The 135,219-nt window shown below is 38.7% G+C and overlaps 3 protein-coding genes and 1 long non-coding RNA gene across 6 annotated transcripts; 2 read left to right on the forward strand and 2 right to left on the reverse strand.

Annotated features, from left to right (window-relative positions):
- Window positions 1–11,124: 11,124 nt before the first annotated feature.
- On the reverse strand, window positions 11,125–64,295 carry igdcc4 (immunoglobulin superfamily, DCC subclass, member 4). Its single transcript, XM_026172734.2, has 20 exons — window positions 63,978–64,295; window positions 38,463–38,777; window positions 33,082–33,223; window positions 31,654–31,787; window positions 25,125–25,259; window positions 24,155–24,307; window positions 22,380–22,790; window positions 22,131–22,295; window positions 21,297–21,434; window positions 20,555–20,731; window positions 19,225–19,437; window positions 18,860–18,958; window positions 18,516–18,702; window positions 17,277–17,404; window positions 14,662–14,832; window positions 14,400–14,528; window positions 13,164–13,266; window positions 12,868–13,048; window positions 12,512–12,640; window positions 11,125–11,777 (listed from the first exon to the last, which is right to left on the reverse strand). Exons 1-20 carry the CDS (start codon window positions 64,042–64,044, stop codon window positions 11,259–11,261), a joined length of 3,696 nt encoding a protein of 1,231 aa, XP_026028519.2. The 5' UTR covers window positions 64,045–64,295; the 3' UTR covers window positions 11,125–11,258.
- Window positions 19,232–24,388, forward strand: LOC113025222 (uncharacterized). The gene is made up of 3 exons (XR_003272770.2): window positions 19,232–19,365; window positions 20,582–20,651; window positions 24,264–24,388. It is a non-coding gene; the product is annotated as an uncharacterized LOC113025222 (long non-coding RNA).
- Window positions 64,296–74,120: 9,825 nt separating the features above from the next.
- On the forward strand, window positions 74,121–81,668 carry LOC113025233 (secretory carrier-associated membrane protein 5-like). 3 transcript variants are annotated; one of them, XM_080299944.1, is made up of 7 exons: window positions 74,121–74,318; window positions 74,737–74,799; window positions 74,897–75,016; window positions 77,078–77,174; window positions 78,127–78,228; window positions 80,029–80,146; window positions 80,509–81,668. In XM_080299944.1, exons 2-7 carry the CDS (start codon window positions 74,793–74,795, stop codon window positions 80,686–80,688), a joined length of 624 nt encoding a protein of 207 aa, XP_080156070.1. In that variant the 5' UTR covers window positions 74,121–74,318; window positions 74,737–74,792; the 3' UTR covers window positions 80,689–81,668. The 3 variants fall into 3 exon arrangements, with proteins under 3 accessions (XP_080156070.1, XP_026028553.1, XP_026028560.1); XM_026172768.2 differs by having other exon boundaries at window positions 74,124–74,318; window positions 77,018–77,174; XM_026172775.2 differs by lacking the exon at window positions 74,737–74,799 and having other exon boundaries at window positions 74,124–74,318; window positions 77,018–77,174.
- Window positions 81,669–96,163: 14,495 nt separating this feature from the next.
- loxl1 (lysyl oxidase-like 1) lies at window positions 96,164–113,414 on the reverse strand. The gene is made up of 7 exons (XM_026172788.2): window positions 111,857–113,414; window positions 107,477–107,585; window positions 106,076–106,213; window positions 101,629–101,785; window positions 101,169–101,264; window positions 100,646–100,761; window positions 96,164–98,680 (listed from the first exon to the last, which is right to left on the reverse strand). The coding sequence occupies exons 1-7, from the start codon at window positions 112,944–112,946 to the stop codon at window positions 98,674–98,676; spliced, it is 1,713 nt and encodes a 570-aa protein (XP_026028573.1). The 5' UTR covers window positions 112,947–113,414; the 3' UTR covers window positions 96,164–98,673.
- Window positions 113,415–135,219: the final 21,805 nt, after the last annotated feature.

Genomic DNA, 135,219 nt, shown 5'->3' on the forward strand with positions numbered 1-135,219 from the left:
GGTCCAGCTGGGGGCAGCCAACAGTGAATGGATAGTGGCACATAGAACGCAAAAACAGAAGAACCTGGGGCAAAACAGTCCATACCTATTACTGATAGCTCACCACGTCTTCTTTGGTTATAACATGCCCTGTGGAGTTACCTTTGACAGCTACTTTATAGTGTCTTTTAAAGCTTACTGCAAAGTGTACAGGACTGACTATCATTTCAGATATATGTAGTCCAAATAATCTATGTTGCTCTCGTCCTCTTATATTCACCCCTCCCTGACTTCATTCCAAAATCTTCCACTTCATCGTTCTTCATTCTCTTTCTCCTCATCCTCTGTTTAGTTAGGGGAATATTTGATTGGCAGGTGATATCCTCTCAGGATGGCTCACATTGAGAAAATGTCCTGTCTGCAAGTAGTGTTAATTCTTATGTACAGCTTCAGTGCTGGATGATTACAATAATATGTTACTGAAATCACATTACCTTTTTGTGTAACACAGTATACCACTCCCTAATTCCCTAATTCCATTATATTTATATTTACTTGTGTGACAAAGGTTTTTCTTATTTTTATGTTATTATTATTTATTATTGGAATAAAAGTGTGTTAGTGGTATTTTTATTGCACAAAATTGAGAGAAATTATGATGAAAAAGTGCAAAGTGCATCGAGGACAGAATCAACTATTCTCTGCTGCAAACGCAGTGTTGGCTCTTTGCAAGAATTTGCAGAGATCATGCTAACACAAAACTTATGGAAATCTCTTTAAAACAGAGTAAGTGCAAATCAAAAACAAAGCAACCAAAGGTTGATCTTCAGCAGTATGCAGTGATGAGCAGTGAGACTCGTAGATCTGTAACCTCTCTGTATCATTTTCTGCAGTGAAATTGATGTGAAATACTCCTTGGGCTGGTTTGCAGCTTTGTGGTCAGCTTTATGTTTTTACTTAAATACTAGAAGAAAGATCTTACATGTATCCTCATCCACAGGAAGAAATAACTATTTAGTATACACCGCAACATATGTAATCCTATGCACAATGTGGGATTTATTTCAAGACTCCTGTTGCCTCCAGTCTATTTATTGGTGAATGCCAAGAAAGACAGCAGACATAGAGTGACATTCAGCTGAAGTCATGGGGCCATATCTTTGGAGGATGAATTGATTCATGTTGTTTACAGAAAATTCTGACCCTAAATGTTCCAGATGAACTCGAGACTCATCAGATCAGAAATATTTTTGACAAAAAGTTGAGCATTCAGAGTTGTCTTCCTACCAGCTTGAAGCAGTCTGGTCATTCTCCTCTCTTCTGATCTATGGCATCGTCAAGACATTTTTTCCAAAGAAATGCCACTAACTGCATCTTTTTGCTTTTTCAGACCATTCTCCGCTTGATGGTTGTGCAAGAAAATCCCAGTTGGTCCGCAGTTTCTAAAATACCCAGACCACCTCATCTGACACTAACCATGCCCAACTATGCCACATTCAAATTCACTTAAAGCACCTTTTTTTCCCCTCACTATGATGCTTTGTTTGAACTTCAGTAGGTCATCTTGAACATGTCTACATGCTTAAATGTACTGAGTTGCTACTGTGTGATTAAATAGTTGTGTTAACAAGCAGGTGAAGAAGTGTACCTACAAAGAGTCCAGTGAGTGCCTGTACTGACTAGATGCTACTGGTAGTTATTCAATTGACAGAGCTATTAACAACACAATAAAAACAGCTGATTTGTTATCATAGCTGAAATGACATGTAATAAATAAATAAACATTTGGTATTTGTTTCTTATAAAAAGGTATTTTGTAGTTTGTGTTATGGTCTTAGTGTCTGAAGCTGTTTTTCTTGTATTCCCAGTGTCTGCAAACAAAAAGATTACTTTGCAAATGCTTGCTAACCCAGGATGCCTTCTGTTGTATACTTTGAACTGGCAGAGCCCACACAATTTAGAGGTGAACTGAGCTGGAGTGGTGCTGAAATACAGTGTAGTAGTCTTGTAGTAGAACAGTAGCAGGGGCAAGAAGAGGCAGAATGAATGGGCTGATTCAAGAACTTCACACAGGTATTTCCCCACAGGCACTGAGCTTTACCTCGTTAGTAAAGCCCTCACCTGACTCTCTGCGCCCCACTTGCCTGACTCGCTGATGATATGAGGTATGCTGAAGTAGCCTGGAGACTATGCCACTGCTGGAGGACAGAAACACAATATGCTGCATTGATAAGTACAACATAGAATGAAAATGCATCCACGTATGTTTGCCTATTCACAGGGCAGTGTGATCTATTGTGTTCATATGTGTCTCTATGTTTAATTGAACCTTCCCACCTTTCAGACCTCTGCAAAGGAACCCAGCCCTCTGATTAGCAGTGATGAGTGGCTGGAGAGATAGTGAGACCAGACCCCTCTGTCACTAAGTGAAGGCTTTTATCTAACCCTTCAGGGGATTCTGCCACGTGATGTTGCCTCAGTGCTCCTGTCTTAACTCTCGTGCCCTCATCTCACCCTATTATCTCTATCACCTCCATCTTTGCCTTTTTATTGTTTAACTCTTTCTCTGCTGTGCACACACACACAAACACACTCTCATTATCCATCCACACAGATAGATGTGCAAATGTAGAGACACAGAGTTCCTCCACCTTTGGTTATTTAAATATCTACCTTTTTGTACAGTATCCAAAACCAGTTTTTCTTCTTTTCCTTTTCTTCTTCTCCATGTATAAAGATAAAATCAAACAGTAGGAACGCACAATAATGTTTGCATTATATATAGCATATATAAATAGCCAAACCAGGTATGAAGTCACAGCAGCATATGTGCTCAGGAAGCAGTCCATGGTGATGGGAGTGGCACACACTTTACTGCTTTTCAAGAACTATCAGGAATGACCACACTGCCCTCCAGTGGCTAATCTAAAAATTGCAACTTTAAATCAGAACAATACGAATTCCTGAGTCTCTGATGGGGTGGGGCAATTGATCTGGTTCTAATCTGGCTTAAATTTATTAACAATATTATTTTATGAGACCAATTGTCACTTTGTAAACTATAGATTCAGGGAAATGTTTTTTTTTATATATATATATACTGGGTTTTTCTTTAATTAGGCTCAGGCAATAGCGAGATCCTTGTATTTTTCAGCGCTGTTACTCATGTACAGATGGATAACAGTGCTGCACTATGCCATCAAATAAGTTTCCAAATGACTGACAGGTGCGTGCCATTTTATCGCATTAATTTGTTCTACCATAGTCAGCTCTGTTTCTCCGGTAATTCAATTTTGTTCAGAGCCTAATTTTCACTAGAAATAGTTATCACCCACCTTAATATTACAGTGAATAATAAATGCATCCTACTATTAAAGTAAGTTAAGTGATGCTTGTATGAGCCAATGTCTCTCCAGATATACCCTTTTGCCCAAATGTCTGCCTAAAAAATAGATGAAAAAAGGAGGTGGCAGCCTGTACGACAAACTCAGTGATATGAAGTCTAAAAACAAATGGGTGACAATAGTTACATTTTATATTGTAAATATTACAATAGATAATGCCATTTGTTGTTTTACTTGATCTAAGTGGAGCATTTAATACAATAGGTCATAAGCTGGTTTTGGTTGATGACACTTCTCTATGTACTGAGAGTGAATACCTTAAAATTCACTCTCAGTATAAAAATCACTCTGGGTGGAAAGAAAACATCCCACACTTGATGGTGACTTCCTAAATTCAGTCCACACTTGTATAGTTTTAAGCATTCCAGGATCCATGTGTGAGGTATTGAGCTATAGGCTGTCTTGTTGTCAATCCAGGTGGTGGGACTACCTTAGTCTACCAGTAGCTGGTGTGTTTCCCCAGTGGCATTTTTGACTGTTCATTTGTGGGATGGACTGAGCTTTGTACCTGTTCATCTTAGCCGCTATGATGCCTAACAGGACCTTCCATGTGGTGCCAAGGGAGATGATTGGTTGGATGGGACTTGTCCCTTCTGGGGATCGTTGTGGATCAGGACTACCCAGCCTTCAATTAGCCAAGAAGGCAAGCCGACAGAGGCAGTGTGATGCTACAGGCCATGTTCTCCTGGGAAAACATCCATGTGGATCTTCCTTGGACATATACCGGTTCATGGAATCGGTATTCTCTGATGGCTGACTTGGCCTCCAAATTGACTAGATCTCAGTCAATCCAATCGAGCATCTGTGGGAAACAAACAGTATTTGTTTTTCTGACTCTGTAATTATATTTTTTGATTATTGTTGTTCATAGTTTTGGTTTTCTTTAGTTCTTAGTGATTGTAGTCTTTCCTCCCTTAGTAGTTATCTTAGCCTGTGTTTAGTCTCTGTCTACTCTATGCTTTTACTGTATCCCATGTTTCATGTCTAGTCACCCTTGTCGCTATGTTCCCTATGTCTCCCCAGTTACTGTGCTAAGCTTGGGTGTCCTGAGTCTGAGTTTCGGTCTGTGTGTTTCCTGTTTTATTTTGATGGTCCTCGTCCTACATCAGTGTATCTAGTTTTGCTTTCCCTCGTCTCATTATTTCTGATTAGTCCCAGCTGTGTTTCCTCCTGGTCCCCATCCCCTCGTGATCCTACCTGTGTATCTTAGTCCTCAGTCTTTCCCCTGTCGTTTCGTACCCTCTCCGTGTTGTGTTTTGTCCCCTTAGTGTTCTAGATTCATTCTAGTTCATGTTTCTTAGTTTCTTGAGTCTAGTTTAATTCTAGTTTCCATGTTCAAGGTTTTGGTTTGTTTTTGTGAGTTTATTTTGTGGAAAGTTCTCACAGCAATAAAGGCTGTTGCTTTAAGTTAATCCTTCAGTCTCTGAGTCCTGTGTTTGAGTCCTACATTCTGCCTGCCACAGCACACAACATGACAGACACATGTCTATAAGTTTAACTCCATTTTAATGTGTTACATTATGTTAATTTTACATTTTTCATTAAAATTTGGAATCGCATTGTCTTACATGTCTTAGTTTAATTGAAGATCCTTAAAACTGCATACTATGCATTTAAATACTAAGCTAAATCCAAAAGGTTTCTTGATAGATTAGCATAAAGAATTACAGGTGGGCCACCTGCTTCATGTCAAGATTTTTTTAAAAATCCACTCTATTACGGCACCTCATAATTATTGAATGTTAAAACTCTTTAGGGGACTTTTAAAAAAAAAGGAAAAAAAAGGATATGTCCTGTCAGCTAAACAAATTGGCAGTAGCAGTAGCTTTGAAAGTGTTGCTTTCAGATTTCTTTTGCTGTTATAAGTGTACTACTGTACCTAGTATAAAAAAAGTAGATGTTTTTTTAATGCATTTGTTCTGAACAGACATTTTAGTATTGTTAATTAGCTACATCCTTATTCACATAGTCATCTGCTGAGCTTATTTTTTACATCTCTCAAACATTAGGAGATAGGATAAATTTTAACCTCTGAGTGTAACACATGCTCACATGCTGCGAGCTCCCCTAATTTCTTAAAAGTCATTTTACAGAATGCAAATGCCAGAAATAGAAATCAGACAGAGTAAAATTGACTGACAAAAGTTATAGGAAAAAAAATCCTTATGCAATTTGGCATAGACACAGAATCACACTGAGTGTTGTTTATATATGTATTTTTTTAAATGTTTATTTACAGAAGAGAAGTCCTCACAGTTGCTGTGAGTTTCGACATTTTCACATATGGTAACACAGCGGAAATATTTCTACAAACCACAAGTAATACCTATTCTGTGACTGATTCCTTTGAAATAGCAATGCATCTATCACATGGCCAGCATCACCATGACTAACACTGAGTAATCCATCTCTTGTTTTACACACTAAGAAAATTGCACTTCTAGAAATGTAAAGATGACAGACCAGATTTGCTCGTGGCCAAAGATGAAATGCTAATCTATTAAGTGCTCCTACAATTTGCTTCTACATTAGCATATGCGATTAATGACATTTTGCTCGACACGCAATGATTACAAAGGTGTCTGAGTAGCTGCAGAGCATCGCTGGTGGCACATGACTATAGTCTGTGCATACATAATAAAAGAGGCAGAACTGGGTGGGTAAACACAAAACTAGAGATAATGTACCACAAAAAAAGTACAACATTGTGACATCACTGGACAAAGCAGCTCACCACAAAGCACCAGAACGTACAAAGAAAAGCTAGAGATAGAAATGCACTGAGTGATTTGTACAAAACAACGTATCATCTGTGCATAAGATTTTCCTTGATTTAATTCCCAAAAAGACAAAATGAGGCTTTGTTTGACAACACATGACACGTATCTGAATTGAATATGCAGGCATGATCCTTTTATGCAAAGATGGGAGACCTGAGTTGAGAAGAGACTTTTATTTCTATAGAAATCTGTCTGCACTGAGAGGTATAACCTGCCTCAGGAGGGGTTCTCTTTAGCCCTTCTCCCTAGGAAAAAAAATACTTTAGTTTACAGTTTAGCAGATTTAGTCATTTTTTTTCCTTTTTTATGATTTTTGCCTTTAAACTTTTAGAAAATCTTGGTAATTACTCATATTGCCAAATAATAAACAACATTTGAATGGTTTCCTTTAATCCCTCCTCTCATGTGTTGAACTCCTCAGTGCAGGACTAGACAATCCAAGTCACTATAATGAGTAAAAACTCACACTGAGGTAAAATGAATCACAAGTCCCATCCTCTGTGAAAACACTTGGCTAACAAAACAACAGTATTCTTACCTTTAATGTTCTACTTGTTTACAAAATGTGCAGTATCAAGAGACTGATCAGAATCAAATGAAGTTACCAACATGAGGTATAGTGTTTTAATTAACCCTTACAAAAAGAAGACGAAATCAACATAATTATCAAAGTAATTATCTTCTCTACAAAATGAGAGAATGAGTCAATTTTTCTTTAGAAATGTGATTGTTCTAGCCAACAAAAAGGTGTACAAAGAAACCAAGGTTTTATACATATACTCAAAAGAGTGGCTAATAGTGTTAACAGAGCTCCTATTAGGAGAGTATACATCATTTATGCTGCAGGCAGGGTTATGCTAATCGCCATTTCATATCCTCTGTCACCTCCACACACCATAATAATTCACTACTGCATCAAGACTTAATACATAGGTGAAACAACCAGATAGAAGTGAAATATCAGTTGGGGGGGGGGGGGGGGGGGGGGGGGCATTAAACTATGTCTACCTAAGATTTTGGCAACTGCAACGTCATGAAATTAAATTCCTTCATGGTGGATCTGATGGTGTCTTTACTTGATTAACTCCCAAGCACAAACTAACTAATTTTCAATTGTTTTAAATTGTCCATGACAAAAAATGGTGCATTGGTATAGAGAATATACCATCTCTATGGCTACACTTTATGTGCAGTGACAATAGAGTCTGAAAGAACAGCACCTACATTCAGTGCAGTGTTTTGAAAATGAAAATGATAGTTGTGAGCTTCATTAAATCTTTGCTCATAAGATTTTTTTTTGTCATTGTACGTTTTCACTGTGATTTTCTAACATTGCCTTGATTCAGTGATTTCCATCCAAACACAAAGCTTATCCAAACAGAAGTTGCACATTATGAGTGAATTAGTACTTCTTTTCTGAGCATGGCTCATCATGGCTGACTTGGACTGAGAGAGGTATGCTGAAGATATCAAACTGGAATGCTTTTGAGAATGTTTCTGCCAGTATTCAGGACATACATGCCTTTTAAGGATACCTACTTAGAGTAGGCGCTAAGTAGAGATCAGTAACAGTGAATTTCGCGTGTAAAATAAAATTTAAAAAAAGTTGGTGCTTTGCTTTAACTTTTATAAAAGGCAAATCTTAAAGCACGAGTCAGAAAGCTGTGGCTGCATTGTTCACTAAACCTTTAAATTGTATATCATAGCAGGTATGCTACTTTACTAGCAAAAGGAAACCTGCTTGGAAATCACTGTTTGGAAAATGGTCACATGTAAAACATGCTTACCAGTTTAGACTTGTGTGCACAATAGTGCAGCAGCAATTTTTTACCATGTGAGCATTTGGTTGATTTGCCTTCTATGGACCACTTAAGTGGGTTAGACAAACCTTAAACTGAGTGCCAGACCTTTTTAATGTGGCATTTTGAAGATGTGTAATAATAATTTCTGTAACTGGCAGTGAATCATCCAGATGCAACAAATATCACTTTCTTTCTTAATTAATTTCCAATCAATGTTTCACACAGGGTTTCCACACATTCATTTCTGTCTGTAAATGACTGCTATTGTATGTGAAAAATAAATAAATAAATGGCAGTCATACTTTGATGTTGGGTAGATAAAGGTCAAGGCAAAAAAATTTTTTGAGAAATTTTGGCAAGGAAAGCATTTTTAGCAGGAACACTGAACACACTGAGCTTTTTTCATTAATGTCAACAAACAACAATTTACATTTCTGCTGCTGAAGTATTTGAGCTCCTTTATCACTGCTAGAAAAACAACCTGAGAGAAGATGAGACATCATAAACAGGGCTTGACTCAATGCTAAGATTATATTTTGAGATAGATGACATTATTATTACTGCTCACAAGCTCTGCGGACCTGCTATTGTTTTAGAGTTGAATCTACAGAAAAAAAAAAGAAAGAAAAAAAAAAGAAAAGTCCCCCCAGAACAGTATTATCATTTTAAAAACTCTCTTTTTGAAGTGAAGCACCTGATAAAGCCTTTTGAAAATGTAAGTTGTAAAAGGTATGCAAAGACTTGAGCCATCTGTAGCTATGAATTACTTTGTCTGATGAGTAATGAGTGTCGCACGTCCTTGTCATCATGCACTAAGTATCCAGGCCAGAACTCTTATTATACATTAGTGACCTGAAGCAGGCAAGAAAAAAACCCAATTTGATAGCCTGCTTCAAGTATTTTCACAATTTTACCTTATATTTAGGGCAACTTAAATTCAAAAAAGTCATAATCCAACATTTTGTTTATCATTAGAACCCAATAAAAACCCTAACATTGGATTGAATGACCGGATTACAGAAACTGGTAGAACGTTCCTGTATTTGGTTCTACTTTGACTGGAAGTATAGTTCTGAAACCACATGCCACTGGGTGGATGAGTTTCAGATGCATCACATCAAAGCCATAGGGTTATGTATTTTTTTTTTCAGTAGAGCAATGTTGCAGGAAAGGGTAACTTTACACTGACAGACACAATCTATTTGAAATCTGAGAGGAAGCTGCAACGCACTAAAGAGACATAATTTCCAGTTTGAAATAACACATACAGTCACTGCAGGACGATTATTCCTTCAAATATTAAATGCTGTAAAATCAGACAAGTTAAGAATAAGATCTCAAAAGGTGCTAGTTACATAAAACTACTTAAATCACACTGGAAACCGTCCTGAAAATAAATGAGGTAGTGCTGTTGATAAGAAGTAGGGATGCACCAGTCTCTACCCTCCTTGAACCGATGCTGAATCACTGCTTGTAATATGAACGTTTTAATTTTGAAAATGACTGATTGAATATAAAAGGAACAATTTCAAAGATAAAAAAAACCCATTAAAAAATGGATCCCATATAGTGCTGAACAAATTTATTAGATGACCTGTCATAAAAACAAGAAAACAGAAATATTTTAGAAGTCTGTTAAATACACATTGAAAACTAAATATATAATTTTTGTATTTTTATACCCAAATGTCGACCAGCTCACTGAACATCTCTGAGAAATCAGAAATTTATAAAGCATATTATAACATCCAACCACTAAAACTATTTTTTTGTGTTCATGAAGGCTAGATAACTGTAATTTGGCTTTACTATTCTTCAGCTTGTTTTTTTTGTATAATAGTAAATTTGAAAATTCATTGCTAACAACAATATTTATAATTTAACATAAGAAATATGATTTCAATTAGAGATTGTACATACTGTCCGTTACAGAAAAAAAAGATTTGGGTAGGTATCAGTACTGTTAGTCAGGTTCAGCAATGGCATAAACCACACTTTTGGCTGACTAATAAATTTGTTAAGCACTGTATATTTTTTCCTTCCTTTCTAGCTGATCTTGTTGATGTCTGTCAAAATCAATGCAAAGAGTTGTGGACATTTTGAGTCAGGCAGAATCAAGTCAAATACACTATATACTTTGAATTGTGGCAAGTATTTCATATTAAAAATACATTTACAGAGGGGAAAAAAGTATCTTGACACAATGGCACAGTATCTTGACAATAGTAGGGACAATGGTGCATCCCCATTTAGGAGCTAAAGAAAGGAGAGTGGACTACAGATGTACAGTTGTAACACCTCCTCTAGTACTCCCATCAACACAAACCAATACCAAAATAAACATCTAAATACTATAATTCCATAAATGACATATAAAAACCAAAAGAAAACATGTTTTACTTTTCAATTGTCCCTGGATTACAAAATCACACCACAGGGATATATGGCATTTTGGAAAAGAATACTTCACGTTCCACATCTGTATACTTCATATGTTTCCAATTGACATTTTTTGTACTTGGACTCAATGTAATATTTAGAAATATACAGAGGTTATAAATGCACCTAGAATAATTAGGCACCTAAGACCCCCACATTCCAGTCATGAAATGTATCTAAATGTGTGTTTACACATGACTGTTTGAATTTTACATGCAATATCGAGGAATTAGCGAGGTTTTTAGCTTTCTGTGTGTTTGTATGTGTGTGTATGTGTGTGTGTGTGTGGCTGTGGACCCTGAGACAGCAGGTGGCTGGAGAGAGGCACAGGTGTTCTGCACTTGCAGAGTGTGAAGATACTCTTTAAGGCTTATTCCTAAGTGCCACACTAAAGTAGCATCCACACTACCAAACCCAGGGAGACCCTGTGCTTCCAATCCATTCATCAGTGATGATAACCTGTCCAAGCACTCACTCACGGAAAATTCCTGGCCTTTTCTCATTCCTGAGTGGAACAGAGCCATTTACGACACAGTGAGAAATACCTTCTCCAATTCATGTCCGTCTGCTTGGTTAAATCTTTTTCCTTCCTATGGATAGGAAAGACCCAGAGGAAACTGTGGTTGCAATGATAGAGAATGCATACCCATATACAGTACTCTACCACTAAAAATATACCGTATATGTTTACTCTATATACACAAGTATGAAACAATGGATTCAAAGTACCTATAAAACTTTGCAAGGAAGAGAAAGAAAGCTAATAATGAGGTGCATAAAAATAATCCTTGGGTTTTTTTTTCCTGGGTACATAAAAGAAAATCCATATGGGGTTGATGCCCTGCATGCAGAGGCTATGGGCACAGATAACTGTGTGCTGCTGAGGTAGAGTGGACAAGTCCGGTGCTGACAAAGGGGGAAGGGGACAGGCCAGGAGAGATGGCTTTCCCTGCTGCAGATGGACAGTGTCTAGAGTCCCCATTTTCCAGACGCTCTGACCTCAGCACAATCTTAGGAGAATGGAAACCATTGGTTAGACCCATTTCCTGATGTGGTGCTGTGTCTGCAGTCAGCTGGTGTCCTGTATCTTCAATTTCCCCATTGTAAGTAGCCACCAGCTTTACTGAGGGAAGATTTGAGGAGCTTTGGGATAGTGACAGTTTTTCTAGATGTTCCTCTTCTTCTTGCGAACTCGGCTGGCTCAAAGAGGAATACTTTTCCTCTGACAATGAGGGTCCCAAGGTGGTGTTAGAATCTGTGTTTTGATAGCCCTCCTCTTCTTTCTCCCTCCCTGTGTCCAAAAGCTCAGAATGAACAATGACTTCTGCCTCAACCTGGTTACTGCACATGGATGTACTCAAATTATCTTCTTCCTGCAATGAAACAGTGTCACTGTTACATGAGATTTTCTTTTTATTAGTTTATCACCCCGAACAAATGAATTCTCTGACAGTTCTTCATTTGTTCATTTACCCACAATGCCTGTGCTAATGTAGGATGTTACTTTTCTTAGCATACCCAGCTAACTAGCTTCATCAGCTAAAAACAAAGTACTTAACTAACTACATTTAATAAACAAATTATTAATGTTGGAATTAACTAGCGCTGAGATTAAATGCAAAAAATATGCTTTTTTCCCCTCTTTTTTTATAGCTCAAAGAGGTGAATATGCTGCCCTGGTGATGTGCAACTTGGGACATAGTCTTTGAAAACAATATTTTACTTTATAAAAACAACATTATCTACTGTTTAAAGCCATCCAATGCACATTAAAGTCCTCATTTAGAGACTGGATGCATTAAAAAGTCAATTGTCGCAGCTAAATTTAGCTTAATTAGCCTGATGTTTATGATAGCATCTGGCAGTGAAAATAATGATTTCAGGTGGTAAAATCAATCACCAGTTACAAATTTTGTTAACCTCATTCTGAAATGTATTATTCGTTGATTTAAAAGTTTAATAGGGTGTAAGCATGAAAGATTTAGCAACATGTGATGTGCGGCTGGGTTTACTAAACTGTAAATTAGAAATACAGTTGGAGAAAGTCTTTGAGAGAACAGTTGTTGCCTTATATACAATGTAAGTCATATTTTGTTCAATAAATTACCATGCCATTATCAGTGATTAGCATGTTGAGAGCTCCATTCACGAGTGTTGGAGAATCTTCTATTAGGGTGTCTTTGTATCTTGTGATTCTGTTGGCCCAGTTATGGCTTACAGAGCCGTTCCAGGCAGCCTATAAAATGAACAACATAGTTGAAACACCAGAATCAGTATTTTCCCTCAACAAAATGTGAGAGTTATAAAGAAAAAAAATGAAAAAAGGGGAAAGTTTCTATATATACAACACATAGAGAGAAAATATCCAATGCCCATCTAAAAATAAACTTTCCCCTTGAAGATGTAGACCTTGGGTTCAGGTGCAAGGGCATCACCTTCCCCATTCAATGGATTATCACTTGCCATCAGACTCTGCTCTTCTGGGGCCTCTGCTGGCGGTTGACCAGACTCTTGGCTACCTGCTGGCATCAATGTCTCCAACTCATAGCTGTTGCTGCACTCTGGTATGTTGGAGGGAATGGGGCAGCCTCCTCTCTTATACTGAGATATCACAGCTGTAGAGTCCAGAACCCCAGATAGCTCCCTATTTAGAGCAAACATTAACACACAGATACATTCTATTTTACGTGTCCTTTTGTTCATAAGCAGTAAAACAAGTAAGCCACTGTATGAGTGCTAAAACTCTAGAGTAATCATACCTGGATTTGCTGTTACGAAAGCTGAAACACATGCAAAGGAGGATGCATATCAGTCCTAGGCACACACCCACTATAATGCCTGTCACTGCATGGATGTCCAGCTCTGTTAAAAATTGAGATAACATGGAAATAGAAAAAAAATCTATTAGTATAAACAACAGGGCTTTTTTGCTCTTCCAGATATACTGACTATAACTTTTGATATTTGATCTGCTACCTGAGATTCATGAATTGTACAAAAATACTATTATTTGTAAAACTTGTGCAGGTCTGTTATATAAGGCCTGCTAAAATGCACTGATTTCTTCAGGTAAGTCAAGCTTATAGCAGCAAAGCGATGGGCAACATTTAAGAGCAGACCTTCATTAAAATGAATTTATGCTGCGTGTTTTTGGCACTTTAGATTAGAAGAGGAGAGGAAACAGATGGCAGGAGTTCTCTTTCCCAGCCGACTAGCTACCTGAGTCCCACTTCCACTGCTATTTGCAAACACTATTAAAGCCCATATGAACAAAAAAAACTGTTACTCTACCTTTCTTTATTAGGACAATTGCCTGAAAAGAAAAAAACAAAACAAAAAAGCATTTTGCTGCTTCTAGCACTGATAAAAATATTCCAGATACCATGTCCTCAGCATAACTCCTAACTCGTGCTTTAATCCTTAATAGTTCTTGGGGAAGTTAATGGCTCTGTGTTTAAAGAAAAGCAGGGCATTTAATAATTACGAAAGCTAAAACGCTGACTGATGGAATTAAAAAGTATGTAGTGAGACTGCAAGCCTAATCACAAATTGACATGAGAGTAAAGAAAGTACATTCATAGCAAATTCTGTTATGTACACAAAGCAGTAATTGAAAATTAACCCTGGGGTCACTGATGAAGCCACCCTTTGATATCTGACATTTTAATATATTTAAGATGCAGACTAGGAGAAGAGAAATAACAAGCTTATGGAAAGCTAGTCTTTCTCTGCCAGCTGAGACAAATTACTTATTTTAATTAGAAGGACTATGTGCATATACAGGAAGTGTGAGACTATCATTAAGAGTGTATGTGTGCTTGTAACACAGCGAGAAAGATTAGAAAACAAAACAGAGGAAACCGGTAACTTCTGCTTTCCCACAGGACTATATAAAACGACATTAAATCTTTTACAGTACCATGAAAATAATGCATTTTCATGGTTTGCAAAACTGCAGTTTTATATAACCCATATAACCTCTGCTTGACACATACCTTGATGGCTTGTGTGAACTTCCTTTATAGGTGAGTAAGGCCCTGGCCCCACCTCAGTAGATGCCCCCACCTTAAAAAAATATCTAGTGCCACTGGCCAATCCCTGGACCTCTACACTGGTAATACTCCCTGTGAGAGAGAAAACAAATCTTAAAAAAGGCAAAATAATGTGTTCTCTCATAGAGAGAGCAAATATTACTGTAAATATAAAAATAAAATATACATTTAATGCTGTTTATGTGTCATGAAAAGAAACACCCACCATCCTGGGAGACGTTCTTCCATAAATGCTCTGGCTCACTGAGGTTGCCACTGTACAAAATCCAGTAGCTGATGATGATACCATTAGGCTCCAGTGGAGGGTGCCAGCTCACCAGCACCGACGAGGAGTCCAGCGTAGTCAGCTGCAGCTCCTCGGGAGGTGTGGAAGGCCCTGGAGGGGAAGGGAGGGTCAGGTCAGTAATTAGAGCCCAGAAATGAGGCCTCACAGCTGGAGAATGTATATTGTCATTGTGGGGGATTTGATATTTGTGTGACAACCATCGGTGTCCTCATGTCCCTACCACCTGGGTACAGGAGAGAGGGACGTGCAGGGCAATAGGAGAAAGGACAAGGGGCCCAGGTGATCACACACAGTAGTGGAGAGCATGATGGGGTTACTGGTGTCAATGTTATTATTAAAAGTGGCCCACTCAGCACTTATCACTCACATCTGGGAGAGAAGTTGTTGGCCAGAGTGAGAGCTACTACTACACTTGGGTGTTTTATTAGAGCTGTCAGTCATTATCACCGCCTGCTTATTTCTATGTTTGCAAACCACTAGCCAGCCAACATGCTGATTTTTACATGAATGAGCACACACTCACTTGCATCCACAAGCGCACACCTTCATACCCATAAGCTGCACCATCTGAGGATGAACTGCATACAATTACCTTGCTAGCTGGAGAAGAACATTGACACAATTTAATAAAACTGGCATAATAATCATAAGTTAATCCAACAAAAAGCTCAACTTTTATAAAGGGGTGTGTTGGTACAGTCATATGAAAAAAGTGCACTATTTTTCAGTTCTGTGTTTTTGTTTATCAGGACACAGAAAAAAAACCATCTGGTCCTTAGCAGGTTCTAAAATTATTTAAACATGACCTGAAAGATGAACGACAACACGTAACATAATACACCAAGGCAATATCATCATTATGCTATAATGATCGGAGCATATATGCATGCATGTTTGTATATTCCCCATCTCCTCCAAGATAGGTGGATCAGTCTTGATGAAACTTTGCATAAGCCTTCCCTAGGACATGTTATATACAAATATTTTAAACAAATCCTGCAATCGTACGTATTTGTACATTTGAAGGCTCAATTAAACACTAAATGAAATGTCATAATATATAATATTATGGCACAATATAACATATCGGCATCAAACAATAATGATCGTAGGGTATGTATGTTTGTTTGTATAGGTTTGCTAGCAGAAGCAGTGTGTGAGGTGCACCCTTGCTGCTAATCAAACACACTTGATTAGCAGCACCTGGTTGCTACTGATGATCAGTCAGCAAGTGTAAGTATAAAAGCAGGGGTTTTAGTAGTTTCCTACTAAGATAGTGCCTTTTGGAATATGTTTAAATCAAAAGGTTAAATCTTGCACATTTTCATTATGTTATTTTCTTTAGATGCAATTTTTTAATTATTATTATTTAGAGGTAATTCTGAATATTTCTTGACTTTTGCTGCTGTAGCAAACAGTAAATAATGTCCAAAAAGGGTAAAAGAAAAATATGAACAGATTTCTGTTTATGCACAGCAAATAATGCACACCATTATATCTATAGAACACCAAACCGAGCATATCTTTACAAAACCTTTGTCAAATGTTAGGCCGTCTGCCAGCTAAAACCTGGCTGAAAAGGGACATCACAGGTCAATCTGCAAATCTACAACAGGATTGCAAAAACATAAGGTGCAGCAAGTTTCTGTTAAAGTCATGACCTCTATCAGATTGAAATGCTGTGGCAAGACCTTAAGCCGTGCATAAATATATTCTCACAAACCTTAAAGAACTGAAGCAACAGTGTAAAGAAGAGTGGGCCAAAATTCCTCCGCAACAATGTGAGAGACTGATTAGTTTAAACAGTAAATAATTACTTCAAGTTACTTGAATTTATTGTTGCTAAAGGTGGTTTTAAACGTTACTGAACCATGGAGTGTACTTAGTTTATCATACACTGCTTCTGCATTTTGGCTGACATCATGTAGTATGTCATGTGTTGTTCATCTGAGGTTGTGTTTAAATCATTTTAAAGGGCTAGATTTTTGTTTTAAATTCTGCTCTCATGTGTAAAACCTTAGAAATGAATGAGAGTGAACTTCGTCTGCCACCTGTTAAAGGGTAGGAAGGAGATTTTATAACTCTATTTTGAGATGAATTTATTACGGAGGGCTTAAAATATACACAATTCCTTTTTTTTATTTGCCCACTTAAAAGAAAGAAAGAAATATTGTAGTTTCCTTGTCATGTACTCTCTATTTCTGCAGGAAACAGGGTCCCACACATTGATATGCATTTAAAAGCACATTTTCTCTTTTGGCTCAGAGTAGTTCTTCATGAGATGTTATGGTTAAGTGACTTACTCAAGTGGACCGCAAACAATATGAAAGAAAGGATTTTTCATTTCTCTGCTTCACATACATGAAAGAAGACCTGATGGCTGGAGGATTCACTTGAAGTGCATATTTAATATGAGTTCTTGAACCAAATATGTGTCAAGAACCATCTACAGTAGATTTAGTGCTTGTTTTTTTTTCATCAACAGCATACAGAAAACCAACTCTGAAATATCCAGGTTGAAGCTGAAAACTTACGGTCAGTGAGAGTGGACTCTTCCACAGTGCCGCTAAAGGGTCCTACCACATTTGCTCCATTAGACTGCACTGCCAGCTCATAGCGAGTGAAGGGTTTCAGTGCCCCAAGCAAAATCTCTTGTGCAGAGCTGGAATATACAAAGATGAGAGTCCTGAATGGGTAGTAGTATAGGTTATGTCGAAATCACATGGAAAAACGCACATGTGCCGTCTTAAATGACAGTGGTCTTCTGCTACAACAGCAGAAGACCACACCAGGTGTCACTCCTGCCTAAGAAGAGGAAACTGAGGATATAATTTGCACAGTCTCACCAAAATTGGACAATAGAAGATTGGACATCTATTGTCTGGTGTGATGAGTTTTTATTTCTGCTGCAACAGAAGATGGTAGGGTCAAAATCTGAAGTAAACAAAAAGATAGTTTGACAATGTCGATAGTTCAGCCTGGCGGAGGCATAATGGCTTCAATCTCATAGTCTACCCGAGTATTGTTGCAGATACTGTTTGTCAATTATTGACCTCAGTGTGCTCATCTTTCGATGGCTACTTCCAGCAGGATAACGTGCCATGCCACAAAGCTCAAATCATTCTGGTCCTGAACATAAGCTCGCTGTACTCAAATGGCCTTCATAGTTACCAACAGACAACCTTTGATATGTGATAGAATGAGAGAGTCTCATCTCACATGTGCACCTGACAAATCTGCAGCAACGATGTGCTGCTATCATGTCAATATAGACGAAAACTTGTAGAAATACATCTAAGAACTTTTAGAATTAAATGTCATATTATTTTTAATATGACATTTAATTATATACTCTGAAGACTGATAATGAAAATACACTGTCTGCTAGTGAATAGAAAACAGTTTCTTTTAAGAAATGAATCCAAGCTGCTCTTAGAAAAGAAAGCAAGCAAACAGGTGTTTTTAAAGCGGTTTTCAAGGGGAGAGGGTTAATCAGTTCAAATACCAAGAGTGTACAAAAAAACACAGGGATCTGTAATTCTTAGGGCCAATTTCATTCTAACAATATTACATCTCTTGAGGTTATACGTTATTTCTAAAGATGTTTATCTGAGTATTAGAGTTCTTATTAAAGTCCTTTTTATAGTTACTAAGACCACTTTTAAATAGGCTTAGTCAAAGTGACTTTATCAGGATTTGCGCCATTCAGGTGCAATATGGCTTACATATTGCAAACATCATTGAATTTCACATGTGTAGCCTGGTATTCTGACCTGGTGTAATAGGAAACCATGGATGCGTTGGTGGTTCCTGCTGGGCTGCAGCGCACTGTGTAGTCGATGATGTGTACATTGTTGAACCGCGGTTTCTCCCATCGCAGCCAGATGGAAGTAGAGCTGTTGGCTGTGGCTTGGATATTGCTCGGGGGCAATGGAGGTGGTGGCCCAGGCGTTGTTGGTGCTTTAACATGGAAGTGAGCTTTACTTTCTTTGATTCTTGGAAAGTGTAATTTTTGTTTTCTTTTTCATCACACCATAGAGGTGATGAAGGTCAAGACATAAATGTGTTGCATTCATTCATTTATTTGTGCATGTACAGATTCAAAAAGAAGGCTTACGTGCATGAGGCTTTTCTGTCTTTCCCTTCCACACTGCAGCTGCTCCATCTGTCTGTTTATTGAATGCCCATAGCCTCACCTCAAACTGTCGGTCAGGGCCTGATACCAATATACAGGAACAGAAGGAGACACAATGATATTCCTATTATGCACAACTAGAGATCTCTAAGGATGGTGCATGCTAACAACAATGGGCATTTGTGGTGGTACCTGTAGCCAAATGCTCTAACGTGAATGATATTTTTCAAAGAAATGTTGAATTTGTTTTTTGTTTTTTACTTTTCATTTTACTTTTCTGCCAAGGACAGGGGTAAATAAAAAACCCAGCAGTCATCTGCCTTGAATCAAACATTCCAAAAACGTACCCAGCCCAGTGAGGAGATGATATCTAGCCTTCTTACGGAGCCTGATGGTGTGTGTCTGTGTCGTCCTTTCCCCATTGGCCGTCTCTTCAGCCTCGACTTCTCGACAGGACAGCTTGTAACCAGAGACCAACGTGTGATTGGGTGAGGGCTGCCATGTGACATTAAGTGTGTTCACACTGGCTCTAACTTTCAGCTCATTAGGAGCAAAGATCACTTGAAAAAATGAAAAATGAAAAAAAAAAGGAATTAATTCCAGATACATGTATTATTTAAATGAACCATCAGACTTTCATGACAGCTATAATTTCATAAGATGCTTATAGTGCTGCTACCTGATATCCCATGAGTACAGTAGGCAGTTCATCTATTCTGTGTTTTATAGTATAGTGTGAAGTTATGTGAGTTCCAAAACCAGGAGAAAGGAGAGTGAAGGGTGTGCCCATGCATGGATCTAATTACTTAGAGTTGTTAATGTTGTGAGACATGTTACAGAGGGATTTTTCAGTCCAATATTATTTTTCAGGCATCTAATATTATCTATCTGGGACTGTTGTTGATGGCTTATTGGTGCGGCTCTCCAACACAGGCCCAGTTTCTTATTTAGCTCCATTGGAAAATTAATTTCCCATCATTGATCTAGATTATTTAGGTGTGATTTACTTGATTTTGGAGCTATTGTCTGTATTGAGATGTCTGTCCTCTCTCTATTATGATGGAATTAAATGGCTCAGCTTGAAAAATTCAGCAGCCTCGGTTCTTTCATGAAATGATGACCAAACTAAAAAAAAAACTAAAAAAACCCAAAAAACATCCTTGTTGTGAGCAATTTTGTGCAAGAATGGTTTTGTGGTGAACTAAACCTGCCAATGATGTCAGAATGTGCAGAATTAAGCTTGCATCTATCTGTGATGAGAGGCTTGTGACAGTATGACAGGATATAAATATTTAATGGCATCGTCCTTTGCAAAGCTTCAGTGTTAGCTAACACATTGGTAGGTGAGCTAGCACACTAGATATAACTTATATTGTATTTGAAGATGGTGTTAAAAGTAGTTAATATGAAGATATCCTGGCAGTTTGCCCTGAAAATCAACCCATCATTTTGTACTGATAGTGAGCCAGTTCAAATTGCACCAGAACAATCTGGATAAAGAGTTCTACTGGTAAGAGAAGAAATTCAAGATGAACTGTGCCTTCAAGAAGAAAGATGCAGTTTATTGCCTTACTTTAGGGAAGTTTATTTCAGTTTATTTTAATCATGTAGAAAATATTTAACATTTCACTTTAAACTATGTTTGTTAAGCAAACTATTATCTAATGTCTTTCTTACCCATGCTGTCATCGCTATCAATGGGAGGTGTCTTGTGCTGAACCCACTCGGAAGGAACCCCAAAGCCAATGGCAGTTCCAGCAGCTATTCTCAGTAGGTAAGTCTGGCTGGGTTGCAGCCCTCTCAGTGTAAAATGTGTCTCATTCCCCCCCACCTCCATGGAAAACACAGAGTCCGCTGTGGGAACACATACCAATGATGTGAGCCATGAATAGAGCACCACTATTATAGGATTTTTAAGACTGATAAAGATATTTGATGATTAAAAAATATTCTTCTATGAGCAGACTGTTAGACATATAAAATGTAAATGTTCTCTTTATGTTCTATGGAATGTGGGCTCTATTTTTCATAAATATGATTAACATTACTCCTATTAAGTTGTTTTAATAATTATTTGAACTATTCTGCATTTAATAACTTACACACTAAAAATAATTTACATTAATAACATACAAAGAATAAGAGATGCGTCAAAGGTTTTCGCATTTTGTTTTGGCAACTTGCACTGTCATTCAAGAACTGAGTAAATGCAACCTAAAGAAACTTTAATGTATAAATCAATGGAAAATGAAAAGTATTGAGAAACAAAAAGGTATTATATTAAAAGTCATTAAAGTGGCAAACAAGAAAGCAACAGAAATGTAAGAACATTAACCAAAGTGCTATTGGGCAACAGGTGCGACGAGTCAGCTGCTAGTATTTCTTGTTTTCTCTGTGCAGCTTATGTTAGGACACTTACGCTGATCTAAAATGCTGTACTCAATGCGGTAGTGGGTAACAACTCCACGACTCTGCTCTGAGGACAACGGATGCCACTTCACCTTGACGTCTGTGCGGGAAGTGCTAGCTATATACAGCTGAGGAGGGGCACTTGGCACTTCAAGAAGGAAAAAAAGAATCAAGTGAGATTTCTGACACATATAAGAAACCTATGCTATAGATGTGCATGGTTACTGGACAGAAGAAAAACACAAGTTGTCCAATTCATATTTTGTCAAACTTTAAGCATCACAAGATTTTTTTTAATGTTTAATTAAATGTGTACTGCATTTATGTGGCAATGGTATGGAAATTTGAATTGCACTTTGAATAACAGTTGAAAGGAAAATGCTCAATTGAGTTTACATACTACATCTTTTTCAGTGATACCACTAATAGTCAATCAATCAATCAATCAATCAAAATTTATTTATATAGCACATTTTTAAGACCAAAGTACACCAAAGTGCTTTCCAGTAAAATCGCAGTACAAATAAAATCACAATAAAATATAAATTACAAATATATAAAATATAAGATAATTACATAATCTAAATACAGAGCCAGATGTAAATTACCCTAATTCGCCTTAAATGCCAGATCAAACAAATACGTTTTTAAACGTGATTTAAAAGACTGAATGGAATCTGACGCGTGCAACAATAGTAATGACTCATGAGCGCTTAAATGTCCTGAGTAGTTGCAAGGTTGACAAGCTTATAATATATCTTCTTTGAGTGACTGAAGCAACTCAGGCTGTTCTTACTATACCTTTGCAGCTCTATTTTATCTGTATATCAGTGTGATTACTCACCATCCTCCAGCATCTCTACAGTGATAGGCAGAGACGGGCTGCTAGCACCCATGGGAGAGTAAGCCACCACAAATAATGTGTAGGTAGTATGGGGCAGAAGCTCTCTGAAGAGATATTCAGTGGTGTCATTGTTCATTGCAAATTCATATTCCCCGTTATCAGAGCCTGAAAGTTGAAAACGTTCAAATCAAATGTAAGCATGCTTGCCATGTGGCCTCACATACACAGATTTGTGACACAAAGACAGACCTGCAGTGCTGTGGCAGTGCACCGAGTAGCCAATGATTTGATCTGAGTTGTACTCAGGTTTCTCCCAGCTGAGCAGGGCAGTTGTGCTGGAGTATGGTGTAGCAGAAAGGTGGCGAGGAGGGCTGGGCAGACCTTCCCTCACAATGACCGTCAGCCTGGCAGTCGCACAGGCTGTGCCAAGCCAGTTCTCTGCTATGCACTGGTAGTAGCCTGCATCTTCCAGAGCCAGCTGGTTAATTAGCAGGACTCCGGGGCTTTGGGTCTTTACTCGTCTGAATGACTTTATAGGCTGGCCATTCTTCAACCAGTGCAACACTGGAGGAGGTTCTCCAGAGCTGTTACACAAAAACCTGGCTGTGTTTCCCCGGGAGAGGGACACTGTCTCTGGGCCCTGAAGAATCACTGGGGGGGCTGGAGAATTAGAAGAAAAAGTCTGAGGTCATTCCATGTCAGTTCATGAAGTGGCTACCATCTGAACACCTCAGCTTTGCCTGAAAAAATTGAAAGATACACTTCGTAACCCTTTTAATCCCACCGGCGACAATTGTTGCCGTTTTAACCCCCCTATTACAATTGCACATATTGTGTGTAGTGCATGTAAAGTGCATGTAAAATGCATGCACTTATTTTGCAAGGAAAAATTTGGGATTAAGTGGGTTAATAGGAACTATGGAACATTTCAGGTCCCTACTGTCAAGTATTTCAACAGATGTAGGTAGGCTTGTAGGCATTTTTATAGCCTTGTTTCCTTAAGAGGCTTTCTCTAAAAATGCTCATTTGGATTTGGTACATGTTGTCATACTTGAGGAAAAGCATACTTTAATGAAAATTCATAGAGCCAGAGTACCAGATCTTCACCATGAAAAAACTGGAGGGACCTAGCGCTTGTACTTTTTTCATGATAATGAGATTTTAATGTGGACCCTTAGAAAAAGAAGAGAAAACATCTAATAAAACATTTTTGAGAAAACTAATAACAGTAGGTGCATGGAATTTGCAAGAAGTGCATCTTTCAGTTTTATTATAGACATGTTTTTTAAAGTAACATGAAGCTATCACAACTCTAAGTTTTAGCCTACACCTCCCAATATGCAATGCAGAAGTCTTTTTGCCTCCTTTACTTGCATTGTGAATGACATGTCTTACAAAACAGTATACTGCTAATCCTACTACTACTACAACTACTATTAGTAATAATAATAATAATATTAATAATAACTACTTAATTATTGTCAAAAAATGAGAAGAAGCATGAACCAGAGAGTGAAGAACTTCCTGTACCAAAAATCAAACCGAATGTCAGTTTATAGATATTCACCAGCAAGTGAGAAGGCCAGACACATTTATGTTAAATGTTTCAAGCCAAAGTTAAAATTGCTAAGTAAAACACATTTTCAATTTAAAATCAAAATGAGCTTGCTAGTTTTGGTTTTTGGTTTTTAATAGTCCATCTTTAATATAATATATTAATTCATCTAATTTAACAGACACCAGCTAGGCATGCCCATCTTTTTAAAAGAGCTCTTTGACATTAACATTAGCAGTTAGACGAACAATTCCATAACGGAGAGTGTTATATTTATTGAAGATTTAAGAGACTGTGGTTTATGTATGATTCCTTATTTTCTTTCTCCTCCTCCTGATTAATGAACAGAGGTCTATGTGAAAGCCAGTGCTCCTTCAGAAATGCCTTAAATTGAGAACCAACCTTTTGACATTGGTGTCTCCATGAAAAAGCTTTAATCTTAATATAGAGAACATAACACAACTCCTACCGGGTACTTGCAGCTCAGCAGCAGCAATGACAAACTCTCTGGTCCTGGGCTTGTTGGCTCGGCAGACATAAACACCAGCATGGTGACGCCTTGTGTCTCTAATCACCAGGTTTGTTGCAAGGACGACCACATCAGTAGACATGGGCTTTCCGTCTGATCAAAGAAGAAAGCAAGAGAGAACAAAGGAGATCGTGCTGATGGGAGAAAAAGGACACTGGCCTTGAGAAAAATTTAGCTCATTTCGCAGGCTTTCAGTTGCCTGAGAAACAGCACAAAAGACAGAGATGTTGCTTTGAGCATGGAGGGATTTGACCTGTAATCACAAAAACTGACCAACAGGTGGCTCTGTGACTTTTCAGTCTGGGATCACTGAGCTCTCTGCATTGGCACACTCCTAGGCTCTGTGTGAAATCATTCCCTATTCACTATATAGACCCTTATTTACTTTGTCCGCCATTTTGAGGAGGATTTATGGCCACCAACTAAAAAATACGAGGTGAAAAAGAAATGGTCAGTATTTAAGCTCCAATGGCCACGTTGCAAATGATAACCAGAATGACCAATGCATATATAGTCTTCTAAGAATTGATTCTAACAATGATTCTTTGCAAATTCAAATGTTGCTGAGTCACAGGATGTGAAAGGATTTTTTCCCCATTAACATTTCATGTGTGTGTATGGGTGGGTGTGGACAAATGGTGGAGGTGCGAATGAATTGATGTGACAAATCACCTTATGTAAAGCATGACTCAATGCAGGATAAAGCAGTTGACAAGAGACAGCTAATATCAACTTTACACCTGCAGCTACTGCAAATCTGATCCTCACTTGCTGATGTTTGTTCTTTGCGTGTGTTTGGCAGATAAACGGCGAGTGAGGCACTGATAATGACAGACAGATGCAGTAGAGTACAAAAACAATAGGCTAAGAGGCACAGAGAGAAAAGTGTAAGATAATTTGCCAGTATTACCTTGTCTGCTCCAGGACACCAGTGGTTTCGGCTGGCCTTGAGCCATACACTCCATCACGGCAGGATGTCCAAGCACAACTGAAGCATTCTGAGGTGGTGCCACAATCACAACTCTGTTCAGGGCTTCGGTCGAGCCTATGTCAGCGAAAGAAATGTAAGCTTTGGCAGTCTGGACCAGTAAATATCACATTAGACAGTGGTGAACCCATTGATCCTGATCTCGCTCTTCAGGGTTGCTGCCAAGATTTACAGCTCTGTTAGCAATTCAAATACACACTTTTTAAACCAAGTAGCTGTCACAGCAGTTTTGCATCAGTCAGATTTGCATATATACAAATAAAATCATTATCAAGTATTTAGAAAAATTGTGTTCTGTATTTCATTTAAATCCTACCCTGCCTTCAGGCTAAACTGCAGAGAGGTTTGAAGCTGTATTCAGAGAAATTCATACAGCTTGCATTGAAACGTCTTGATGCATTCTCAATCATCCAGGTAAGTAAATCTCCAAAGGTTGATTCTGTTCATCTGGATGTTTCTCCCACTGAAAATGCTACGTCCAGATGAACAGAATCAACCTTTAGAGGCTTGCATTGAAACATTTGAGTCCTCCAGACTCATTAAAATGGTGGATGTAGACATGACCAGAAAGTGTTTGACATTAAGCATTTGGTAGGATGGACACTGGAATGTTATTATTTACATGGAGCAATGTGAACCTTCACTAACAGATTTTGGACATACACCAGAAATCAAGCCTACACAGAATGCTTGACTGAGGGGAGAACATAAGTGATGCTTCTACAAACCAATTTCTGAAAAGGTTGGGCGCAAATCTCATAAACCCGCATTTAATTCCCAAAAGCACATAAAAACATATTGAATGATAAAACAGAGGCAGTTTCTTACTTTATGAAATATATTTGAATAGCTCATTTGCTTTGCAACAGATCGGTAATGCAATTGGGTATAAAAAGAACATCTTGGGAGAGGAAAATTCTCCCAGAACTAAAGATGGCAGACATTCAGCAATCTGCGAAAATCTTTCTATGAATTATGGAACAATTTCAGAATTATGGTTCTCAGGGTAAAATTCTTAAGACTCATGCCTTATTATTTACAGCATATAATATCATCATAAAAAGAATCTGATGAAATATCTAGGACGAGGCAAAAAAGGAATACTGGTTGCCCATGATCTTCGGGCCCTGAGGGGGCATTCCATTAAAAACAGACATGGTTCTGTTATGGCCTCACACCCACATGTTCTAAACTAGAGGAGAGTGACAATCCAGCATCTTATCAATGCTCTGTTCAGAAGCCTGCATGTCTGCTGGCATGATGGTGCATCACTGCCAAAGGAACTGGAAGTTTGCACATGTAGAAAGGCACCATCTGTGCTGAAAGGTGTGGTTTTTATAGCAACATAATCAGACAATAATAAACCACATTCCTCTCCCAGAAGTCCAGTAACTGGTCTCCTCAGTTACCAGATGTTTATGGGCTGTGGTTAAAAGAAGAGGAGATGCTACACAATGATAAAGATGACCCTCTCCCAACTTTTTTGACATGTGTTGCTCTCTTTAAATTCAAAATGAGATTGAAAAAAAAAAAGAAAAAAAAATTATATATATATTTTTTTTTCTTAAATGGTACATACTCTCAGTTTAAGCATTTAATGTGTTTTCTACATTATTATGTGAATAAAATATGGCTTTATAAAATTTGTAAATCATTGCATTCTGTTCTTTTATTTACATTTTATACAACACCCAAACTTGTTAGGAATTGGGTTTGTAAACGATAAAGAGACTTACTATCCAAAGAAAAAGGAGAACACACAGTAAATGGGTCAGGCAATAGGATGGTTAAACTCACAGACCTAAGATATACCCATCTTCACCTTAACAGACCTTTACGTTATTATTCAAAGTGTATTGTCTATGGGTTGAAGAGACACAAATTGCTTCAATGTTTTTGCTAAGGTACATCTGATGTGAGTTGGCCTTTCCACTCACTCACTCACTCACTCACTCACTCACTCACTCACTCATCAGCTGCTCATAATGGTAATGTTCAGAACAGATGCCTGCCATTCTGCAAACACATTATAAATTAATAATCAGGACTACAAGGTTATGCCTTGGTTATGCTTAAAGCTTAAGTGGGTCATATTGCTTTTGTAAGGACTGCACTGGATGGTGTACCTTCATATAGGGCCTGTGTGGGTGCGGTAAAAAAAATAATAAAATAAAGACTGTAAAGAAAATAGAGGAAACTAGAAATTGTTGGTTTAAAGCAGCTAAATGTCCTCTATCCTCTATGTGAATTAAGTATATGAAGTGATGACCTCAATATCAAGCTGTAAAAACTCCATTATGGGTGTTGAACTGTTCTATTCATAGATGTGAAAACAAATTAAGTGATGGCATTAGACCTGACATCTGTTTCATGTAATGAATTGCAATAAGGACTTAAGTAGTCCCCTCCTGCGACAGAAGGCCACAGGAGTAAAGTATCTATGCATCTATGTCATTTTAAATGTGAGCATTCATTCATTTCTACAGCAAATTTTCAAAATGATCCCTACCTACTCAGTAAGGAGAGAAAATTGATTCTGTTCATCTGGACATATCATCTTCAGTTGGTGAAATGTTTCATCACTCATCACAGTGACTTCTTGACTCACTTTTAAGCTGTCTGCAAGTTTCTGTTACCTTATTAACAGTACATTTGACCAAAACTAGCACCACTGACTACGTTTTAGTCAATGGTGCCGTGCCTGACCTTCAGTGGTGCTAGTTTCAGTCATTATGCAAATGTAATAATTTAAAGGTTGGGGAAGCCTGCAGTCAGATGAGACAGAAGAAGTCACTTGGATGAATGAAAAAATCTTTCAAGGACTAAAAACGTTACCTCCAGATGAACAGAATCAACATTATGGGGTAGCCTTCTGACAGTTTTTGCTGTGGAGCATACAAACTTCCCAACAGATTAGCAGTGATTTAAGTTTAAACTTTGTTGTAATTATTCAATAACTTCCAATATGTTTTATCAGATAGGGAGAATGAGCCTTGATCAGCGACTGACATTATGAACAAAACATAGTGCCAGACACTTGGGAGACCAAGACCAATGCCAGGAGCCATATAGAAGTATATTATAGTCTGCAAACGATCACAGCATGAAAGCTTCTTTTTACTGTATATACTGGAAAAAATGTATTGTGAAGGTCAGGCAAGGCAAATGCATGCAATTTCATACACAACATAAGCTTAAAGTGCTTGACATTATACACAAAAGCTTAGTCTTAGACATCAGTTCAGAACAACCATTTTGCTTTGACCCACTGAAGATTAGTTACTGAAAATAATGAAGATAAAGTCAAAAAAACAAAAAAACAAAAAACAAGAATTATAAAACAGTCCCAAGAATAATAAAACAGCATTTATCTTCACATTTAAACATGCTTTTTGATTAGACTGTGCCAGTGCAGTAATGTTCTTTTCAACAAACATCACAGTGTTTTTTTTCCCCAGACTTCCTTGATTAGAGTTGTATAATTCAACAGAATTATACCAGACGCTGTGTTGGAGCGACAGGGTTGTTTTGAACGTCACTTGGAGTTAAGTTGAAAGAGGCATACGGAGCTACTACTGTACATGTCAGATGGATGAGCAGAGGTCAGTTTTTGGCAATGATTTAGCCAAGAACTGAGCTCTTGCCTTAAATCCAAGAATTCTTAATCTTTCAACACATGCGTAATATGCACTTCTAGGCAGATACTAGTTGCTTTCGAATATAGCGTTCCTGCAAGATCTTATTGCCCTACTCAGTGAGTTCAAGTTAGAGTGGCAGGGTGAGGATAAATATGTAATCAGCATGATCAGCTCAGTAAACAAATCTGAAAGCAAGCTACAATTGATTTCAAGTGGGCTGCAGTGCTGTTGCCTGTGTAGCTTTAATATCAGGACAAAATACATAATATGAAGAGTCAAGTTAAGAACATTTTACCTGAATCTAAGAAGTAATTTACTGACTATGCACCCAGCCTAGTTGGTTTGAAGACAGTTATTTGCCTTTTCAGAGTGGTGCAGGTTCTGATGTTGCATTACCTGCAAAGCAGTATCACCCTTCTAACTGGGTAATTCTGCTGAGAATGAGATTCTCACACTGCAAAATAACACTCGGGTCAGCTGGTATTAATGGAAAGTTCTAGAATCTACTTCAAGAGAAAAAGTATTCCAACCTTAGAAGATGTGCCTTGAATTTGAAATCGGTTTTGATCAACACATTTGTGTAAATATGCTGTATCTTCCAAGAAGATCATCAACTCATGCAGTTTCACAATGATGGAAGAGCACCTATCCAGACTACAAGTGAGTAGTTGCCTCCTCTCAGTTCCGGGGATTCAAGTAAGACAGAGAAATATATTTACATTCCATTTAGAGAACTTAGAGAACAAGCATTTAAGAAAACATTAATGGTAAATGGCCTGTATTTGAATAGCGCTTTACTTGTCCCTAAGGACCCCAAAGCACAACCAGTCATCCACCCATTCACACACTGGTGATGGCAAGCTACATTGTAGCCACAGCCACCCTGGGGCGCACTGACCACTCCACTCAAAAAATGACCTCAATTATTTCAGAACTACAGCCATTTTATACAATTTTATGCAATTATCCATTTTCAGAGGCTCAAAATAGCTTCGTTGTAAACCGAAAAGATTTTTTTTAAAAGCTTTTCCAGTCAACGACCACCTGAAGATTACGACACATGAACATCACCAAATACTGTGTTTCTTCACTTGAGATGGTCTGCTTGGCCTTTACTGGAGCCACCTTCAGTTACTGCTTATTTGTGGGTCTTTCTGCATTAAGTCTCATATTTAATGACGGAGAAACCCCTGAGTTGCTTTGGCATTATGCTTTGGGTCATTATCCATTGTGAAGCACTGTTCTATCAGTTTGGCTTAATCTGAGCAGAGAGTATAGCCCTGTGCACTTCAGAATTCATCCTACTTCTTCCTTCAGCAGTCACATCATTAATAAACACTAATGACCCAATTCCACTGGCAGCCATGCATCCCCATGCTATAGCATTACCTACCACATATTTGGCAGATCCTGCGGTATGCTTCGGATCATTGGCTGCTCCTTTCCTTCTGCATACTTTTCCTTTCCCATCATTCTGGCACAGGTTATTTTTTTTCTGTCCAACCATAGTTTTGACTCTTTAAGATGTTTTTTTATGGCAAAGTCTAATCTGGCCATTATGTGCTTGAGTGTAATCAGTAGTTTGCACCTTGTTGTGAATCCAGTTTCATATCAACTCATTGTGAAACTGAGTTCTTGTCTGAAAGACCAGAACTGGGCTTTGCATTCCTCCAGATCATTGATTCGGCCTCTCTAAAGTTTTTAGAATCTTTCTGATAGGTTGATTTTGTTTGTTTTTACAATAGCGTTCCTCACTTGCACATCTCTCTGGACCTCATATTAGAATTACTGCTTCATTTCTCATGAAATAACAAAGTAACAGGCTACACCTGGCCATGAAATTGCTTGTCCGCATTAATTTTGAGCCTCTGAAAATGGAGGACTCTCTGCAATCAAATAATGATTATGACTCAAGTGAAGCTGTTCTTGTCAAACATATTATAGACTTAACTGTATCTGTGCTGCTTTCAAATTTACTGTGTGCATGTTAAACATGTTGGTAGGCAATCAGTATTGGTTAGGGCTCTCTGATTGGATTGACATATCTTGGCAGATTGGTAATTTTAAAAGTAGATCATGGTTCGAAAATAGGTTGGAAACATCGTGTAAAAAATTAATGCACAGAGCTATATGATGTGCAGTCTCTATTCACTGACATTAGTTGGTTTACTGTATATGTATAGTATCAGCTGTTCCTAGATTTAAAGTGACCACAGTCCTGAAATAATCAGAGTAAAAATATCATTTAGAAATGTATTTTCAACACCAACAGATGCACTGTACTTTCTTGTAATGCATTCCATTACAGTGTAAAGCTGCTGCCATAGAAAGTGCATCACTCGGATGTGTGACCTTCACTCTACAGATTGATGTTGGTGCAGTTTGAAACTAGAAGGCTGTTTGCTAATTCATCTGCTGAAGGTGACAAGTTTCTCTGTGATCACCTTGAGACATCAGCATGATGTACCATTATGATTTCTGAGCCTGTCATGTCAGAAGCCAATCATGTCCCAATATGCATATCCATTTCACACAAGCGTAAGCTGAAGACTTTAAATACATCAAATTGACTTTTGGGCAGAAAAAAGAAATGTAAAAAAATAATTATAATTAATATAATAATTCAAAATGTGCTTTAAAACTCACTACAGCTATAAACTCACATGACATGAAAACTTCTCAAGTGTCATTTTGTTAGCTGTAAATATATCCAATGAATTTTAAGCCAAAACTCATAAGAATGGAAAGATAGGAGTTCTCAGTGGTACCTGCCTGTCAATCCAAACACTATAAAGGACTGCAACAGGCCTTACCTGTGGTGACAGAGAGTCTGGCTTCATGACTGATGTCCTTCCCGGCAGAATTGGATGCAACACAGCGGTAGACACCCTCATCATCCTTGGTCACCTCCAGAATCTGGAGCACCCCATTAGGAAGGGAAATGAATCTGTTGCACACAATAAAAATAGAGACAGAGATGACAGAGAAAGAAGGATTTAGAAGGAATAGCAGAGAGAATGAAAGATAAGGTTATACAGTATAAATGGCTTAGTGCCCCATAGGATGAAGCATTCAGGTGATCAGCTTTGTAGGTTGCTGCTCCTGAGTCCCCATAAGACACCATCTTTGTTCAGGAGAAAGTACCTTTGTGTACAACCACTTTAGAGATGAGTCAGACAACACAAAATAACTGCAATTCTAGAACTTTGGGATGTAAGCTTTTCATAGTATCACAAAATACCCCAAATGAAGGCTGTTTTAATGGCTACACTGTAATATGTGTAACATGTGTTTTGCATACAGAATCTCTCTGCACTGTTAATACTTCCCATATTTTATATCATTGCCTCTCCCTCCCCTACAGAGGTCATTACTTCAGACAGGCAAACCAGACCAGTGGAACCCAGGCAATATAAAGCCATCACACCACCTCTTATAGCTGTTATCATAGGCTATTAATCTGACCATAATGTGACCAGCGGTAGTCTGTTCATGAAGGATAAAAGAGCAGGCGAGTGTAAAGGAGATAAGAAGAGGAGACAAGGAGAATAATAAGAGGTACCAGAAAACAAAGGATCCAAAAAGAAAGCGGTAATAAGAGAAAGCATCATTTATAATGAGAAAATTTGGATAGATAAATAACATTAAACACACATATTATGAAAGAGAAAAGCTAGTGATGCTTGAACCATTTTTTGGTTGATTTTAGTTTAACGACATTATTAGAGCCTGAGGTGGAAGAGCCATGTCCCACCAATAAGACCTTATGAGGAGCAAGCTGGTTGTGGGTCAAGCAAGGCTACAGCAGCCATTAACACTTTGCCTGACGTAATAAGGCTGGAAACAAATTCCAGGGTCAGGAGAAATGTCGATATTGTTAAGTGATCCATTAAATGGGAATATATGTGTGAGAAAACTGGGAGAGAGACTGTTCAAGGATGTGGCTATCATGATGTGGCTGTTCCTTTATGATTACCATACCATTCTGCATTTCCATTAAAAACTGAAGCAGCTACATTCAGGGACAAACAAAATTCGCATTCTTGTTTTGAACAAAAGACTGACATGTCTTTAGTAACTAGCAGCAACATCCAAACTCAAAGAATTCAAATGGAGGGCAACATCCAAACACTCTTGTACACAGTTATAGTGAGTAAATCAATATGAAATCATATACAAAATGCAGATCATTGGGAATATTTAACATACAATAAAAAGCCAAAGCAGAACTCCATAGTTACCTTGTTCCCTCAGGAATCGCTACTTCATCTTTTTCCCAGGTAATAACAGGGGTTGGTATTCCTTCAATTTGGCATTCAAAGCGGGCAGCCCCTCCTGTGGGCACTTTTTGTGGAGATGGCTCCAGACGGAACTTCGACAGACCTGCAGGTACAGTAATGATATAGTTCAGAGGGTTATTGATCAAAGCGTCTGCCCACACCTGGTATTACATCTGGCCATGGTCCACAATTTCTCCAGCATATCTTCAGCATACCTAGTGCACTTATCCATGGCTGCAAAACCAGTGCAAGGGATCTACACACTCGATAGCTCACACTTGATAGCTCAAGTCGTAACTTAATACAAACAGTACTAACCTCATCATTTATTCTACTTACAGCTTTGTTCAGACAACCCAGTGAATGTGAATTGTACGTGAATGTCACTTCTGCAGTCTGTATTTAAGACTTCCAGTGTTTGTATTACACCCATTGTAGGGCTTTCAGTGGTGCTGTTTTAATTTTTGTAATTTGATTAAAGACTTGTTGAGGCCGTTTAAATGCCCTTGAATATCCTGATTAGGAGAAATTTAGGGACTTAATCAGGCTTGGCTCTATTTGTCTGTCCAGGTCGACTCTTGGCAGGACTCCAGTTTTCAGTCTTTATACAATCACAGACACGGGAATGCTTCCCTCTGAATGTAAAGCTGAGCACCAGGGGGCAGCAGTGAGTACCGTCTGAGGGCCTCTAACCTCTGACCCCAACAGGCTGTTGGAAGAGAGAACAAAACAGACTGGCTGTCCCAGCCTCTTAGTTTGTAGCCCTGACTGAGAAGTAGGGGAGTGGGGGTGGATCAAAGGAAAGTGCAGAGAAAGAAGTCGGGGAAGGCAACTCTAAGAGGAGAAAAGTAAGAAACAAAGAAATAAGCACAAGGGACAATAAAAATGCCCAAAACATAAAATGGCTAGAAAATCCAGTGTGTAATTACATTAACCACATAATAGGCTGTAAAAATTTACTGTAATATCATAATAATATCATATGTGTTTCTTTGAATGTTAAATAAGCAGAGGCATCTAATCAGCCAGTCTTTCTGGTTTACATAAAACACTTTCTCCTTGTGGAACTAATTGCCAAACTGGATTTGCACAGCCTCAAAACATGTAAACATCACCCAAAAGTGTCACAAACATAAATGTGTGAATGTGTGAAACAGCAGCTATTAATAAAGTTTTCTGAAATATTCTGAAGATAGACGTCCTACATTTATCCCCTCCACTGTGTATTTAAAAATAGAATTTCTGCTACTTATCACATGAAAGGCAAATGCCAGGCCATCTAATAAATATTAAGAAATTAAATTCAAACCCCAAAATTTCGACATGACAGGTCTATTGTTGTGTTCAGTAGATTCATTAAATTATCTAGGAATAACAAAGGTCTTCGTACAAACCCAAATTAAACTATTTAGTAGACTAGATGGATTTTAGCATTGTAACCTTTCCAGTATCAGTTGAGAAACATAAGTTAACATAAGTCTGCTAACTAAATGTAGAGAAATGACCAAAATCACTAAGCTTAAACCATAGCCATAGCTGCAGCCAATCACATGGTAGGCTCAAGATTTGTAAACTCACACCATCCTGATTTTTTGTACAAGATTTTCTCCAAACCACTGTAAGCTGAGGAGGAGACACTGGACAGGCTATCCAAAATCACCCTAGGCCCTATCACTCCAACTGTTAGTCATGTCAACAAACTGTCCATCTGTGTTTTCCCACTGTGCTGAGGGAACAAAGTTTCTCAATGAGTACACACAGGCTGACAGAGATGCTTGGTCATAGTAGCAAAATGGATTTGATTCATTTCAGAAAATCTCACACTGACTGTTGCGTAGCAAGTCATGGAAGAGCCGTTGATGATTAACCTCTGCCACTTCCAGCCATTACAGCATGATTCTCTCATGTAAACACACACAACCTGTAACACTGCCAGACAGCCTGATAGGATGACACGCTCAATGAGCGTGCGTGGGTGTGTGTACATTTGTAAATTTAAGTGCCGGTGTGCCCTGCTACTTGTTCTCTAATGCCTGCACACGGACAGCTTATGATTACATTTCTGAAGCACTGTATGCAGCCATGTTCACAAGTGTATGTGTGCACAGGAGGGTTTCTGCAGAGCGGTGAACAACAGCTGATAAGCGAATGTGCATTAGCCATTCAACATTAATGCAAGGGGGGGGGAGACGAGTGTTTAGAGACGACACTTTACTCATGCTGGGATCGAACAATGGCGACTTGCTGGGCTTCTACGTCCATTGTGTCAGAGTATATTCATATTAGCCTTTTTTCCCCAGAGCTCCATGAGTGTCCTGACACCTGTGATGAAATTCCAAGGCAGATCCATCCAGTTATATACAGATCACAGAGTCAGATGCTGCGGAGTTAACACTGAAAGGACTTGTCCTGACACACTGGGAAATTTTTCATTGTAACGTTCCCAGCTAAAGGTGGTATACCAAATCATAGGGTCGAAATATGACCAATTGTTTCCTAGCAACAAAGTCTTTCTATATAAGTAACATTTTCAGGCAAATCCTTGGGCATTGCTCTATGTAAACTTTAACCCCTCAATGTGCGTGGTAAAAATAGAGAAAAAAAATCTCACATTTCTTTGCTCTCTCACTCTCATTTATCTCATCTCAGTACTTGGCTTTTTTTTTTTTGTCACTGCTGCTGGTGATTTTACCCCAACTCTGTCTTTGTCCATCCCTCTATCCCTGCCCTACCCTTTGGCCCCAGAGCTATCAGATTGCAGTATTTTCCTCCTCCCCTTGTGAAACCAGATAATTCAACCTGTGACCTGTGTGCTTCCCAACTTTAAATCTGATTACCACAACTCAACAAGCATGCCACCCTTCCTGCTTCAACAGATATTTGCAATAGCTGCTGTAAAACATGTGCATTTCTGTCTGTTTTAACAAATAGGCAGAAATGTCCTTCAACCTCTCTGATAAATGAAGAAGTCTGTGTATTTGTACGTGTGAGTATTCTTTGTCCGTTGCAACAGCTGTCCATCTGATCCACTTCAGACTTGGTGGGTGCATTGAGGGACAATAGTAAGTGCTGTGTTGTGTTTGAAGTCGTTTGGGGCTTTCCTGTTCTGCAACATCATCTATGAAATGGCCATAGATAGGTCACCTGACATGTGATCTCAGAGATGAGATGATGTCAGACTTCTCTTTGACGCTTTTGAAGTTTAGATAGCATTATTTGCTCCAAAGAAAACTCAAATGACGGTGTTATCTACTTTTGCTGATTCTAACATGCCTTTGAAAGCAGGTACTGCACTAGTAGTGACAAAAGGAAGCCCTTTACAGTATTTCTGCAATGACTTTCATTAAGTAGAAGCCTTTCAATGTAGAGTTCTTGTTGTAATGCTAGATGTCTTTGAACTAGTATTTCTTATCGAGCTTTGAAAAGCTATTCTCCACATTCTCTTTCACTGCTCATATTGGCATGGGGTGTCTGCATTAATACCGAGTCGACTTATGATAAGACACCTTTTAAAATCATGCAATTACAGGCAGGAAAAATACTAAATACGAAAAACATTCATAGACATTATCCACAACTGAAGCCTGCAACAAGACATAAAATTGTGTGTGTTTTTTTTCCTTGTTAAGACATCAACTGTTTTTTGAAATGGGTTGCAGAAGCTAGAGTTAGAAAATATTGACATTCCCCGCAGAAGTCTCATAATAAGAAAGGTTAATTGCTCAAATTAAGACAAAAAGCAGCTTTTTTAACCATCATCATAATTTACCTGTGAATGGATTTGAAAAATGTGATTTGCACTCAGTATGCTGCCTCTGTCATTTAAAGAAGACAGAATTAGAGGCTGATTTGTATGTGACATTGATTTGTATGTACAGAGAAGGAAATCTCTTTTACTGTGTCTGCCTTAACAACACACATCATATATTTCGGCAGGAACGCCGAAGCAGCTGGTTTTCTTAATGTTTTTTCACAGATGCAGTCTCAGCTACAGTCAGTTTTTCAGTGTCATTCCTACCAATGTAGGCCCGTACTGTAAGATCTAAGAATATCCACTCAATGTTAGTGCTGAGGCATTTCGGCTTCATCCTCCTTCCCAGTGGTCACATCTATCTCATAGCCTCTCGCAAGTAATTTAATAAAGACACCACACACCTATACACACATGCGTGCAAACTGAAGGTCATTCTTAATGGTCTCAGAAGCCTTTCCTTTCACCATCATCACAAACTCTCTTCAGCCTTGTCTGCCTTCCCACCATTCATCCAACATACCCCCTCCCTTCCCTTTAGTCCTCATTGTCTGTCAAACAAGAGATCCTTATAAATAGGCATGTGACAGCTGACAAAAGAAGGGGCATCCACAGAGGATACTGTCTCATTTTATACAAAGCTAATGGCTAAATAAAGACTACCACTTAGGAGAGTGAGAGAAAGAGGCCTCTTTGGAGGGGCGATTAAAAACTACAGCCTGTACTCTCATTTTTCATACCCCCATATTTCTCTTCTTCCTTTTTTTATTTCCATCCTTTCCCCCTCATTTACTCTGTTGCAGAGTATACCTCATCCCAAGACACTTGTTACTTCCTATCTGAGGCCGAAGAGAAGCAAGTCAATGCCCATCCATGCAAAAGAAATTCCCTTGATAAAACAGAAAAATTCAGTTGCTATTCTTCAATATACATGTGTATCCATGTATTCTACAGCAAGCAGATGCATAAAGGATACCAATATTCTTATTTTGTTTTATTGAATATACTGCAGCATTAAACATGTTGACCATTCAAACACTCGCAGACAAACAACAACACTTGTGTAATCATTTCACCATTTCTCAGGTATAGTCAGAAGTGGTCAGACATGTGCATGCCTTTGTGAGACTGTGCTGTCACATAATTAGGATGATTTTGAAGCTACAATAGGTCATGTTGGTTTAGAATAAAGACTGGAAACAGATGTCACTACAATTCACTAATTAATACTCAGGAAGGAAGTAAATCTTGGCATAAATGAGCAAAATTTCACAAGAGTCTTTTTTTAGCACGCTGCAGTGTGTCATTAAATCAGTCTGAGAAGAAACTCGACTTCTGCATCTTTGCTTGTCTCTGATTTCAGTCTTTAGAATATCTAGGATGTGACAGACACTATGGCTAATATATTTTTAAATCAAAATAGTCTTACTGGTAAGAAAAAGTAAACTATTAACAAACTTTCTACAAAATGTACAGACACAGAGATCACAATTCTCTCACAATGTACCAAATGAAAATTCTGAGTCTTCAGCAAACTTAACTATCTTAACTAACTTGACCATAGCCCTTAAAAGTAACCAGGGATACCTACTTGCTAGGAGCACATTCACAGTCCGGCTCATCAGCGCTCCAAGGCTGCTGCCAGTCACACAGCTGTAAGCCCCCGCCACACCATGGGGAGACTGGCCATCCCTAGACGTTGGCATCAGGAGAACGGATCCATTGACCAAATACTGAAGGTAGTCATTCCCCTCTGGAAGTAGTGGCTGTCCATCCTTTAGCCAGGAGACATTGAAGGGTGTATCACTGGCCCCCAGATTGCAGTCCAGCAAGAGGGGCAAACCTGGTTCCAACACTACATGGCTGGGTCCAGCGCCGCAGCTCAGCTCCACGGAAACCAGCTTTTCTATGCAGAACAAAGGAAGACAAGGTTGTTAACTTTGCTCTGTACTTTTAGTAAACCTCAATGTGTTTTTATTCTAATAAATAAATGGCATTCTTGTATTTTTATTGCTCTGTGAACATCATCACAGCTATGCTATGAACAACATTAACTATACTCACTGATCTGATTAGTTTTACTTTCTAAAAAGGCAAAGTCGTTTTATAGCGTAGTCCCTCACCATAACTTCAAAAGAGTTGATAGCACTGGCAGCACAGATGGAGTAGGGTAGTGCATACCAGAAGTAGGGTGTTTTGGGGACAGAGAGAAGCCCAGAGGAGGAGGGGGAGAAACTCTGCAAATGAAATGGGCGCATAGGGCATGAAGGGATTTGTATGTCAGCAGCAGGACATTAAAGTCAGTGAGAGAGGGGAAGTCCTGGAGTGAGAGGTCAGAGTGAGCAGCTGAATGCTGTATAAACTGTAGTCAAAGGAATGTTAAATGATGATTAATTTTCCATGCAAAACAAATTGTCATGAAACAATGATTTAATGTGAAACACTACATACTTATCAGAGAAAAGCTTCAGATAACGGTGAAAGTAAATAAATATTCTCATAGAACATTTTTCCCCCTCCATTGTGCATCAGCATGGTTTACTTTATGGCCTTTCTTTATTGCCTCACCCCACCACCTCCAGCACCATCCACTCACCCAACACACCCCCTCATTATAGAGAAAGGAGGGGAGAGGGTAGGCACAAAAACCTGTCCTTTGAAATACTTGTATAAATAACAAGATCAAGACAAAAAAAAAAACAGAAAAGCTATCTAAGGAGAAAAAGAATTAAAGAGACGAAGGTCAAGAGATCTGGAGATGGAAGATTCAAGGAATATCAGCTTTTGCAAGAAATTATAGCACATAATTATCATTTATGAGGTAGACGGAGTGCATTAGAAACATACAGAGAAAACCAAAAAATGCAAGGGTCAATAATGCTGAAACACATTGCTTCCGTGAAGAAGTAGCAAGATGACATTTATGTCTTCAGTAGAGCAATACTGCACAGCATTTAGTGGAGCAAGTGAAACTTCCATAGTAGTATAAGTATCCAAAATGGTCACATTTAAACATGTTTTGTTCTTTTTTTTTAATTGCTTGTTTTTAATAATTGAAAAGAAAAGAGAACATACATATTCACAAACCAACCACAAAAAAGCCTAATAAAATTAAACAGCATTCATCATCTTACTACAGGAGCACCTGTCAGGCTGTATTGGAAGTCAATGAGTTGGAAGCAGGAAAAATGGACAAGCAGAAGGATCTGAGAGATTTCGATAAGGACTAGATTGTGATGGCTAGGTCACTAAGTTGACTGTTGCATACTAGTTTACTAGGGCAGCAGTAGTTGTTGATCATTAAAAATGTGACAGACATTTTAAGTTTAACGATTTTATTGCTGCATGTAATTACATTTTTCATGTCAAGCCATTGTTCCATCCCTACAGTCAATATCACATAACCCCATGAAGGAAGATGTATATACAGCTCAGAGACAAAGGGACCAAACGCCACAAGTGCATACAGGTCTTTGTCTGGGTGTTAGGTAAAATGTTGGCAAATTAAACATTTTTCCATTTAAAAAAAATAAAGACTTAAGAGTCAGTAACTGACAAATATGACAAATTTGCGAGATGTCATATTTTGAACAATATCAATATATAAAATGAAGAATAAATAAATAAATATCGAAACATCAATTTTGAATCATGGCTATAAATAATTTAATATCCAATGGGTTGCTTGATGAAGTGTCTCCATGACATGATGGTGCTCACCCGTCCTCACTTAGTCTTTTTATCATTGGAAGAGTGTTGTCTGCATGTCTATTTTCTAAACTTTCTAGACTGTAAGCATTTTTATAGTGGTTTTTATGGTTATTTCAGTAACTTGATCGATAATCAGCAGACACTCAGTCACTTGGGAAGAGTAAAAAAAAAGTTGCCTGACTGTTAAAGTACACAACATTCCCAAAAATGCATAAATAAAACAAAAGTAGCATGCGCACTCTAAACATCAACAAATGTGTGCACTGTGAACACAGTGCCTTAGGCAATGTTAATGCAAAGTTGGATCAAGACTGATCCACTTCTCTATCAGAAGGTGGGGACCATACAAACATAAATACATATACTGTGATCATTACAGTACGATGGCTACTTTTATTTGAGTCATTCTCTTTTGAATGGCAAATGGTAAATGAACTGGTTCTTATATAGTGCTTTCCTACTCTATCTCAGCACTCAAAGCATTTTGCTCAACTTGCCGCGTTCACTGATTTACACCTATTCACACAAGCATTTTTTCTAAGCTCTGTCTATGTAAGTGGTTTCAAACTAGCAAATGAATATATAAATGAATGCTATAAATAAATATTTATGTTTACATTTTTATCCAGACACATGACTTAATGTATGTCTTGATGTAATTTCATATAATTTAAACATCTTCTCTGCAGATCTTATTACCACGCTTTGTGAATTCATCTTAAAAGACTCTCTCTCCCTCACTCACACACAGTCAGGTTTCTTTCAGCTTGTCTTTCTCTGCTGTTGGATTAATTAAGTTAATGGGAGATGGAATTTTTCTTTGATTAAATGAGGCCTGACCCCCCACAGACACTTCCTGATGAAGAGGCTGGGTAATGCTGAGAAAGGTTGTTGCACAGCACTCTGATACACACACATCTGCCATTGAGACGACATTAACATGCATGCACAACCATGCACCCAAAACACATGCAGGAACCACATGCAAACAACTCAAAAAGATCAACATATTGTTGTGTGTCGTGCACTCACATGTGTGCAAGTCAGCATGCACAGTCACAGATCACCTCCGTGGCCCCTTGCTTTCCCTATCCCATTTCAACTAATTAGGTCTCATTAAGTCATTAAAATGTTAGCAACCATTTCCCAGCTCACCGCCAATGGTTTCACTTGGTGCAAGGTGAGGATGTTTCAGATATAGATGTTCAGATATTATCCCACTGGTCCCTAAAAAATGGATTTGAGGTATGATGAGGAATATGCAAGAAAGAAAGGAAATTCATTTTAAAAATGTTTAGCTATCTTTAACATTTTAAAACATTTTGTATCATAAAATTATTTCAATAGCTGCCTAATCTCAAAAGGTAGCTGTAGCAATTGCATAACAAAGAATTAGCATGACCTACTATCCTTTAAAGAAGTAGGCACAGTAAACAGTTATTCTATATTTCAAAAAAATGATATTTCATATGGGAATAAAACAACACAGTTGCACTAGAAACCTCATCATGTCCTAGATATGTGCCCATGTGTCATAAGCACAGACAAACTAACATGTATTTGCCCCACAACACACTCACACATGTATGCGCTTCTGCTCAGTAACTCAGTAACTGTGTGTGTCTCATGAGGACACAATGTAGTGAGGAGGGGGGGGGGATCTGTGAAGTGGCCATTCTGCCATTTTACTGTACAAGTGGGAGCTGTTGGAAAGAACAGGGTGCACTCTGGGATATAGTAGCGGCTGTGCAGTCTCGCTGAGCTGTAGTGAATGGATTGTGATGGCAACAAGCCAAGATGTTCATAGCTAAATGGAGAGAGGACAACAGTTTGAGAGGGAATGAAACTGAGACAGATAAATGAGACAAACACGGTGAAAAGAAATAGTGATGCAAACTATTGGCCATAAATGGCCATAAAAAACTTTCCTTTTTTCTAAAGCATATAGTTAGGGCTGGACCAGGTGACCCTGAATCCTCCCTTTGTTATGCTGCAATAGATGTAGGCTGCCGGGGGATTCCCATGATGCATTGAGTTTTGCCTTTCCAGTCACCTTTCTCACTCACTATGTATTAATAGACCTCTCTGCATTGAATCATATCTGTTATTAACCTCTGTCTCTCTTCCACAGCATGTCTTTATCCTGTCTTCCTTCTCTCACCCCAACCGGTCGCAGCAGATGGCCGCCCCTCCCTGAGCCTGGTTCTGCCGGAGGTTTCTTCCTGTTAAAAGGGAGTTTTTCCTTCCCACTGTCGCCAAAGTGCTTGCTCATAGGGGGTCATATGATTGTTGGGTTTTTCTCTGTATCTATGAAGCGCCTTGAGGCGACTTTTGTTGTGATTTGGCGCTATATAAATAAAATTGAATTGAAATTGAATTGAAAAAATGATACACTGCCCTTTTGACACCACGCCTGAATTTTGTATGCCTTTTTAATTGCAACAGCAAGATACTGTAATTTGGATAATGTGACATAAAGTGTCACTACGATAAACAGAGAAATTGCTAGGCTAAAGGCTGATTTGTAATCCTGTTAAGAATCAGATGCACAAAGAAGAAAGAAGAGAAACGAGAGACACACTGACAAAGACTATCATTCAGTGAGAGAAAAGAAATAAAAGGCAGAGGAAATGGAGACGTTAGAAGGGCAGTCCACAGTATTTATCCCATTGGCCCATTTCTGTTAATGGATCACCTATTCACAAAATGTTTGGAAGAACAGAAGGAGAAAGCATGAAAGCAACAGGGGGAGGAGAGTGACCCAACACTCCGAATATTTCACTCAGCCCAGCTCACTGTCAACAGAGACTGGACACCCAATGACCCTGAGGCCGCAGCTCAGGTTTCCACAGCTTCTAAATTCAAGCTACACAATACCCAAGGCTGTTCAGGAACTCAGAGATACCAACAAAGAGACTGGAATGAAAATGAACAAAATAATGCTGCGTGTATAATGCTGTCCATATCCAAACACCTGTTATATTACACTTGTCTTTATGGAATAGTAACAAACCCTAAGCTCTATGTACAGGTCTTTGCTTTGGTGTTAAGCCAATAAACAATAACTGTCAGGAAAATTATAATTACATGATTATTAAATAAATAAATAAATATGCATTGTAACATTAATTTATTCATTCTTTTACTTGTAAGATGTGATCACGCTTAATGTAAACAGATTTTCTGATTTTGTCCAGTCATCCATTCATTTTCTTTTGCTTATCTGGGGCTGCGTATCAGGGGCAGGAGCCTATGCAAGGATTCCCAGGCTTCTCTCTCCCCAACCGCCTCCTCCAGCTTCTACAGCGGAACACAGAGGCAATCCCAGGCCAGTGAGAGATATAATCTCTCCAGCGTGTCCTCGGTTTTCATCTGGAGGGACATCTCCAAAAACACCTCACATAGGAGGCATCTTTGCCAGATGCCCAAACTGGCTCATTTCCATGTGGGGGAGTAGTGGCTCTATGCTGAGCCCTTCTCACTTGGCTGAACTCCTCACCCTATGTCTAAAGGCCAGACAGCCTTTGGAGAAAGCCCATTTCCACCACTTGTATCTGCAAGTGGTGACATCTAGGGATGTAGATGAATGAATGAAATAAACAACAGATGAACTAGAGGCGTACCTCAAAAACAGGAATGGTTTTATATATGGAGGCCACTGACATTTTCCCCTCCTCATTCTTTCTGGGGTTTTTTTGTTTTGTTTTGTTTTTTAACCTAGGGTGCAAAGAAAATGATAAAATCAAAAGAATTCAGTGACATCATGAAAAAATTCCAAGTGAGATTCCTGACATAAAATCTTTGAAGGGACTTCAACACATTTGGGGATCTAAGAACTCATAAACTTAAACCTTAAAGTCACACGGACTAAAAGTCTTTAGTAACCATAGATAGTAACCGTAACCAGCTTTAGAATGAAGTCATTGATCATGTGTCCATATGGACTGAGACACTTGCTGGAGTGCATTTCCAGAGTAGCACTCCTTTCACAATCTGCCGAAATTACTGAAATTATAAAACAGTATTGGTTGGAGCTACTTAGTTTTGCAAAGTCTTTCCCTGAAACTAACCCCGAAAATTTTTTGTTCCACTTCCAACGTGCAACTTCCAAAGCCTTTTTTAATTTTTAATCAGATCGATCAGTATTTTCCCATACTTATGTGCCTGACATTTTAGAATCTGGTATAAAAATCTTCTTAAGATTGCATCTTTCAGTGAACATCTGAATATTTTAAATATCTGCATTTACTGTTTTCAGACACATTCTCAGCCCAATAATACCTTATTTCAATATAATGGAAAATGAAAAAGTAAAGCTTCTTCTTCATCATCAATCAAACACAACAAAAAATGTTATTTCAATGTTGGTTTTAAAAATAAGTCTAACGTGAAGTTATCAGGAATAAAGACAATATTAGGGCATCACTTAAAATAATAAAACTTTACTATTGATTTTTATTTGGGTAAATTGTCTGGTGTACTAACGTTATATTTTCTCAAATGGTCTTCTTACAGAGACCAATTTTTTCAGAGGCAAGACGTGGATGACAGAGACAAATGATGTGCTTCCAGCACAGGTTCCATCCGAGGCAGGGAGCTTTAAAGAAGATGCTTTCCCATTTGGCGCCTTCCACTGAAGAAAAAGTGGTCAGAAAAAGTCAAAAGAAATGTGTCTGTGAAGGTTCTCAGTCATCCAGGTCATCGTAGTCAAAGGAGCTTGCAAAGAAAAGCGTCTGGACTTCTTTAAGTTGCTTGAAGACGTTTCACCTCTCATCCGAGAAGCTTCTTCAGTTCTAAGGTCAAATGGCGGAGAGTCCCAGATTTAAACCCAGTGGGAGTATTCCCCCAAAGAGGGACAAAAGGACCCCCTGATGATCCTCTACCTAATCACATGAGCCAAGGTGTGAAAACGGGTGTGGGTCCCAATCAGCCAGGGTTTCGGGTGAGCTTATTGTGAAACCTGGCCCCACCTTATCATGCGATTTCCCGAGGTCAGATGGCCCAGGATGTGAGTGGGCGTTAAGGCGTCTGGGGAGGGAACTCAAAACCGGATTATAGATGGCAGAGAGTTGGTGTCGTAAACCCCCGCCTCTGTTCAACGATGGTCGCTCACAGTGGACATAGATGGTTTCTTTCACTCCTCTTTCAAACCATCTGTCCTCTCTGTCCATAATGTGAACATTGGCATCCTCGAAAGAGTGAACTTGCAGATGGACTGCTGAGTCTTGTCCTGTGGAGGTGGCTCTTCTATGTTGTGCCATGCGCTTGAAAAGTGGCTGTTTGGTCTCTCCGATGTAGAGGTCTGGGCATTCCATGCTGCACTGTACAGCATACACCACATTGTTAAGTCTGTATTTTGGAATTTTGTCTTTCCGGTGAACCAGTTTTTGTCTGAGTGTGTTGCTGGGTCTGAAGTAAACTGGGATGTCGTGCTTGGAGAAAACTCTCCGGAGTTTCTCTAATACACCGGCTACATAGGGGATGACAATGTTGTTGCGTCTGTCTTTCTTATCCTCCCTCGCTGGTGTCTGATCTTCTTTTCTGTGCATCTTTGCTGACTTTATGAATGCCCAATTAGGATAACCGCATGTTTTAAGTGCTTCCTTTACATGTGTGTGTTCCTTCTTTTTCCCTTCAGGCTTAGAGGGAACATGTTCTGCCCGGTGGTGTAGGGTCCTGATTACCCCAAGTTTGTGTTCCAGAGGGTGATGGGAGTCAAAGAGGTGGTACTGGTCCGTGTGTGTGGGCTTACGGTAAACTTCAATGTTGAGTTTGCCATTCTCTTCAATGTGCACGGCGCAGTCCAGGAAAGGCAAACAGTTTGTGTCTTTGTGTCTTCCCTGGTGAACTAGATGTTTTTATCCACAGCGTTAATGTGTGCAGTGAAGGATTCCACTTCTTGTGTCTTGATTTTGACCCAGGTGTCGTCTACATATCTCTACCAGTGGCTGGGTACTCTCCCTTTAAAAGAGCCAAGAGCCCTCCTTTCCACTTCCTCCATGTAAAGGTTGGCTACAATAGGTGACACGGGGGAGCCCATGGCACAGCCATGTTTTTGTCTGTAGAAGCCTTCGTTGTATTTGAAATATGTAGTGGTGAGGCAGAGGTCTAACAGTGTGCAGATCTGTTCGGGTGTGAAGTTGGTCCTGTCTTCTAAGGAGCTGTCTTCTTGTAGTTGTTTTCTGACAGTCTCCACTGCCTCCGTGGTGGGTATGCAAGTGAAGAGAGAGACTACATCAAAGGACACCATGGTTTCATCTGGGTCCAGGGTAAGTTTCTGTACCTTGTCGGTGAAGTCGGTGGAGTTCTTGATGTGAAATGTGTCAATAAAAGAAACATCAGCGGAAGGATATCCTCCCATGCATCCAACACCACCTCCCAGTGATGCAAGACTGGGAAGGCCATCCAAACACACAGGGTGTCTGCAGTGAGGGCTCAGCAATGCAGTAATGTGACAACTAATGAAGTCAAGAAAATACCAGAAATCCGTCAGCCGATACCACCACCAAACAAAGAAACTGGAGATATATGCATTTTTTTTTCTCTGCCCGTTCTGTTGGTTTTTGTCTTTTGCCCTTCTCCCCCGTCCCTCTTCTCAGCTGTTTCTCTTTCCCTCTTTCTTTCTCCCCTTCTTTCCCCCAGTCAAGTCTGTCCCGTATTCAGTAAGTGAAAATAAAATAAACAATAAAAGGTGAATCAAATGGACCATTACGGCAAGGCTGGGATGGTCAGTTTGGTAAAGTAAATCCGTTGGGCATCTTTCTTTGCCTTTAGACAACAATTCTGATGGCAAAAGAGCCAAACGGGACAGGCAAAAAAAAAAAAAAGAAAAAAAAAAAAGAAAAAAAAAAAAAGAAACTGGAGAAAGGCAGAAAGGGGAGTATTACCTGTTAACACTGAAAAAAAGCAGACATAAAAAGGTTCTATAGAAAGACAGAGTAAAAGTTAAACCAATACAACAACAAACTGCTCAGGGTACAGCCTTGAGCAGGTCAGTTTTTGGAGCACCAGATATACCTGCTGAAAACCTATACCAACATTTTTCACATCTTCAGTAACAGGACTCAGTGCATTAAATCTGACGGTCTATGTTCTGACTTTGTTACAGTGCACAACGGAGTGCCACAGGGTTCTGTATTAGGTCCCCTTCTATTTATCATTTACGTAAACAATCTTAGTCTACATGTGCCAGATGCAAACTTGCACTTCTATGCTGATGATGCAGTTATTTATAGCTGTGGTTCAACTCTTGTCCAAGCCATTGACTCCTTGCAGAAATCCTTTTTTGCTGTCCAGCACTCATTACTTCAGCATAAACTTGTTCTCAACGCAGACAAAACAAAGCTCATGTTGTTTTCCAAATCAAGGAGACGAGCCCAAACAATCCCATCAGTAACCACTCTTGAAGGTAATAAAATAGAGTTGGTTCACACCTATAAATATCTGGGAATCCTAATTGATGACTCGCTTACCTTCAAACCACATGTAGAGAATCTTGTGAAAAACCTGAAGTTAAAACTGAGATTTTATTTTCAAAATAAGTTGTGTTTCTCTTTTAATACAAAGAAGCGGCTTGTTGCTGCAACATTCTTGCCTGTGCTGGATTATGGTGATATTCTATATATGAATGCTTCTGCTCAATGTCTTTGAATGGTTGATTCTGTGTATCATGCTTCTCTGAGGTTCATCACTAACCGTAAATTTCAGACTCACTACTGTGAGTTATACTCTCAGGTAGGATGGCCTACTTTGGTAAGTCGGAGGAACTCTCATTTATACAGTTTTATAATATAAGGCGATACTTGGGTTGCTGCCTTCCTATCTATGTTCCCTGCTTGTAATGAAACATGCTGGTCGGTATTCTCTTTGTCCGCATGGTTACTTGTTGCTTTCTGTTCCATTTGCCTGAACTGAACTTGGTAAAAGAGCTTTTGTCCATTTAGCACCCTCGGCTTGGAACAAACTGCAGAAGGAATGGAAAATGACTGAATTTATTTCATTAAGTGCTTTTAAATCTAAACTATGAATCCTTGAGGCCAAGTCCATAACATGCAACTGTTTCAATTAGATTGATTGTCATTTTAACTGATTTATTTATTTATTTATTTATTTTTTATTTGAATTTTATTGAATTTTATTTTATTTTATTTGTATTCTTTCACTTATTGTTGCATGTGTGTTGTTGTTGCCTGTGTTTGAGTAATTTCTGTAACTGTGAGACACCTGCTGCTGCCTATCTTGGCCAGGTCTCCCTTGAAAAAGAGGTTTTTAATCTCAATGGGATTTTCCTGGTTAAATAAAGGTTAATAAATAAATAATCCCGTCCATAGCATAAGATATAGACATTTGCGCGTTAAATCCTCAGAACTAAGGCCCTACTGTTCCAGCTGTTATCGTCACTAGCATCAAGGGCTCTGCTAAAAAAAAGTTTTAGAAGATTAAAATGCAACTAAGCTCTGCAGTTTCTTGGGAAATACAGTTTATTGTGGTAAGATTATTGGTACTGCCATTATCTGCTGTATTGTATAGTGCAGTTTGGGGTTTAAAATTTGCCTTTCTTAAAAACATGCTTTGTGTCTTTGTAATGTTATGTAATGTAATATTAGCTGACGTCCATCCATGGATGTGCATGAGAAAGAGGCAGACAGGAGCAGCTAGGATTTAGCTTAAATACTTGAAATTATGTTGATTCATCTTAATTTTCCTGTAAACTGTAGTTTGATCTTAGCTAGAATTACTTAGCTTACTTTAATTCTGAAACTGTGTAGAAGTCCATTTCAGGCACTGCCTAACCATTTGTCTCAGACGGAGAGAAACTGAAATTTGTGGCATTTATTAAGAATACTTTCATTGCGTTAGTTGCTCTCAGAAAACCCTTGTTGGTATTTTTATAGAGCCGTTGTGTTTCAGTTAAACGCACCAGACACGACTGAACTGAAAACAAGGGCAAACTTTACATCAGAAGATGTGCGGCTCTGTGACTTTCTTTCACACATTAGTCTGACTTAGAATTATTGTTTTAAAACACCAGTCACACAAACAAAACAATGCACTGAGGCAGCAACATGTTGTTGTTTTCAGTGGAGTCTGGTGGCTTTGATCAAAAGAATTGCTTCAGTTTCTCTTCACAAAATCTGTTCAACAGCAGACCTGAAAACAATTGAAATACACCCTACAGTTAAACATGATTTTGTTAGCCAAAATATATTTTACTGCTGGTCATTCACAGTAGTACACTTAGGACAGTGTTACCAAGTTGTTATGATGCTCTGCTAAGCAATATCACAGGACAAATTGTGCAGGGAGGGAGCTGGACTACGGTTTCTAACTGAAAGAGACAGAGAGAGCAGATTCAAGCAAATCAAATGATAATATTCAAATGAATCAGATCATCAACTGTCACTGGTTTGCACCTGTGTCAGGGGAGCAGCAGTTAAAGTTTCCATGGTGATGGCATTCAGTGTGTGCACTGTAACCGACTGTCTCGAAAATGGGCTTGGCACTCACAAAATGCCTTATAAAATCCAAACTGTCTATTGTATCCACCTGCTTTAAAGCTGCTCTATTTAGCTGTGATTTTAAAAAAAATGTGCTCAGGTGTGCTATGAAAAAAATAGATTGTTTCTTCTTTTCTCCAAAAGTTATTGCTCAAATTATTACGTAAGTATATGGAAAACTTAAATTGCCCTCCTCCTACTCAAATCTTCTATATCCCAAAATTTGCATCTATTGGCTTCCAGAGAAACCACGTCTGAAAGAAAACAATTTTTTCCAATGATTTGTGGGTAAAATTATTGTCATAGAGTATAAATTTTCACCTCACCGACAGGTTAAAGAGAATTTTTCCATTAGAATTTTTCTGCTTCTGCCATTCTGTTTATTAATTAGTCCACAAATAGCTCTCTCATCCACTTGAATGGAGAGGGATTTATTTTTTTGGCAACAATTTGAAAATAATTTACATGTGTCTGAAAAAGTAAGTCATCCCACCCCCGAGCTAATCAGTTTGGTGCAAGAATTATGTCTCTGTGTCAAGCAATGTGGGAGGATAATAATAATATTAATAATGTCTTATATATATTTGTATATTCCCTGTCTCCTCCAAGATGAGTGCACCATCTTGATGAAACTTTGTATAAACATTGCCTATGGCACTGTGATGGTCAACATCTAAACTCTGTATGCAAATATTTTATCCAAACTCCATAATCATAAATATTTCTTCATTTGAAATTTCAGTTGAGCACAGAGTGGAATGTCACATTACAAGGTGTGTCACAACATAATGAATTGTAGCCTCACACTATAATGTTTCTATGGTTGTATGTTCCCTGTTTCCCACGTGTAGCATGGGGGTTTTCTAGTATTAACAAAGAATTTAACCAACACCAGAAAAGTTGCAGAAAAGGCATTCATGATTTAAAAGTCACAAAAATGAAAGAAATCTCTTCAAATGTACTTTCAAAGTATGACTGGAGAACTTGTTGAACACCACATTCCCAGCTGTCACTATGCATGTTATTAATGTGTGCTTTTTGGGCACCATGCAGTTGAAATGTTAGTGGATTGTGGTTATATAGCAAAATTGCCTGACTTTTGCAGAAGTGTGACAGTTAATGTTGATTTGTGACAAACTCCCTTTTTGTCAGACTACAAAACAAACTGTACCTTGAGCCTCAGGAGCTATGAGTTGCAGAAAACATGGAATCTGCAGTTCGTTGAGCAAAGAGATCTTACAGATTTTTATGCTCTGGCTGTCTACATTCTAGTAGGAAGAAAGCTGGAAACCTTGAGGCACCCCATGTGCCTCCCCTCTTAGATAACACAAGGTTAAAGTTGTTGTGCTGTGCTGCAGAATATATTTCAAGTTGCAAAATTCCTCATGCCTGTACTTCTCATGCCACTTACACTTTTGTGGTGAATACCCCAACAGAGCAAAAGTTTATTTTAAGAGATTACGACACTCACAAACTGGTTCTACATTCAAGTATCCCCAGTACATTTCAGGAATTTAAAAGATATTTTGAATTTCAGGAGTGTTTGAAGGATAAATTTGTGGAGTTTTTCACTTGGAGCTCCATTAAAGAAGTACAAGACAAACCCACACTAAAAGTTCTGATAACCACTTATGAGGACTTCAAGAAGAAAAATAATGACATGTTCATTTGTGTGCTCATGTGGTTCACAAGAAACCATTGGTGGTTAAAAGCTGTTGTCTTCTTTAAAAAAAAAAACCGTTGGAATTATTTAAAATAGTAAATGACCGCCTAAAATTGTAAAAAAAAAAAAACAATAACAATTTTTAAAAAAATCCTTGTATGTTATTGTAGCACTTACAATTTTTAATTTCCATTAATTTCCACTTTTAAAAGACTGGCATTTTGTTGTTGTTTTATCCCTGCCTTTAATGTGCTTTGAGATCAAGAGATCAGCAAGGTCAAATTTTTTTTTGACATTTTTATTTTTACTCAGAAAACGACTAATAAAATTTGTTCTTTACATTTTTAGGGCAATGCTTATTTATAAATCACTTAAAGGTTTCAGGATTCAGAATCCTTTCACTGCAATGTCTCTCTCTTACATCACTGCTACAACCTAACCTAGCAATGATACATAACCTCTGAATAATCTGTAATTATTATCTTTCAGTGTTCTGTCACACACACACACACACACACACAGAGAGAGAGAGAGAGAGAGTTTCACAATACCAAAAAACCCACAGCAAGCCAAGTCAACAAAATATAATTTCACTGTGTTATTTAATTCATGACGTCAAAGCCGTGATGATGGGAAGCAATAAAAAATCCAGCATATAAAGAATAAGATACAAAGAATGAGAGTATATGAAACCCACAATTTCAAAATGAAATGAAGGACTAAATTAGTGCCCATAAAGGCGCATGTTAGGAAGTCACTCACTGCTTTCTCACTGAAGATCAGTCACTGTCATCTCAGAGTCCTGTTGCCTAGGTAACTCTCTAAAGTACTTGCCACACTCTTATATGTCAGTCAGCGGCGTCTTTGGCTCTCATTGGTAGTTGCTTCAGTTGCCTGCCTCGAAGTTGAGAGAAGTTTTACCCACTTTTCTTCACCAGACGTTATTTTAGCTTTGAGAGTAAAGTGACACAGAGCAGCTAAATAGGATTTAAGACACGTTTGTGAAGACAGACAACCACAGCACAAAAAACAACGATAGCCACTTTTCTTTGTACCAAACCAGTAGATAATTGATACGATTGGTTAGTGATGTTTATATATAATGTGCAACTGGGTAGTACTTGTGTTGGAAACCCAATACATGGTAATGATTTGTAGGACTTTACTGTGCACTGAATAATAAATACAGGCTGAGTGCACTGGGAACCTGGTGTAATAACAATAACACTGAGCAGGCTTCAGTGAGTAGAACTAAGTATGTGTGTTTGTGTGGTAAGCCTGGATGGCTGAACCCAAACCTCAAACCAAGCTGGTTTTCCTTTATACTAGTGTTTAGTTTCAGTGGTACCTTATTTTGCCAATTCAATTAACTTCCATCAATAGATACGAGGTACAAACAATACCCCCACCACTTGCTTTGTTTCTGGCGAAAAAATATCCAGCATATGAAGAAATCAATATTTTGAAGCCGCAGCTTGAGAGATCATCTGAGCGGAGAAGCAGCCAGTGATAAACCCTGCAGGGAGACAGACATTCTCAGGTTTCAGTGTGCAAGTAGAAATGCTTGTGTAATAGCAAAAACAGAAAATCTCACTGACAGATGCACTTTAGTGCTGTCTAAATATTTAGGCTTTTATTTTGGTATAGTGTAATTCGAAAAAACTGCTTTGGCTATATTAGGTTTGTACTGTGAGAACAGACTGCATCTGGATCATGGTATACAATCCATTGTCGTTGAGACCGCTGATCTGCTTGTTTCTCGAATTGAAACTATTTATTAGGTAAGCAATTGTACGTATAGAGGGCTCAGTATTTCACTGAACCCATAGTGAGGTCACGAGTCATTCAGCAATGTGAACAGCTGCCGTGTCAAGTGTTAACTGTTCCAGCTGTGTTTCCTCCCAAGACGATACACTAAAGTTCTTCTCACACCCAATCATGGGCACAGATACATGGTCACTTCACTGTTGAAAAGCAGATACAGTGAATTAAAGAATTAAGACAAGCAGACACACAAATCTAACTCAGTAAAGTATATTCTGATGCTCCATAGGGAACTCTGGATTTCTGCTCAGTTTGAATTGTATAATTATTTAACTCAGAGCCAACTATCTAAGTGGAAGACACGTTAAATGGCCTCGGGGCCAATTCAAACCCAGGTTTCTTCATTACTTTAATTGCATATGTGCCACCTGTTAAACCAAGTGAGCTAAACCAGCACCTGGAAGTTGGTATGTTATGTAATGACTAATGAGTTTCTATTCAGTTAATAAGATTAGTTGTTTGTGCTAAAAAACAAACACCAAGCAATGTCCTTCAGAACGTCCTAATCAAAATAGAGACTTTCTTAGTGCTTTTCTCCAATTTTATTTAAAAAAAACCCACATTAAATATAATCAGAAACTTAAAAGCTGATGAGATTTTGTGATTTTTGTTTAAAAAAAATCACAAAACCATCATTTGGCTAAGTAATTAATCACCTAATCATTTCAACTCTAAATGGTTTCAAAACTTCTAAGTTAACACCTCTTTCTCTATTTGTCAACTTCTTTGCACCTCATGCGGTAACTGAGGAGCACTGAAATTTTTATAAAGTGATGAGCTATGAAGCTTAACATGTATACTTTTTAAAAATAGTTTGCTGTGCACATATTCTCACAACCAGTGTAACGACAATTGAAAGGGAAAAGAGACGAACATGGGAGCAGAACAGAGAATAAAGGATAAAGAATGAGAGAGGGGGCGTATCGGTGCAGTCCCTCATGCCTCCTGCTCTATGTACAGTGCTCATTCATCCCATTCTGGCTTCCTCCAATCACAAAGCAGCTTTCTTGCATGTGGGGCCTCCCAGCAGCGTGGGGCCTCCACATGGCTATGTCAAGTGCCAGACCCTTTTGCATGAGTCAACAAAGCAAGCAATAAAACCAACATGGGAGTAACACGGGAGATCCAAGTCGGGATCTATTTATTCACACAGCAGACAGTAAACTTACAGGAGAGGACTTCATGGTAACATCCGTGGTGATGGTATGAAAACAGACTAAATGCAGACAGGAGATGATACACCTGCAAGGTAGTTAAAAAAAAACACAACCACGAAAAAACTAACTCTTTCTTTGATGCTTCTTTTTCAAGTGAAGCACATGTTACATTAAAATGCTCATGCACAAGGATCAGGGTTGAGCATCTCACACTATGTCATGATGATGAATGAGACTGTTATGTGGCGCTACCTGGTACACGCACTGAAGAAGGACAGACTGCACTGAGCAAGCGTCACGGATTACGCTCGCACCAGGATTCTCAGTAATGACATCTCCGTCACAGAAGAGATGTGCTGTGATCTTTAAATAATATAGTGCATTTGAATGAGAACTAAAGGGTGTGAATACTCAGTATGAATTCACAAATGACTGTTCAAGAGATTCCTAAATGTATGCTCTCTATTGTGTGATGGCAGAATATATTATTGAGTAATCTAGGAACTAAAGTTCAGCCCTGCTTTGAATTTCTAGTGGAGCTTTTCCCACCGTGGTAGGCACTCAGTATCACTATAACTCTACAGATAAACCAGCATCTTCCCACCTACATGGCCACCTTTAGTGTAACTCCTCCACTCTCATGTGACCAAGCATACAGCCGGGAGGAATGGAAGGAATGTGAATGCAGGTTGGTTAATCAAGTGAGCACAACGCGACCACTGACACTGTCATAAAAATGAGCACAGGAATAAAAAGAAGCTTGCCAGTGTGATAAGTAGAACTACGATCTAGTGGTCATCATTTAGTGTGGCTAAAGGTTCAAGTTTGCACAACACCTTAAGTCACTTACTTTGACCTGAGTAGCTCGTATTCCATTATGTATATCAATTACACTATGAGGTAAACCTCAGTGACCTAGTAAGCTAACAGGATAAAATTACCAGTTCTATATAGCATTGCAGTAAAGTCTCTATAATAACAGGTAGTAGTGTTGCTGGACAACAAATCAGAAAGAGCCTGATTTACTTAGATTTGATTTCCATATGTAACGGAGGTAAAACTCACTGGAAAAGCTTATATAAGAGAAAATTACTTTGAGCTCTTCACAATATATGTTTTACTGTAAGTTGTGAATTTTTTTACATGACTAAATATAATAAAACAAATACTGTATGTTCTACTTCAGATGATGAAAGAAAATATTCTATAACCTAAATGGTTACTATCTAAAATTAGGTTTAACCATATTGTAACGTAAGCCAGAAATGGAAAAAGACAGAGAAACTATGGACACTTAAAGTAAAATCATATAATTTCATCTCACACGTTGATGTCTGTTGCAGGCTCAAGATAGAGAAAGCAAATATTATTTGATCTATAAACTGTTCTTTTATAATACACATATGTATTCTTGGTGAAATTAACACCTCATTAGTTTACAAGGTCTTGTTATTAGATGTTTTAAGAGGTCACGCTATTCATAACTGAGCAAAAGCAAAAACAAAATACATTCTCACAATAACAACCCAACCCAAAAGAGCAAATCATTTGAATGCATAGCAGACAAAATCAAGCTCAAGGCTTCCTCTCCTTTCATGCAAAGATTTCTGTGCTTAAGATTGCTTTTCTGGCAGCATGAATAGGCACACACAGGGCAGCACAAATAAAAAAAATCAACATATTCACTACACAAATATACCCAGCTGAAACCCAGCCCAGGGCATCTTTAAATAATATGCATCCTAATTTAGCATCTGCTCTCTGGGGACGGGATCAGGATGCACACACAAATCGCAGCTGACACACCCACGCTTACACACAAGTGAGCGAAGCAGGCACACCGGGTGCACTTTATGTACCTTTAGCAAACACACACACGCGCAGATACTTAATTTAACGCTAATGTATAATTAGGTAGTCTCAGCAAGCACTGCTGTCCAACATGCTTAGATTTGTACCTCTCAAGAGAACTGCATACATATATTCACAGAAATATTGAAAGAGAAAACCAGAACATTTGTCCTTAAAAGTACTATTTTACATAATTTACAATTAAATCAGAAATTGCAACTTCATGCAATTACATGAAGGCACAACAGTGATGTTTTAAGAAAGATTGTATATACAAGATTGTGTATGCACAGACATTTATAATAATGTTAAAGCTGTTCCACCCATAGCAGTAACAGTGCAGCAAATTGCTAAAGTCCTTCTCCAGATGGCTTGCATCCATCTCCAAAACCAGTGCTTAATATTTTGTAGGTGCCATTATACTGCAGGTTTAACAACTGTCTCTAAGGTGTCCTTACAACAAAACAGAGGTGAATGCACTCTATACATTAAAGATGATGCTAGAGTTTAGGAGAGGCATAGGTGAACATCCCTAGGAGACCTAAAAGTGCAGGTCAGCATCGACTCCATCATAAAACAACCTTGCAGGAAATAAATCATGGGTTTCTTAAAGTTTTATGTTTTTTTGAAGTACGTACGTTAAATCATCCACTTCAGCTAAAGTTGTGATAGAAGTTGGATACAAAAAAACTCCAGATTCAACTCAAAAGTGCGACAAATAGTGCAGTGATAAATAAAAAATGACCTAGAACTGAAGAAAGACCTAGAGATCCTGTGTTTGTGTGTGTCTGACAGCCAAATCTTTGTGAGCTGCTCAACCTAACAGCAAACTCAGGATAATCTTTTAAAGAAATAATGAAACTGTCTCCTTTTTTTAATCTGAGTTGGCAAAAATTTTGTGTGTTGTTTCATGATACCCGGACTGTCATGAAAAATGTCATTCAACTTCATCACAGTCAGTGATGCAACATCTGTGACGGTGATGACTTCCCTGTGCAGGAAATGGAACTTTGTGATTGGAGTTATAATGTGAATTTTATATCTAAAAAAAACCCCCAATCTGTACTCTGCAAACTTCATAACAGACTTCTTACTGTGAGTCAGTGCCAAGCTGAAAATCTCTCCCCTTTGTGTAACTTTACATCACCATGACATTTAAGCTAGACAATGGACTTTGCACCACAGTACCCTGTTGCAGTGTGTGAAATAAACTGTTGACTTAAAAAAAAAATCCCTCCCACCACTATTCTTAGCACCGCAAACTCATTTAAGCAATAAGAGTTTTGCAGTAAAATTTCTATCATGAAAATATTAACTTTGTAACAAGCTGCTGAGATGACTCTGTCTGACCTGAGCATATTGGTGGAAAAAATCTGTTATTTGTTTTGGGGGGTTTTGAAACTGTGAAACTGACAATTCAAATGATTCCTAGAGAAATAAATCCATCCTCTGTTTCAGCATACGAGGTTCTTCTAAAGATTGCTCATTCAGGTAGTCTACAGAGATTTTTGAACTAAGCCAAAAATAAGACATCTACAATGAGGAAGTGCTGGTGGGCTGGCTTGGAGCCTTCAAAGGTATGCCAAGAGCATATCAGAGATGTTTGCTTATTTGTACAGTTTTTCTTACACGACTCCTTACACGGTTGTTTTGGGGGCTCCTTTATGAGCACTAGTAAGGTCAACATTACTACTGTAGCTTTCTATATAAGGTAACATTAGGTTAATACAGGGATGAGAAAGCTGTGGTAACTATAAAATAACCACACACATTAATTACTGCCAGTTTTGGCAAAGTCTAATAAGTGGAGAAGCCTGCAGCTTTTCACTGTAAACTTTAGGTCAGTGGTTCCGTAACCTCAGGGTTCATATTTCTTAGTCAGTCATAAATAACCTAGGCTCGTTTATCTTCTTTGATTGAACTTATTTGTAATAAAAAATCAGGTTGTTTTAAAATAAAACAAAGAGTCTATACAAGCCTCATCAGGTTAAATGTTAACTTTCATGATGGTATAATTAGAAAAACACTGAACAAGTATGACTTGCTTTCAATATTTGCCTCTAAAAATAAGAAAAGCACAGCTTAGGTCTGAAAAGCTGCATCTGAACAAACCACAAGACTTCTGGAAATGTGTTCTTTAGACAGATGAAACCAAAGTGGAGACCAAAGTTTCACCATAATCAAAATGCTATGTGTGATAAAAACCAAGCACAGTTTATCAACACAAACACCTCATACCATCTGTCAAGCATGGTGCCGGTGATCATTTGAGCTTGTTCTGCAGCCACAGGACCTGGGGGCACCTAACATTCATTGAGTTAACCACAAACTTCTCTGTATACCAAAGTAATATAGAGTTAAATGTGGGACCGTTTGCCCAACAACTATAGCTTGGCAAACTTGTTTGTTGAAAAAAATTTACTCTAACCAATCATTTTTTAAATGTATTAATTGACATTATAGGGTGCCGAGCTGTCATAGGAGCTATGCAGTCAGTAGGAATTAACAGCTAAAACTACAGCTCCCCTAGGCTTCAATTTACAGGCTTTACAGCAAGTTTAACTTTATTGTTTAGCTGTCGAGTCAACATTTCTATTGCTTAACTTTGTTTCTACTGCTCTCACAGAATTGTTTTCAGCTGATGCACATCCTTGGATTTGACAAGAAAGCACTAAAAACCTTGTCAGCACCAAACAGCAGACACGTGGTTTGGTGAACAAAGAGGAACATTTTCTTCTTGAGTGAGTGGAAACTAAAAACTAAACTAAAAGAGACTAAAAGTTGGGCTTACATTCACCAGATGATGCAACTTCAAATGATAAAGTTGCTCCATAAATTGTGTCAAATGAATTAAATCATTAAATTAATCTGACTGGGTAGTTTAATGGGTATGATACAGTACATGATGTAAATACACCTTGTTTTGATTAGCCTTAAGTCTTCTAGATATACACAAAACAGTGCTTCAAAATAAAAGCCCTACAACTTTTTTAAATCTTGGAACTCATTTGAACCAAAACTCATGAGCCACTCACAATCTACTTTGGGTCCAGCAGTTAGGAAACAATTCTCTAGCATACTTCAGCAAAATTTTAGAACATTTCTGGTCAATGTATCCAAATCAGTGATACAGTTTGTACTGTGAATGTACTGTGTCTACCTCTGTGTTTACACATTTGCTTGGTATGTGCTGACTTCTGTCCTGCAGGCACACTGGCTTTCACCCATAAAAATCAGGACAAGCAGTTTAAAGAATAATGGTGATTGATATAAGAAGAGAACATGTAAAAAAAAAAAACAACTTTCCTGCCTAATCAAGGCTTATGCTACTCTGTAACAAGTGCAGGGGACTGATGTAGGATGTCTAACTACATATGACAAAGTGGAGAAGCATTACAAAACTTCCTAGTGCAAAGATTTCCATTTAATAGGACCTGTAAAATGGTAAATTAACTCAAGTGTCATTCTTAGTCAGTGCCTAGGCTTCATTATGCCCTTTTCACTGTGTTTATATTCATCAAGTGCTTATAAAAAAGGGTAAATGCATTACAATAGTCAGATTCATTTGCTCATAAAGTCTTTCAGGACTGTGGATGTTGTTTAATTGTGTCTATTAATAACTGTGCAGTATTCTATGACTGTGAACACACAGACACATGGGCAATCTGGCTTCATTCATTTGCTTCTGATGTGTTAAGTGAAGCTGACAGATTTGCCTTTGATCTTTAGAAAGTACAAAACAATTCATTTGTACATGCAGACATGGCCCTTGCCCTCAAGCATACCCCTTTAGCTTCTGTCATTCTATCCATGGCCCAGAATTAACACTAACCTCTATTCAGGAACAACCTCAGGTCCCATAAACACCATCATCCACAACAGTAATGTATACAGTAATGTACTTCCTAAACATAGCAAAATTCACACAGAGGGGAAAATGACGGAGTTGTTTACTTATCTTGATGACAAAAAGTATAATTATTTGGTAATAACACATAATAAGAAACCTTTTAAAGCAGCGGTCCCCAACCTTTTTTGCGCTACGGACCGGTTTATGCCCGACAATATTTTCATGGACCGGCCTTTAAGGTGTCGCGGATAAATACAACAAAATAAAACTAATACCTGTACCGAAAAAAAGAAAATTTATTCATAACACATGTGAAAAGACCGAGGAAAACCGAGTAAACAATAAAAACGATAACAAAATAACGCTGAAAACCGATAAAAACCCTGAAAACCATACATTTCGCACCTGAACCTCAACTCTCGCGGCCCGGTACCAAACGAGTCACGGACCAGTACCGGTCCGAGGCCCGGGGGTTGGGGACCGCTGTTTTAAAGCATGTTGCTATCAGCAGTGCTAATAATTACAATTGTAGGATTTGATGACAAATGTTAAATATCACAATGGATCTTTAAATGTGAGGTTTTTGTTGATGCAATTGATGCAAAATACTTACAAATGTATGATTTTATTGAAATGTTTGAACTGCCTAATCCCAAAATGTCCAAACTCATAACTTTGCTGATATCACTGTACAAATAAATCAACCTTTTCCCAACTCTTATCATACATAACCTCCACACCAATCAGTATTTACTTGCAAAAGATTTCATCATCTCACTGTGACTGCCCACAAGTGTGGCACTCACTCTCTTGTCAAGAAGATCTCAACAGAAGTTATTCCTTATTCTGTATATTCTGGAATCTTCGAGGCTTGGTAATCTAGCTCTATAGCATTTGTACCCTCTGACCTCTTACTGCTATATCAGATGGAAGTCAAGGAGGCACACCTCTAAGTGGCCTGCTTCTTAAGGCCATCATGTACATAATTGAAGAATGAGTAATGGAGCTTGTGTGTTGAAACTACAGTATCTCAGAGGTAAGTGATGTCTGCCTGGATACAAGCATGGTTCTCATATACATGCATTCCATTACACTTGACTTTTCACTGCCACACCAATCCACCAAGCACCAAACTGCCTTATTTCTCATCACTGTTGGTAGCAATCACTGCAGGCCATAACATACCACAGCAGCAACAGGAAACCTTTCTGCAACTCCCACCAAAGGATAAACTACACAAGCTGAGACTAAAGTAAAGAAAGAGGCATAGTTTTCATGTAAGTTTACGGTGATATTAATAGCTTGTGTATTAGTGCCACTTTCCAGATGGAACTTTATGGTGGATCAAAATACCCCAACATGAAGACTGAATGCAGCCTCAAAGCATAACAGAGCCTCCACTGTGTTTTGCACAGTGATGATTGTAGACACTTACTGCTACACCTCTCTCCTGACCTCTTCTGTACATATTCATGATGATGACTCGAACCAAAGTTTTTCCTCCCTAACACCTGTTACCAACAATTTTCATATGAGTTCTTCTGTAATTTGGGATGCTTCAGCCTCTTCTCCTTTTTTTCTCTTTCACAGCATCCACAATATGCTGAGACATGCCTATTTTGTGGCAAATAACACTTTCAGAATCACTTTGCTGTTGCAAAAATACAATTTTCTGCCTATCAATCTGTGTTGTCTTTGGCATTTTTATAGATTTGACTAATTGTAAAAAAAAAAACTTTCACATGCCACTCTAACCTGCTCCCAAAATGTTTAATCTGTCCACACTGCCACACACATACATACATGGCAGGAGTTACATACTTTCTCATGTCTGACTAGGAGTTACAGTACCCACTGATTTCCAATCCTCTGCAAGAATTTCAGTTTCAGTCCATGTGTTTATCTTATAATCCAAACTCTCTGATGAACAAGATGGAAACAGATTATGAAATTCTGATATGATGCTCTTCTTGAGCTGAATGTTGCCTCAGTGATTTCATACAGAAATGTTCTGACATGTTAGACAGTCATTAGACAAAAATCAGAAAGTTGGGCTTTGGAATAAAAGGTTTTAAGGAAATCAAATGTTCTATCTTTTTTGTTTCCTGACCACTGGTAAGCATTTTACTTTATTGTTCAGACTGCTTCCATCAGGAAGGAGGTTCTGCAGCATCCGGTCCCGTACCAGCAGACTGAGAGACAGCTTCTTCCATCAGGCCATCAGACTGCTGAACACGTCATAGACACCTCAGCTTCACTACTGGAACTTCAACATTATGCACTCCACACTGTATATAAATGCCACTTGTTTTGCACATATTCAACTCTGTATATTTTATATATTTTATTATTATTATTATTATTATTATTTTATTTTATTTTTTTACTATTTAATTTGTAAAAATGTGTATACACACACACACACACACACACACACACACACACACACACACACACATAGGAAAATATTTAGTATACACATCCAGAAATGCATACACTATTATATATTGTACATATATTTATTAGTTTCAGGTTGGCCATTCTTGTATTTTGCTCGTTTGTGTTGTTGTGTTTGCACATCTCTGTTGCTTGTGGGGCTCGCACACAAGAATTTCACTCGCATGTGCTGTGCCAGTGTGCCTGCACATGTGATGTGACAATAAAAAGTGATTTGATTTGTGATTTGATTTGATTTATAAGAGCCACTCGTGTTCTGCGCTGGTCTTTTGTCATGTAAATCCGGTGACCAGACAGTCTCTCACCGGCTCATCGCCACCACTGTTAGCATTTTCCTCTTCAACCAGCCACAGCAGTTATTAGGAAATAAACTTTTTGCTGTACAGCTATCATATTCATTATGATGCATCCATCTTTAGATTTCTATAGATCATACAGCAATCTATAAATATGTAGAATACTTTTGATGATGTTACACTGTCTTCAAAAACCTCTCCCTCAACTTTTCTGAGCCATGCAGAGGGGGAAACCATAACGTCCTTGCGCACATCAGTGCACCGTAACAGAAAAAGTCCCCCCCCCCCCCCCCCCCCCCCCCAGCAGCAGAACATGAAACAGTGGTGTGCTGCAGGACATAATTCTATTTCTGAACGCACAAGCCCATCACACATGTTGTTATTGTGAGTCCGATTCCCTGGTTTGGATCCCAAACTTCCCACGGTCGCTTCAAAGCCCCTGGCCGCCCTGTGGCAACATTCAACAACACTGTGGCTACTCCTTGGGTAATGTGCTGCAACTTCCCATCGCCAAAGCTTTCCAGCGCGTCCTGAGAGAGATACCAATGAAGTACCCTAACAAAACACCCCTACATCGTGGGGATTAGAGAGGCCAAATGAGGTGAACACTGAATACGGAGGGGATATTGCACAAACTGTGCAAGGTGCAGATTCACCCAGTAGCTCATATCTGTTATCGCAGTCTACTTATGTTCTGAGTAACTGCACTTCAGAGTAATACGAGAGGTCCGCTGGCTCACACATGCACCATACAAGAAAAAAAGAAAAAAAGAAGAAGAAGATTTAAGTGAGCGCTTTACCTTGCTTGGATGGACCACAAAACAGCGAAAGAAGACAGAACAGCCAAATTGTACTCTCCACCGCCATGTACAGCCTTTGATTTCCACCAGTGGGGTAGCAGCTTGAGTCTATACAACAGCTATACCGTTATAGCGACATTCATATGCTGGAATCCGCTATTGTCTCCGCCGGTGCGTAAAGGAGTCTCTGAGAATGTTTAGGGTTCTTTGGTTAACAGTCTCCCTGGTTTTCCTAACAATAAGGTTGCATTAGTCGGGGGAGAGCCGTCGTGTCTCTCGGCGCTTCAACGCCATGTTGCGAACGAATGTTAAGTGTGTGTTGGCCGCGGGTCCTAACACAGCACACACACACACACGTGCGCGCACTTTCACGCACACGCACGTTCACCAGACACTGGCTGGCTGGTCGTCGCTGGAGTCCTGAAAAGCTGTCGGTGATTTTAACACACCCTTACTTCGTCCTTTTTTCAGCCCCATGCTTTCCACTAAGACTTTATTGGTCCGGAGCGAATGCGTTGTGAAAAGCACCTGAAACATCAAATCTTTCGAAATACATGTTTATTCCAGGCGCTCTCTCTCTCTCTCTCTCTCTCTCTCTCTCTCTCTCTCTCTCTCTCTCTCTCTCTCTCTCTCTCTCTCTCTCTTTCTGTCTAAAATGATGAATTCGTTAGAGTTATGCCACAGTCTCTGCAAGAGAAACACCAAGTGTGGAGAATGGTCTGGCTAAGTGGTTATCTGTAATGACTGCTAATGCGTTGCCCTGAATGAACCCGATGTCGGAGCCACTTGGGATGTTTATGTGCGCTCATACATCAAAATACACATCAAACGTTAACCTTAATCATGCAACATCTACACTCAGTCATTCATGCACGCAGTATTTCTTCGTTTTTAATTATTTTTCTCCATTTCTTGTGTGTGTGTGTGTGTGTGTGTGTGTGTGTGTGTGTGTGTGTGTGTGTGTGTGTGTGTGTGTGTGTGTGTGTGTGTGTGTGTGCGTGCGTGTGCACCTTTGTTACCTACTGAATGAACGCCCGTGTGTGATAAAGCTGGTCAGTGTAAAGAAAAAATGGAGAGCTGGAGAGACAAATGTGCACCCAAAGCAAGTGCAGCCAAGAGGAGGAGGTGAGGAGGAGGAGGGGGCGTTGGTGGTGTGCATCCCAATCAATCAAACAGCTCGCCTCCTGCTCCGGGTACTGGGGGAACCACTGACTTCTGCATGCAAACACATAGCAGGAGCCAGCTGGAGCCCAGCCTTCCCGGAGCAGACAAAGACTCGCCTCGTGCAGCGCGCTCAGCATCACTGACACCAGCAGCATCCGCACATACACTACCATACAGAGAAGCGCTGAAGGAAAAACATAAATAAAAAGCACATGCTTTACCTGTTACATGTGGCTATACAGCAGTCCGAGTTCACGCTATAGCTGCTAATTACACTGTAAAAATCCATAGCGCCACATGTAACATTTGATGTGACATAAACTGCTAAATTGCTTGCTTGAATGAAAAAGAAATACCACCGTGATTCATTGTGGGCTCAGCTTATTCCATAATGTGTGGTTTCAAAGATATAGTTGACTCTCAAACAGGATCTACAATATATATACAAAGGATTCTTTCTATAGAGGAAAGACAAGCAATCATAAAAGGCTGTAATGAAGGACTTCCCTTTGGTAATAATATCTTGCCCAGCCAGATTTCTGCTCTCAGTGTATTCATTTAATACTGATGGGAGATTGATTTGAGCTGATGAAATGAAATGGGATGGATGTATTTCCCAGGTGTCTGATTAAAGCAAATGTCTGGGCCATCGGATTATGTGATTGCACTGGAAAACTAATAGCACCGCTGTGTCCTCTGTGATTGTGGTCAAGCTGCAATTTCCCTGCTTTTCCCTTTTCCTTCCCAGCTGCTCTGAAATGATGAACACAAACTACCAGCTTCTTGCTAATTAAGAGTTTTGGATATGTGCCTCCATCAGTGACACTGTGTATGTGTGCTGAATGTGGACCTCTTATCAAATGAAAGCAGTGTGTGTGTGCTTAGCAAAACATGATTATACAATACACCTGTTTGTTGCATAATTCAACATTCATAAGTCTTACCTGGTGGAAGGGATGATCCCCTTTGCTTTAACCTATGTTTTTGCTTTTTCTTTTTCCTTAAGTTTAACCTGATTCCCTTAAACCACAAAACCAAAAGAACATGCAGCAGCAACAACTGAAACATCATCTGCAACTTGTTACCCAACAGACACAGCTGGTCACGCACTCAGACTGAGACTAGTTACTCTGTGATTGAACGTCATCCTCTCATTAAGTAGTTTTATCTGATGCGAAAATTGTGTGCTCTGGGAATTATTACAGAATGTCGTTCCAGCAGGCACAAGTTAGTTTTCACTATGAAATAAAAGCCAGGATACCAAAAGACAGAGCAGGCCAGCTGCTGATGAAATTATTTACACTTTTGATGCGTTGCCCACTGAGACCAATTAGGACAGTAAATTTGTCTGGCTTAAGTCAACAACAAGAGGTTTGAGTAGTTTATCTTGGCAGTAGAGGTAGGCTGCCTTTGCTGTGTTTCTTCGAAAGCAAATTAGGTTTTTCTACTACAGACAGTGTTGTAATTGGTTGGTGAGGAGCTGAGCAACTGCGCTGAACTCCACAATATGTTCATCTTGTTAACTGCTCTTTTTACATTATTGGAAAACCTTTTTTGTTTTTAATAGGTAGTCCACGCACACTGCCTCCAGGTTGGCATTTTTTTTAATCAAACTACCTCAATGCTGTTTGTTTGGTGGGTTTTTTTTGTAATATTAACATTAGTATTGTAGTCACCATTAAAATAAGGTTCTATATATATGCTTATACTTTATGTATGGTATATTTAGGATTTCTTTTTAATTTGCTTTCTACCAGTATATTAATGTTGCCTGACAAATATACTAAATATATCATCCTAAATGTGTATTAGAGCAAAAGTCAAAATAAAACAATGGGGGCTTTCTCTTTTCTGTCTATGAGCTACAGGCTTATTTATGCAGCCTGCCTCGTGATGACAACCTGTTTATTATTTATTAAGAAAAAAATACTGCTCAATTTACCGCTGTTGCATGTCCATTATAGGTACCCATATCCAGTCTGTGTGAACATAAGATAAGTGTATTTTTTACTTTAGGGAAAAAAATACACTTCCTTCAGTGTTTTTCAAAGAAATGTATACTGATATCATCACAAGGTTCATTAGCTACTCTGTGGTCCAGAGTAGCTAATGTGGTTGTAAACTATTCATATGCCAAGATGATGTATGCACCATTACAAGTAATTATTGTGTGATAAATATGTATTTTGGTCTTTATGAAAATGCATTTATATGACCAAGTAAAAGATTTGGAAACTACTATTTCAGTTATTTCAAATGCTTATTTTATTACTGTCATTTTTTTTTAACCAGGGTGAGCTATGCTGTTTTGTGGTTCATTATATACAGCAATCAATAAGACTGTGTAGCAGTCAGTTACCGCCACAATTGCTTTTTTGCTTCTATTATTATTATTATTATTATTATTATTAGTAGTAGTAGTAGTAGTAGTAGTAGTAGTATTAATTAGGAGTCATTTGATCAAAGAAGTATTTAAAAAGGCCAGAAAATGATCCTGTTTTCTACAGCAAGGCTCTGTTTAGTTTTATTTAACCATGCCAGTATTAAAGAAAGTAGTAAGGAAATGAAAGCAGTTTTAATTAAGTTAGAACAATTATGACAAAAACATTACTTTGCTTCTTTCCCACATTGTTCATGTCCTTGTCTCTAGACCACTATGGCTGGAGTCTTGAGGCTGTGTGGTTTGTGTATTTAAATGCTGAGTACAGTTGCCCCCACAGTGACTGTCTGTCATCGTCTTCAAGGTCAGAAACACTCAGTTCCATCTGACAGCAGAGAGTCTCCTGAATAGGTAAGGAAATACCAGAGAAAGACTGACAGACAGTGCCCCCATCTGGAGTTTCCTGGCAAATGATCACGTCAGTCCCAGACTTTTACTGCATGGTCCATGTCAATAGTACATATATATGTAGTGTTTTTTACATTTCAAAAACTACAGTTGTCTGTGACTTCTCCTGCCTTTTTCTCCGATTAACTTTGCCTTCATATAATTTTTAGATTCAACTAAACCTTTATATTATTTGTACAACTAACGAAATTGTACATGCAAGTATGTCTTCCACTTCAAGTTGGGTTTAATCAACTACAGTGAAATGTTTAGAGAACAAACACTGTATGTTACAGTCCATGGTTCATGTTTGTAAATGAGGTTGCTGTATGACTGCCTTACCACAATGCTATTCCACCTCCTTCCACTGGAGGGGTGCCCTCCACATGCTTGGTCTGGAGGAAAGTGTCTCCATAGAAACTAAGACAACGGTGGCACATGGGCTTAGAGGCTGACTGGGCAAATGGTTTTTCTTTTGGAGGACAATGACACCAGGGTGCACTGGCGCTGAGTTGCAATTGAGAACATCAAGCAGAGATATTGAGTGTCAAACAACAGACACTCATTTTTGCCCAATTTAAAGTGCATTTACACACCCAGTAATGAAGATAAATAAATGTATTCATGCATTCAGTACGATACAAGATGACTAGTGAGTGTTTGTGCACTATGCTGTGTGTGTGTGTGTGTGTGTGTGTGTGTGTGTGTGTGTGTGTGTGTGTGTGTGTGTGTGTGTGTGTGTGTGTGTGTGTGTGTGTGTGGTGAAGGCTTATACTTCCACCTTTTAGTTACATTTTTAAATGAAATATTAGCACAAAATTGAAACAAAGTCTAACAGGTTACTTTTTTTTTTCAGAAAATAAAACACACTTTTAAATGAATAACATATAACCTATCATTTACCCATACAAATGTTTGTCATATTTATGGTTTTCTTTTGGTTTAATTACAAATATAGGAAGCAGAGAAGAAATTTTCACTCAACATAAGCATTTATGATAACATGTCATTGGATCCTTCATTTCCTCTTTTATGCTTCTTATCCACGTTTTTCTCTCCTATCTCTGTTATTATCTAGTTAATATCCTGCCTTTTATCTACACCCTAATCAAGTTGATGACAAAACATGACTTCCCCAAAAATTGCCCACTGTGTTGCAACAGTATCCCGCTGGCTAATCTCATGTAGGGAAATCTGACCACCACTCCATAGAGGAAGCAGCCCCTCTCTTAATTAGCTCAAAAGGTAGACGGAATCAAAATCTCATCTGAAGATTATGGGGGGGGGGGGGGGGGGGGGGTTGTTTCTTAAAAAGCTCATCCTAATGACATGATATTAATGTCATCTTAATGACAGGACTAATAGGATGAGCCTGGGTTAGAATAAAGATGATTGAGGCAGAGTGAGGGATGGAGAGACAAAAACAGACAAAGAAAAAGGAAAACGAGACCACTCACAGTCGACTATACTGTACATTTCTTTGAAAGCCCAATACCATGATGGCCTTAGAACCCCCTCGCTAAGCTTGTCTAGACTGAAACTGCTTCAGATTAATATTAATGAAGTGAGAGGACAAAAAATTACAGAGGTGTGGAGAGTGACAGTGTCAGATGAGAGACGTGAGAAGGGACAGCTTATTAGCTTTACATCTTTAGCAGGCTTGATTTGACAAGTGATGGCAGTTGATTACAATTTAGTTTTAATGATATGGTGATATATTGCAGTTCTTTTTTGTTGCAAAGAGAACACTAATTTAGACTCTTATGGCATAAGGCAGATCTGTCTGCTGGCTCTGACAGCTAACACTAATTTGTTTTCATTTACACAGCTACTACAGTTCAAGACATACCCTAAATTAAATTTGGAAATCCAGCGTTGCACTTTCTGTGTCATATAACTGTTTCCTTTAAAGGGTTAGCTGCAACATGGCTGAAAACAGTATATAGGTATCATTTTCTGAAGTAAATTATCCAATAACAACAGTACAACACACTTGTAATAATAACATCACAACAACAAGCTTAAAATTGGATCCTGTATATCTAAAAGAAAATCTTGATTTTTGAATGTTTTCTATTTGATGTCTGCACTTTTTATTTAGTGTTCATTTTTACAACTTATTACACCCATGAACAAGTTATCTGTGGTATTATCCACAGCTTTTACAAAAGACAAGTTACTGTGCTGTAGGAAAACATTAATGTATTATTATATTGTCATTTTCAGAATAAAAGTTGTCATAAACTACACACCAATTATTTTCCTTCCAATTTTGTAAAAATTTCTTGTTATAAAATGACATCAGGAGCACACCAGCATGTGATTGACAGATTATAGCAGTTTCTGTGTCTCTTTCTTACAAATGCAGTCTTATTTTTCTCCTCAGCTGCTCCCATTTAGAGATCGCTACAGCGGATCATCTGCCTTCATCTCTCCCTATTCCTAGCATCCTCCTCTGTAACACCAACCCCCTGTCCCTCTTCAGTGCATCTATGAATCTTACTCATTTCATGACTGCAATCATGCCATTTTTTTCTGTATCAGCTAACTTCAGTTGATTTTATGACTTTGGTATTATTGTTTGAATCACTTTAGTGGTTTTTGTTGCTTAATTAGGAAATAAATAAAGCCTTTTATAGAGGTACACAAAGACAGTCTTTTGTTCTGTTTTATACTTCTCAAGAATTAAATAAAGACTAAATCTACAACACACTACGGTTAGAATTTATTACTATTACATCAGCCCTGTTTTTGGAAATAACTACCATTGCAGTATGCTACCTTGACATATTTTTTATTGTGAAAAAATATTTCCTGGCCCACACTTGCCTAAGAAAAAGCAGACAGAGAAAAATCAAATTGAATTTACAGTGGGGCAAAAAAGTATTTAGTCAGCCACCGATTGTGCAAGTTCCCCCACCTAAAATGATGACAGAGGTCAGTAATTTGCACCAGAGGTACACTTCAACTGTGAGAGACAGAATGTGAAAAAAAAATCCATGAATCCACATGGTAGGATTTGTAAAGAATTTATTGGTAAATCAGGGTGGAAAATAAGTATTTGGTCAATAACAAAAATACAACTCAATACTTTGTAACATAACCTTTGTTGGCAATAACAGAGGTCAAACGTTTACTATAGGTCTTTACCAGGTTTGCACACACAGTAGCTGGTATTTTGGCCCATTCCTCCATGCAGATCTTCTCGAGAGCAGTGATGTTTTGGGGCTGTCGCCGAGCAACACAGACTTTCAACTCCCGCCACAGATTTTCTATGGGGTTGAGGTCTGGAGACTGGCTAGGCCACTCCAGGACTTTCAAATGCTTCTTACGGAGCCACTCCTTTGTTGCCCGGGCGGTGTGTTTTGGATCATTGTCATGTTGGAAGACCCAGCCTCGTTTCATCTTCAAAGTTCTCACTGATGGAAGGAGGTTTTGGCTCAAAATCTCACGATACATGGCCCCATTCATTCTGTCCTTAACACGGATCAGTCGTCCTGTCCCCTTGGCAGAAAAACAGCCCCATAGCATGATGTCTCCACCCCCATGCTTCACAGTAGGTATGGTGTTCTTGGGATGCAACTCAGTATTCTTCTTCCTCCAAACACGACGAGTTGAGTTTATACCAAAAAGTTCTACTTTGGTTTCATCTGACCACATGACATTCTCCCAATCCTCTGCTGTATCATCCATGTGCTCTCTGGCAAACTTCAGACGGGCCTGGACATGCACTGGCTTCAGCAGCGGAACACGTCTGGCACTGCGGGATTTGATTCCCTGCCGTTGTAGTGTGTTACTGATGGTGACCTTTGTTACTTTGGTCCCAGCTCATTCACCAGGTCATTCACCAGGTCCCCCCGTGTGGTTCTGGGATCTTTGCTCACCGTTCTCATGATCATTTTGACCCCACGGGATGAGATCTTGCGTGGAGCCCCAGATCGAGGGAGATTATCAGTGGTCTTGTATGTCTTCCATTTTCTGATGATTGCTCCCACAGTTGATTTTTTCAGCTCTTTGGTCTTGGCCATGGCGGAGTTTGGAGTCTGACTGTTTGAGGCTGTGGACAGGTGTCTTTTATACAGATGATGAGTTCAAACAGGTGCCATTCATACAGGTAACGAGTGGGGGACAGAAAAGCTTCTTACAGAAGACGTTACAGGTCTGTGAGAGCCAGAGATTTTCCTTGTTTGAGGTGACCAAATACTTATTTTCCACCCTAATTTACGAATAAATTCTTTACAAATCCTACCATGTGAATTCATGGATTTTTTTTTCACATTCTGTCTCTCACAGTTGAAGTGTACCTCTGGTACAAATTACTGACCTCTGTCATCATTTTAAGTGGGGGAACTTGCACAATCGGTGCCTGACTAAATACTTTTTTGCCCCACTGTACATTGTGTGATCAACTCACCAAGCTTGACTCTGACCCGAGATGCATCATGTCAGATACTTGAAGGACACTTTTTTTTTTCGTCCGCCTCCTTCTTTGTCTGCCTCCGCTGACTGGCTTCCTGATACTGAATACTGTTGGAGGACACCTTTTCACCTGCCTGAGTCTTGCTGTTGAGTTCAGCGTATCAAACTGAGTCGTCTGTATCAAACAGTGTCGGGGGCAGCCTATACTAAAGATGTGATGACTTCTGAAAATGTCGAGTTGAAAATGAAGTGAACAGACTGAAACATTATCCTGGGGAATTTGCTCATTAAAGTCAAGATTGATCCCATGGTTTGCATCATAAATACTTCACTATTAAGTAAAATAAACAAATAGATGCAGCCTTGTTGGTGGATCTTTGCATAATATTCATCATAAAAAAAAACAAACGAATTCCCCTCTGAAATCGTCAGCTCTTTAAATGACAGCAACTATGCAAAACTATGATCTTTAATCTTTAATTTTTGTTTGGAATATTAAAGGTTAATGAAGCAACTATGCAAAACAAGTTTGCATAGTTGCTTCATTAACCTTTAATATTCAGAACAAAATTAAAGATTCATGACGAGGAAAGAAATTCAGATTCTTTATGCTTTGTAAGGTCTCCAGGCTTCCTTTAAAACTACGCCCCACAGTAAAACCATGGTTCAACAAGATAATGCCCCACTATGAACAACCTAGTAATGCAGTCCTAGTATATTAATCACAGGTAACATTTAGTGTCGATTAAGTGCTTTTACTTTAACATGCATTACTATGCAAAGGTCATGAGCCACCCCTCATTTATTTATATTTTCTCATCATTTTTAAAATGTGACCTGACACAGGATCTGAGAGAACAGATGGATTATCTGGTCTTTCAGTTGATCCACCGAAGCCTCATCAAAAATGGTTTCAGTGGAAGGTGGCTGTCAACAAGCCATTCTAGAAGAATAAGGAGAAAGGAATGGGACTTACCAAATTACTCAAGTAATGAACTGAAAATCTGACTGTAACTGTGTTAAAGAAGAAAGGTGACCATACCAAATATTGGCGATCAAGCTCGTTACAATTATACACACTCTGCTTTCATATAATGTATGTATGTATGTTTGCACTTTTTCTTTAGACCCGAGTTAGACCACTGTACCTATTTCTCATTTTTCTAACAAAATATAGAAATAGAGAAATTATCTATACTTTTACTTGGGAAAGAGTTTAAAGGTATCCTGGAAGGCAAAGGTAGAAGAGATCGTTTTCCTCCAGTGTCGGTTCCTGCAGTGAAACAGCACCCCCACCTGGAGAGCTGAAATCATTTTAGTGTTTAGGCGAACAACTATCTCAAGCTTCACGCTTAGGTTTAGAAAGGAAAGTGTCCCGAATGGTGGTGTTACACCACGCAGAGTTTGGTAAAGCTGGATTTCTACATTATGAAGGAATTCCCTCTTGTCTTTTTTTTTCTTTTCTTAAACAGCGTACAATTATATATATATTTTTAAACATCGCCACTGCTGATGTGATTAGAGGTGTGACCTGATTAGACGTTTCCAGTTCACAATTAATGTATGCAAGTTGCTTTAGGACAACTGTAAATACTGAGGAGGGTGGTTAACGCCACTTTTGTTTTAGCAGCGTGTTCAGCACCATGGACAGAGAGCCAAACAATGATTGGGTCAACAATACAACGTCAAGGATTAGAGTAATCAGGCCATTGGTCTGAATCAAAGTGACAGCAGATTGAAGCACGGTGATTGGCCGACAGACAGCATAGTTAGGATCGATTCCTGTAGTCATACAGAGCAAAACAAAGTCTTGAAATAGTTTAACAGTTTACCTGTAGATTCCGTTCGATTGGATTTCATCTGTTTAAAGCGAAGGTGAAGCTTCGGTTGTAGAGCACGTTAAAGAGAGGAGCGGCTGCTCTCTGGAGGAGGTAAGCAGATTATGTTTCCTGCCGAATCCGTAATTCCTGGCTCTGCAGTTCAAATACATGTGCAGGGAATGTGTGTTGGAACATTTCATTCGATGAAATGCGGCTTGCTTGTTGATCGTCACTGGGTTTGGGGGCAGATTGCCTGATTTATGTTTCTGTTAAACCGGAAGGACTAAAGTGTTATCAGCACCACTGGGACATGACTGGGAGAGCACACACATTAAATCCCCCGGCAGAATGTCGACGGAGACGTGAATTTGTAACATTCTCCTTCCTCTAAAGTACACTGTGTTTATGTGGCAGCGATGTAGAATCCATTCCTTCACCGGACTTCCTCCGTTGCCAGTGACATGCAGTTGAAACGCATGCAAAGTGCTATACACACTATATTAATCTAAAATGTTTTCTAACTTCACAGGCTGAAAAGTCTGAAAGAGGGATTACTCGAAACAGCAAGCTTTACAGTATTTCCCAATGGCCGGTCAGTAAATAAACTGTGACGAACTGAAGTCAAAATTAAAACATTACTCACCCGGATGTATTTAGTGTTATAACTGGTATTGAACTGTTTATTGCAGAGCCAAATTTCCCCCCACTGCCTGGATTCATTCCTCTCAAGCCGTGTTTCTACCAAGACTTTGAGGAGATCCCTGAACAGCATCGCAGCATGTGCAAGAAAATGTACCATCTGTGGATGCGTAAGTGAATAAAACTGAAGTTATATGTTATATGTTATTTTTTTGATTGTCATGATGCAAAGCTGTCATGAAAATGCAACTCCTATACAAACTTCCGAGCTTATGTTTCAAGAGAGAAACTCTTTTTTTCTACCTTGGCTATAACAGAAAAACAGAAAAAAATAATTTTCCTGAAGGCCCCATAAAGTGTCTTATCCTCTGTGATCAGCTGATGATAACAACTATGAAACAGAAGGGCAGTGGTTTACAAGGGTCCTTTAGGTCCAAGAAGATTTTTTATGGGCTGTGGCTGTAATGTCCTGACTGGTTTATTTGTTAATGAGTCACAGCACTGACCAGATGGCCTTGGTTTGAGCAGAGCAGTAACAGTAAAATTGTGTTGAACAATCTTTGCCAGGAGCAGTTTCATCAAAGTTTACTGCACTATAAACATGAAGTACAGTGGTGTTTGCGACATTGCTGTACTCTGAAACTTCCTGCCTGTTCATGAATTCATGTAAGAGAACTGAGGGCAGGAGGAAGGGTGCGAAAGAGCTCAAAAATGATGTATCACTGACACAGGAGTCAGTGTCAGAACTGCTATAAGGAGCAGGGCAATACACCAATACGCAGTAAAAAGTATTAAAGGTGAAACAAGATTGTTAATACTTGCAAACAGTTTTGGTCAAATGAGACAAGTTCAGAAGTGAATTTTGTTAGTTGGGGATTTGGCAAAAGGGCCATATTGTGATAGGGGTAAGATGAGAATCAGTAAGTGTTTTAAGTAAAGATAGGGAGGGATTCACCAGTAAAGACTGTGAATATAAACGGTTAAAAAACATAGTTTAACTGTGACATTTTCAAGGGAAAACTGTAAAGAATTTATAATTTTCTTTATCATCATTGCATTATATAAGAAAACAGATTAAGAGAATCCAGAGAAGTTTTTGACCACAAGGGACGAGGCTGAGAATCAGTATGGGAAGGCCTGCAGTTCAGATCTGTCACCCACTGAAAAAAATTGGTGCATTGTGAAACAAAAAATACAATAAAGGAGACCACACATTTTTGAGGAGCTGAAATCTGACATCAGGCAAGATAGTGAAAACATGTAGCTATGAAAGCTACAAGGGTTGGTCTCCGCTGCCTCTCTAACTCATTAAAGAGATTGCTGCTAAAAGAAGAGGTGATGCAACACAGTTGTAAACATGACTCTGTCTTGAAATGTGATACAATAAATTTAAAACAAGTTCTAAAATCAGTATTACAAAAACAAAACCAATCAATTAGTTTCAGCATTTGAGATGATTTTTTGTGTATTGCAGAAAGAAATACATGTTTTAAATGATTTACAAACATTATATTCTTTAAATATTTACCTTTTAGGTGCTATTTTTTAAAGAAAATGTTATAGCAGGAAATATGCATCTGTCACACTGAAGAATTTATAATTGCTCTAAATTTCTTTTTGCGTGCGACTTAAAAAAAAAAAGATAAACATAAGCAGGTATTGAAAGTCCCAATCTGCTCAGATTTTTGCCTTCTGCCATGATGCACACACGGCTTGTTATTTTTGTGCTCGAGTACTTTTTCTTCATTTAATTTGTGAAAATCATTCTAAGCTAACAGGAATTTTGCTGTGCTGTGCATTGGGGAAAGTGTTTTCCAAATAGCTGTCATGTGCCACCTGTGCAGTGCTTCACTTTTTTCTCTTTTTCTTGTAAAGTTTTTCAAAATTTCCCCAAAGACCAACATTTGAAACTGACATAGAGTTCTTGTTTAGTTTAAAAACCAAAACTGGAATGTGAATGCAGAGGCTGAAATGGAGCCAAGTGTTGGTAATAGAAAATGACTTCAGCTAAAAAGTTATTTGTGGCTGTCTCCTCTTTACTTTTCCAAACTGGTCCATAGTTATGCATGTTTATGTATCAGACAGGTGTTTTTTAGGGCTTTTTCTTTTGCATCAATGCTTGATTTGTTGTTATTGTTGTTGTTGTTGTTGTTGTTGTTGTGTTCTTACAGTTAACAGTGCCACACTTGTTGTGAATCTTTTTGGCTGCTTTGCTTGGATGTTTGGTGGAGGTGGTGTGACAAACTTTGGCATGGCCATCATCTGGGTCCTCATGTTCACTCCTTGCTCATATGTCTGCTGGTTCAGGCCCATCTACAAGGCCTTCAAGTAAGTCAAACATGAAGTAATACAATAATACCAAGCACTGTTTTTAACTATGTTAGTTGGAATGAAGTTGTTGTGTTATGTTTTAGATGTCATAGTATTAAGACCTTTTAAATATTATGTGTTATAGTTTCACACAAAAATAGTTCATGGTTGTTGTTGTTTTTAGCCCAAAATTAAGAGAAGTCTTTGAGATGCAGCTTTAAATGAGAGGTACAGATGTCTTTTCATATAAACAGGAAAAGGACATGAAATTTAACCCCTCTGGGTAAGGACCCAACTCTGACAAGGCAGCTCAAGATCCATCTATGTCACGATTCACAGGGAAAGAAAGAATTTTCCAGTTGTGGATAGCTCCCTGGGTCACTTCAACACACTATTCCATAGAAACAGTTAGCATTTGCAGTACATGAACCTTTCATAAATTGTTTATAAGATGAAAAAATGTATATATACTCTTTCATTTATGAACATGAAAATTGGACATTGTTAAATATGACAGAAAACAAACATAAAACAAACTCACTCTGAGTCTTACATAGATTAAATGCTAACGAAGCTGAATACACATCTAAAATAGTGGTCTGCTCTTGTTTTGTCTTTAAGCTAATTTGTCCTCCATTTTTGTAAAGTGCTGAGTAGCAACAGAGATAAATGTCCCTTCAGGGACAGAAGGACACTCAGAACATTCTCTAACCTTTCGCTGAAGGGTAGTGCAATTTTCATATGCTCTGCTGACATGAATATATTGTCTCATGCGCTGACACACTACATGGCAGCAGCATGTAGTTGCTGACTGGGCTGCCAAGAGAGATGTTGATGTCGAGTAGGGGAAACTGTCTTTGTTTAAAACAGTAGATGATGCAACATGTAGACATACAGTATATAGCACTAAATTTAGCTTCACAGATGTAACTGCTTAATAGTCTTTTTTTTTTTTTTGTATTCTTCACAGGAGTGACAGCTCTTTCAACTTCATGATCTTCTTCTTTGTGTTCATGGCTCAAGTTGGGATTAGTGTCATCCAAAGCATAGGCATCCCAGGATGGGGAGTATGGTAAGACTGGGCAGAAGTGTCAGGCACAACTTCACTTACTTTCAAGGTGCAGAGAAGAGTATAACGTCTGAAGAGAATAAAGCTCCAGCAACACTTCTAATATAAATTAATAACTTTATTTTTTGTTTAACATGTTTTGGGTTGTTGGCTTAATGGTAACCCTAACGAAGGTTACAAACCCAAACATGCCTGTCATACTCAAAGAGCAGACGGGACCCAAACGCAGACTTAGAATGCAGTTCGTGAATTTATTTTCAGCAGGGGTGACCAACCTGGGTCAAGACACCTGAATCAAATGATTAGTTCATTACCAGGCTTCTGGAGACTTTCAAGACATGCTGAGGAGGTAATTTAGCCATTTAAATCAGCTGTGTTGGATCAAGGACACATCTAAAACCTGCAGGACACCGGTCCTTTGAGGCCTGGAGTTGGACACCCATGATTTACAGTGATGTGTTACAGTGTCTTTCTGTGGAACCTCCACAGATCCTATGCACAGTATACAAGCCGATGGTCAGATAGATTTCACTGTCTTTAGACTCGATAGCAAAACAGTTCACACTCACACGGAAAAATCCTCTTTGAGGAAAACAGAGAAGACTCCTTGAAAGAAGAGAAACACACAAGGACCCAGCTGATAAACTTACAGAACAGGAGTGAGTATCTACCTCTACTGAAGGAATTTTCTCAGTATTTGAAGGGAGCTGACTGATCACCAGATGAGTAGTAGGTGAGTTGATTACTACAGGTGTGCCAGGCTGGAGGGCGGGGCCTAAGAGGATCACACCTCTGAAAGGTAAGGTGTTGTTACCACACACACACACACACACACACACACACAAACAAACAGAGAGAGAGAGCGCACCAAGGTGGAGAGTGAGAAAGACTGACAGAAGTACCAGGAGGACTGAAGCACTATGACAATGTCGGTCAAGCAATATATTGTTTCTGGAGCGTTATCCTCTTCAGAGTCACAGTAAACTATAAACTTATATACTACTACTTATATATGTCATATACTGTATATCTAATTTGTTTACATTTGACTTACAATGTTCAAATTTGGAAAGGCATATTTTTGTGTTTATTAATCTATTCAGATATTTGTTATGAAAATTACAATTATATTTTGTATAGTTAACTGTTCTGACACTAAAACAATTTAAACTTAATTCTAAAACAATAAATGGTATTACACAAATGCCACAGACAGTTTGGCAGACATTTTTACCAGCATACGTGAATGTTTGACCAATTGCTGTGCAAATAAATCTGAACATTAAAATTGGACATTGTTTAATATGTCAAAAAACAAGCACAAAAATTAAACAAACAGTTAATCCCAACAAGTGTGTTTTAGGTGCATAAATAGTTTAAGTTCAGGTTAGTTGAGATGTATTTTTGAAGACTTTGTTGCTTTCATTAACATGACAGTGATGGACCATCAGATATGGCCCTCGTATAACTTTTATGATAGTCCTGTTATTAGATTTTGAGAGGCTGTTAAAGCAATCCTCAAAATGTCACCTTACTCAAGCTGATGATCACAAATTAATATTATGACAGTCTCCATAAAGTTTATAAATGTCACCATGTGCAATTCCATACCCTCATGCATAAGCTATAAAACTTTTAAACTTTATACTAAAGTATTTAAAGTCTACAAAATCATTGCCATTTGACAGCCTGATGTTCAGTGGTAATATGAGTCAGTCCAATAGCAGATTCCTGTAGCGTTAAGATTCTAAAATTAAATCCTCTTTTTTTCATTGCCGTAATGGTCCTTTCTATCTTTTTCAGTGGTTGGTTGGCTACTATCTCCTTTTTCAGCTATAATATTTTGATCGCACTGATCATGCTGGTCCCTACAATCATGTTCACTGCTGTGGCCTGTCTGTCCTTCATTGCACTCACCAGGGTAAGACTTTTACTGGTGCATTACTTCAAGGGAGGAAAGTAGATAGGTATTTCTTATAAAGGCTAATTCTATTAAATTGAATTTTTCAAAAATTATTTATCTGTAGCTTCAAGGCCATGTTCATTCCAGAAATTTGATTAATTTTATTCATTCCTGCAGAGCAGCACTGTTGGGTTTACCACTAAAATGAGAATCCTTTTAAGTATCTACAGCACTATACAAATGGTTTAGGTCTACAGAATTAAGGATTAGGAAATAAAGTATCTAATCTATGTCAGCATCAACTTAAGTAATTAAACCTACTTTACTTTTAGTCTATAATTGCTTCTTGATAATGACTTGTTATTCCACTTTGAATGCAGATCCATAATTTCTACCGGGGCAGTGGGGCTAGCATGACTAAAGCTCAGGAGGAATGGTCCACTGGAGCCTGGAAGAACCCTCATGTCCAAGCAGCAGCCCAGCAGGCTGCCATGGGTGCTGCAGCTGGAGCAATGCAGGAGCAGTACTCCAGCCCGCAATACAATGAAAACCAGATGTAGAATTTCAAGACAGAAGGTCAAGGACATGAAGTCACAGCAATGCCAAAGGCTGAACAACCAGGCTGTGAAGATCTTAACGATCTCTATTGACAGGGTTGATTCTTAAAAAGCAACTCTTTCTTACACTATGCAAACAAATAGCTCTTAACATATATAGGAAGCTGGAATTTTGCCTTCCTCTATTAAAGGACATGCTAATCATTTGTAGTCTTTTACACGTGTTTCGTATGTGTTTTTACTCTTCAAATGAAAGTAGTTTTCAAGACGTAGTAGCTCCATTCTATGAGTTGGATATTAATATGTCAATCTGCATGTTTTTGTAGCAAGTTTTACAAACGAGGTCAAAAAGGTTATAACCACCTTTGAAGTATTTAAATGAACGTATTATTATACTAATGTACTGTTAGAATGATGAACTATTTAGGAAGTTGCTTCATCTTTTCTTTTTTGACTTAAACCAAAGATCCAGTGTCACTTTGCAACTTTATATTAGATGATGCTACTCTGTAAAATCTAACTAAAACCTCATTAATGCTTCTATGCAGTTCATCGGGGATTGCACTGTAAAATCAAAGGAAGCTGCAGTACTGAATGGTGTATAACTGTTACAGTAAGAAAGAGTATTATTACAAGCCTTCAGGTGGAAATATATTTGGAGGGCCCTCTTTGATGTCCTTGGTGCTTCTTGTTGACATGCTTATTTTCCACCAAAAAGCATCAGATTTACATCACAGGTTTAAATGAGTTGTAATGGTTATTTTACTTTTAGAAAAACAAAAAGCATTAGATATCTGACATGTGTTCTGATCTTCAGTTTGTCTAGAAAAGTCACTGTTTTGTATTGAATGTCAATTTAGGGTGTGCCCATTTGTAAGATGCAAATGTACCATTTGCCAGAGAATCAGCCTCTTGCTGTTTGGCAGGTTGACCACAGAGAGGCGCTGATGGTTTTAGCATGAAATAAAAAGCTCCAACACTTACCAATTACCTTCATTTATCCTTCACAGATTACAGTCTGCACTTATTGTATTGGGTTATTTTGTCATGTGCATGTTTTAGCTGTAAGATTCTTTTTTGTTGTTGTTACATGAATCACACACAAACTTGTATGGCCTGCTGATCAGGCCACATAAGCAGGAGTAGGATACCCCCACAAGCCCAAGAAGTGGAATATGGGATTAAAATATTATTGCTTGAAATCATTCCAGGTACAGTTGCTGGTGAATGGCATGGATTGTCACTCCAAATTCAATGTATTTATTTATTATTTATTTTTTTTAAAGAAGGAAACAAGAGCCCTTAGGAAGCTTCACTGTCAGGTATCATGATGAGCAAGCAAACACATATCCATTTTATGGCTTGTAACAAATTATGTTTCCACTGGAAATATATACTATATATACTGGCATGGTGATACTTTACAATACAAAAAGGATTTTCTTTGGCTGAAGTGAAAGACCAAAGTGCACCAAACTTTACTATATAAATGCAGGCTGTTAACTTTGTTCTAAGATTTTCCTTCCACTGATTGCAAATAGTTTTTCATATTATTATTTTGTGCTTTACTGAAGGAGGTTGCTTTGCAAAAACTCTATTTGTTTCCTGTTTGACTGTTTTCTCATATTTGCCCCATTTAATCAAGACGTTGTACTCAATCATTAAAATGTGATTTTAAATCGTTTCCAATACATTACACACAGCAAATGGTACTGCGGCCACCAGTAGCGGTTTTAGGTACGGGCGACACGGGCGGTTGCCCGGGGCGGCATCGTGGTGGGGAGCGGCATCACGGGCATCGGCCAAAAAAAAAAAAAAGCTCCCCCGACGTCAGCCAGCGCATATTGGGAATGGCGTACGCACCGATCGGTTTTCTATCGCCCATTTGCGGGGAGTAACGGCGCCCTTCGTTTGCGAGGTGCGCCTGCTGCTTGCGGCGCAGGGAGGAGAGGGCGGGGCGGCGGGGGATTCTCTGACCGGCTGGAGCAGCACCTAACCATCTCGCAAAATAAAACAAAATAAAAACAAAACAACAAACACGAAAACACCAGACATTATGATACAGACTTATAATTGGCACCGATGTTTTTTCGAGCACTCGGTGCACCTGCTTGCTGCCGAAGTCAAAGTAAACTTTATTGTCATCTCCGCTACATACAGTCCAGTATATAGAGAGACGAGACGACGAGGCTCCAGTTACAGCAGTGCAAGTAAACAAACAATATATATAAGAAGAGTAAGAAAATAAATATACACTTTAGGACTAGGGGTAAAGGGATCAATAACAATTTAATATTTACAGTTTGATGATTTAAAGTCTCACACACAACCCGTCGAAAGGGGGGCTGCTTCCAAATAGAGCACATTTCATTTATAATGCTGTAAATCCAAGCCCATTATGTATTTATGACTTGAATCCTGGGTTGTGTGAAATCTCAGAAATAAACCCTAGAGACGAAGTGAATCTGTGAACTAAGGTGTAGGTCTGTTAGGTTATGTTGTGGTGATCCTCGGGTTGAGAGATGGGTGTTCATACTGGAGTGCAAAATTAAAACCAATGGAAGATGGACAAGAAAAGTTCAAAGCCATCAGGTTCTCAGTTTAGAAAAAAGAGAAAAGAAGAGGAGGAGAAACGAGCAAAAGATACAGGTAAGCAGATGTGTGATTGGATAATGGCAGGTCATCCTGAAACAATCAGAATCAGAATACTTTATTAATCCCTAAGGAAATTATGTGGGTTACAGTTGCTCCAAGAAGAAATGGTAAAAATAGTAACAGTAACAGACTAAACTCCAAACAATACAATGTGTTACAGATTTTAGTATTAATTAGTCATTGTCAATTGTTGATTTGTCCTGTTCTCATTGCATGACGAATTATGATGGCTGTTTGGTATCCGTTTGCATACTATGCATACTCTCTCTCTCTTCATATGTGTGTCTGTGTACAACCGTTTTATGTTAATGTACAGTCTTTAATATGTTTTGTGTGTCTGGGGGCGCCAGAGGGCGTGTTCGCCCAGGGCGCCAACGCCAAACAGGCTAGGACCGCCACTGGCGGCCACATTTAAACACTGTTAAAATGGCAAATTAAAAAGGAACTTACTTTGCCTGTAGATGGCAGCATTGGCCCTCTGTGGTGGACCACCAGTCACACTGACTGTCCACCAGGGGCACTACATGACCTTTGTTTTTCTTTACAATTAAGTATTTATAAAGTCTGATCCAAAAACATGAAAATGCAGAATTGATATTACTTGCCTACATTGAACTTTGGATTTATTTCTGAACTTACATGCAGCAAATGCAATTTCTCCCTAGACAAACTGGTGACCATCCCAGATTCAAAATGCATTTTAAACGGATTTATCTGTGGATGTTGTTGTCCTTTATGGTTTCCCTCTTTTTCCATTTTAAGAGTGATAGAATTACTATGTGGAAAGAAATTATACAGTGATACAGAAGCCCAAAGGACCCACTGACAGCAACCAGCAAACACTGTAATTGCCATACGCATGGAAATCTCTTGTGACAAGCACTGACAGCAAAGACTTGTGTCTTCAGGTAAACAGGACCGCTTGTCAACTACAGAATATAGTCAGTGATTCATAACAAATCAAGGCTGACGATATGTAGCGCTTTTGTATATTCTGCTTTGCAAATCATACTGCGTGCATCTCAGAATTTCATTTTGCTTACAAAAAAGGAGATCTGACCTAATTGCCAACTGAATAAATAACATAAGTTTATACTGGACATTCAGTTAATGATGCTGAGTAAGAACCACGGGGGTCAAAGTTATCCTGACTTGTAATTCTTATTGTAACAAATTTACTCCAAGATCCTGTACAGGCCGCTGCACTGACTTGTTTGTGACATTGTGTAGCTAAAACAAAACAAACAAATAAATAATACACTGCTGCACTTTTTTGTCTTCAACTATGTTTCACTGTTTTAAACATTTCTTGGATCCTGGATTAGTGTACATAAACCTCACCATTTTAACAAACATGTGGCATCTTCCTTTATATTTGCTGAAATACGCTCACTGGCCACTCCATTAGATACAACTTGCTAGTACTAGGTTGGATCCTCTCAGGCTTCAGAAGTGCTTTGATTCATCGTGGCATAGATTCAACAAGGTGCTGGAAACATTCCTCAGAGATTATGGTACATATTGACTTGATAGCATCACACAGTTGCTGCAGATTTGTTCCACCACATCCCAATGGTGTTCTGTTGGACTGGTACTAAGCCCAAAAAAAGTCTGCCAAGAAAATATCCCCTACACCATTACACCACCAGCAGGCTAAATCACTGATACAAGGCAGGAAGGGATCCATGCTTTCATGTTGTTTACACCAAATTCAGACCCTATCATCCAATGGGGTGATAGGGTCACAGCTGAAATTGAGAGCAGGTAATGTTTTTTCCAATCTTCTATTGTCCAATTTTGGTGAGCCTGTGCACAGTTTCGTGTTCTTAGTTGACAGGAGTGGTGTGGTCTTCAGCTGCTGTCGCCCATCTGCTTCTGCATACCGTGGTTGTAATGAGTGTAATTTCAGTTACTGTTGCCTTCCCATCAGCTTGAAGCATTCTAGCCAGTCTCCTTTTACGTCTTGTATCCTGACAACTGCTGCTCTTTGAATGTTTTTGCTTTTTTCAGAACATTTGCTGTAAACCCTAAAGATAGTTTGTGCGAACATTTCTTTAGATCACCAGTTTCTGAAATACTCAGACTAGTCAGTCTAGCACCAATCAAAATGCAACATTGAAATTCCCTTTAATTATCTTTCTTTGTCATCTGATGTTCAGTTTGAACTTCAGCAGTTTGTCGTGACCATGTCTAAATGCCTAAATGCAATGATTTGCTATCATGTGACTTACTGTCCTAATAAAGTGGCCACTGAGTGCATTACCTCAGCAGGAACAACCTGTAAACACACTGATAATAGATCCATCCTTTAATTCAATGAACAGCTGATAAGAGGACGATTATGATTTATTTAAATATTCATATCTTTGAGTAATAAGTATCTGCTGAATCTGAAATGTGACTCAAACTGATAATGCTTTCTTTCAACTGAAACTGCTTTAAGTCATCTATGAAAGGCAATGCATTAGATTGCAAATGTATTTGGGTTTCACAAGGAAAGATGTGTTGTAGTTCAAACATCATAAAAGTTTAAAACCTAGTTTCGTAATTGGAAAAAGTAAAGAAAACCACAACTGAGTTAATTGCAAAACTAATACCACATTTACACACAAAGTTTACTGTTAAGCACCTCTTCCTTGTCATTAGTCATGCCAACAGTGGAGAACAGAAGGGTTGTGTGAAAGAACAAAGTAAGGTGCATATAAATGGCATAGTATGACAGTGCACAGTGGGTCTTTGTGTTTAATTTCTCAGAGATAGAGTGCCCTTTCATGCTCTTAAATACACTAATACACACACACACTCTCATTCACACACACTACTGACTGGACAAAGTTGTACTGGCATGGGTCTATGCAAACACATAGGCATGCATTTATGCTTGTGTTTCAGACACAGATGTGCACGTGGAATCCAAACACCCAACATTTTTTTTATAACTGTTCCCTGATGTTCATAGACTTAAGCAGAAATTTGGGTAAAATGTGAATGTTCATGCAATGAAAAAGGCGTTCTCGTCTATCTGTGACCTGCAAATACAGCTCATGGCAAGAATTACACAGAAAATGTTCAAATTGAGTTTAACAAATGACCTAAAGAAAGAGTCAGTCAGCGTGTGGGAGTGAGTCGTTTAACTCTGCCCCTGTGAGTGTGCATCTGTAGCCTGCAAATTGGGCAGCTAATGATCATGCTGGCTTAAAATAGAATCAGAAATAAAACGAAGTAAATAATAATTATGCTCGTAATTATTTGAAAAATTTCCATTTGCCTCTCTGTTAAGTGGTTGCTGTTAATGATAGCCCTTAGATCTGGTGACCCAAAAGAAACCACTGGCTTTGTGCGTTGAATGATCTCTTTGCAAGATGCCATTATCACACTAACAGCAACTAAAATCAAACGAGTTCACTGAAATCATCAAAGGTTGCTCTGACTTGAAGTAGGAATCAGCCTTTTATCTTTAATTTAAAACAAAAGCTGAAATTGAAAAGTTGAACGTGGAAATGATGATTGGGATACAGAAAGGTTGTTTATGATTTTCTAGCTTTAATCATAAAAATAGCATAGACTAAAGTAGCATCCTTTGTGTCTAATGTAAACATAACTCACACTAAAGTCTGGTCAAGGCTAGGTTTTTTTTTTTAACATTTAGTTCCCCCCCTTAGCCATACTAAAGGCTATAGATATTTTCTAAACGTCATACTATTCCCTAAAGCAAAGTGACAGGTTGTTCATCTTTTGAAATACAACAGGGGTGTAGTCGCAGCTGGATTTTCTTCTGATAAAAAATAAAATAAACACATTTTTACCTCCCAAAAATATTGGCATCATTTAGAATAAATCCCAAACTAGATCATCTTTACATGTGCATGATGAGAAAAACCAGAGCCAGTTACTAAGGAGGGGTCACCCAGCTGTCTGGAGTGGGGCCATTTCAGTCATCTACAGCGAGGAAGTGCTGCTGCCACCAGGCTGTGAAATCACCGATCTGATGATGGGAGTCGCCCCCTTGACAATGCAGGGAACAGTGACGGTGGACATTGGAGAATGAGTCTGGTGAAATATGGGCCTGTCATAAAGCAGAAAGGCTGAGCAGAGCGGTGCAGGGCCGTCGCTCTCCGTGGCTGACTTCATCATTGACACTCCCTGTGGAGCCAGTAGATGGGTGGGTTTTTTTGCTGGGAGATTGGGGGGACCTGATTGAGGCTGGAAGCCTATCATCCCTATGCAACATCTCCCTATTTGTTCCAAATGCTTAGGACCTTAAACCCAAATATCAAAACTTCAATTTCTGCCTTTCAAGGAAAAAAAACATAATGAAAATTTATTGCCCTGTTGTTGTAACCATGAAGTCTCCCAGGGATGCTGGAGAAACTGTCCATTTGCATACCCCTTAAAATTGATGAGTGAGGAAATTGAGGGAACTAAGTTGTACGAAAGACTGCTTATGTTTGCAGCAGACACCAAAGACAAGCCAGATGTTTCATTGATGATGCAGGCAGTATTTAAACTGTCAGCCAGTACACTCGAGTGTGTCTTGTGCCTATGACACAAGCTTCTTCATTGTCTCATATAATGCCCAACGCTTTCAATGTGGTGTATTAACACAAGAAGTGAAATGTTTGTTAACTCAGATATATATGGTGGAGTCAGCTCTGTGTGCAGGATGAGCTATTATCAAAACAAATGAGCCAGCAACTGCAGCTGCATGTAAATCAGAGCAGTTTTTCCCTTACTATTCAAAAGTGTTGAGCCATTCACTATCTCCCAGCCAGTGGTTTCTCACCTGCCTCTTTTCCTGCTTTACAAAGCCAGCCTTTCCTCGTACCTTTCCCATCCAGCAATGTGTTTATCCCTACGGAAATGAAGATTTCTTCACATCTTTATTCATTTAATTAGGTTGCAAAGCAGGACTAGAGCCAGAAGATGAATTACCTGTGGCCTTGATATTTTGCCACAGAATCTCTACACAGTAGGCTCTGCAAAAATTAGACCTCAAGTCTGGAGGTGGGCTTTTTGGCAATGTCGACTCACAGACTAGCCTCTATTCTCTGTTTTCACTAAATTCAATTAACCCTGCATAAGCCAGCTGTATTGAAGAATGGAGGTCTAAAGTCATGCATTTTACCTATGTATCATTTTAAGGCAGCTGGTCAAATTAGGGTGGAGTAATCTGACTTGTTCAAGATTGGAATGTAGTGTGTAGGGCCAAGAAAGTGATTTAATAATCGTCTACAAACTGTATATTTATGTTATGCGTTGCATTCCATCGAAACTTAAACCCCCGAACATTCAGCATCCAGATTGTGATGGCCAACCACACTAAAACTAAAAGTCTGATTGAGCACAAATAGCAAATGTAATCTAAGCACAAAGCAGTCTGTGGTGATATGACTTTGATATGAACTGATGTGCACAATGGCTGTGGCCAAAATGGGATAGGTAGGTTAGGCAAATTAGTGAAGCTATGTTGTCATCTTGTCAACACTCAGTGTCACTGTACAGTGTCACTGTAAACCTATAATTATGCACTGCATGAGCAAGATAAATGTCAGCTCAACTACACTATCTGGTTAAGAGGGAAGGAAAAGTGGAAAAAGAGGATGGAAGACTAAACAAGCAATGTGGGGTAAATGAGGAAAAATGTAACAGCAGTTTTCAGCTTTTCACCTCTACCACTTCCTGTTTGATTATATTGCGATCACCACTTAACAAAGATGCCAATGGCTGTTGGAAAAAGATAAAATAGTCTCCGTAGGAGATGGTCAGAAATATTTCATCACAACCTCTACAATCTGGCAGTATTCATCACAGATTGACTCCTCTTGATGCAGTCAGTACAAATGTAATGTCCCACTTATACTCTTGCTTTACTGTTTATACCGCAAATTGAACTAATGTACACTAACGATATAAAGCCCTCATTTTGGTTTTTTTGGGGGGGTTTTTTGCCTGTCCCGTTTGGCTCTTTTGCCATCAGAATTGTTGTCTAAAGGCAAAGAAAGATGCCCAACGGATTTACTTTACCAAATTGACCATCCCAGCCTTGCCGTAATGGTCCATTTGATTCACCTTTTATTGTTTATTTTATTTTCACTTACTGAATACGGGACAGACTTGACTGGGGGAAAGAAGGGGAGAAAGAAAGAGGGAAAGAGAAACAGCTGAGAAGAGTGACGGGGGAGAAGGGCAAAAACCAAAAACCAACAGAATGGGCAGGAAAAAAAAGAGAAAAAAAAATGCATATATCAATCACCTGCTGAGAAAGAAAAAAGAAAACAAGCAGAAGAGAACAAGAGTAATAGAATAAACAACATCACAATGATATATGGGAATATGACAGTAAATACTAAATATTAAACATTATTGTGCAGCACATAAGATCAACAGAACACAGTGTGCTTTGAGGTAGGAGCCAAAAAGGGTGTAGTTTGTGGGTGTGATCACCCGTGTGTACACCTGTGAGCATGGACGCGCTTGTTTTTTTTTTTGTTTTTTTTTTAAAAGGTTCCTTCATGTAATGATCTGCTAGAGGGTGTGTGTGTGGGGGGGGGGGGGGGGGGGGCACAGCCCCGTCCTCCAGGGCATGAAGCAGGTATGGAGGAGATCAAAACTCCAGACATCCAGAGGCCCTCAGAACACAAGAGACCAAGGAAGACCAACAGAGGGGCAGCCGCGCCACTGTCCCAGAAAGAGCTGAGGAGAGTCCCAGATGAGGGCTCACTCAGCAGCCGCGGAGCAGAAGCCAGGGGGAGTTGCAGTGACGCGCCCGTGAGCTCCGCCGGCAGCCAGCCGTGCCTGAGTGACCGAGCCCCAGGCCGAGAGGCCGGGGGCACCCCACCTCCGAAGTGGCCCGAGCGAGCCCCAGGCTCCAGGCCCCGATAAGCGGCCGCCAAGGAGTGAGCCGGTGTGTACCTGGACGCCCATCCCCAGACACAAAGAACCACCAACGCACCGATGTCTGAGGGAGTCCGCCACTGGCAGGGGAAGTGGTGGTGGGGGGAGATAGGCCTCCAAACCTTGGAGGGCCTGAGATGTCCCCAGAGAGGTGGCATCTGATACCCAACCTGACATATAGACACAGACATACAGGCACACACATATACAAACATCCATTCCCACCCTCATGCTCTCATATGCACTTACTCCACACTCAACCAACGTGGAGACAGACATAAAGAGACGCTGTACACACGATCACACTCCCCAAGCGTACTCTACGAACCGGGTCTAGGTACCCTTGCCCCTGGAGGGGGGAACTGCACCCAGACCCAGGTGGTGTTACCCTTTTCCCTGCGGTGGGGGGAGGCAGACCGCCCCGACTCCGCAGCAGCAGGGAGGCCCCACACTCCAGACCGCAGTCGGACGGCCAACTCCTCCTCCTAGCCCCCCCGCTCCAGCAGGTCGCAGAGAATGGGGGTGAGAGAAGACTCCAAACCTCCCTCCACCCGCTCATTGTAGTGTTGATGCATGTGTGTTCTAAGGTGCATTTAAAACCCAGGAGGGCATGGAGCTACCTGCCAGAGAGCAGCAGGTAAGCCCTCATTTTGTAACGATCGACAGCTTCAAAATCCTGGAAAAGGTGTTTCCGAGTGCTTTTAATCTTACGTCCATGAATTCTAGTTCTGCAGGGGTTTTGTGTATTCAATGACGTCTGCTACTATGCTGGAAGATCTAATCAGTTCTGCTTCACTTCACTCGATCTGTTTCCTCAATTAGGTTGCAAGCTTGCAGCTGCTTTACATAGGTTTTCTGGTAAAGTAAATGTGGCTTGTTGTAAGGGGAAATATTTGTTTGGGGGGGAGGGTGTTAGCGCGCTCTCTCTAGATCTTCTGCTTAGTGACTATCAGACATAACATTTTGCTGCTCAAAGCAGAGTATTTACATATATAATGGATTTGCTCTCATCGTGTTGCAGCTTGATCTGTGTGAGTTCTACAGAATTGCTCCCATTTTTCAGGATACCATCTTGCCACCTGATCTTTTAATCAGGTGCTAGCATGCTTGCAGAATTCATGCAGTGAACAAGAATATATAAACAGCATCCAGCAGAAGGTAAAAGATGCCTGTTACATTAGATAATGTGTTATTAATGAAGCGCTTTTAAAATCTTTTATGCTGTTTGAATTTCCATTGGAAGGAGACTCTAGAGCAGAATATTTAATGCCACACACGCTATCTTACCATAGGCACCTTGGATCAAGAAGAGCAAAATACTTCTCATCCCGTCTGGTGATAAGTATGATCTGATTTCACAATCACTGTATAATCTAACAGGCCTATCTGACCATTTTACCAACACCTCCTCCTGCTACATGGTGCTAATTGGGCCAATTTGTCCCTCCACTCGTCTCCTGTTCTAGTTTCTTATAGCCCTGTGTGCCTTGGCACTTTGTGCACTGTGTACCTTCTATATCTCAGCGATACCATGTGTGTCAGCTGGGTTTTCTCTGATACACTCCTTTTTATGTGCTCCACTCAAAATCTCACACTGTTCACTTGGGTAACATCCTGTAGCATAGTTCTGATAATCGTAATTGCATATTTGTTTCTTGCAAGAAAAGGTCCTAAATCATTCATGTGAATGCAACTTAACAACTTTGACAGCCACTACAAATGCTGCTATAGGAAATGTGCTGCAATATATTCCTCTCATTAACAATAACACACGAAAAACATGAAACCAGCACTGTAAAAGAGCCTCATGGTGGATATTTTGTATTACTGCCTATACCCCACTGAGGAATATATGACTTCATCTAAGCTTCTAGAATTGCAGCTGCATTAAAATATGTAAATGCAAACACAGAGGAATACTTATGGAAAAACAGATATGCAACAGAAAGAGTTCTCAACAGAAAAAACAAATTCCAGTCTTTCTGGAAAGACCTCTAACAATATAATGCATCATTTGGCTTCTCTTGCTCATTAGAAGTTATTCATAAGTTTTTCTCCAACAAAAATACACAAAACACTAACATAAACACAGTTAAAGTTGAGGTCATGCCACCACATACTGCAATATTTTCACAAAAAAGCGTAGAGCTAACATGAGGTGCCTTTGTGTGAACAGCCTGAATAAACAGCCGTACAAGGAGGAAGTCCCATCACAGAGGTCAGGGTTTTGTTAGGACAAACCCAATAAGAGTGTGAGAAGTGCGTGTCAAAACAACAGGATAATGGATTCTAATTCCTCTGTGAGACAGGAAATCCGTCTACAAGGGACATCTGTGTTTTCCAAATACCGTATTTCACAAGTGAAACTCACCACACGGAGTTATCAGCTTATTACTTTAACTGCACACTGACATGTAATCTGAGACTGTAACACTATAATATTACCTTTGCAAAGATTGTCATAACTGTTATTCTGTTTCTTGTCACAAAAGAACTAATTCAGTTTTATTTTAAACCTTTGGTAAGGGGAAAAAGATTTTATCCCACTGTCCATTAATGTTTGTAGCTTTGAATAGCAACACATGCCCTTTCTCAGTGAATAAAGTCTATCCATTTCTCATCAAGGTAGATTTTCAAATATACTTTTTTTTAAGCACAAAAGCGATTTTAAATTCATGCTGGCTTAGAAATTAGGTTATATCACAGCATTATTGTTATGTTCCACCTACAGTATTTATTCTTTTCAGGAAAAAGACTTTGTTCTCTTTTGTGATTTTGCAGATGCTTTAGAGTCCTCTCCTGTCCTTACAATGCGTATTCTCATTTATTTATTTTTTGATCTAGCCTATTTTTTAAAAACTATTTTTTAAAACTGTCTTGATTTTTTTTTTCTGTCACAGCAGTGTGATACACCTAGTAATCATCATTAGTCTATATTACCGTCCGTTCTGTCCAAGTCATTGTTACTATATTTGCTACATCACATGTTAATCTGAGTTGAAGAATTAGAGACAAAAAAAATAGGTTAAAAACTGTTAAAATTGAAAGTTTAGTAGAGATCTAAATTATGTATTTGTCAGATGATTTGAGAGAAGAGTAAAGGAAGCCATCTATGTCCAATGTAAATAACCCTCATCGAACAAAGGTGCTGGCCTACAACAATAACTCAGCCACCTATAAGACAATCTTCAGATCCCTTCCCATGTGGTCTTAATAACTCACAGGATGGGAGGGTGGAGCAATGTCTCACAAAGGATTCACACATTGGCTCCTGACTGTAGTGACTCTTTCCTTACTTCCCACCTTGGCTCATGTGACCCTTAATGACTAGACTGCAACAAGGTAGGCCAACAACTCTCAAAGGGGTTAAATACCTGCTACTCTCTGATGAGAGGTGAAAAAAAGAAAAACGAAACTGAAGTCCAGTTGCCTTCATTTCAGGCACTTAAGAATACCATGACCAAGATAAGTGAGAACAGTAAAAGGATGGTGGTTCAGTGTTAAATAATGCCATCTCACACTATAAATTGGGTGTGTTAAAAGATGTTGGTTGTCTGAGGAGGAAGAAATGATGTATCACGTTTAACCATATTTAGACATGAAAGGACACCTTCGGGACTTCTTCAGTCTCAGCTGACTGCAGCTTTCCCCAACCTTATAAACAGTACATTTGGATAATGACTGAAACCAGCCCACTGAAGGAACAATTGGCTGGGAGGTCAGTTCCTTAATCTTAATTATGCAAATTCTCATGACCATTGATCAACAACCACTGTCCAAAACCCACTGATCAAAGCCCACTGATCAATGGCCATGAGTACCATTCACAGAGAGTTGGGGAATGGCTGCAATCACAGCATTGTAAGATGGCAAAAGATGAACCCTTAGGCCCCCTCCTCGATTCAGAGATGGTCTTTCCCTTTTCACGTAAATGGCCTCCTTGACTCCGCGCTCAAACCAGCGATCCTCCCTGTACAGGATGTGTACATCCTCATCATTGAAAGAGTGTCCACTGGCCTGTAGGTGTAAATAGACTGCAGAGTCCTGGCCTGACAAGGTAGCTCTTCTGCGTTGTGCCATCCGCTTCGCCAAAGGTTGTTTGGTTTCCCCGATGTATAAATCCTGGCAGTCCTCCTGGCACTTGACAGTGTACACTATGTTACTCTGTTTGTGTCGGGGGACCCGATCCTTGGGGTGGACCAATTTTTGGCACAGCGTGTTTTGGGGTTTAAAAGCCACAGAGACCTGGTGTTTAGAAAAAATGCGTCTCAACTGCTCCGATACTCCTGACACATACGGGATCACTACAGGTTTTCGCTTGGGCAGCAGTTGTCCTTCTCTCCTGGATCGGCTGGAGCTTTCTTTAGGTGCCTTTCCAGCTTTGACAAATGTCCAGATGGGATAACCACATTTACTCAGGGCCTTCTTGATGTGCTGTTCTTCTGCTTCCCTGGCCGCTGTGTCAGTGGGGATAATGTTCGCTCTGAGTTGTAGCATCCTGATGACTCCCAGTTTATGCTCCAGTGGATGATGAGAGTCAGACCTTAAATACTGATCCGTATGCGTAGGTTTACGGTACACGTCAGCTTTTAGATGTCCCCCATTACTGATGGAAATCTCACAGTCTAAGAAGGCTACCTGCCACTTTTCATATCCTCCCTGGTGAATTTGATGTGTTGGTCCACCGAGTTAATGTGATCCGTGAAATGTGGTACATCCTGAGATTTGATTTTCACCCAGGTGTCATCCACATATCTGAATCAATGGCTTGGTGGTGTTCCAGGGTAGGATAGCAAAGCTCTCTTTTCCAGTTCTTCCATGTACAAATTGGCCAAGATGGGTGAAATTGGGGAGCCCATGGCACACCCATGTTTCTGCCTGTAGAACTGAGCCTTGTATGTGAAGTAGGTGGAATGAAGACACAGTTCCAAAAGCAAACACACTTGTGAAAACTCTTTGTGATCCCGTATGTGTCAGGAGTATTGAAAGAGCTGAGACACTTTTTCTCTGAACTCTGCAACTCCCTGGCTCGCAAACCCCAAAACACGCTGTCCCAAAAATTGGTCCACCCCAAGAATCCGGTCCCCCGACACAAACAGAGGAATATAGTGTTAAGTGCAAAGAGAATTCCCATGATTTATAGACTCTGGCTAAGTCGATGGCACAACACAGAAGAGCTTACTCGTCAGACCAGGACTCCGCAGTCTATTTACACTTACAGGCCAATGGCCACACTTTTAATGATGAGGATGCACACATCTTGGACAATCACACCATCTTACATCTCGCTGTGATTGCAGCCATTCCCCAACTCTCTGTGAATGTTACTCATGACCATTGATCAATTGTCATTGATCAGTGTTTGTTGATCAATTTGCATATTATTGATCAAGAAACTGACTTCACAGTCCGTTGTTCGTCAGTGTACTAGTTTTAGTCATTATGCAAATATACTGTTTATAAGTTTGGGGAAACTGGATTCAGCTGAGACTGAAGAAGTCATTTGGATAAGTGATGAAACATTTCTTCCGCTCAAAACACTACGAGCCGACAGTTTGTTTTTTGATTACGTGACTGATTCATTTGGTGTCACCATGCAGCTGCATTCATTATTTGTTTTTTGTCAGTATCTTATATGGAGGGTGTATTTTTCTTTACTTGTAAAGGTCAGATTTGCATCCAAGCCAGAATTATGCCTGACAAAATAACATGCAGTACTTGGGAAAATGCCTTTGTGCATTAAACATATCACAGCTAATCTCTTACGAAGGAGGTGAATTCAGTAGCTTGTTACACTTGTCATAGAGCATTTCCCTTAGATCAGGTGACACATGCTACATGTGAGCTCACATGCAAACGTGCTGCATGAAGCACAGTCAACTATTGCTGTAAGAGCAGTGCATATAATCAACCTTATGTGCACACAGCAAACATGTAAATGTTTTTATTATACAAGACATTTTTGACAGGTGTTCACTGTTAGAAAAATACGGCACAGCCTCAAAACAGGTTAAAAATGCTGCATGTTAACCTACAGATAAGCTACTGCTCCACCGAAAGTCAGAGTCACAAGTTGTTGGATTTTTCTTGGTAAGTGTACAGTACGATAATGATCTACAGACTGGATTAAAGAACTAAGCTTTTATAGAACAATATGAAAGACCTGCACAGAAAGGGGAAAAATTTGGATATGAAAAGCTTGAAAACACACACACACAAAAATAACAGTAAAAATCACATTTTGGTGCTTTGTCATTTGGCCAACACTTACATAATAGAAACCAGATTCTTACCCCCCCCCCCCCCCCCCCCCCCAAAAAAAATATTAACTTAAATATTAAAGTAACATGTAAGATGTTCTAGTTATAAAACCCAAGTTCAGCCACTACTTATGACTGAAATACTGTGTGCAAAACCCATTTAATCTTTTTACATTATGTATTTATCTCTCTATATAAGTACTGCTATTGTTAGTGGCAGGGTCTGTAAGTCTGTGCTTAAATCCAATTATATCATTACATGCATGCACGGGCAACCATGCATGCATGGAATCCAGCATTATTGTTTGTAATTTTATCTCACTGCATATCCTCACATTTCACTCTCTCTACACTATATCTATGCTTTATTAACTTACTGCTTACAGAACATTTGCTACTGTTGCTGCTTCACAATAAAAAATGCACCTCTGGCGAAACATGGGGCAACTTCTATTGTAGTGTGCACGCGCACAAATATGCAAAAATAAGCAAGTTTTCTCTTAGGTACAATCAAGTACAATCAATCATCGAAATTGCATCAGCAAGAGAAAAAATAAATTATGTTCTTTTTGGCTTTTTTGATAGTAGATCAATTGTAAATATTGGTTTGCCTCATCGTAGCACATGGCTGAATGTAGAAAATCTAACCATGGTTTGCTAATGGTATTATGGAAAAATGCTAGCTATTACTGACTTCAGTGAAAAAAATATGAGTTTGTTTGTCTTTATTGTAAACAAATCTAATCCTTAGATAGTATAGATAGTATACACACAGCATTTATTGTCAAATCAACCAGGACCGAGATCCAGAAGGACTAAAGCTATTTTTCTAAAGTCATAATTTGGAGTGCGTGCTCAATGACATTGCCAGTTGATTTATGGTTTTTACCTGTGTGTTGTAACAGATTGGTAGGCAGCCATTGTAAACCACTGCAGGGATATCATTTCAAAACAACAGCTCATGAGTTGGAGAGGTAGGTAGTGACAGCTTTCTGGCACTCTGCATTATCATATTAAGGCATAGCAGTAGTTTGTCTTTTTTCCAACAACATATACTAGTTGAATAATTCAGATTATCAAGAAAGGAAAAAATATAGGTATTCACTGAATTCACAATTACAGTAACAGATCAAAATGGATATAACAAAATAATATCTATTATTAAAAACATGCATCTCTGGAATATTTGTATACACATTCTTCACATGGTAATGATGACCTATGTATCATCTGACCAGTGCTGTTGATTGAAGAAGAGATCACAAGATAGTGTAAGCATAGTGCTTGTGAATCTTATTTGTTATTTCTGCCAGCTGAGCTTCCTGTTACTGTTAAACTGAAATAAGAAAGGAGAAAAGAGGACATAACTGAAATATCTGAGGTTTTGGAGGAAAACTATGTCTGCTACTGACAGTCTGTCTTTTTTGCTGACTTCAAATTTGATGTTGCCAAATGAAAATATGACCTGCTGTCTTCCTCTTGCTGTTAACACAACATTAAACAGGATGTGCCCAGAGAGTCACAGGATTCCAGCCTGATCCACAGAGGCAGTGAAGAGAGAGAAAGAGAAAAAACTAACACATTATAGTTCTTCTGAGTCACTGGGCATCTCTGTCTGCCCCCACACTGCATGGATGAATGCACCTGGGAAGACTTTGTCCCCTAATTTTATTTGTTGGATTCCAGCTGAACCCTGACTTGTCTGGAACACTCATTTCAGCATGGGCACCATTTCATGCTTTTTATAATTCAAACAAAGCCACTCTGCGGGGGTGGCACAGCATAGATGTTTGTGTGGATATACACAAACATAAACACCTCTTTGAAAGTCAGTGATGTGTCCTAGCATGTAACCAAGCCAGACTGGTACCGTGGCAATATGAGATATGTAAGTGGGTGGGCAATATTATAGAACAGATTACAGGGATGCGAACTGTTGGTTCATTATTGGGATACTGACATGCGATATGCATTATGCAGCAGTGCATACTTGTACTACTACCTCAGCGCAATCTGATTGCTGGTGGAACCTATGCTTTTTTTGTCTGCCTGGGATCCCAAAGCAGTGCAAAAAGCAGAGACAAACGGCAACAATGAACAAACAAGAAATGGATTCCATTCACATTTCAATGGAATAGCGATCAGGGTCACTCTAATGTGGCAGCCTTCCAGTGTCTGATCAAGACCTGTAAGACAAACATATAAGAAACAACATCTGTGTTACATTCTTGGGACGGGAAATTTGGAGATGCTCTGTCACCACCATTACTTTCCTTTTTGCTGTATCTTTCTCACACTCATTAATGCATACATATTTAGGACCTTCATGAATGATTAGTTGTGTTGACATGAGGATTTCACAGTGTTGAGACAGTTGTAAATGTACTCTACCTTTAAGTTTTGTCTGTAGTTCTTTGAGGTGATGGGAGGTTTGAAATGACTGTTGTTGTGAACTGAAGTGAATTGTTCTGAATTAGAATAATAGCTTTATGAAAGGGGATATGTGTCAGCTATCCAGCTAGCTTAATAAAGTAAATGCTATTTGAAAAGATTTTTAAGGTATAAACTCTGTGCAACAAATTAAGATTGTGAGGTTCAAACCTGCTATCACAATAATATTATCTAAATGACTGTTTTCTGTTTTCTTTCTGCCGTCTGGGGGTTGTTTGCATCTGCAGCCTGAAGTAAAATTGGCAGACAGTGTGAGTCGTGGTCAGATGCAAAACTCACAAAATGCTGATTTTCAGTTTACTTTAAACAATCTAATTTAAACCTTTTACTGCTCCGTTTATATAAACTGAATAAAAAAAACTGCATGACTTATGACTGTCTTTTGAGACAGAGACTGGTGGTCCATCATCTACTTTGGTTTGTGATAGAGTAGCTGAGGTACAATGAGGCTTTATTTCACCTACTTCTAATGTTATTCTAAAAGCTGATTAGCTTCGAGGATAAGCTTCCATGTACTCAGCCAAATACTACACTGACTTGGTCTTTTAAATGTAGCTTGTAACTTCATGTGCCCAATATAGTTGTATGTAGTCCTTGGCTGTAGAACAAGGTGTACTGCTTTTAAGTAAGCTGAAGAAGAGAAATAAGTGCCAGAGCCCTAGCATGAGGAGAGCCCTCAAAAACTGTCATTTTCAGCAAGATTTACATTTTTTGTCATCATCACAAAAACTGTAATTCAGTGGTTAAATTTAAAGTTTGACAGGCAACTTTAGCTTTACTAAGTTTCATTATGCTGCTTCAATGCTGCACAAACTACACTAGCACTTATTGAAGCTTAGTACCATTCTGCTAATAAAACATGATTAAAATGAGCACTTTAGTTTTATTACAATAACCCTTTCTTAGTGTAGTGCTACAAAATATACTTACATAAATCATGTCATTTGGATTAAAATGTAACTATAGACATCTCTTTTATGTGATCACAGATAAAGTGATGATAAAGAAAAAGATAGAAAAAGTGCAGATAAGGACACTTGATATGTTAATATCTATGACAGCAGGAGTTTTAGCACCTGACTGCAGCATACAAATCTTTTATTGGTATCAGCAGTTAAAAAAACTATTATACTATAGTTTGCTATTATATCCAGTTTTTATTAGTGTGAATATGCTTTGGCAAACATATTTTAAGGTTTTGTTTCACTGCACCAATGTAACAAAGGGAGATTCGTTGGAGCACTCAAACCTCTTTATATAAAGTCTTTTCAAGAGGATATGATAGTAATTCAGAGTGCAATGATACACTTCCTAATAGCACTATTAACAAGTTCAACACCCCTACATCTCCCTTTGAGAGAGAATATCAAAGTTTCAGAGGCTCTTAATCTTAATGGGAGAATGAGAGCATAATTCATTAAATCATCAAATATTTCAACCACGAACCCATTAAGTCCACTAAGTACTTCAAAACACTGTGCAGCTCTTCAGATAGTTGCATTGAGCCGCCACCTTATCATATGATTTAATGCAACTCAGTGGTGGGAAAGTGACACAAACCCTGATTTAAAGTTTTCACTTCAGTTTCCATTTAACAAAAGCATTTTCTTTCCAGGGAAATGTCTTTAAATTGGGAGAGCATTACAAATGCAATAACTAACCTCGCAGTGAATTAATGTCGTACATTTTGTCTTACTTACTGTGCTATCTTGCAGTTTTTCGTTGTAACAAACCGTCCTGTGTAGTGAATGTTACACCTAACCACATTGTTGGTAAAGTCTGACTCCAGCACCAAGAACTTGGGATTAACCTGGAGCTGGAGATTAAACAAAGAGGGAAGATTACAATTTACCATAAACACAAATCATTGCAAACACTGGCTGCAAACAATGGCGCTGGTATAGATGAGAATAAAATATTCTTAAATGCATTATGAATAACTCTCAACTGAATGTATAGATCTTTTTGTGTGGACATTGGAGCAATATTGATTAAATAAAATATGCATGAACAACAGACAATATGATAGATGGGAAACCAGTGGCACTGAACCATAAGGTGCTGCAACCTGAAAAACTCCAGATAACAAGAAACCTAAAAACTTCATGACCTGGATCAATTTGTTTTGGTGGCCTTGACCCTTTCTCACTCTATGAAATGTACTCCTGTGCTGCTTGCTAACTTGCCATGCCCATGGACGTCTGAGTCTCACTTGACTCTTACCTTTAGTATATAGTTTCCTGGTTGGATGTCAGTGATATCTATCCACTGGCAGTCAATATCAGCATTGTAAGTATCGTAGCAGCCTGGGCTCAGACCCTGAAGAAACAGAGGCAAAAAGAGAGGTTGTAAGGAATACTGATCTATGCCAAAAACAGCTGTAATGGTCAAAAAGTGAATACGATCGGATTATCTAATAAACATGAACAGAGCATAGAAGTTTATTGCTAATGTAACATCAACAAGCTAAATTTCATCAGGGACCATTTTTTACTAATACATCAATTGTCAGATTTATGTATTGGTGAAACACTGATATGTTTATTTCATTTTTACAAGTGGACTAGTCACAAAATGCATACCTACAGGGGATGGATATTGGCATGGTTCCTGATAACTATGATGTGAACCACCAAAGAATAATTGCCATTATATCCACTTCTGATTTTGTTTCTTGGATTACCTGAGTGTGAGCAGTGCAGGCATATCGCTTCAGGTGACCAAAGTCACACGTGGTGTCCTCCAGGCAGAAGCTAGCCTTGTGTCCCTCCGCCACTTTACGACCAGTACTGACCTCAAGTAAGTCATAATGGCTGAACTCATCCATACTATGGTAATGTCTGTCAGAATGAGCAAACACACAATCAAAGTGGGCATCAGAAAGTTCAAACCAATGCTAATATTAGCAGTTATACAGTGTATCTCCATGGTAAAGTGTCATAGGAGAAATTACAATTAGTCTATTAATGCCGTTATGCTGCTATTGTACTTGCTTTGCCTTCTTTGCTTAATTTTAGGTAATTCAAATTTAAACTTCTAAGACAAAAACTGAATTGATGTACTGTCTATTCAGCCCGGTGACCTCAGCTGTTAACATTTTGTAACTGACGTTGCACCTTGACTGAACACATCATAAATCATCAAAGGGTAATGATACTAATTAATGACAACAATAAAGCATTGCTGAAGCAAGGTATTAGCACCCTAATGATGTATGAATGTTACTAATTAGCTTGTACAAATCGGCAAGATCAGAGGTGTTTGCATGTGTGTGTGGGTGTGAGTTGGTGTTTACGCTTTTTTTTTTGTTTGAGCATGGTTATTTTTAAGCGTGCATGCACATATCAATGTGTGTCATTTGTGTGTCACAGTATGAACACATTGCTATGCCTCTGTGTTCGTGTGTTTGCACAGCTTTAGCAGCTTAGGAAAGCCTGGATGCACATGACCACTGATCATCTCAACTGAACCGGAACATCAACCGAGTGGCTCTTAGTGTATGACTCTGTCAATGAGCCGGTCCATTTGAAATCATCTGCAATTTTAACTGCTATGTGGCTTGATCATCTTCCAAATGTCAAAGTGACCCAGGATGCTATTCGCTTTTTACAAGCATGCTGTGCACATAATTGTGGTGCAAGCAGGCATGTGCATATTTGCATTGAAAGGTGACAACATAATTTGATGTTGATGAGGAAACCCTACTTCTGGGTCACTATTTTGATGGATTTTTGCAAAACACTTGCAAGAACTGAGTTATTAAAACATAAAAAATAGAAATACGCATTCTTTGCCAAATTCGTTTCACTTTTTTTTTTGGGGGGGGGGGGGGTTGCCTTTCTTTATGTTCCTACATATACAAGTTTAAAGCATTTTCTTTAACTTGAGTTTACATGGTTCTGTTTTCAAGGACAATAAATTACAAAGAAAATACCTGCACCAGCACTGGAACACAGTGATAAGTTTAAGGAGTAGTTGATGGGTTTCTTTACATGATGTTATTCGTTATACAGATACAGTGTTATAGCAGCAAGATTTATATTCTAAGCAGCTACAGTTATAAAACTATTAATTAATGTATAGATGTAGTCTAATATGGAGAATGTAGGGGAAAACTAAATTCAAATAATAAAAAAGCCTATGCCAATTTTTAAAAAAAACAAACAATCAATACATTATGCATTACAGGAAACACTTAAATTAGTAGTTGTAATATTTTTTTTTATATCATTGCTAAGTTCCTCCATTGCTTCGTCGTGGTGGAGACTGTAGCTATAGCGGGTGAGGTAAGCACTGGATCCGTTACTCTCAGACACTCAGACTATATAAATATTGCCCTTTTGCCTTACTTCATAGCCTGTGTTTCAACACAGCAACAGCTTTTACTGGAACAGTCATTAAAGATTGAAGGATGGCTTGGAAGGAAAAGTGGGTACTTTCCACTGATGGAGCAAGTGACCATTCAACGACTCATTTGTTCCATAGAAGAGCCAACCAATTAGGGAATGATTTCAGGTAGAAACCTGTCTGTTGTTATCTAAGGCTAAACACTGTCTTCATTCTAACTCAGGCCATAAATTACTATTTTGTCTCTTTTGGCGTACAAATATCGATGACTGTGGCTGTTTATATCCTGTTTTTTTATTGGGGGGTAAATGGGTATGCACGCAATTTGTGTGAGTGCATACATTCACATTTGTGTATAAAACAAGGAGGGAACTTGAAGGCCTGGAATGCTGAAACACAGCATTTGTTTGTGTTCCTGGAACTGGCATTCATTTCAGTGGCAGTCTTGAGATGATTATCTTCAGCAAGTGTGTGTATGTGTTTGTGAAATAGAAAGAAAGGGTGCAGGAAGCAAAGCTGGATGACGAGATGCCTGGAAGGGTCCCTCTCCTCTTTTGATTTTTGGATCCCCTTATTGACTATGTCAACTATAGGGAATGTAGTGTTGGAAGGACATATAGGGGATTTAACAAGAATAGCTTGTATTGGTAATGTACAAAACATTCCAATCCTTCTTAGTTGTGAGTCATTTTCCACTCGTCTAGCAACAAACAAGACTTTGAGGGTTCCTCAGATCAGAGCGAGGGTTATAAAACACAGGAATTACAGTAGGTTCTTTGAGAACTATTTAGCAGTGGCCTGCCATTTGCCTTCCAAAATGTGGAGGACCAGGATATGAAGACATACATCAAAGCACCTGCATAAATAGTGGCTGTAATCTTTGACCAAAAAGGTCACATAGCTTAATACAGTTGTAACATATGAGAGTGAGATAAATAGAGCACAGGCTGAAGAATTCTATTAGCAACTAGTGAAAAATGAGTCAAACAGTTTTAATGAACTTCTGATTCTTTCACCACTGGAATAAAAACATGATCTATCTGGATTTCTTTGTTCTCATTCGTGTAAAAAAAAGATACAGAATTTCAACATTTTACAACAATTGATGCTCAGAGAGAGCTCCTTTTTTCATACCTGTGTGCAAAAAATAGGAGTGGATGAAATGAAAGGCAAAACTGTCAACTGTCACTTGATTTGACAAAAATGTAGGGCAGGAAAGTTTATTGTAAGAATCTGGGCTAGAGATTTTCTTCCCCTAAAGAGGCTTCTTTGTAACCAAACACTCTGTCCCAGTAACCCATATCTGTGCTATCATACTTTAGCAGAAATTTGATCTGGTGTCATAGATTGACAGGAAAATTTGATTGATTTGTCATTCTGATCACACAGTCAGCGGAATGATTGCCTTGGCTTTCTGCCTCTTGGGAACCACTGTGTAAATGTAGACTGATGTCAAGCAGCAACAACACTGCCAATCTCCTAACGGCCAGTCAACATTCCTCTAAGATGAGAAAAGTAAGGAGAGCCTTGATCCTGTGTCAGCAAGCAGACTTGTTGAAATGGAGATTTTAAAAAAAAAAAGCCTTCATTTAATATAATATAAGAAAAGAATAATATGTCTCAAATCACCCCTTCATTACTTCTCATAAATATTTGATCTTAGTCAGCTTAATTTATATATATACACTAAATAAACTCCAGCTTGTCCAGAATGCAGCAGCCAGCTGGACATGACTTCTATTTTAGCTTCTTAGTTACTGGTTAACTTTAGACTTGATTTGAAGATTTAATTGGCAGACTTTGAGGCACATTCTAGACATTCTAGACTAGACTTGCACTAAAGTATAGTAAAGATCATCTAACACCTTTTTTGCCAGGTGGCAGCCTGGGGTCCTCAGCCAAGGCCCTGTTAGTATGTCCAGAATCTCATCTGAGAACCTAAGGAGGCTATCAGCCTTATGTTGTTAGGGGACCTAGTCTCTAGAGCAGTCTTCATGAGGCGATCAGATTAGCGAGTTCCCTAATATATCTTTTAAAGGCATATTTCTATATAAGTTCTATGTACTGAGAAAGACAGTGAAAGTTCTGTTTGTCAAATTGGTCAAACCAACACAGCTGTATTCCATTATTTTTTGTGTAATGTGGCTTGGCTCTGGACTCCACAGGTTACCAACCTCAGATTACTGAAAGTGAAACAGGACTTTTTTAGTCAACCAGCTCAAGGTCTGTCCTTATTTGTGAAGTGATCATATAGGCTACAACACAGAGTTTTCATGATAGTGTGACACCCAAGACAGCTGACCTCACATCGCACTGAAAAACTGAAAAAGAATCTTTTAGGTGTCCCAGTTGGATATGCAGTCCTATATCCATTCATGTGGCCATATGGCAATAAAGCTTTTTATACTGCCATTCACACAGTAGTTAAATACCGTTGCTTATGTTTTATTCCTTAGTGCAAAAACACAGCTTGCTTGGGTGTGATGAATATTCTTGCTTTGGTGGATTCAGTGTAATTAACCATTCGTATTTGATACTTCTCCGACTCTACATTTTTAGCAACTAATCCTTGTAAGGATTTCTTATTATTCTTAATGGTATGTACCTGTCTCTCATGCACAAAGAACAAAAAATGTTCTCTTAATTGAAGTTGAAATAATTAAAACTGACAATTTTAAGAAAACAATGAGGACATATTTTAAATATATTGTTTAAAATAAATGCATTCATTCAACTGAATCTGGAAATCTGCTGTGCACTATTGTACATTATTAAGCACTTACTGATGACAGCTGTGCCACTCCCAGGTATGACGTGGCCTGTTCGGCATGAAGTCAGCAGTTCCCTTGTTCTTCACTCGCTGTGGAAATCGTAGCAGGACCCTCACATCATAGTCAGTGGTCTCAGAGGTATAGGCAGAGCTAAATTGTGCACATATACATGAAGACAAAAATGATGAGGGGAAGTGTTGGATGCAGGCACGTCTGTTTCTCATAACTAAGACAAGGAAAAAAGAGCCCAACTGAAAATCTTCGAGGCAGGAGCATAGTTACTAAATAATTCATTCTACAGATTAAAACCATCTCTCCAAACACACTGTTTCAACATGGGCAGTGGGGGGAAAAAACGCAACCTATACACAATTAACTTTTTGTGCGAAAAAGGAGACACAACCTCGAGTTCACAATACCACTGAAAATCTAAGCCATTCATCTTGTGACTGTTGTTGACATTGGAGTGTATGGCAAATTACAACAGCCCATCTGTGGGTGATTGCTGCAGACTCAAGCAGGATATGAAAGGGCTTTGAGGGATGGCTGTGCTTGTGATGGGAAGAGAGCAAATAGAGGAGCCACAGGGACAACACACTTCCATCATTTCAATGGTGTCCTTAGTGCAGAGGCAGTCAAAGGGCCCAGGCCTGAGGCTCAGGGGATGCTTTTCACCAACACTGAGAAATGAAAGTAAGGACAGCCTCTATCCAGTCTTTTAAAGGGACCAGGATTTAGCTCATGTAAGTTGTGCTGTTAGTCAACTTTTTTCATTATTTATTTCAGAAATTATTGCACGGAATGGATATAATCCTGAAGGCTGAGTTCAAATAATGGATGGTTCACTCGCCGGTTAATGCTGCCCAAAGGTGAAGCAGCTCATAAAAACATGCTAGTCTTTCATAAAACTTTACATTTTGTTGTTAATGCATAAACCAAAGTGTGTAACCTGGACAGGACTCTAGCCTATGAAAAGTGCTACACAATTTAGTGTTCCCATTTACTGTTTTTGCAAACAGGCTCAATGCTGCCCTTAACCCCTTAATGCCCAGTGTATCATATTCGATACATACAGATTTGTTTTTGTTTTTTATACACTTCTACATAAGAGTGACCCCCCCCCCCCCCCCCCCCGCAACCCCCCTGAAGAAACTAAATAAATTCCACAATAAAAGGGTATTGTGGAATTTATTTAGTAGAAAATGCAATACAAATTACAAACCATATATGGAAATTAAAATGTGATTCATTTAAAAAAAAAAAATCAATAAACTCGATTTTCAAAGAAATTACAATATTTGGTAATTATTTCATGGTTTGAACATTAAAAGGTTAAGCTTTTTAAAATAAGAATTTGTCACAAGCACAAAAACTAAAGAAATATACGAATAAACAAACATAGGATGTCTTTACCTGGACAGACATTTCTCCTCAGCAGCACAGCGAAGAGAGTACATGTGGGCTCTCTGAATATACGTCGAAGCCTGGACATAGTTGGGATCAGGGACCAGGTCAGGCAAACCTGAAATAACATATAGAGTTTTCAGCCTCTGTTGTCATTCACCAAGTTATCCAGTATCACACAATGGTGCTACAAAAGAAGTTCTAACATTTGGAAACAAAAAATATTTTTACACATATAATTTGAATGCTGTAGTAATGAATTCGCTGTAGTTCAAGCAGACAAATGCATTTAAAAAAAATCCAAATTCCAAGTTCACCTAGTTTTCAAAGTTTTTTGTTTTTTTTGTTTTTTTAAGAGAAAGGTAAATGGAGTGGTGTTGATGGAAGAGATAATGGGCAAAATTTCAGCAACATGGCCCACAGATCAAGAGTGGGTTACACTATAGACCCAGTGACCACTAATTACTGTGCATTCCAGATTATTATCATGGCTTTCTAATGAGATACTTTCGCTGTGAGGGGCCTCTTTGACAGAGGTGAATTAGGGGTCAAAGAGCACAAGAGTTACATCTGAATCCATTATCTACAAAATCCCCCAAACAAAAAAGAAGTATACAGCCTCACCCCGATTATATGTACTTATAGTGTCAGTCTTATTAAATATAAAGTATCATTTATTTAAAAGGTGGAAAAAAATATATACCTTGCTCGCCTACTTGCTTGGCTAATATAATGTGATCTTCCAAAATACAAATTTTGAGATGAACATGTCACTTCAGCTTAACCTTAAATGTAACAAACAGACAAGTCATACCTGCTGGGGACAAGGATAAATTTGGAAATGTCTGAGAGTATTACAGAAGGGCTGATTGCAATTCAGCCCAGGTTTTTCACTATTTTTGTTTCTCAAAACAAGTGACAAAGATTAAGAGATGTAGCAAAGTAAACAGTGATACATAGAGAAAGCCAGACAGAGCGAGAGAATGTAATGTATGTGCCAGGGCAAAACAACAATGATCTCACACCAACTTCTGTTTTTAAAGTGGGTCACTGACCACATCTGTTAGAAAAACTGAAAGAAAAAAAAGCAGGCCTGACTTGCCAGCAATGGTCTGTGACATGGCTTATCACCTCTCTCTGTTTGGTTCGCAAAGGCCAGGCACATTTAAATGTGAGCTTGTTCAAACAACTGAAAGTCAAACCTTCTGACCTCTAAACCTGGAAATCACCAAATCAAGTGCAATCTTTAATTCATGTTGTAGTGCGAGTGCAATGGGGGTAAAAAACAAACAAACAAACAAACATATCTTTTGATTTAGGACCCACAATGATGTGTTTAGTTGTAGCATGTTGTGGAAAATACACAGAAATGTCCTGGCATCTAACATCCAGGTGAGTCTTCCCCCCCAACTTGCAAGTTTAAATAAGGACTTTCCCTTTGAGGAGGCTGTGTAAATATCCCATCTGACATCTCTCTCTGAAGAACACATACAAGACAGGGGAAGACTTCCTGCGCCAGACCATGTAAACACTGTAAACCAGTGTGAAACACAGAGGTTTTCCAACAGAACTCTCAACTCCAAATATTTTCTCCTCACCCTAGGAAGGCTTTGTTCTCTGCCCCCTAATCTTTTGAGATGTGAAAGTGGGTCTCTTTCAGAAGGATAAAGTGTATTGAGACGCCAAAGCTGATCGGCTCTCAACAGCATGTGACAAAGCCGCACATTACACTCTAAGTGGGGCACAGAGAAAAGAAACTGAATCTTGCCAAGCTTTTTATACCATCGAATATAGGATAATAAAAGACATGAGGTCTCCCTTTCTAGATACTCCCATGTTGAGCTAGAGCTGTTACTGCAAAAAGATTGGAATACTTAAAATTCAGTGTTCTCATTTGAATATGTAGAATCATAATCACAACATCTGACCCACATGGTTAACTCTAAACTCAAATATTCCTTTATTAGTTTATTTATATTTTCCACTTCTTCTTGCAATATGGCATCTATGATGCATCTTTGATGTTTATTAAACATTTTAGTTTTGGTGGTCAGTGAGCATGTTACAGATTAACTTTAGTGAGATGTTGAAATCTTTTCTTTGTATGCGAGAAAATAGTGGTGAATGTAATGAATGCAATAACTGCAGCACTGTACAAGTTACTGTATAATTATTCTCACTCCTGACTGTAGGAGGCTTTGCTGGTGAATATGAGAATATGAATATTGAGCTATAAGGGTAAAGCTGGGTTAGATTTCTTTGCCAGAAAACTTCACTGAAGATTACATAGTATTCACAAAAACACTGTAAAGGAGTAGCTTCCAAAACTAGAGGCACACAAAGCCTACACAGACAAAATCACATTTGTGGCAATATAAAGTAAATGGCCTTGGTTGATCACCTTTATTTTGCAAATACGTCTCCGTTTTAATCATAATTTGATAAACTTATTATATGCTGAGGATGGCAGAGACATGAGTTAAGCCTTTCCTCTTTCTAGGCCTGGGTTGTGGCTCATGTAAAGTGCCTCATAGCCAGTGTGGGTCAAGAAATATAACAAACTTGTTAAACTGTTCTAATTTTGCACATATGGTTCTAGGGCAACAAATTGTAGTATGTCACATCCTATTGGCTGCATATTATCTGGCATTCAAGCTGGTGGTTGTGCACTACAATCACTGTTAACACCTGAGAAACAACTGCAGCTATTTGTACGTTCATGTTTTTGTTGCCAGTGATGACATTTACCATGTTGCCCACCTCCGCTTAACCTAAGACCTCTATGTGCTTGGTATTTTACCTTTGAACTGATTTTAGTAGAAATTATTTGTAATGAGAATTTTTGTTATTGCAACTGATACAGATTATACTTGGTGTGTATTCTGTGCTTCACAGTGTCTGATACAATACACAATTGAATTTAAAAATGACAGTGTAAATACACTTCTCTTCTTACATCACCTTTAACACAACTTTACTATAGATCAGAGTAGTTATTATGATACTGTACCAGTTTAATGCCTTGCCGTGACGCAGTGCAATAAAAATGTCATCTTTTCAACAGCTCCCAGTGACTGAATCTTTATCACAATGATTACTGAGGGCACTAAGGCATCTGCACACATGTTGGCTTTTTGTGCCTTGGAAATGGCTCCCAGCTCTAGAGTATTTAATGAATGAGTCTTGTAAGGCGTACAGCACACTAGAGAGACTGCTGTGCAGTATGGCAGATTATTGAGTAAAACAAAACGATAAACCTGCATTAACAGCCTGAGAATCTCACTGGAGGCCCTCATCTCCTCCCTATTCAAACCAGACACAGCTTCTGGCATGCAGAATATAGACACACATGTTGTTTGCATTGAACTAAGTCATTTCAAAATCTACATAGTGCTGAAAATAAACTTTTACCTACTGAGAACAATACTGTAATAATTTATGAAAATGAGTGTTATTAATTGCTAATAGTTTAAAAGAAATCATAACCTATGGCAAATAAACATTTCAAAGACAGTTCACTGCATGCTTTGACCCTCCTCATACTTCCCCCGAGGACTCTTACTAAATATTTATTTGATTTCCTGTAGCTGAAGCAATGGACCCCATGTGTTACAGGGACTTTCCACACTCTCCCTTCCCCTAAGGGAGTGGTGAAGTACTGTATCACCCTCCCTTGTTTCCCCTCAACTGCCATCAAACCCAGGAGGTAGCCACCAACACCCCGTCACCAGCCCCCTCCTATGAGGTCACCACCATCATTACTAAACTCCACACGAACATGAACCAGTGTACTTTGTAGAAGCACAGCACACCCCCACACAAAACACAGGGTTTCTTGTGTCTGCTCTCTGTACATTGGCAGGCTTTGCTCGGCACCTGGTTTCAATAACCATACAAGTGGGAAAAGATGAACCTTGTGTCGACTTTTCTTTGTTTGTAAACTGAAAGATGTTGAATTTTAAACAGCTGTTTCATTCCGATTACTTCAGATTTCTGATAAACATGGAAGAAGATGACTGGAAAAACTTTACGGTGTACTTGAAAGGGTGGTGGCCTTTCTATTATTCTCGGTCTTGCATATTTTGCATTCATATCTAGAGCAACAAGAGAGATCAGATGGCCAGCTTTTCATTTTTTGCCTCACAGACTGAAATACCTTGGGTGAATGCCTAGAACTGAACATGTGCCCTGTTTGAACTGAAAATGTCAAATATAATAAGTGCTTCAAGATTTCCGTGAAAACCAAACACAATCTTGGATCTAAAGCCATTTCACTTGTGTCACAGCCTAGTTTAATATTATTAAGATGTAGCTAAATGCACTAACCAAAGTGGTCAATGAAAGATACACTGTGTTAGTTTATCAATGCCAAAATAAACCATACTTTACCTCTCTGATTTGGTCGGTACACACTAACACCATTCGAATTAGGGTTTTCAACGGCAGAATTTAGAGAATTTCTGCCTGAGGGAACGGATTGTACGAAGGGAGGCTGGGGTCTTCCAAATGGAGGAAACTGCTCATATTGGGGGCTCCTGACTGGCGGTTGATTAGCAGGTCCTGATCTGTCTACTATCACAGGAGGGGCCTGGTTGGCATCAGGGGCAGGAATGGCAGGAGCAGATTCCTCATTGAAGAGACTGTGAGTGTATCTGTGGTCCAGACCATCAGCAAATGGCAGCTGGGGAGCACGTGCAGGCACCACAGGATTGGATGCGTAGCCATATGACTGGTAGTAATGATAGCCATCATCAGTAAAGTCAGACGGAGAGCCTGGGAGCACAGGGGCCAAACCACCTCCATATATACCTCCAGTATACCCTCGTCCAGTGCCATATCCTGTTCCACCATACGCTCCACCAATAACAGGCTGAAAGGGGGGCTCGTAGCTCCTGACTGGTACATCCCCGAAACTGGGGTCATAAGGCACTGGTTGGAAAGGAGGCTGTTGAGGCAACGGGTACTGTGGGTAGGCTGGTATGTTATATGAAGATGAAGAAAAGGAAGAGGATGATGATACTGAGGAAGAGCCTGTAGATGGCCGGAAGCGACTGCTAGAGGATCCCTGGAATTGGCTACTTCCAGTGCTACCTGTGGTTTGTCTCCAATTATCAGGCACTTGTCCAAAGCCAAAAGGATGCCTTGCCTGTCCACGGACAGTTTCAGAGGATCCTCTTGAAGGAGCCTGTCTGCGGACATTGCCTCCTTGAGGTCTGCGTGAAGAGCGTGGACGAGAATCTGCCACAACCACCCTCGGACCTCTGTCCTGGGTCCCTTCTCCAGCAGGAATGTATTCAGCTCCACTGTTCAGTAGGCTAAAAACCTGGCCATTGTTCTCCCACTGAATCACCTGCCTCCACGGGGTGGAAGAGCTGTCCTGCCCTTCACCCTGGCTCTGTCCCTGAGTCTGTGTGGCAACCTGAGCCTGCCCTGAACTCAACGGGATGAATGCCAAACATGCCACAAAAATAGAAAACATACTGGCTCCAACGACAGCACACCTCCCAGAAAACCAGACAAAAAAACAACAACCTAAAAGCAACAAAAACAAACTAACAAAAAAATACCTTCCAAGTCCACCAGAAAATCAAACTTAAACCACCTGCAGTTCTGTCAATAAAACATGTGTTTCCTCTTCCCGTAGGTAGCGCTTTGGTGCAAGTGTTGAGAAAGATGCAGAGTTGAAAAGCCTGTGGTTGAGTGCATCTGCGGTTCTTCACTGCCAGCAGCAGAGGAGGTTGAATGTGCATTCAGGAGCAATGACACCCAGGAGAGTGAAAATGGGGTTCAGCAGACCCACTATTGGTGTTACCCTCTGCTAGTGCTATGAGAATATGCCCTGACTTCTCGTGTGTCTTCTAGTTCGCCTGTCAGTAGACTGAGCATTGCTCTCTGCCTTCAAAAAAGAAAAGCCTGTGCACTGCACGACTGCAAGCTTCTATTTGCCTGATTGCTTACAACGGGTTGTGAAAAAAAACCTCAAACTTTTTTTTTCTTTTTTTTAAGGGGAGGTCCTGCATGGCCCTAGTGCTAGTGATATTCCTTACATGAGCTCCCCCAGAGTCAATATTATTATCTTCAAAGGAATTCAGACATAGTAAAACATCTTTCTTTTATCCTTGCGTGAATTCTTATAAGCCGATATAGACAGTGTGACCTTGACTACTCCAGAGGCTTGTTAAATTGACACTCTTTTTTTTAAAACTTTTGAAATTACAGCACCCTTGTGCAGATGGTTAATTACCTAATTGGTTACAGGAGTTGTCACAAAACCACTGATGCAAGCCACACAATAAATATCCTCTGGTAGCATAAAGCACTTCTTAACTTTGAAAGGCATTTTGAGTGGACTTTGCAGAGTGAACACAGAGTGAATATAAATGGGATATGCTCAATGTAATATAAGCTATTCTCAAATATGAATGAAATAATATCATCCTTCAACACAGTTCTCTCTTTATATGGTGAATTTTAGAAAATGTGTTTTGTATACCCCACCCAAAGAAATATCAAACTATGGTCAATTACAACAGTGTTCAAAACCCTCCTCCCATCAAAAACAAACAGTCCTCCCTTCTCCACCCCTCATTCCCTTTTCTACTTGTAGTTGAATGCACAAAAGACATGCTGAGAGTATATTCCATGTTCCCGAGCAAGACAGAACTGCGTGTGCTTTGTCTGTGAATACTTCTAAATCAGTCGTGCACTCTGAGGCCCTCATTTATACAATGTTCAGTGAGAAAAGTCATTAGTAAACACATTCACTTGGGATTTGAAACTGTTTGGTTGCTGCTTGCCTTGATAGAGTGCACGCAGAAAGAATCAGATTTCTCCGTTATCAAAGTCAGCAGTTTGTATTTTCCTTGGCATGTCTCACCGGGGCAAATGGCCACAACGTGCCACAGACCAAAGAAAGGACAACATTCTTCAAGAGCTGTAGTGGTAAACATTTACCATGGCTCTCTTAAAAAGGATAGAGAAAACAACCTGAAGCTGATTTCAGTGTGTCATGTAAATGTAGTACAAGGAAAAGCATCATTAAATGTGTGAGTTTGTGTGAATTTTTGCTGTGACACTTTATGAGGTGATTTAAAGTGGCATAAAAAAATTCCTTTAGGAAGGACAATGTCCAATACTTCATACCCACATTGCCCCACTTTGTTGAGTACTTATTAAAGCTGAGATTCTTTTTTTCTTTTTTTAGAGCAACCTTGTTTTTATGACTTGCATGCTCCTAGACTTCTTTTTTGGCTAGTTAAGCTTGAGGGTTTTTCTTTTCCTAATTACAGATTGATCCCAGAGGATTTTCCTGGGAGTCAGAAATTGCTGCTTAAAAGAGGAAGACCAATAGAGAGCCCCGGTGCCTTGAAATCTTGTCACTGAGACATTCCTTAGGGATTAAGCTAAGTTGTGAGGCAAGGTTGGCTGTTTTTGTGACTACTGTGTGCATCTGCTGTCTGCTGGAAACACCATGTACCCTGTGAAGTACGGTGAAAGAACACATTGATCTCAGTGGCTATACAGCACAGGAGGAAAACCCAGGTGAGAGCAACCTTTAGTTGCACTGAATCAGAGCTAGGCATCCTTTTATATACTTAGAACTTTATCCTATGAAACAGTGTACAGTATGTAGACAGTACATACCGACGTTACTGAGTGAGTTTGTGTGAATTATATATATAGTCTAGAATTATATTGAATGGAATGTTTAGTTTAACTCTTTACAAACACTTTTAAATCAGGCGAGATTTCTTTTCTTTTCTTTTCTTTTTTCAAAAGAGCTGTCTCTTTTCCATAGGGATGCTTTTTCTGCAATGTAGATTTCAAGTTAATTTTGACAACTGACACAAGATCACATAAGCAAATCACAATATAATGAAAAAACCCTCTCTTTCTTAGAAGAAAAAAGTTTGCTGCTGACAGTTGGCATAAGACCTGGGTTTCGCAATATGCATATATATATATATATATATTGATCCTTCCCTTATTTCCAAAATGAAAGACACTGTCTGTTACACAACTAAAAGATAGATGAAAACCATGCAGAAAAAAGACAAAAGTTATATTGGCTGTCAGTGTAGAACATCTACCTTCTTGCACATACCCACAATGCCCTGTATTTGTGTGATGTAAAATGGAACAACGCAGCAATAGTTCAGCAAACATGGTTTTATGAAGTGAGACTTGTGTTACGGCTAAATTTGTGTATTCAATGTCAAACATGAAAACCCCACTTCCTGAAGTCGGCTAAGAATTTGACACATTCAGCATTTTGTTGTCCTACAGCTTTCCTTCCCCATCTGTAATCTGCTTGAGAAACATAAAAGATTGCTGTGGCGGCATTTTTTGTGGAACATTTCCAGCTCTTTGGCAAGTGATTTTTGGGTCATGTTGGGGAGTTTTTTTGTTTTGTTTTTTTAAATTTAATCCGAACATTAAAGAATACAGAGCCTTTGTTGTTGAGGAGCATTGATTTGATCTGTAACGTAGGTGTTAAAATAGGTCAGTGAAATTGTTTCAACATTCCTGCAATAACAAAAGGGTTTATTATTTCAGTTAAAACAGGCCTGCAAGTACAGTACACCAAACAATAAGTTCATTTATAGCTTTACATTTTAAAAAAATCTAGTTTGTACTTGAGACTCGCAGCAATCCACAACCACAAATTGCAACTGTTTGACACTGTAATAACTGTTGACTCTTGAGGAACACATCAGATCCCCTTCGCTTTTATCTTTATTCACAGCATCTCCAATATTAAGTAATTATTTCCATTCACAACTTCCTCTTCACTACGGCAGGGATTCAACAGCTGAGGTAGGCGATTGCACGCACATTTGGTAATACCTTTGGAGCAGTCAGCCTTTGAAGTACCCACCTGCTTTCCATTAATTTCATTTTCATTCAAGGAGAGTTATCAGGCACCTGCACTCTGTTCTTGGCTCAATATCAGATACTAGGAGACAGAAACAATGAAAATACCTTCAATCACAGGATCACTTAAATTTGTTTTTCTTTCCTTGCTCAACATTAAAATGAACTTGTGATCCTGCTGTTAAAAAAAAAAAATATTGATTGACTGTTTCAATCTTAAATGTGCTGTAACAAGGTGCTATTTTTTGTGGAAAACACTTCTGTTTTATAGTGCCATTAGAACTGGGGTAGTTTTCTAAATGTGTTCACACAACAGCAGCGCTCAGTTATGAGGTCCTAAATGCATGTTGTGAGTTTTTGTACTCCAAAGTGCAACACCATAAGGTACAGTTAAAGCTAATAAGCAAGCAGCTAGAAGCTCAGAGTCTTTTTAAACAATCCCTGTATCTTTAAAAAATATTAAAGCAAAACAGATCTTTTTTTATTTTCTCTGTCAATCTGGAACTAGTGAAGACTTCATATAGTAATCTTAATTTTATATAAAATTGTGACTCACCGCCCCTATGAAGATTTAAAATGCTGAGATAAATCCTAGTTGGATTTATGAGCACATGTTGAAAAACCTCTTTTCTAATTACTTCACATAGACCTAAAGATCTGTTAGTGACCATCTCCCAATCCCCAGTCACAATTTAAAAAAAATTTACATTCCCTGACTGGTTATCAGTGGTAACTAATGGTAACTAGAGGTTTCTGGCAGTTGCTGCAATGCTAAAGATCAGTTCATGTAGACCTAGACACCGGTCAGTGTATCATATACTACATATATCATATATAATTTTAGTATATAAAAGGAGCACCTATTACTTTGAAGGCAAACATATTATTTTCAGTGCTAACACACACGTTTACTTTGAAAAATAGTGTCTTTAGTTTTTGGTTTGTTTGACACTTTTTCAAGCTCCATCACAGCTCGGAAAGTAGATGGTGAGTTTTCTCAGACAGATCCACTTTTTCCATGGAAGCTACAGTCGAAAGCAGCAATCTGCTAGTGATCAAAACAATCAAATCAAATGTCATCGTCCAGTAGTCCACTCACTAACTGGTTAGGGAATACACATTGGAATTCATATAGCAACAGTGCATACGCACAAATCAGTGTGTAAATTGTGTGTACGAACATGTACAAATGAGTGATTTATCAATATGAATTTGTTTGTACTTGCAAGCATCTCTCTTGCAACATTGTGACTACTTTTACACTTCACCTGGAGGTAAATGTGTTTTCTTATATAAAGAAATGGGGCCATGGTAGAATGCTGATAGTATGTAGACACTATTTAGATAAGAGCCTGTTGATTCAGAATGATTTTGTATTCTTAAAACACGCATGGTGGTAAGAACAAAATATGCCAGTTGTTCCATACTTTTGTGTAGGGTAAGAATCAAACTGTGGCTGAGGTTAAGGGAACAAAGAGCTGTATGAGGTCATTTGTACTTGTTTAGTGTCAACAAATTACTAAAGAAAGAAATCCTCAAAAATAAGCAATTAAGCAAAGCACATATATACAGTCGCTGGCGCATACAGCCTTACCCAGATAATACAATAAATAGATGGAGAGTCTCCACATGAAGATTCAAACTCTTTAGTGATCCTCTCATAAATAAGCCTGAGTCATGAGCACTTTGACTTCCTTTGCTACCGTACAAATGTCTGGAAGGAGATAGATGTTTTCACTCTTCACACATTGTATGTGAGCTCACTGGGGTATTAATCTGCTCATCTGCTCTGTCTGTTTAGGTGTGAGTTCATGACCTGTAACCCTCGTTTCAGATGCAGAGTCTAATTTGAGCTCGGATCCCCTGTGACAGTGGCCTTTTGCACACACCGCTCAACCTCGAGGGAAGGACACAGAGGCAACACACAATCTAAATCAGAGATTATAATGCAAACAGCCCTGTGGGGCTCACTAATGACTAAGGTGAGCCTGAGATGCAGCTCCAACTCTGGTTTAGAATATCAATTAGGTCTCTCAGGGACGTGGAGATGGAAGGAAGTGACTGGCATAGTAAGCGCCTAGCGCTTGTCTGTGGGCACCACTAGCACACGCTCTGCACCACAACGACTGCCAGGAGATATTGAGCAAAAAGGAAAAGAGGGAAAACAAAGTCGAGAATTGTAAGGTGGTGTGGTTGGGGGAAAGTGATGCAAGAGGGCGAATTCCATTGTCATGCGTTTTCCAAAGAAAGAGGAGCTTGTAAATTTGTTCGAGCAGCCTATTCAATTAGCTCCAGACATCCACAGCTGGTCCCCAGGGAATCATCTCCACAGATGTGTTGTGTGGTGTTGTCTCCACACCCCAGAGAAGCACCCTTCTTCAGCTCTCTCCCTTTCTCCCTCTCCTTCTCTCAACTCTTTCCTCCCCTCTTTGTTACATACTCCTGACAACAACAAGGTACTGGTAATCAGATGCTGGCTGAGTTGGTATATACAGAGCACAGAGCACAGACAACAGGCTGAATCTGAAATCATCTCACACCGCCGGTTGATATTGTTCAAGGACAAAGAGTCATCCCAGGCCCTCCTCTCTCTAGACACAAAAGCAGGCATACTCAAACACACCCATATTCAGAGTAATGTACAAAAATAATGGAAAACCCAGCGTTTACTGGATTCATGAAGACGTGGAGTGCTTGTAGGGCAGCATAATGTTACTATTTCATTAGTCTGATACGAGCAGACTAACCTTTGACACAATAAGCTTCGACCATAAGTAAAAAAAAGAAGGCAAACTTCTCATTTGTAGTCTGCAACCATTTTACTTTGGCTTATACCAGTTTCTGTCAGATACAGTATTATTACTGTATCTGACAGAACTATTATAGTTAATAGTGTTATAGTCAAATCAAAAAATATTCAATCCCATTGATGATTTGTTCCTTCTGTGACCTGTGTCAGACCTTTCAACAAAATTTAGCATAGGATCAAAGGACATTTAGGCAATCAGAGAATTCAAGTTTTAAGTTACAACTGTAAAGTGATCCAATAGTAAAAGCAATCATCAGCACGTCGTGCTGTCTTCAGTTGACTTTAACAAAAAGCTTCTGTTAAGTGGGGCAGAGTCTCGGACATTGTGGTGGGGAAATTTTGGGCATCTCTTCTTTGCAGAACAAATTCAGGGCTTCAGTGCTAGCACTCTGGAGAATCTGTGAGCACGGACTGCTCATTTTGCATCAAACACAGCATCTCAGTGAAGTTCAGGTTCAGACTTTGACAAGACCATTTGAGAACTTTTATTTTATTACTTTTGAGCCATTCAGTGATGTATTTGTTTTGATGCCTTGGATTGTTTTCTTCCTGCACAACCCAGTTGCACTTGAGCTAAAACTGACAGAGTGATGACCTAACCTTCTCCTTCAGGATTTTCTGTCAGAAAGCAGAATTTATCCTTCCCTCAACTATCACCCTAGCCCAGAAGCAGCAAAGCATTCCCACTTTACACTGCTGCATCCATACTTGACTGAAAGTATGCTATTTTACTGGTTTTCAGCAGATGTTACAGTAGCTCCTACTTTCCAAGAAGCTCTACTTTGCACACAGTCCACAGAATATTCTACCAAAATGTAAGTGGCCGAGAGTGATTTTGACTTCAGCACTCTCACATAGATGCCATTTCCCCCTGTGCCCTATTTTCTATGGACCTTTTGTGACTTCCTGGATGAGCTGTTGACATGCGCTTGGAAGAATTTTGGAAGTGTGTCCACTTCTAAGAAGGTTCACTGTTATTCCATGTATTCCCCCCTCACAGATGTAATGTCAGGCCCATATTATTTCAAAGCCTAGGCCGGATCCCACTAAGACTGATGCCATTCATTTGATTTTTGGACAGTGTGCTAGTGGACCCTTTACTGAACTCCTTTGAACATGCTATATTGAAACACTTATTTCATTAGTAATCAGGTCTGGAAATATCTAGGGTCAACTCAGAGACTATATATAGGAGATGGATCTTGCCACTATGAGATCACCCCTTGGTAAGTAATATATATATATATATATATATATATATATATATATATATATATATATATATATATATATATATATATATATATATATATATATATATATATATATATATATATATATATATATATATATATATATATAGATAGATATAGATAGATATAGATAGATATATATTGATTTAGTAAATGCATGGATAAATGCATTTTCACATCACTGTTTAATAGATTAGAGTTAAATAATATTTAAATCTTGCCATGTTTCCTACATCGACCTACTTTATTTTACATTTTTTATGATAGAACACATAAAACAGAAGAGATAGACTTTTACCTGTAATATTATAGATTAAGAGTAAAAATGGTAAAAATGTTAGCTTTTCTGGTCAACTGATACTATCCCGTACACAACAATGTGTTGTGTGAATGTTTAACATGAAATATAAATGGGTATGGAAAATTGCCGTATTGTGTTCTATCAAACGACTTTGTTGAACAGAAAAAAGTAATTCAAGATAAAAATTCAGCTTATTACTTCTTCCTGCCCGAAGTGTATTTTTATCTGAATAAAGTTTTATTTTTGCATCAGTACAGTGTCTCCGCTACCTTCTCTCTTTCCCCCTTTCTCTCTTCCACTCCTACCTCACCCAGACAGAGTGATTGATCTGATACGCCATTGAGTCAGATTACATTATGCAGTTCTCACTGATAAGAGAATAGCGAAACAACTATTTTCTTTCCCCTTATCTCCTCCAAGAGGCTGTGTTTCTAAAAGGAGAACTAGCCTCCCTGGCCAGATATCATTATTCATTTTGATCCAAGGCTTTCAGTACATTGATTACATTTTATAGGCACACAAATTTCACATGAGTGGTCAGCACTAAGGCCATTGCTCTCTTTGCTCACCCTGAAGAATATAATCCAAAACATCACTACAACTCAGTTTATGCGATTGCTCAAAAAATGTGAAGCATCCTAATCATTGCGGTCAGGTGCTGAATGTGGAGCTTCTTCCTCACATTCCACCTTTAAGACCTTGTCTTGCTTAAATAACTGCCTAGGACACTGGGTGTGGGAATTTGAGCTTCAATGCACCTCTCACCCTTTGGGAAGCACATGAATTCTTCTCCTGCCACTCCCCAGAATGGCTCAAGACATCTTGTGCCTATTATTCTGAATTCATAACAGCAGGGAGTTCAGTTTTTCCACAAGGAAAACTGAGAGTAAACTACTGTATACAGTAAAATTACCACACAATATAAAACGAATTTCAGATTGATTTAAAACAGAAAATAATAACATGTGGAATCAATCTTAAACTAATAGATGCAGAATAGTCCCAGAAGAATAACACAATATCTCTGTTACATACGAGTTCAATGTTTAAGTATTTTTTAAACTTCTATTTATCCTGGGAGGGTTATGCAATAGCATCCTGCCTCACAGTCACATGTAGTCATATCTAAACACCACTCAGTTCTCCACAGTCCTCTTCGGCTTCGGGGGTTAGGTTTCTTGCTTGAGAACACAGAAGTTGCAGCAGGGGTGTGTTTCTCATGTAATAAGTATTTCACAAAGCATTTCACACTGCCTTGGTCCAGTGGAATGGCAGCGTATTTCTGTAATGCATGCTGCTGTGTGGGGTCAGCGCCAAAGTGCTTCAGACGAAGGAAGAGAGCGAGAGTGCTGTGCAAACCCACTGCAGAGGCCAAGCCAATAAAATGACTGGAATATTTGCTCTGGGATGCCTGATTTAGTGTTCTGGCATTTTGGATTAAGATGGGCAGGTTAAAACACTTCCCAGGCATTTCCCGATGATTACATTGTAGGCAGATAAATGTTGGCTGCCAGACAGACCCAATCACACGACCTGATAGAGGCAAAGACGTGAGGTCATGCTCTCTCCTCTGTCTCACATTGTATTGGATCCCAAGAAAAACGCCCATGAATTCATTTTCTGTAACTGACACTGGCCATGGCTGTTCGAAATACTTGCAGACTTAGATGGTACAATCTAAGCAGTGTCAGACACAGTACAATGTGAATTATAAAGAAGTATATAATTGACTTTCTTAATGCTCTCTGGTTTTGCATGACAGTAAAATAGGTCTTGTCAAAACCTCCAGTATGAAACACGGCGCTTTAGATAAAAGCGTATTGATGGATAAACGGGATGTCAATAACCTGGCTGCTCTCATGATCAATGTCCAATGATCGTTTCCTGTTTCTACCGATTAGTGGTAGGGTCAAACATACCTCAGCATCAACTTTTCCTTGCAACCTCATCTAAACTAAAAAGGACATCAACAAATGACTGCCCCCTTGTGGGTCTCCTTATGGGCAAATTCATGCCAGGACCCCATTAACCCTTTTACAATTTCCTCAGACAGAGTAATATTCTTTATAACATCGAATTCAAGCATTTTTAAATGCTTAAATGATTAAATTTAAAAAAAAGAATTACAGTTACCTTAATCGTCTTATAATCCTGTTGAGAATTTGTTTATCCTATTTATGTCATCTGTAGTCAACGATAGGAAAATCCGCTTTGTTATCATGAAAATAATCAGAAGTAACTGATAGAACAACAACATTCTTCTCACTTTAAAACCTTGCCAGTCGATATATATATTATAAATTGCAGTGCATATTTATGGACAATAAGCTCACGTTTCTTTTGTCGATGAAAGATAAGCACATAGCTGAAATAGGGTTATAGTATGCTGCTTTAATGTGGTTCCGCTGGAGGTGAGAGTGACAGTACACAGTGAGGATTTTTAGTGGCGTTGAACCTTCTGATTTTATGTGTTAGCTACTAAATGTAGTTTACAGTTTACTACTGTATGTAAACACCTCAGCATGGAGATGGTGTGCTACTTTAGCACCTCTCAACACCTTTATGGCTAAAGTTTTATTGTGTATGAGCTTCCCTTGGCAGGCATAATAGCCCTGGAATGCTGACTTGGGATTTGCTTTGCCAGACCTTTCCTCTCGTGTTAACCATTTTGAGTCCAGATCTCAAATACAAAGCAGTTTCAGTTTTAAATGTATTCTTTGTTAACATGAACCGCTCCTGTGATTTTAGATCTTTGATGTTTTGAAATGTGAATTTTAAAGCCAAAGATAGTCACAATGATAAATGTTTTTATAGGCTATGAGCAGGGACAGGACTTCAATTCAAAATGTGCCCATAGCTTTGATGAGTCCACTTATATGCTATAGTTGGGCAAAATCAAGATACTTTGTAGGCAGCAAGAATACTTATATTTACCAAGAAACAAATGACAGGAATGGCTTATTATTCTTGTCATGGTGCACTTCTTCCGTCTTTATCAAGGTGCAACCTCCCACCCTTGTTTTCCAATGCTTTACCATTTACCTTTTTCCTGCCCAAGCGGCTGGATTCTCCTCTTCTTGAGAGATAAGCAGATGGCCCTTTCTTCACTAGGGGAATGGGGGCATAAAAATGCAGGATTTGTCCTCTGTATTACACAAAAAAATGTGAAAAAATAAATAAAAAAATAAACAGGACTCTGGCTTCTTGTCCTGCAGCTGAAAATGTCACCCTGGCCCTGCAATAAATCACATGGGGTTGTGATGTGTTTACTTATTAGAGTGAGGTGCATCGTTGTCATCCACAGTCTTGCACGCCCCCCAAAACACACTTCCATTTCTGCTTATTGCTCTCTCGCTCTTATGCGTCACCTTTTCTGTCTTCCTGTATTCCTTGTGTATTAATCCCTTCATACATATGATCCACAATATTTATTTACATTACACACACATCCTGCAATTCTGTCTAAAAACTGTATTATAAGATTAAAATGCTTTCAAATACAAGACGCCAAAATCACTAATTCTTTGCCTACAACGTTCCAATGAGAATTCACTGTCATTAAGAATTATAGTGCTGTCTCTGTTTAAGTGTTTTAACATACTTGCACCAGACGTCATAACCAATTCACAGTAGAGAGAGAGAATTAAGCAGACTCGCTTCATCCAACGATAAAAGCTCCTGTCACTGGAACACAAAACAAAATGGGTAGTAATAAGCAAGAAGTTACATTTCCATGAAAGCAAAATCTTTTAAAACTCCTCTTTGTTTCACAGAATAATCTTCGAAGTTACATAACACCATAAATGGCAAACAGAGTTTTCTCAGTCTCTCATTAGCCTTAGTGCAACGGTTGTCCCACAAAGCATCACGTAACATAACAGCTAATGCTTTCTCCTGCTGAGCTGTCTTTAAACAAGGCATCTAGCCTTCTGTTGAATCACTGCAGGTGCTCAGTGGTCAATATTCCTTTGATGAATGCAAGATGTGACAATTCACTTCGTTGCAAATTTTTTTCCATGGTGAGAAAATACAAAAGATTGCACTGTTTGCGCAACTTCTGTTTACTCCAAGGAGGTTTCCAGGGGTTGCAGTAGGGCAACGAAAAGAAGCACGTCATGAAACTGGCAGGAGTTTGATAAGAGCAACTGTAAGCAATTACAGTTCAGCAGCTCAACAGAGAATTGGAGGCTGTAACCTACTGTTAGGACAGAGCCATCGCTAAATCCATGGTGACGGGCAAAGCTGCCTGATCTGTGATTTGCTATTACTCACTTTTAAGTCTGAATTTTTCTGCAGTACCTCAAAACACCAGGGACCTCCTTTAGATTTGGTAAGAAACCATTAGTTCTATCAGTATTTTTAGTTTTTGTACTTTTTCTAAAATGTGGTTGAATATACACCATTGTCCCTCTCCATTTTAATAAGCTTCTTGCACATGGCTCCATCTCATTTCATCTTAGATTAGTTATGGCTATTGTTGCTAAAAGATATTGCAATAATGGGTGAATGTGACACACACACACACACACACACACACACACATACATACATGCATACACGCACACACACACACATATATATATATATATATATATACATATATATATGTGTGTGTGTGTATATGTGTATACACACACACACACACACACAGAGACAGACAGACAGACAGACAGACAGACAGACAGACAGACAGATAGACAGATAGATAGATAGATAGATAGATAGATAGATAGATAGATAGATAGATAGATAGATAGATAGATAGATAGATAGATAGATAGATACACATACATATTCCCTCTTGCCGGTTCAAAGTTTTCATATAGTAAGATGTTTGCAAAGAAACCAGGTTTTTTTTGCAAATAAACTTATATCCATGGAGAAGGTCATTCTCATTTTCATTGGGTTGTAAAAAAAAAAAAAGGAGGGGCTATAAAAGCTTTTAATGCCTTATTTGTCTGTAACAGGTACATCTGCAAAACAGTTATTGATGTCACAATGGAGAAAGAGAGGAAGGATAGCGAAACAGGAGAAAGTTGGTAATTTGGTGATTCACTTTTAAATGAAGATAGACAGAGGTAGGGGGCTGTAATCTATCCCATTGGTCAAGAACAGATTAGTAGTCCATCAACAAATCATAGGAAGAACACATCACACTTGCATCCATACCTACAGTTTGAATCACCAGTTACCTAACAAGCACTTTTTTTAAACTGCAAGAGGAAACTGGAGCACCTGGAGGAAACCCATGTAGAGACAGTGAGAGTGTTCACAGTCCAAAATGCACCCAGCACCTGTACGACCCTGCTGAAAACCTGAACCTTTTACTTAAATCAAAATGACCTGATGGGAAATTAAAATAATAAATGGCCTTTAACCTTTGAAGACCACATGGTTACTATATGGTTACAGTTGCCATTTAGGTCACTCACTGAGTCCTTTAACAACAATTTACAGTCTCTCTGCTTGCAGAAGGTTTGTTTTAAGCAGGTTTTAAAGACTGAGTGAACTCGTGAAATAATAGGATATTTAACTCAGTGAAGCGCAAAAGCTTCAATATGTGCAATTAAAGCAAGGCAACACTCATTTTTCAATGCAGTCATGCCTATCAAATTGATCACGCCTTTTTCAATTTTGCACATATTTCATAATTCTTGCCTTTTTCCACACATATAAAACAGATGGTTCAGCAGTTTCTATTTGTGTACCTTTCCTGTCTTGTGCTTGGTGTTTTTAGATTATGATGTAGTGTTGCCAGCAGATGAGCGATTGGAGAAGTGGAGCAGGGACCTCAGCGCTGCTCAGTGGTTACACTGTGTGTAAGCAAGACACCACAAATGCCCAGCACACACAAACCTGTCTTTTAGATGATACTTTGTCAAGAGCAAGGGCCAATGAATGCAGAAGGTAGACAAATTACACATCACTGCTGACAAAGGGGCAGGAGAGAAGGAGAACAGCAATGTGGTTCCCTGAACCTGGATTTGTCTGCTGTGACTAATGATACTGGTCGATAAGGGATCATACATGTCATCAGTGTTCAAATGCCTTCTATTCAGTCCCTGAAAGGACTGTTAGTTTTCCTTTTGCCCCTGGTCCTTTCCCCTGGGTGGTCATTAGTGGTGGTTAAAAATCTCTCCACCTATCCACCAGTAGATGGCGTGGGCGATCTGACTGTTTTGCCAGAGGTAGTGGCTAAAGATGGAGGTTCTCTGCCTTCTCTGTCTTCATAATGGTGTTGCTGAGTTACATAAGAGTGCAGTATCTCTCAGCAGGCTCTCCATAAGAAATTATGCGTTAGATCTCAACCCAAACTCCCTGCTTTTATTTCTTTTTGTTCCTGGGCAGAGCTCTGAGCAGAGAGCCACCAAAATGCATTTTTCCCTCCCTTGCAGAGTGATAGAGAAATTCTGCTTTGATCACTGACCTAATTAATGAAGCAATTGATGAATGTAAATACCAGATTAGTTATGCAAATGATCACAGTACAGAAAAAAAGCAGGAAAATACATTGCCCCCATTAGAAAGTTCTGAGGGTGCAGAAATTATGAATGCATGAGGCAACATCTTGTTCATGGTAAAGTTAAAAAATACTGATAAACAAAAATAAAGCTGAGATTGTGGCAAAAAGGTTTTAGGGTCGCAGCAATTTAAGTGATGATGCATGATGAGAGCCTGGGTGCACTCTTCCTATTCTAAGCATAAATCAACTTTATTAGGACAATCTCAGGCATTTTCAGCCCTGTATTGGGCAGGTTTATAGTTTAGATTGGCACTTATGACAGGTAGGATCTATTTGGTATTGCTGACATCAGTCTAACTATGAGTGAAGATCGCTGCACACTAATTACTATATTTATACACATTTGACTGACATTTAATTAATTATATGACCGACCGCCCAAACAACTCTGTGATCAGCCACAATACTAAAACTACTGACAGATAATGTATATGACACTGATCACCGGGTTACCTCAGGTCCTGGCATTTATCTTAATTATGTTACACAGCATAACACCCTAACCTTACTGTAGACCTATAGACCAAGACCCCAATTCTATCAGCACCTTTTGACAGCAACATCCCTCCATTTAATGATAGGTAATACAGATTCCCATATAAGCAAGTCAGATCCATGGAGACCTCAACCTGCAACCCACAACATCTAAATGATTCACTGCCAAAACTCTATGGCCACTCACCATATGACACCCCAAGAAACCCTTGTCCGTGCACTAATGAGTTGGAGCTGTTTTGGCAGCACAACGAGGATACTGTGGCTGACTGCTGTGTATGAGACAGAAAAGACAACAGCAGGAATAATACCCTTAGGTGATAATGGTGTAGACATGTATCAAGTAAAGCATATCTATAAGTATATTATAAAAAGGTTATTCATCTAGAGCTTTATCAACAGATGCCCTTTGCCTTAGAGAGGTTGATACTAAGCTCAGTGTTTATTTGTTAGGTTAGAAGCTTTGCTTTTTTTGACCACTGTCACTGGTCTCACAGCATCATTTTCACCATTACACAAAAACTACATTTTTAATTATTGGAACATTTAGGAGGCATATATTTCTCCTAGGTGGTAACAGAACACAAAAATATTCAAATTATTACGAATTTTATTACTAGCAGTGGGAAGGAGTTTTTCCTTCCCACTGTCGCCAAAGTGCTTGCTCATAGGGAGTCATATGATTGTTGGGTATTTCTCTGTATGTATTACTGTAGGGTCTACCTTACAATATAAAGCGCCTTGAGCTGACTGTTGTTGTGATTTGGCGCTTTATAAATAAAACTGAATTGAATTGAATACATCTTAGTTTAATGGGAATGCCACTACCTTAGCAACAGTTAAATTCTTTAACAAATTAATCTCAACTTGATACTGACTCTAGATGGAAAGTCATTCATAAATGACACTAAGATACTAAGATATAAAATTCTGTCTGAACGGTTAACCTCCATTCATTTTTAACAGAAGGTGTATTGAATATATTTAAAAAAAATTTGTTACATTTTCAGTGTGCTTTTAGAGTAGTTGCTATCATTTAGTGTGTTTTTTGATAGGCAGTTTGATAAATGGACTGTCTGCCATTTGATTTATGTCTACCCAGAAGACTCACTGAATGAATCCACTTAATTATGTATAGAAACAAATCTGGGGCCTTAAAACATGCTATATTGGATAATTAATATTTAGTGTTTTGTTTTTAAAATACAATTCTGAGATGCTGATAATTTATAAGTTTAATCAGTTAGGAGTAGTTTTAGTTGGGAACACTTTTTAATTACGTTCATAATTTATTTGATGTGATTTGATCTTATTGTATGAAGTTGCGATTTTGTGTTACGGGGCACGGCGTATTTATCCAGCATGGTAAATCATATCTTCATTGTTTGCAGTAGTGCAATGAAGTTACGTTTCAAACACTGACAGCTTGAGACAAATGTTAATAGCTAAACATCCAATGCTGCCAGTATGCACAGAGAGTAGTGGTGTTTGGACTACTGCGTACTATTCACTCAGACAGAGTGGAAGGATTTATTCCAGATGATGGAGTAATTTGTGATTTGGGAGAATGCCTCACTAAGCTGGATAGTCTCTTGTTTCAGATTTTTACAGCTATGTCATTATATGCCCGAAAAAGTCAAATCATGGACCAAACTGAAATGGATGGAAGTAAATGTGTTATTGGGAGGTTGCTGGGTCAAAAATCTGCACCAGCATTAAAATCTTGGCTTTGAAAGTGAATGAATAATCCTTTCTTTCTTACCCCAACGGCTTAAGTGGAGCTATTTAGAGACCTGCAGTCAAAGACTGTGGTCTTGGTGGGCAGCTCTAAGACATGAATGAGCAGTGAGTGTAAAATAGGGCATTTCTGCAGAAGACATACACACAAGAATTATCAAAACAATTTGGTTAAATTTGCACAGCTTATTGCTGACTTTGTATTATTAGGAAAAAAAATGTAACATATATTTATTTCTTATCTCCCATTTAAACCTTAAATCTGACAAAATGTTCACAAAAAGAGGTTTTTACAAAAGAAAGTAGAGGATTTGCACCTCTGCAGATTGGTCATAATGGGAGGATAAATAATGATAAAACTACCAAGGCTTATAAGAAGTCCTCGTTTCTAAAATTACCTGAATTTTTCTGGCAGTCTGTGCCGTGTACTAATAAGGATCAGAGGCCCTCCATATGCTCCTCATGTCCCTTTCTACACTGGAGAGTCCAGGGATTAAGAGCTTGTGCTGCAAATGAAGCCAAACTGACCTCAGCTTTACCGCGGCATGGAGAGATACTGGGAGAGGATGAGAAAAGCAGAATGGTGTTCATTCTCACCACTGTACTCTGACGTTTTATTTTACCCCTATACACTGTCACATTTCAGGATATAAAGTTGTTTCAGTTGTTTTTAGCTTGAGTCAGAATTTTTCTTTTTAGGTATTACACACTTATTCCAACCTCTCTATATCATGTTTTTGGTAAAGATCTTTTTTGTTGTCAATCCTAAGAAAAGTGTTTTTAGTATTAATAAGTTAGTGCCCAAACTCTTGTGTCTGTAGATGTAGCCATCGTTAAAATTATCGGGACAAATCTGCATGGGTAAGTGGCAGTCTTCTTGTATGTTTGTGGTGCTGTGTAAGAGGATTCCATGTGGCTTACCAGCCTTCTAAGACAGGGCTCACAGGTTTAGACTTCGTGTTTGCCCAATTCTGTGGTCCTGAAGAGACTGCTGTCATCTGATTAAATGAAATATCAAGAGACTGCCACTGGGCTTCCTAAAACTTTAAAACTGATTTAGGGCCTATGAATCATGAACATTCTTTAATGGAGCCTACTGAGAGAATGTGTGTCAAAGACTTCCTCCCACAGAGCCTTCTGATTTCCTTTTGGCTCTCAGCAAAAATGAATTGGATGAAATACAATAATTACACGGATGTTAAAGACTTATTTAGTTACTTTTTTTTTTTTTTAATCCGATTAAATGAATTTATAATAATAAAATGACATTTTTGGGGGTTGTTAAATTTAACCTCCTAAGACCTGAACTCTTTCATGGCATGCATTTAAAATTTTTCTTTGCTATTTAGGTTGATTGGGACCTGATGAATATAAAAACAAAGAATTACCTGATTTTTTTTAATCGAATGTTTGTTTCTGAGACAAATGAGATCCACATATGAGGACACTGGTTTTAAATTTTGATAGAACAGTGACAGCATAATGCCCTCATAGTGGATATCAGGCCCTTGTAGAGAAAAATTAAGTATTTTGGTCTAGACATCCCAAAATGTGATGTCCACATATGTGGACGCCAGGTCCTAGGAGGTTAATGTGTTTTTTGTTTTAGTTTTTTTAATGATAGGTAAATATTTTGGACCAGTGTGCTTCATGTTAATTTCTTGCTATGATAGATCATTTTAGCTTGGCAGTTCACGGCATTTTTTAAAATGTTAAACAGATGTAAATTAGTAAAAACTGAAAATTGCATACAATTAACAAGCTTTATGACAATTTCCCATTTGCTGTGCAGAATTTACTTTCGTCTTTGTGTGTGTGTGTGTGTGTGTGTGTGTGTGTGTGTGTGTGTGTGTGTGTGTGTGTGTGTGTGTGTATTTAAACAGATTAGCAGTAGAAGAAATAAGTTCGTAATGACCACCCATGAATTTTCAATGTATCATATTTGCCAATTTTTTAAAAAAAGGAATAAGAATTAAAGTTGTATCTAATACACAGTAATCATCTCATTAGTTTCCATGCATCAAAATTGCTAAATGTAATGTCTTGTTTGATCAGTCCCAATGCCAGAAATACAGAAGCCCTGAGGAAATGTGTGCTCACTGAGGAGATGGATTGAAAAAAAAACACCTTTTAAAATGTTACAACTTTTTAATGGCTTTCTTTACACAAATCTTATCTTAAGTGTGATTTTCTCTTTTGATGCACTGTTTGGGTTTAATACTATGCAGGTTGAACTTCCATAACTCAGGATGGGATACAGCTTAAGTAATCCAGCAGATTTATTCAGACCTTCTACAGATAGCTATTGTCTTTTTGGTATAACACTGGATCCACTGTACCCTTCCTTTAACTTCTCCGGATCCTTTAATGATTACAAACAATCAAAGCAACAACATGAATGTGCTTTACTCAACCATTCCAAAGTCAACAGGAGCTCATGACTTTAACTAACTCCATCAAGAGTGGCTGTGACTTAATTAAACCCTACAAACAATGTCACGGACCACAGGGGCTGTCACTGCTACTTTGCCCAAACTTAAAATGCTAGAGAAATGCTATTACCTCAAGTTGTTTTGTAAAAAAAAAAAAAAAAAAACTTTTGAAACATTTGCCTCTGGCTATGGCCCTTCAGGAGACAATAGTCACTATTGGTCCACTAATTAGGTACTTTGAATTAATTTAGTATCCTAAACTTTAGAAAATTCATTGGAATAGAAATCAAACCTTTATCTCACAGCATCAGCTGAATAATGTAAAGTTTCCTGACTATATGATTAATATGTTTTAAGTTAGACAATAAAGTTCAGCATTTCAGGTTGGATTAAACCTGTTGACTGCTGGCTTTACCACCTCAGAACTTATTACTGTTATAGGCCATTATCAGGTGATCATTAGAATCAGCTCAGCAACGTGGAAAATAGGATGTTCAGCAATTCTAGTTACAGGTTTGTGAAGCAGATTGCATTAGCACTTACTGGGAGGTAACAAAACTCAGAGGTTACTTAATTAAAGAACCCAACATCTGTTCAGTGAGCGATTAAATATGAGAGGCATTAACACAAGGTATTTAAAATGAGTTTTGGCACTATAGTTTCTTCAACAGATGATTTAGCAAACAGCTGGGTTTTTTGTGAGCAAGCGTTTATATCACACGCCTGTGTTTCTTTCTTAAGATACCATTTTCTATGCTTCAGGTGGCAGAAAAGCGTAGTTAAGGAATTGATTCTTAGGTCAGGTTGGCTGACCTGAGAAACAATTGTCAGGCTTTGTACCGCAACATAACTTCATAATCTTTCTCTGTTTCATACTGCTGAGCACTACAAATCTGTTTTACCGTTTGCCAAGTTTTTAGTAAGAAAATAAATAAAAAAAACCTCCACCATATACTAATATACTAGAGAGAATGCAAAAAAAAAGATATATATAAATATATGGATTTGTTAGCAAAAAACAAAAAAATAAACAAAACCAGCAATGTTGACATACTAATTGATTAATGAACCATGTAAACTTGAATTACAGATGTTCTTCGGCGAACACACAGTGATTCTAAACACGTAATGTAATCCCCAGATATTTTCATACTTTATTAAACATATGTAAATGGCATTTACCACTCTTTTATCCTAAATTAGACCCCGGGGTACAAGAACTGGAGCAACATCCTTTGTTGAAGTCTCGATTTCCTTATGACTGGAGTAAAAGACAGCAATCTGAGTCTGTTGGCTGTGATCCAAAGAAGCCAGGGGGAACAGAGGAGTGAATGGATAGGTGAGATGCTGTGACAGATGGGTACCGGGGGTCATACGCAGGACAACAGCAGGGTGCTTCACCGAGTGTCACAAATATTATATAGCAATTCACAGAACACCACATGGAGGAAGTAAGCTCTGTGGGCTGCATGGAATAAAACATAAAAAGCTTTATTCTGCAAAAATCAAAGTTGCAAAGTTGGGCTACCGGTACATTTAACCTGATTTTACTGTTTTGGATTTGTTAAATAGTAAAATAATATAAATGCAAAACACATACAACATATAAATGATAAAATGTTTTCTACATAAAATTGTTAGATACAAAAAGTATATGATAACATTAAATTAACACTGACTTCTTTATTCAGACATTATGGCTTAACCCTTGATTGTTAGTAAATCAGAGATGCATATTAATATTGCCTAGCATCAAAGTAATAAGCACTTTAAAATCAATAGTGAACTATAGCCACTGTTATTTCACGATGTTGCATTTTCTATTAGTCCAGAGTTGTAACTAAGCCTTGACTGAGAGGCAAGATATGCCCATGTCATGTGTGCATATGAGGAGCTTTGTGGTGCTACTGACATATAACGTTTTATAGGATTTGGTTGCATAGAGTTAAATAGCCTATGTGGAGAAAAAAAAAGACAGGGACTGCATTCGCTGAAATGCATTGGAAATCATCAGCTATTGTCCAATGATGGTTTTATTCATAAACAACACAGATTTCTTGGCCTAGACATCACTGGCTAGACCGGTTCCCAGACTAATCACTGACAAGCTGCTGTCTGGCAGCAGTTCCCTTATACTGTACTGTACTACATGATATGATGGGGAAGGAAACTTGTTTGGAGATTTTGATGCAAATCTAATAATAATATGTTATAACTATATAATGTAAATGATAACTTCTTGCACAGAAGATTTTTGGAAGTCCACATGTGCAAATAAACATTAAATGAACAAATCTGTGTTTCACTAATATTTTCTTATCTAATTATTTTCTACAAACAGATGTAAAACTGGCTAAGATTGTGCATATAAGCAGTGAAGGCCTGAATGTGCTACAAAACTGAAAACACATCATTAAACTGAATACTCATTGTGTTATTAGTATTAATAACAATAATCATTTGTGTTATTATTATGTCTTTTGTTTTTTTTTAAGTTTTTAAAAAAAACCCAGCATAGGCAGAAAAAATTGAATTCTATTATTCAATAGATTCAATAGATTTAGTACAACCACTGTAGCAATCGCTTTGGCTGGTTTTCATCTTTGCTTTGTGTTCATATGTACAAATGAAAAGAGAGACTGTGTAAGTGTCTTCATTAGGATGTGAATGTGTGTTGGTATGTAGAACTGTAGCCTAATACATACAGTACTTTTCATGAGTAAAGGCCTAGGTAGTACAAAGACAACAGTAAATGGACAAGTGACAAATTCTAACACTTAAATATACATGGTGAGGAGTAGAAATAGGGACAATATATTAATAGCTGTCACCATAATCCAAAAAGCCTGCAGAATTGAGCCTTTAAATTCTGTTTGAATGAAAACCAGTAAAAACATCCTGGTTTAGAGGTCACTGCAGTACCCCATTATCAGCACGTAGAAATGCTCACAAAACCTTTTATAACCAATTAGTGTTTATTGTGCTCACACTACAAGCACAAATCAATTTGTTGACATCATTACCCTGCACTTACCAGTGGTGTGCCAACTGTGAGCGATTGGAAACGTGATGACTGATCCTATATCAGTTAGTAAGTGGGGCCAACACCCCACTATACTCTGTGGCCTGGATGTAGCCATTATTGTAATATGATAAATAGGACACAGATTAAGAAACACAATTTCCCTTTTCTAATATGACTGGAGGTCTCATTTGGAGATATGGCTAATCTTTACACGGCTCTCCATCTCCATCATGGGTCCTCTTCTGAAGCCCAGTGAGACGGTTCCTCTCCTCCTCCAATGACATCCCCATTAGAGCAATCCTG

Source organism: Astatotilapia calliptera, chromosome 1 (genome assembly GCF_964374335.1).
Source record: "Astatotilapia calliptera chromosome 1, fAstCal68.1, whole genome shotgun sequence".
NCBI lineage: Eukaryota > Metazoa > Chordata > Actinopteri > Cichliformes > Cichlidae > Astatotilapia > Astatotilapia calliptera.

Bases quoted from the DNA above. Each gene is read 5' to 3' on its own strand.
- igdcc4 (XM_026172734.2), bottom strand. From the start codon at position 64,044: ATGGCGGTGGAGAGTACAATTTGGCTGTTCTGTCTTCTTTCGCTGTTT. The intron at 22,791-24,154 runs GTAGGAGTTGTG...CTAATTCTCCAG, and splicing joins TGCTGAGCTGCAAGTACCCG to CCCCCCCAGTGATTCTTCAG. The intron at 14,833-17,276 runs GTAAGTTTTCAG...CTTCCCCTCCAG, and splicing joins AGAGTCCACTCTCACTGACC to GGCCTTCCACACCTCCCGAG.
- LOC113025233 (XM_026172768.2), top strand. The intron at 77,175-78,126 runs GTAAGTCAAACA...TATTCTTCACAG, and splicing joins CCCATCTACAAGGCCTTCAA to GAGTGACAGCTCTTTCAACT. The intron at 80,147-80,508 runs GTAAGACTTTTA...CTTTGAATGCAG, and splicing joins CCTTCATTGCACTCACCAGG to ATCCATAATTTCTACCGGGG.
- loxl1 (XM_026172788.2), bottom strand. From the start codon at position 112,946: ATGTTTTCTATTTTTGTGGCATGTTTGGCATTCATCCCGTTGAGTTCA. The intron at 101,265-101,628 runs GTAATCCAAGAA...CTGTTTCTTCAG, and splicing joins CCTGCACTGCTCACACTCAG to GGTCTGAGCCCAGGCTGCTA. The intron at 100,762-101,168 runs GTAAGAGTCAAG...TTTAATCTCCAG, and splicing joins CAGGAAACTATATACTAAAG to CTCCAGGTTAATCCCAAGTT.